At 56.6% G+C, this 140327-nt stretch overlaps 3 protein-coding genes and 1 long non-coding RNA gene across 4 annotated transcripts; 1 reads left to right on the top strand and 3 right to left on the bottom strand.

Moving 5' to 3' along the window:
- The first annotated feature begins 43488 nt into the window (after nt 1–43488).
- Nucleotides 43489–137172, top strand: LOC138101779 (zinc finger protein 271-like). Its single transcript, XM_068999565.1, has 4 exons — nt 43489–43543; nt 43730–44435; nt 91318–91905; nt 136704–137172. Exons 1-4 carry the CDS (start codon nt 43492–43494, stop codon nt 137170–137172), a joined length of 1815 nt encoding a protein of 604 aa, XP_068855666.1. The 5' UTR covers nt 43489–43491.
- LOC138101757 (serine/threonine-protein kinase pim-1-like) lies at nt 62447–64526 on the bottom strand. Its single transcript, XM_068999542.1, is given in 6 exon segments — nt 62447–62553; nt 62810–62986; nt 63601–63967; nt 64171–64221; nt 64330–64506; nt 64509–64526. Coding segments are annotated over 6 exon segments (897 nt in total).
- On the bottom strand, nt 75123–79038 carry LOC138101765 (uncharacterized). The gene is made up of 3 exons (XR_011147237.1): nt 78956–79038; nt 75387–75465; nt 75123–75201 (listed from the first exon to the last, which is right to left on the bottom strand). It is a non-coding gene; the product is annotated as an uncharacterized lncRNA (long non-coding RNA).
- On the bottom strand, nt 108375–110459 carry LOC138101751 (serine/threonine-protein kinase pim-1-like). Its single transcript, XM_068999535.1, is given in 6 exon segments — nt 108375–108481; nt 108737–108913; nt 109528–109894; nt 110098–110148; nt 110263–110439; nt 110442–110459. Coding segments are annotated over 6 exon segments (897 nt in total).
- Nucleotides 137173–140327: the final 3155 nt, after the last annotated feature.

Genomic DNA, 140327 nt, shown 5'->3' with positions numbered 1-140327 from the left:
TTCGGGAAAAAAGAATTTTCCTGGGAAGAAAGTGAAAGAGATAGAAACTATTTATTTAACAAACACACAGGAAAAGGATAACAATGCTAAATATTCAAACCTCTCGCTGTGGAGAGAAAGCTGGGATAATTGGAGAGTCCTTCCGTGTTTCAGTGGGCTCTCCTGAAACATCCCTAGACAGCGAGGCCCGTGGAAAGAAATAGGGAGCGATTCTTGAGAGAAGTTTCAGAGCTCTTTCTTCTCCAGCCACATGGGCGGGGCACTGCCAAAGAACTGAGCAATCCCGGCACAAGCAGGGCCCTCCTGGCACAGGGCAACACAAAATAACCAGTGCGGAACAGGATTAGGGCACATGTGAGCAGGGAGTAGGGAGACCCCGTGCCCAGGCCATGCCTCTACCCCAGAATCCCCTCTCCCATGACCTCATGGCAGGGGGGAGGAACCCCAACACTTCTGGAGGTGTAGTCTCCCTCCTCCTCCTCCTTGGAGCTGGCTCATGGGCCCACATTCAGGGCCCCCACCTCGGGCGAAAATTCTCCCGGTGTGGTCTGATGTTGAAACAGTCAAGAAGAGAACAAGGGAAAAACCCCCCCAAAGTCCCAGGAAAACAAAGTTCAACTCTCCATCTCCCTGCAGAGAAAAGGAGCTGAAAACTGGCTCAAAAGCAAGAAGGTTGCTTCCTCCACCCTTGCTGCAAGCAGGATGCAGAGGAGTGTGTATGTGTGTCCTTGAACAAACGCTCTGAGAAGTTTGTCCGGATTTTTTTCCTCTCCCCCCTCTCAGGCTCAGTTGAAAGGCACAGAAATGCACCAAGTTAACTTCTGGGCATAGAGCAGCAATAGGGGATACACATCCTAAAGTCACCCCAAGACACAGGCACAGAGAATTCAGTGGAAAGACTCCGAGAATTCTGCTCCCAGAGATCATTCCTGCTCACACTGACCCTTATAGAAAGGGGCCATCGTTCCAGGCAGCCTGTACTGAGCATGTGGCTCCTGAGCGGGCTTTGTTGTTTAGGAAACCTGCTCAGGCTTTTCCATTCTTTCCTTGCAAACAGGAAAACTTCTCCTGGGCCTGTGTGCAGGCAGAGCCCTGAGGAGAGCAGGTGGCACATGGTGCGCTGGGCTGGGACAGCCAGCTGCAGAGCTCAAGGGAAGAAGCCCAAAGAGTCACAATGGCTCCTTGCCTTCACATGCAACACCTGGGTCACAATGGTCTCCTTGATTCCATGAGGCCCCACTGTGTCACAATGGCTCCTTGGTTCCATGCGGTTCCGCAGTGTCACCATGGTCTCCTTTGATCCGCATTGTCATCATGGACAATTGGTTCCATGAGGCCCCACAGTGTCACAATGGTCCCTTGGTTCCATAGGTTTTATGTTGTAACAATGGACTCCTTGGTTCTATGAGCTCGCCTGCTTTTTGCAGAGGTGTCTTTGGTTCCAACAAGGCCCCGCTGTGTCTCAGTGCACCCTGGCTTCCATGCGCATCTGGAGTATCACAAAGGCTCCTTGGTTCCACCAGGTCCTGCTGTGTCACAATGGATCCTGTGCTCCATGAGGCCCTCCAAAGTCATCATGGAGGCTTGCTTCCATGAGGTTCCATGATGTGCCAGTGGTCATCTTGGTTCCAGGAGCTTCCTTAGTGTCACAATGCTCTCCATGCTTCCATGATTCCCCACAATGTCCCAATGCTCTCCATGCTTCCATTAGGCCCTGCTTTGCCACAATGGTGCCCTGGTTTCCATGAGGCCCCGCTGTGTCACAATGGACTATGGTTCCATGATGCTCCGTGGTGTCACCGTGCTCTTCTTGAATCCGCAGTGTAACCATGGACCATTGGTTCCATGCGGCCTGGCCGTGTCACAATGGGCTCCTTGAGTCCATGATTCCCCACGGTGTCACAATGGAGCCTTGTTTCTAGGAGGTTCTGTACTGTCACAATTGTCTCCTTGATGCCATCAGCCCCTGCAGTGTCACAAAGGCTCCTTGGTTCCATGAGGAACACAAAAGCTTTGCAGAAACATTGAGCCACAGCTGCTGAACACAGCTGGCAACATCTGCTTGCATCAAAAGAGGGCTTCAAGCTGACAATGGCACCAGCAGCTTCCATCTGCAACAGAGACCCAGGGAAAGGACAGGCTGTGCCCGGCTGGACAAATCTGGAGGAAAATATCCTCTGGTAGAAGGCAGGTTACACCCAGCCCTCCCCCACCAGGTTCGGGAAAAAAGAATTTTCCTGGGAAGAAAGTGAAAGAGATAGAAACTATTTATTTAACAAACACACAGGAAAAGGATAACAATGCTAAATATTCAAACCTCTCGCTGTGGAGAGAAACCTGGGATACTTTGAGAGTCCTTCCGTGTTTCAGTGGGCTCTCCTGAAACATCCCTAGACAGCGAGGCCCGTGGAAAGAAATAGGGAGCGATTCTTGAGAGAAGTTTCAGAGCTCTTTCTTCTCCAGCCACATGGGCGGGGCACTGCCAAAGAACTGAGCAATCACGGCACAAGCAGGGCCCTCCTGGCACAGGGCAACACAAAATAACCAGTGCTGAACAGGATTAGGGCACATGTGAGCAGGGAGCAGGGAGACCCCGTGCCCAGGCCATGCCTCTACCCCAGGGTCCCCTCTCCCATGACCTCATGGCAGGGGGGAGGAACCCCAACACTTCTGGAGGTGTAGTCTCCCTCCTCCTCCTTGGAGCTGGCTCATGGGCCCACATTCAGGGCCCCCACCTCGGGCGAAAATTCTCCCAGTGTGGTCTGATGTTGAAACAGTCAAGAAGAGAAGAAGGGAAAAACCCCCCCAAAGTCCCAGGAGAACAAAGTTCAACTCTCCATCTCCCTGCAGAGAAAAGGAGCTGAAAACTGGCTCAAAAGCAAGAAGGTTGCTTCCTCCACCCTTGCTGCAAGCAGGATGCAGAGGAGTGTGTATGTGTGTCCTTGAACAAACGCTCTGAGAAGTTTGTCCGGATTTTTTTCCTCTCCCCCCTCTCAGGCTCAGTTGAAAGGCACAGAAATGCACCAAGTTAACTTCTGGGCATAGAGCAGCCATAGGGGATACACATCCTAAAGTCACCCCAAGACACAGGCACAGAGAATTCAGTGGAAAGACTCCGAGAATTCTGCTCCCAGAGATCATTCCTGCTCACACTGACCCTTGTAGAAAGGGGCCATCGTTCCAGGCAGCCTGTACTCAGCATGTGGCTCCTGAGCGGGGTTTGTTGTTTAGGAAACCTGCTCAGGCTTTTCCATTCTTTCCTTGCAAACAGGAAAACTTCTCCTGGGCCTGTGTGCAGGCAGAGCCCTGAGGAGAGCAGGTGGCACATGGTGCGCTGGGCTGGGACAGCCAGCTGCAGAGCTCAAGGGAAGAAGCCCAAAGTGGCACAATGGCTCCTTGCCTTCACATGCAACACCTGGGTCACATCGGTCTCCTTGATTCCATGAGGCCCCACTGTGTCACAATGGCTCCTTGGTTCCATGCGGTTCCGCAGTGTCACCATGGTCTCCTTTGATGCGCATTGTCATCATGGACAATTGGTTCCATGAGGCCCCGCAGTGTCACAATGGTCCCTTGGTTCCACAGGTTTTATGTTGTAACAATGGACTCCTTGGTTCTATGAGCTCGCCTGCTTTTTGCAGAGGTGTCTTTGGTTCCAACAAGGCCCCGCTGTGTCTCAGTGCACCCTGGCTTCCATGCGCATCTGGAGTATCACAAAGGCTCCTTGGTTGCACCAGGTCCTGCTGTGTCACAATGGATCCTGTGCTCCATGAGGCCCTCCAAAGTCATCATGGAGGCTTGCTTCCATGAGGTTCCATGATGTGCCAGTGGTCATCTTGGTTCCAGGAGTTTCCTTAGTGTCACAATGCTCTCCATGCTTCCATGATTCCCCACAATGTCCCAATGCTCTCCATGCTTCCATTAGGCCCTGCTTTGCCACAATGGTGCCCTGGTTTCCATGAGGCCCCGCTGTGTCACAATGGACCTATGGTTCCATGATGCTCCGTGGTGTCACCATGGCCTTCTTGAATCCGCAGTGTAACCATGGACCATTGGTTCCATGCGGCCTGGCCGTGTCACAATGGGCTCCTTGAGTCCATGATTCCCCACGGTGTCACAATGGAGCCTTGTTTCTAGGAGGTTCTGTACTGTCACAATTGTCTCCTTGATGCCATCAGCCCCTGCAGTGTCACAAAGGCTCCTTGGTTCCATGAGGAACACAAAAGCTTTGCAGAAACATTGAGCCACAGCTGCTGAACACAGCTGGCAACATCTGCTTGCATCAAAAGAGGGCTTCAAGGTGACAATGGCACCAGCAGCTTCCATCTGCAACAGAGACGCAGGGAAAGGAAGGCTGTGCCGGTCTGGACAAATGTGGAGGAAAATATCCTCTGGTAGAAGGCAGGTTACACCCAGCCCTCCCCCACCAGGTTCGGGAAAAAAGAATTTTCCTGGGAAGAAAGTGAAAGAGATAGAAACTATTTATTTAACAAACACACAGGAAAAGGATAACAATGCTAAATATTCAAACCTCTCGCTGTGGAGAGAAAGCTGGGATAATTGGAGAGTCCTTCCGTGTTTCAGTGGGCTCTCCTGAAACATCCCTAGACAGCGAGGCCCGTGGAAAGAAATAGGGAGCGATTCTTGAGAGAAGTTTCAGAGCTCTTTCTTCTCCAGCCACATGGGCGGGGCACTGCCAAAGAACTGAGCAATCCCGGCACAAGCAGGGCCCTCCTGGCACAGGGCAACACAAAATAACCAGTGCGGAACAGGATTAGGGCACATGTGAGCAGGGAGTAGGGAGACCCCGTGCCCAGGCCATGCCTCTACCCCAGAATCCCCTCTCCCATGACCTCATGGCAGGGGGGAGGAACCCCAACACTTCTGGAGGTGTAGTCTCCCTCCTCCTCCTTGGAGCTGGCTCATGGGCCCACATTCAGGGCCCCCACCTCGGGCGAAAATTCTCCCGGTGTGGTCTGATGTTGAAACAGTCAAGAAGAGAACAAGGGAAAAACCCCCCCAAAGTCCCAGGAAAACAAAGTTCAACTCTCCATCTCCCTGCAGAGAAAAGGAGCTGAAAACTGGCTCAAAAGCAAGAAGGTTGCTTCCTCCACCCTTGCTGCAAGCAGGATGCAGAGGAGTGTGTATGTGTGTCCTTGAACAAACGCTCTGAGAAGTTTGTCCGGATTTTTTTCCTCTCCCCCCTCTCAGGCTCAGTTGAAAGGCACAGAAATGCACCAAGTTAACTTCTGGGCATAGAGCAGCAATAGGGGATACACATCCTAAAGTCACCCCAAGACACAGGCACAGAGAATTCAGTGGAAAGACTCCGAGAATTCTGCTCCCAGAGATCATTCCTGCTCACACTGACCCTTATAGAAAGGGGCCATCGTTCCAGGCAGCCTGTACTGAGCATGTGGCTCCTGAGCGGGCTTTGTTGTTTAGGAAACCTGCTCAGGCTTTTCCATTCTTTCCTTGCAAACAGGAAAACTTCTCCTGGGCCTGTGTGCAGGCAGAGCCCTGAGGAGAGCAGGTGGCACATGGTGCGCTGGGCTGGGACAGCCAGCTGCAGAGCTCAAGGGAAGAAGCCCAAAGAGTCACAATGGCTCCTTGCCTTCACATGCAACACCTGGGTCACAATGGTCTCCTTGATTCCATGAGGCCCCACTGTGTCACAATGGCTCCTTGGTTCCATGCGGTTCCGCAGTGTCACCATGGTCTCCTTTGATCCGCATTGTCATCATGGACAATTGGTTCCATGAGGCCCCACAGTGTCACAATGGTCCCTTGGTTCCATAGGTTTTATGTTGTAACAATGGACTCCTTGGTTCTATGAGCTCGCCTGCTTTTTGCAGAGGTGTCTTTGGTTCCAACAAGGCCCCGCTGTGTCTCAGTGCACCCTGGCTTCCATGCGCATCTGGAGTATCACAAAGGCTCCTTGGTTCCACCAGGTCCTGCTGTGTCACAATGGATCCTGTGCTCCATGAGGCCCTCCAAAGTCATCATGGAGGCTTGCTTCCATGAGGTTCCATGATGTGCCAGTGGTCATCTTGGTTCCAGGAGCTTCCTTAGTGTCACAATGCTCTCCATGCTTCCATGATTCCCCACAATGTCCCAATGCTCTCCATGCTTCCATTAGGCCCTGCTTTGCCACAATGGTGCCCTGGTTTCCATGAGGCCCCGCTGTGTCACAATGGACTATGGTTCCATGATGCTCCGTGGTGTCACCGTGCTCTTCTTGAATCCGCAGTGTAACCATGGACCATTGGTTCCATGCGGCCTGGCCGTGTCACAATGGGCTCCTTGAGTCCATGATTCCCCACGGTGTCACAATGGAGCCTTGTTTCTAGGAGGTTCTGTACTGTCACAATTGTCTCCTTGATGCCATCAGCCCCTGCAGTGTCACAAAGGCTCCTTGGTTCCATGAGGAACACAAAAGCTTTGCAGAAACATTGAGCCACAGCTGCTGAACACAGCTGGCAACATCTGCTTGCATCAAAAGAGGGCTTCAAGCTGACAATGGCACCAGCAGCTTCCATCTGCAACAGAGACCCAGGGAAAGGACAGGCTGTGCCCGGCTGGACAAATCTGGAGGAAAATATCCTCTGGTAGAAGGCAGGTTACACCCAGCCCTCCCCCACCAGGTTCGGGAAAAAAGAATTTTCCTGGGAAGAAAGTGAAAGAGATAGAAACTATTTATTTAACAAACACACAGGAAAAGGATAACAATGCTAAATATTCAAACCTCTCGCTGTGGAGAGAAACCTGGGATACTTTGAGAGTCCTTCCGTGTTTCAGTGGGCTCTCCTGAAACATCCCTAGACAGCGAGGCCCGTGGAAAGAAATAGGGAGCGATTCTTGAGAGAAGTTTCAGAGCTCTTTCTTCTCCAGCCACATGGGCGGGGCACTGCCAAAGAACTGAGCAATCACGGCACAAGCAGGGCCCTCCTGGCACAGGGCAACACAAAATAACCAGTGCTGAACAGGATTAGGGCACATGTGAGCAGGGAGCAGGGAGACCCCGTGCCCAGGCCATGCCTCTACCCCAGGGTCCCCTCTCCCATGACCTCATGGCAGGGGGGAGGAACCCCAACACTTCTGGAGGTGTAGTCTCCCTCCTCCTCCTTGGAGCTGGCTCATGGGCCCACATTCAGGGCCCCCACCTCGGGCGAAAATTCTCCCAGTGTGGTCTGATGTTGAAACAGTCAAGAAGAGAAGAAGGGAAAAACCCCCCCAAAGTCCCAGGAGAACAAAGTTCAACTCTCCATCTCCCTGCAGAGAAAAGGAGCTGAAAACTGGCTCAAAAGCAAGAAGGTTGCTTCCTCCACCCTTGCTGCAAGCAGGATGCAGAGGAGTGTGTATGTGTGTCCTTGAACAAACGCTCTGAGAAGTTTGTCCGGATTTTTTTCCTCTCCCCCCTCTCAGGCTCAGTTGAAAGGCACAGAAATGCACCAAGTTAACTTCTGGGCATAGAGCAGCCATAGGGGATACACATCCTAAAGTCACCCCAAGACACAGGCACAGAGAATTCAGTGGAAAGACTCCGAGAATTCTGCTCCCAGAGATCATTCCTGCTCACACTGACCCTTGTAGAAAGGGGCCATCGTTCCAGGCAGCCTGTACTGAGCATGTGGCTCCTGAGCGGGGTTTGTTGTTTAGGAAACCTGCTCAGGCTTTTCCATTCTTTCCTTGCAAACAGGAAAACTTCTCCTGGGCCTGTGTGCAGGCAGAGCCCTGAGGAGAGCAGGTGGCACATGGTGCGCTGGGCTGGGACAGCCAGCTGCAGAGCTCAAGGGAAGAAGCCCAAAGTGGCACAATGGCTCCTTGCCTTCACATGCAACACCTGGGTCACAATGGTCTCCTTGATTCCATGAGGCCCCACTGTGTCACAATGGCTCCTTGGTTCCATGCGGTTCCGCAGTGTCACCATGGTCTCCTTTGATGCGCATTGTCATCATGGACAATTGGTTCCATGAGGCCCCGCAGTGTCACAATGGTCCCTTGGTTCCACAGCTTTTATGTTGTAACAATGGACTCCTTGCTTCTATGAGCTCGCCTGCTTTTTGCAGAGGTGTCTTTGGTTCCAACAAGGCCCCGCTGTGTCTCAGTGCACCCTGGCTTCCATGCGCATCTGGAGTATCACAAAGGCTCCTTGGTTGCACCAGGTCCTGCTGTGTCACAATGGATCCTGTGCTCCATGAGGCCCTCCAAAGTCATCATGGAGGCTTGCTTCCATGAGGTTCCATGATGTGCCAGTGCTCATCTTGGTTCCAGGAGTTTCCTTAGTGTCACAATGCTCTCCATGCTTCCATGATTCCCCACAATGTCCCAATGCTCTCCATGCTTCCATTAGGCCCTGCTTTGCCACAATGGTGCCCTCGTTTCCATGAGGCCCCGCTGTGTCACAATGGACTATGGTTCCGTGATGCTCCGTGGTGTCACCATGGTCTTCTTGAATCCGCCGTGTAACAATGGACTATTGGTTCCATGCGGCCTGGCCGTGTCACAATGGGCTCCTTGAGTCCATGATTCCCCACGGTGTCACAATGGAGCCTTGTTTCTAGGAGGTTCTGTACTGTCACAATTGTCTCCTTGATGCCATCAGCCCCTGCAGTGTCACATAGGCTCCTTGGTTCCATGAGGAACACAAAAGCTTTGCAGAAACATTGAGCCACAGCTGCTGAACACAGCTGGCAACATCTGCTGCATCAAAAGAGGGCTTCAAGCTGACAATGGCACCAGCAGCTTCCATCTGCAACAGACACCCAGGGAAAGGACAGGCTGTGCCGGTCTGGACAAATGTGGAGGAAAATATCCTCTGGTAGAAGGCAGGTTACACCCAGCCCTCCCCCACCCGGCTCGGGAAAAAAGAATTTTCCTCGGAAGAAAGTGAAAGAGATAGAAACTATTTATTTAACAAACACACAGCAAAAAGATAACAATGCTAAATATTGAAACCTCTCGCTGTGGAGAGAAAGCTGGGATAATTGGAGAGTCCTTCCGTGTTTCAATGGGCTCTCCTGAAACATCCCTAGACAGCCAGGCCCATGGAAAGAAATAGGGAGCGATTCTTGAGAGAAGTTTCAGAGCTCTTTCTTCTCCAGCCACATGGGCGGGGCACTGCCAAAGAACTGAGCAATCACGGGACAAGCAGGGCCCTCCTGGCACAGGGCAACGCAAAATAACCAGTGCTGAACAGGATTAGGGCACATGTGAGCAGGGAGCAGGGAGACCCCGTGCCCAGGCCATGCCTCTACCCCAGGGTCCCCTCTCCCATGACCTCATGGCAGGGGGGAGGAACCCCAACACTTCTGGAGGTGTAGTCTCCCTCCTCCTCCTTGGAGCTGGCTCATGGGCCCACATTCAGGGCCCCCACCTCGGGCGAAAATTCTCCCGGTGTGGTCTGATGTTGAAACAGTCAAGAAGAGAAGAAGTGAAAGAAACCCCCAAAGTCCCAGGAGAACAAAGTTCAACTCTCCATCTCCCTGCAGAGAAAAGGAGCTGAAAACTGGCTCAAAAGCAAGAAGGTTGCTTCCTGCGCTCTTGCTGCAAGCAGGATGCAGAGGAGTGTGTATGTGTGTCCTTGAACAAACGCTCTGAGAAGTTTGTCCGGTTTTTTTTTCCTCTCCCTCCTCTCAAGCTCAGTTGAAAGGCACAGAAATGCACAAAGTTAACTTCGGGGCATAGAGCAGCCATAGGGGATACACATCCTAAAGTCACCCCAAGACACAGGCACAGAGAATTCAGTGGAAAGACTCCGAGAATTCTGCTCCCAGAGATCATTCCTGCTCACACTGACCCTTGTAGAAAGGGGCCATCGTTCCAGGCAGCCTGTACTGAGCATGTGGCTCCTGAGCAGGGTTTCTTGTTTAAGAAACCTGCTCAGGCTTTTCCATTCTTTCCTTGCAAACAGGAAAACTTCTCCTGGGCCTGTGTGCAGGCAGAGGCCTGAGGAGAGCAGGTGGCACATGGTGCGCTGGGCTGGGACAGCCAGCTGCAGAGCTCAAGGGAAGAAGCCCAAAGAGTCACAATGGCTCCTTGCCTTCACATGCAACACCTGGGTCACAATGATCTCCTTGATTCCATGAGGCCCCGCAGTGTCACAATGGCTCCTTGGTTCCATGCGGTTCCGCAGTGTCACCATGGTCTCCTTTGATCCGCATTGTCATCATGGACAATTGGTTCCATGAGGCCCCGCAGTGTCACAATGGTCCCTTGGTTCCACAGGTTTTATGTTGTAACAATGGACTCCTTGCTTCTATGAGCTCGCCTGCTTTTTGCAGAGGTGTCTTTGGTTCCAACAAGGCCCCGCTGTGTCTCAGTGCACCCTGGCTTCCATGCGCATCTGGAGTATCACAAAGGCTCCTTGGTTGCACCAGGTCCTGCTGTGTCACAATGGATCCTGTGCTCCATGAGGCCCTCCAAAGTCATCATGGAGGCTTGCTTCCATGAGGTTCCATGATGTGCCAGTGGTCATCTTGGTTCCAGGAGTTTCCTTAGTGTCACAATGCTCTCCATGCTTCCATGATTCCCCACAATGTCCCAATGCTCTCCATGCTTCCATTAGGCCCTGCTTTGCCACCATGGTGCCCTGGTTTCCATGAGGCCCCGCTGTGTCACAATGGACCTATGGTTCCATGATGCTCCGTGGTGTCACCATGGCCTTCTTGAATCCGCAGTGTAACCATGGACCATTGGTTCCATGCGGCCTGGCCGTGTCACAATGGGCTCCTTGATTCCATGATTCCCCACGGTGTCACAATGGAGCCTTGTTTCTAGGAGGTTCTGTACTGTCACAATTGTCTCCTTGATGCCATCAGCCCCTGCAGTGTCACAAAGGCTCCTTGGTTCCATGAGGAACACAAAAGCTTTGCAGAAACATTGAGCCACAGCTGCTGAACACAGCTGGCAACATCTGCTGCATCAAAAGAGGGCTTCAAGCTGACAATGGCACCAGCAGCTTCCATCTGCAACAGACACCCAGGGAAAGGACAGGCTGTGCCGGTCTGGACAAATGTGGAGGAAAATATCCTCTGGTAGAAGGCAGGTTACACCCAGCCCTCCCCCACCCGGCTCGGGAAAAAAGAATTTTCCTCGGAAGAAAGTGAAAGAGATAGAAACTATTTATTTAACAAACACACAGCAAAAAGATAACAATGCTAAATATTGAAACCTCTCGCTGTGGAGAGAAAGCTGGGATAATTGGAGAGTCCTTCCGTGTTTCAATGGGCTCTCCTGAAACATCCCTAGACAGCCAGGCCCATGGAAAGAAATAGGGAGCGATTCTTGAGAGAAGTTTCAGAGCTCTTTCTTCTCCAGCCACATGGGCGGGGCACTGCCAAAGAACTGAGCAATCACGGGACAAGCAGGGCCCTCCTGGCACAGGGCAACGCAAAATAACCAGTGCTGAACAGGATTAGGGCACATGTGAGCAGGGAGCAGGGAGACCCTGTGCCCAGGCCATGCCTCTACCCCAGGGTCCCCTCTCCCATGACCTCATGGCAGGGGGGAGGAACCCCAACACTTCTGGAGGTGTAGTCTCCCTCCTCCTCCTTGGAGCTGGCTCATGGGCCCACATTCAGGGCCCCCACCTCGGTAGAAAATTCTCCCGGTGTGGTCTGATGTTGAAACAGTCAAGAAGACAAGAAGTGAAAGAAACCCCCGAAGTCCCAGGAGAACAAAGTTCAACTCTCCATCTCCCTGCAGAGAAAAGGAGCTGAAAACTGGCTCAAAAGCAAGAAGGTTGCTTCCTCCACCCTTGCTGCAAGCAGGATGCAGAGGAGTGTGTATGTGTGTCCTTGAACAAACGCTCTGAGAAGTTTGTCCGGTTTTTTTTTCCTCTCCCTCCTCTCAAGCTCAGTTGAAAGGCACAGAAATGCACAAAGTTAACTTCGGGGCATAGAGCAGCCATAGGGGATACACATCCTAAAGTCACCCCAAGACACAGGCACAGAGAATTCAGTGGAAAGACTCCGAGAATTCTGCTCCCAGAGATCATTCCTGCTCACACTGACCCTTGTAGAAAGGGGCCATCGTTCCAGGCAGCCTGTACTGAGCATGTGGCTCCTGAGCAGGGTTTCTTGTTTAGGAAACCTGCTCAGGCTTTTCCATTCTTTCCTTGCAAACAGGAAAACTTCTCCTGGGCCTGTGTGCAGGCAGAGGCCTGAGGAGAGCAGGTGGCACATGGTGCGCTGGGCTGGGACAGCCAGCTGCAGAGCTCAAGGGAAGAAGCCCAAAGAGTCACAATGGCTCCTTGCCTTCACATGCAACACCTGGGTCACAATGGTCTCCTTGATTCCATGAGGCCCCGCAGTGTCACAATGGCTCCTTGGTTCCATGCGGTTCCGCAGTGTCACCATGGTCTCCTTTGATCCGCATTGTCATCATGGACAATTGGTTCCATGAGGCCCCGCAGTGTCACAATGGTCCCTTGGTTCCACAGGTTTTATGTTGTAACAATGGACTCCTTGCTTCTATGAGCTCGCCTGCTTTTTGCAGAGGTGTCTTTGGTTCCAACAAGGCCCCGCTGTGTCTCAGTGCACCCTGGCTTCCATGCGCATCTGGAGTATCACAAAGGCTCCTTGGTTGCACCAGGTCCTGCTGTGTCACAATGGATCCTGTGCTCCATGAGGCCCTCCAAAGTCATCATGGAGGCTTGCTTCCATGAGGTTCCATGATGTGCCAGTGGTCATCTTGGTTCCAGGAGTTTCCTTAGTGTCACAATGCTCTCCATGATTCCATGATTCCCCACAATGTCCCAATGCTCTCCATGCTTCCATTAGGCCCTGCTTTGCCACAATGGTGCCCTGGTTTCCATGAGGCCCCGCTGTGTCACAATGGACCTATGGTTCCATGATGCTCCGTGGTGTCACCATGGCCTTCTTGAATCCGCAGTGTAACCATGGACCATTGGTTCCATGCGGCCTGGCCGTGTCACAATGGGCTCCTTGATTCCATGATTCCCCACGGTGTCACAATGGAGCCATGTTTCTAGGAGGTTCTGTACTGTCACAATTGTCTCCTTGATGCCATCAGCCCCTGCAGTGTCACAAAGGCTCCTTGGTTCCATGAGGAACACAAAAGCTTTGCAGAAACATTGAGCCACAGCTGCTGAACACAGCTGGCAACATTTGCTTGAATCAAAAGAGGGCTTCAAGCTGACAATGGCACCAGCAGCTTCCATCTGCAACAGAGACGCAGGGAAAGGAAGGCTGTGCCCGGCTGGACAAATGTGGAGGAAAATATCCTCTGGTAGAAGGCAGGTTACACCCAGCCCTCCCCCACCAGGTTCGGGAAAAAAGAATTTTCCTGGGAAGAAAGTGAAAGAGATAGAAACTATTTATTTAACAAACACACAGGAAAAGGATAACAATGCTAAATATTCAAACCTCTCGCTGTGGAGAGAAAGCTGGGATAATTGGAGAGTCCTTCCGTGTTTCAGTGGGCTCTCCTGAAACATCCCTAGACAGCCAGGCCCGTGGAAAGAAATAGGGAGCGATTCTTGAGAGAAGTTTCAGAGCTCTTTCTTCTCCAGCCACATGGGCGGGGCACTGCCAAAGAACTGAGCAATCACGGCACAAGCAGGGCCCTCCTGGCACAGGGCAACACAAAATAACCAGTGCGGAACAGGATTAGGGCACATGTGAGCAGGGAGTAGGGAGACCCCGTGCCCAGGCCATGCCTCTACCCCAGGGTCCCCTCTCCCATGACCTCATGGCAGGGGGGAGGAACCCCAACACTTCTGGAGGTGTAGTCTCCCTCCTCCTCCTTGGAGCTGGCTCATGGGCCCACATTCAGGGCCCCCACCTCGGGCGAAAATTCTCCCGGTGTGGTCTGATGTTGAAACAGTCAAGAAGAGAAGAAGGGAAAAACCCCCCCAAAGTCCCAGGAGAACAAAGTTCAACTCTCCATCTCCCTGCAGAGAAAAGGAGCTGAAAACTGGCTCAAAAGCAAGAAGGTTGCTTCCTGCGCTCTTGCTGCAAGCAGGATGCAGAGGAGTGTGTATGTGTGTCCTTGAACAAACGCTCTGAGAAGTTTGTCCGGATTTTTTTCCTCTCCCCCCTCTCAGGCTCAGTTGAAAGGCACAGAAATGCACCAAGTTAACTTCTGGGCATAGAGCAGCAATAGGGGATACACATCCTAAACTCACCCCAAGACACAGGCACAGAGAATTCAGTGGAAAGACTCCGAGAATTCTGCTCCCAGAGATCATTCCTGCTCACACTGACCCTTATAGAAAGGGGCCATCGTTCCAGGCAGACTGTACTGAGCATGTGGCTCCTGAGCGGGGTTTGTTGTTTAGGAAACCTGCTCAGGCTTTTCCATTCTTTCCTTGCAAACAGGAAAACTTCTCCTGGGCCTGTGTGCAGGCAGAGCCCTGAGGAGAGCAGGTGGCACATGGTGCGCTGGGCTGGGACAGCCAGCTGCAGAGCTCAAGGGAAGAAGCCCAAAGAGTCACAATGGCTCCTTGCCTTCACATGCAACACCTGGGTCACAATGGTCTCCTTGATTCCATGAGGCCCCACTGTGTCACAATGGCTCCTTGGTTCCATGCGGTTCCGCAGTGTCACCATGGTCTCCTTTGATCCGCATTGTCATCATGGACAATTGGTTCCATGAGGCCCCACAGTGTCACAATGGTCCCTTGGTTCCATAGGTTTTATGTTGTAACAATGGACTCCTTGCTTCTATGAGCTCGCCTGCTTTTTGCAGAGGTGTCTTTGGTTCCAACAAGGCCCCGCTGTGTCTCAGTGCACCCTGGCTTCCATGCGCATCTGGAGTATCACAAAGGCTCCTTGGTTGCACCAGGTCCTGCTGTGTCACAATGGATCCTGTGCTCCATGAGGCCCTCCAAAGTCATCATGGAGGCTTGCTTCCATGAGGTTCCATGATGTGCCAGTGGTCATCTTGGTTCCAGGAGCTTCCTTAGTGTCACAATGCTCTCCATGCTTCCATGATTCCCCACAATGTCCCAATGCTCTCCATGCTTCCATTAGGCCCTGCTTTGCCACAATGGTGCCCTGGTTTCCATGAGGCCCCGCTGTGTCACAATGGACTATGGTTCCATGATGCTCCGTGGTGTCACCGTGCTCTTCTTGAATCCGCAGTGTAACCATGGACCATTGGTTCCATGCGGCCTGGCCGTGTCACAATGGGCTCCTTGAGTCCATGATTCCCCACGGTGTCACAATGGAGCCTTGTTTCTAGGAGGTTCTGTACTGTCACAATTGTCTCCTTGATGCCATCAGCCCCTGCAGTGTCACAAAGGCTCCTTGGTTCCATGAGGAACACAAAAGCTTTGCAGAAACATTGAGCCACAGCTGCTGAACACAGCTGGCAACATCTGCTTGCATCAAAAGAGGGCTTCAAGCTGACAATGGCACCAGCAGCTTCCATCTGCAACAGAGACCCAGGGAAAGGACAGGCTGTGCCCGGCTGGACAAATGTGGAGGAAAATATCCTCTGGTAGAAGGCAGGTTACACCCAGCCCTCCCCCACCCGGCTCGGGAAAAAAGAATTTTCCTTGGAAGAAAGTGAAAGAGATAGAAACTATTTATTTAACAAACACACAGGTAAAAGATAACAATGCTAAATATTGAAACCTCTCGCTGTGGAGAGAAAGCTGGGATAATTGGAGAGTCCTTCCGTGTTTCAATGGGCTCTCCTGAAACATCCCTAGACAGCCAGGCCCGTGGAAAGAAATAGGGAGCGATTCTTGAGAGAAGTTTCAGAGCTCTTTCTTCTCCAGCCACATGGGCGGGGCACTGCCAAAGAACTGAGCAATCACGGGACAAGCAGGGCCCTCCTGGCACAGGGCAACGCAAAATAACCAGTGCTGAACAGGATTAGGGCACATGTGAGCAGGGAGCAGGGAGACCCTGTGCCCAGGCCATGCCTCTACCCCAGGGTCCCCTCTCCCATGACCTCATGGCAGGGGGGAGGAACCCCAACACTTCTGGAGGTGTAGTCTCCCTCCTCCTCCTTGGAGCTGGCTCATGGGCCCACATTCAGGGCCCCCACCTCGGTAGAAAATTCTCCCGGTGTGGTCTGATGTTGAAACAGTCAAGAAGACAAGAAGTGAAAGAAACCCCCGAAGTCCCAGGAGAACAAAGTTCAACTCTCCATCTCCCTGCAGAGAAAAGGAGCTGAAAACTGGCTCAAAAGCAAGAAGGTTGCTTCCTCCACCCTTGCTGCAAGCAGGATGCAGAGGAGTGTGTATGTGTGTCCTTGAACAAACGCTCTGAGAAGTTTGTCCGTTTTTTTTTTCCTCTCCCTCCTCTCAAGCTCAGTTGAAAGGCACAGAAATGCACAAAGTTAACTTCGGGGCATAGAGCAGCGATAGGGGATACACATCCTAAAGTCACCCCAAGACACAGGCACAGAGAATTCAGTGGAAAGACTCCGAGAATTCTGCTCCCAGAGATCATTCCTGCTCACACTGACCCTTGTAGAAAGGGGCCATCATTCCAGGCAGACTGTACTGAGCATGTGGCTCCTGAGCGGGGTTTGTTGTTTAGGAAACCTGCTCAGGCTTTTCCATTCTTTCCTTGCAAACAGGAAAACTTCTCCTGGGCCTGTGTGCAGGCAGAGCCCTGAGGAGAGCAGGTGGCACATGGTGCGCTGGGCTGGGACAGCCAGCTGCAGAGCTCAAGGGAAGAAGCCCAAAGAGTCACAATGGCTCCTTGCCTTCACATGCAACACCTGGGTCACAATGGTCTCCTTGATTCCATGAGGCCCCGCAGTGTCACAATGGCTCCTTGGTTCCATGCGGTTCCGCAGTGTCACCATGGTCTCCTTTGATCCGCATTGTCATCATGGACAATTGGTTCCATGAGGCCCCGCAGTGTCACAATGGTCCCTTGGTTCCACAGGTTTTATGTTGTAACAATGGACTCCTTGCTTCTATGAGCTCGCCTGTTTTTTGCAGAGGTGTCTTTGGTTCCAACAAGGCCCCGCTGTGTCTCAGTGCACCCTGGCTTCCATGCGCATCTGGAGTATCACAAAGGCTCCTTGGTTCCACCAGGTCCTGCTGTGTCACAATGGATCCTGTGCTCCATGAGGCCCTCCAAAGTCATCATGGAGGCTTGCTTCCATGAGGTTCCATGATGTGCCAGTGGTCATCTTGGTTCCAGGAGTTTCCTTAGTGTCACAATGCTCTCCATGCTTCCATGATTCCCCACAATGTCCCAATGCTCTCCATGCTTCCATTAGGCCCTGCTTTGCCACAATGGTGCCCTGGTTTCCATGAGGCCCCGCTGTGTCACAATGGACCTATGGTTCCATGATGCTCCGTGGTGTCACCATGGCCTTCTTGAATCCGCAGTGTAACCATGGACCATTGGTTCCATGCGGCCTGGCCGTGTCACAATGGGCTCCTTGATTCCATGATTCCCCACGGTGTCACAATGGAGCCTTGTTTCTAGGAGGTTCTGTACTGTCACAATTGTCTCCTTGATGCCATCAGCCCCTGCAGTGTCACAAAGGCTCCTTGGTTCCATGAGGAACACAAAAGCTTTGCAGAAACATTGAGCCACAGCTGCTGAACACAGCTGGCAACATCTGCTTGCATCAAAAGAGGGCTTCAAGGTGACAATGGCACCAGCAGCTTCCATCTGCAACAGAGACGCAGGGAAAGGAAGGCTGTGCCGGTCTGGACAAATGTGGAGGAAAATATCCTCTGGTAGAAGGCAGGTTACACCCAGCCCTCCCCCACCAGGTTCGGGAAAAAAGAATTTTCCTGGGAAGAAAGTGAAAGAGATAGAAACTATTTATTTAACAAACACACAGGAAAAGGATAACAATGCTAAATATTCAAACCTCTCGCTGTGGAGAGAAAGCTGGGATAATTGGAGAGTCCTTCCGTGTTTCAGTGGGCTCTCCTGAAACATCCCTAGACAGCGAGGCCCGTGGAAAGAAATAGGGAGCGATTCTTGAGAGAAGTTTCAGAGCTCTTTCTTCTCCAGCCACATGGGCGGGGCACTGCCAAAGAACTGAGCAATCCCGGCACAAGCAGGGCCCTCCTGGCACAGGGCAACACAAAATAACCAGTGCGGAACAGGATTAGGGCACATGTGAGCAGGGAGTAGGGAGACCCCGTGCCCAGGCCATGCCTCTACCCCAGAATCCCCTCTCCCATGACCTCATGGCAGGGGGGAGGAACCCCAACACTTCTGGAGGTGTAGTCTCCCTCCTCCTCCTTGGAGCTGGCTCATGGGCCCACATTCAGGGCCCCCACCTCGGGCGAAAATTCTCCCGGTGTGGTCTGATGTTGAAACAGTCAAGAAGACAAGAAGTGAAAGAAACCCCCGAAGTCCCAGGAGAACAAAGTTCAACTCTCCATCTCCCTGCAGAGAAAAGGAGCTGAAAACTGGCTCAAAAGCAAGAAGGTTGCTTCCTCCACCCTTGCTGCAAGCAGGATGCAGAGGAGTGTGTATGTGTGTCCTTGAACAAACGCTCTGAGAAGTTTGTCCGGTTTTTTTTTTAGTCTCCCTCCTCTCAAGCTCAGTTGAAAGGCACAGAAATGCACAAAGTTAACTTCGGGGCATAGAGCAGCGATAGGGGATACACATCCTAAAGTCACCCCAAGACACAGGCACAGAGAATTCAGTGGAAAGACTCCGAGAATTCTGCTCCCAGAGATCATTCCTGCTCACACTGACCCTTATAGAAAGGGGCCATCGTTCCAGGCAGCCTGTACTGAGCATGTGGCTCCTGAGCGGGCTTTGTTGTTTAGGAAACCTGCTCAGGCTTTTCCATTCTTTCCTTGCAAACAGGAAAACTTCTCCTGGGCCTGTGTGCAGGCAGAGCCCTGAGGAGAGCAGGTGGCACATGGTGCGCTGGGCTGGGACAGCCAGCTGCAGAGCTCAAGGGAAGAAGCCCAAAGAGTCACAATGGCTCCTTGCCTTCACATGCAACACCTGGGTCACAATGGTCTCCTTGATTCCATGAGGCCCCGCAGTGTCACAATGGCTCCTTGGTTCCATGCGGTTCCGCAGTGTCACCATGGTCTCCTTTGATCCGCATTGTCATCATGGACAATTGGTTCCATGAGGCCCCGCAGTGTCACAATGGTCCCTTGGTTCCACAGGTTTTATGTTGTAACAATGGACTCCTTGCTTCTATGAGCTCGCCTGTTTTTTGCAGAGGTGTCTTTGGTTCCAACAAGGCCCCGCTGTGTCTCAGTGCACCCTGGCTTCCATGCGCATCTGGAGTATCACAAAGGCTCCTTGGTTGCACCAGGTCCTGCTGTGTCACAATGGATCCTGTGCTCCATGAGGCCCTCCAAAGTCATCATGGAGGCTTGCTTCCATGAGGTTCCATGATGTGCCAGTGGTCATCTTGGTTCCAGGAGTTTCCTTAGTGTCACAATGCTCTCCATGCTTCCATGATTCCCCACAATGTCCCAATGCTCTCCATGCTTCCATTAGGCCCTGCTTTGCCACAATGGTGCCCTGGTTTCCATGAGGCCCCGCTGTGTCACAATGGACCTATGGTTCCATGATGCTCCGTGGTGTCACCATGGCCTTCTTGAATCCGCAGTGTAACCATGGACCATTGGTTCCATGCGGCCTGGCCGTGTCACAATGGGCTCCTTGATTCCATGATTCCCCACGGTGTCACAATGGAGCCTTGTTTCTAGGAGGTTCTGTACTGTCACAATTGTCTCCTTGATGCCATCAGCCCCTGCAGTGTCACAAAGGCTCCTTGGTTCCATGAGGAACACAAAAGCTTTGCAGAAACATTGAGCCACAGCTGCTGAACACAGCTGGCAACATCTGCTTGCATCAAAAGAGGGCTTCAAGGTGACAATGGCACCAGCAGCTTCCATCTGCAACAGAGACGCAGGGAAAGGAAGGCTGTGCCGGTCTGGACAAATGTGGAGGAAAATATCCTCTGGTAGAAGGCAGGTTACACCCAGCCCTCCCCCACCAGGTTCGGGAAAAAAGAATTTTCCTGGGAAGAAAGTGAAAGAGATAGAAACTATTTATTTAACAAACACACAGGAAAAGGATAACAATGCTAAATATTCAAACCTCTCGCTGTGGAGAGAAAGCTGGGATAATTGGAGAGTCCTTCCGTGTTTCAGTGGGCTCTCCTGAAACATCCCTAGACAGCGAGGCCCGTGGAAAGAAATAGGGAGCGATTCTTGAGAGAAGTTTCAGAGCTCTTTCTTCTCCAGCCACATGGGCGGGGCACTGCCAAAGAACTGAGCAATCCCGGCACAAGCAGGGCCCTCCTGGCACAGGGCAACACAAAATAACCAGTGCGGAACAGGATTAGGGCACATGTGAGCAGGGAGTAGGGAGACCCCGTGCCCAGGCCATGCCTCTACCCCAGAATCCCCTCTCCCATGACCTCATGGCAGGGGGGAGGAACCCCAACACTTCTGGAGGTGTAGTCTCCCTCCTCCTCCTTGGAGCTGGCTCATGGGCCCACATTCAGGGCCCCCACCTCGGGCGAAAATTCTCCCGGTGTGGTCTGATGTTGAAACAGTCAAGAAGACAAGAAGTGAAAGAAACCCCCGAAGTCCCAGGAGAACAAAGTTCAACTCTCCATCTCCCTGCAGAGAAAAGGAGCTGAAAACTGGCTCAAAAGCAAGAAGGTTGCTTCCTCCACCCTTGCTGCAAGCAGGATGCAGAGGAGTGTGTATGTGTGTCCTTGAACAAACGCTCTGAGAAGTTTGTCCGGTTTTTTTTTTAGTCTCCCTCCTCTCAAGCTCAGTTGAAAGGCACAGAAATGCACAAAGTTAACTTCGGGGCATAGAGCAGCGATAGGGGATACACATCCTAAAGTCACCCCAAGACACAGGCACAGAGAATTCAGTGGAAAGACTCCGAGAATTCTGCTCCCAGAGATCATTCCTGCTCACACTGACCCTTATAGAAAGGGGCCATCGTTCCAGGCAGCCTGTACTGAGCATGTGGCTCCTGAGCGGGCTTTGTTGTTTAGGAAACCTGCTCAGGCTTTTCCATTCTTTCCTTGCAAACAGGAAAACTTCTCCTGGGCCTGTGTGCAGGCAGAGCCCTGAGGAGAGCAGGTGGCACATGGTGCGCTGGGCTGGGACAGCCAGCTGCAGAGCTCAAGGGAAGAAGCCCAAAGAGTCACAATGGCTCCTTGCCTTCACATGCAACACCTGGGTCACAATGGTCTCCTTGATTCCATGAGGCCCCGCAGTGTCACAATGGCTCCTTGGTTCCATGCGGTTCCGCAGTGTCACCATGGTCTCCTTTGATCCGCATTGTCATCATGGACAATTGGTTCCATGAGGCCCCGCAGTGTCACAATGGTCCCTTGGTTCCACAGGTTTTATGTTGTAACAATGGACTCCTTGCTTCTATGAGCTCGCCTGTTTTTTGCAGAGGTGTCTTTGGTTCCAACAAGGCCCCGCTGTGTCTCAGTGCACCCTGGCTTCCATGCGCATCTGGAGTATCACAAAGGCTCCTTGGTTGCACCAGGTCCTGCTGTGTCACAATGGATCCTGTGCTCCATGAGGCCCTCCAAAGTCATCATGGAGGCTTGCTTCCATGAGGTTCCATGATGTGCCAGTGGTCATCTTGGTTCCAGGAGTTTCCTTAGTGTCACAATGCTCTCCATGCTTCCATGATTCCCCACAATGTCCCAATGCTCTCCATGCTTCCATTAGGCCCTGCTTTGCCACAATGGTGCCCTGGTTTCCATGAGGCCCCGCTGTGTCACAATGGACCTATGGTTCCATGATGCTCCGTGGTGTCACCATGGCCTTCTTGAATCCGCAGTGTAACCATGGACCATTGGTTCCATGCGGCCTGGCCGTGTCACAATGGGCTCCTTGATTCCATGATTCCCCACGGTGTCACAATGGAGCCTTGTTTCTAGGAGGTTCTGTACTGTCACAATTGTCTCCTTGATGCCATCAGCCCCTGCAGTGTCACAAAGGCTCCTTGGTTCCATGAGGAACACAAAAGCTTTGCAGAAACATTGAGCCACAGCTGCTGAACACAGCTGGCAACATCTGCTTGCATCAAAAGAGGGCTTCAAGGTGACAATGGCACCAGCAGCTTCCATCTGCAACAGAGACGCAGGGAAAGGAAGGCTGTGCCGGTCTGGACAAATGTGGAGGAAAATATCCTCTGGTAGAAGGCAGGTTACACCCAGCCCTCCCCCACCAGGTTCGGGAAAAAAGAATTTTCCTGGGAAGAAAGTGAAAGAGATAGAAACTATTTATTTAACAAACACACAGGAAAAGGATAACAATGCTAAATATTCAAACCTCTCGCTGTGGAGAGAAAGCTGGGATAATTGGAGAGTCCTTCCGTGTTTCAGTGGGCTCTCCTGAAACATCCCTAGACAGCGAGGCCCGTGGAAAGAAATAGGGAGCGATTCTTGAGAGAAGTTTCAGAGCTCTTTCTTCTCCAGCCACATGGGCGGGGCACTGCCAAAGAACTGAGCAATCCCGGCACAAGCAGGGCCCTCCTGGCACAGGGCAACACAAAATAACCAGTGCGGAACAGGATTAGGGCACATGTGAGCAGGGAGTAGGGAGACCCCGTGCCCAGGCCATGCCTCTACCCCAGAATCCCCTCTCCCATGACCTCATGGCAGGGGGGAGGAACCCCAACACTTCTGGAGGTGTAGTCTCCCTCCTCCTCCTTGGAGCTGGCTCATGGGCCCACATTCAGGGCCCCCACCTCGGGCGAAAATTCTCCCGGTGTGGTCTGATGTTGAAACAGTCAAGAAGACAAGAAGTGAAAGAAACCCCCGAAGTCCCAGGAGAACAAAGTTCAACTCTCCATCTCCCTGCAGAGAAAAGGAGCTGAAAACTGGCTCAAAAGCAAGAAGGTTGCTTCCTCCACCCTTGCTGCAAGCAGGATGCAGAGGAGTGTGTATGTGTGTCCTTGAACAAACGCTCTGAGAAGTTTGTCCGGTTTTTTTTTTAGTCTCCCTCCTCTCAAGCTCAGTTGAAAGGCACAGAAATGCACAAAGTTAACTTCGGGGCATAGAGCAGCGATAGGGGATACACATCCTAAAGTCACCCCAAGACACAGGCACAGAGAATTCAGTGGAAAGACTCCGAGAATTCTGCTCCCAGAGATCATTCCTGCTCACACTGACCCTTATAGAAAGGGGCCATCGTTCCAGGCAGCCTGTACTGAGCATGTGGCTCCTGAGCGGGCTTTGTTGTTTAGGAAACCTGCTCAGGCTTTTCCATTCTTTCCTTGCAAACAGGAAAACTTCTCCTGGGCCTGTGTGCAGGCAGAGCCCTGAGGAGAGCAGGTGGCACATGGTGCGCTGGGCTGGGACAGCCAGCTGCAGAGCTCAAGGGAAGAAGCCCAAAGAGTCACAATGGCTCCTTGCCTTCACATGCAACACCTGGGTCACAATGGTCTCCTTGATTCCATGAGGCCCCGCAGTGTCACAATGGCTCCTTGGTTCCATGCGGTTCCGCAGTGTCACCATGGTCTCCTTTGATCCGCATTGTCATCATGGACAATTGGTTCCATGAGGCCCCGCAGTGTCACAATGGTCCCTTGGTTCCACAGGTTTTATGTTGTAACAATGGACTCCTTGCTTCTATGAGCTCGCCTGTTTTTTGCAGAGGTGTCTTTGGTTCCAACAAGGCCCCGCTGTGTCTCAGTGCACCCTGGCTTCCATGCGCATCTGGAGTATCACAAAGGCTCCTTGGTTGCACCAGGTCCTGCTGTGTCACAATGGATCCTGTGCTCCATGAGGCCCTCCAAAGTCATCATGGAGGCTTGCTTCCATGAGGTTCCATGATGTGCCAGTGGTCATCTTGGTTCCAGGAGTTTCCTTAGTGTCACAATGCTCTCCATGCTTCCATGATTCCCCACAATGTCCCAATGCTCTCCATGCTTCCATTAGGCCCTGCTTTGCCACAATGGTGCCCTGGTTTCCATGAGGCCCCGCTGTGTCACAATGGACCTATGGTTCCATGATGCTCCGTGGTGTCACCATGGCCTTCTTGAATCCGCAGTGTAACCATGGACCATTGGTTCCATGCGGCCTGGCCGTGTCACAATGGGCTCCTTGATTCCATGATTCCCCACGGTGTCACAATGGAGCCTTGTTTCTAGGAGGTTCTGTACTGTCACAATTGTCTCCTTGATGCCATCAGCCCCTGCAGTGTCACAAAGGCTCCTTGGTTCCATGAGGAACACAAAAGCTTTGCAGAAACATTGAGCCACAGCTGCTGAACACAGCTGGCAACATCTGCTTGCATCAAAAGAGGGCTTCAAGGTGACAATGGCACCAGCAGCTTCCATCTGCAACAGAGACGCAGGGAAAGGAAGGCTGTGCCGGTCTGGACAAATGTGGAGGAAAATATCCTCTGGTAGAAGGCAGGTTACACCCAGCCCTCCCCCACCAGGTTCGGGAAAAAAGAATTTTCCTGGGAAGAAAGTGAAAGAGATAGAAACTATTTATTTAACAAACACACAGGAAAAGGATAACAATGCTAAATATTCAAACCTCTCGCTGTGGAGAGAAAGCTGGGATAATTGGAGAGTCCTTCCGTGTTTCAGTGGGCTCTCCTGAAACATCCCTAGACAGCGAGGCCCGTGGAAAGAAATAGGGAGCGATTCTTGAGAGAAGTTTCAGAGCTCTTTCTTCTCCAGCCACATGGGCGGGGCACTGCCAAAGAACTGAGCAATCCCGGCACAAGCAGGGCCCTCCTGGCACAGGGCAACACAAAATAACCAGTGCGGAACAGGATTAGGGCACATGTGAGCAGGGAGTAGGGAGACCCCGTGCCCAGGCCATGCCTCTACCCCAGAATCCCCTCTCCCATGACCTCATGGCAGGGGGGAGGAACCCCAACACTTCTGGAGGTGTAGTCTCCCTCCTCCTCCTCCTTGGAGCTGGCTCATGGGCCCACATTCAGGGCCCCCACCTCGGGCGAAAATTCTCCCGGTGTGGTCTGATGTTGAAACAGTCAAGAAGAGAACAAGGGAAAAACCCCCCCAAAGTCCCAGGAAAACAAAGTTCAACTCTCCATCTCCCTGCAGAGAAAAGGAGCTGAAAACTGGCTCAAAAGCAAGAAGGTTGCTTCCTCCACCCTTGCTGCAAGCAGGATGCAGAGGAGTGTGTATGTGTGTCCTTGAACAAACGCTCTGAGAAGTTTGTCCGGATTTTTTTCCTCTCCCCCCTCTCAGGCTCAGTTGAAAGGCACAGAAATGCACCAAGTTAACTTCTGGGCATAGAGCAGCAATAGGGGATACACATCCTAAAGTCACCCCAAGACACAGGCACAGAGAATTCAGTGGAAAGACTCCGAGAATTCTGCTCCCAGAGATCATTCCTGCTCACACTGACCCTTATAGAAAGGGGCCATCGTTCCAGGCAGCCTGTACTGAGCATGTGGCTCCTGAGCGGGCTTTGTTGTTTAGGAAACCTGCTCAGGCTTTTCCATTCTTTCCTTGCAAACAGGAAAACTTCTCCTGGGCCTGTGTGCAGGCAGAGCCCTGAGGAGAGCAGGTGGCACATGGTGCGCTGGGCTGGGACAGCCAGCTGCAGAGCTCAAGGGAAGAAGCCCAAAGAGTCACAATGGCTCCTTGCCTTCACATGCAACACCTGGGTCACAATGGTCTCCTTGATTCCATGAGGCCCCACTGTGTCACAATGGCTCCTTGGTTCCATGCGGTTCCGCAGTGTCACCATGGTCTCCTTTGATCCGCATTGTCATCATGGACAATTGGTTCCATGAGGCCCCACAGTGTCACAATGGTCCCTTGGTTCCATAGGTTTTATGTTGTAACAATGGACTCCTTGGTTCTATGAGCTCGCCTGCTTTTTGCAGAGGTGTCTTTGGTTCCAACAAGGCCCCGCTGTGTCTCAGTGCACCCTGGCTTCCATGCGCATCTGGAGTATCACAAAGGCTCCTTGGTTCCACCAGGTCCTGCTGTGTCACAATGGATCCTGTGCTCCATGAGGCCCTCCAAAGTCATCATGGAGGCTTGCTTCCATGAGGTTCCATGATGTGCCAGTGGTCATCTTGGTTCCAGGAGCTTCCTTAGTGTCACAATGCTCTCCATGCTTCCATGATTCCCCACAATGTCCCAATGCTCTCCATGCTTCCATTAGGCCCTGCTTTGCCACAATGGTGCCCTGGTTTCCATGAGGCCCCGCTGTGTCACAATGGACTATGGTTCCATGATGCTCCGTGGTGTCACCGTGCTCTTCTTGAATCCGCAGTGTAACCATGGACCATTGGTTCCATGCGGCCTGGCCGTGTCACAATGGGCTCCTTGAGTCCATGATTCCCCACGGTGTCACAATGGAGCCTTGTTTCTAGGAGGTTCTGTACTGTCACAATTGTCTCCTTGATGCCATCAGCCCCTGCAGTGTCACAAAGGCTCCTTGGTTCCATGAGGAACACAAAAGCTTTGCAGAAACATTGAGCCACAGCTGCTGAACACAGCTGGCAACATCTGCTTGCATCAAAAGAGGGCTTCAAGCTGACAATGGCACCAGCAGCTTCCATCTGCAACAGAGACCCAGGGAAAGGACAGGCTGTGCCCGGCTGGACAAATCTGGAGGAAAATATCCTCTGGTAGAAGGCAGGTTACACCCAGCCCTCCCCCACCAGGTTCGGGAAAAAAGAATTTTCCTGGGAAGAAAGTGAAAGAGATAGAAACTATTTATTTAACAAACACACAGGAAAAGGATAACAATGCTAAATATTCAAACCTCTCGCTGTGGAGAGAAACCTGGGATACTTTGAGAGTCCTTCCGTGTTTCAGTGGGCTCTCCTGAAACATCCCTAGACAGCGAGGCCCGTGGAAAGAAATAGGGAGCGATTCTTGAGAGAAGTTTCAGAGCTCTTTCTTCTCCAGCCACATGGGCGGGGCACTGCCAAAGAACTGAGCAATCACGGCACAAGCAGGGCCCTCCTGGCACAGGGCAACACAAAATAACCAGTGCTGAACAGGATTAGGGCACATGTGAGCAGGGAGCAGGGAGACCCCGTGCCCAGGCCATGCCTCTACCCCAGGGTCCCCTCTCCCATGACCTCATGGCAGGGGGGAGGAACCCCAACACTTCTGGAGGTGTAGTCTCCCTCCTCCTCCTTGGAGCTGGCTCATGGGCCCACATTCAGGGCCCCCACCTCGGGCGAAAATTCTCCCAGTGTGGTCTGATGTTGAAACAGTCAAGAAGAGAAGAAGGGAAAAACCCCCCCAAAGTCCCAGGAGAACAAAGTTCAACTCTCCATCTCCCTGCAGAGAAAAGGAGCTGAAAACTGGCTCAAAAGCAAGAAGGTTGCTTCCTCCACCCTTGCTGCAAGCAGGATGCAGAGGAGTGTGTATGTGTGTCCTTGAACAAACGCTCTGAGAAGTTTGTCCGGATTTTTTTCCTCTCCCCCCTCTCAGGCTCAGTTGAAAGGCACAGAAATGCACCAAGTTAACTTCTGGGCATAGAGCAGCCATAGGGGATACACATCCTAAAGTCACCCCAAGACACAGGCACAGAGAATTCAGTGGAAAGACTCCGAGAATTCTGCTCCCAGAGATCATTCCTGCTCACACTGACCCTTGTAGAAAGGGGCCATCGTTCCAGGCAGCCTGTACTCAGCATGTGGCTCCTGAGCGGGGTTTGTTGTTTAGGAAACCTGCTCAGGCTTTTCCATTCTTTCCTTGCAAACAGGAAAACTTCTCCTGGGCCTGTGTGCAGGCAGAGCCCTGAGGAGAGCAGGTGGCACATGGTGCGCTGGGCTGGGACAGCCAGCTGCAGAGCTCAAGGGAAGAAGCCCAAAGTGGCACAATGGCTCCTTGCCTTCACATGCAACACCTGGGTCACATCGGTCTCCTTGATTCCATGAGGCCCCACTGTGTCACAATGGCTCCTTGGTTCCATGCGGTTCCGCAGTGTCACCATGGTCTCCTTTGATGCGCATTGTCATCATGGACAATTGGTTCCATGAGGCCCCGCAGTGTCACAATGGTCCCTTGGTTCCACAGGTTTTATGTTGTAACAATGGACTCCTTGGTTCTATGAGCTCGCCTGCTTTTTGCAGAGGTGTCTTTGGTTCCAACAAGGCCCCGCTGTGTCTCAGTGCACCCTGGCTTCCATGCGCATCTGGAGTATCACAAAGGCTCCTTGGTTGCACCAGGTCCTGCTGTGTCACAATGGATCCTGTGCTCCATGAGGCCCTCCAAAGTCATCATGGAGGCTTGCTTCCATGAGGTTCCATGATGTGCCAGTGGTCATCTTGGTTCCAGGAGTTTCCTTAGTGTCACAATGCTCTCCATGCTTCCATGATTCCCCACAATGTCCCAATGCTCTCCATGCTTCCATTAGGCCCTGCTTTGCCACAATGGTGCCCTGGTTTCCATGAGGCCCCGCTGTGTCACAATGGACCTATGGTTCCATGATGCTCCGTGGTGTCACCATGGCCTTCTTGAATCCGCAGTGTAACCATGGACCATTGGTTCCATGCGGCCTGGCCGTGTCACAATGGGCTCCTTGAGTCCATGATTCCCCACGGTGTCACAATGGAGCCTTGTTTCTAGGAGGTTCTGTACTGTCACAATTGTCTCCTTGATGCCATCAGCCCCTGCAGTGTCACAAAGGCTCCTTGGTTCCATGAGGAACACAAAAGCTTTGCAGAAACATTGAGCCACAGCTGCTGAACACAGCTGGCAACATCTGCTTGCATCAAAAGAGGGCTTCAAGGTGACAATGGCACCAGCAGCTTCCATCTGCAACAGAGACGCAGGGAAAGGAAGGCTGTGCCGGTCTGGACAAATGTGGAGGAAAATATCCTCTGGTAGAAGGCAGGTTACACCCAGCCCTCCCCCACCAGGTTCGGGAAAAAAGAATTTTCCTGGGAAGAAAGTGAAAGAGATAGAAACTATTTATTTAACAAACACACAGGAAAAGGATAACAATGCTAAATATTCAAACCTCTCGCTGTGGAGAGAAAGCTGGGATAATTGGAGAGTCCTTCCGTGTTTCAGTGGGCTCTCCTGAAACATCCCTAGACAGCGAGGCCCGTGGAAAGAAATAGGGAGCGATTCTTGAGAGAAGTTTCAGAGCTCTTTCTTCTCCAGCCACATGGGCGGGGCACTGCCAAAGAACTGAGCAATCCCGGCACAAGCAGGGCCCTCCTGGCACAGGGCAACACAAAATAACCAGTGCGGAACAGGATTAGGGCACATGTGAGCAGGGAGTAGGGAGACCCCGTGCCCAGGCCATGCCTCTACCCCAGAATCCCCTCTCCCATGACCTCATGGCAGGGGGGAGGAACCCCAACACTTCTGGAGGTGTAGTCTCCCTCCTCCTCCTTGGAGCTGGCTCATGGGCCCACATTCAGGGCCCCCACCTCGGTAGAAAATTCTCCCGGTGTGGTCTGATGTTGAAACAGTCAAGAAGAGAACAAGGGAAAAACCCCCCCAAAGTCCCAGGAAAACAAAGTTCAACTCTCCATCTCCCTGCAGAGAAAAGGAGCTGAAAACTGGCTCAAAAGCAAGAAGGTTGCTTCCTCCACCCTTGCTGCAAGCAGGATGCAGAGGAGTGTGTATGTGTGTCCTTGAACAAACGCTCTGAGAAGTTTGTCCGGATTTTTTTCCTCTCCCCCCTCTCAGGCTCAGTTGAAAGGCACAGAAATGCACCAAGTTAACTTCTGGGCATAGAGCAGCAATAGGGGATACACATCCTAAAGTCACCCCAAGACACAGGCACAGAGAATTCAGTGGAAAGACTCCGAGAATTCTGCTCCCAGAGATCATTCCTGCTCACACTGACCCTTATAGAAAGGGGCCATCGTTCCAGGCAGCCTGTACTGAGCATGTGGCTCCTGAGCGGGCTTTGTTGTTTAGGAAACCTGCTCAGGCTTTTCCATTCTTTCCTTGCAAACAGGAAAACTTCTCCTGGGCCTGTGTGCAGGCAGAGCCCTGAGGAGAGCAGGTGGCACATGGTGCGCTGGGCTGGGACAGCCAGCTGCAGAGCTCAAGGGAAGAAGCCCAAAGAGTCACAATGGCTCCTTGCCTTCACATGCAACACCTGGGTCACAATGGTCTCCTTGATTCCATGAGGCCCCACTGTGTCACAATGGCTCCTTGGTTCCATGCGGTTCCGCAGTGTCACCATGGTCTCCTTTGATCCGCATTGTCATCATGGACAATTGGTTCCATGAGGCCCCACAGTGTCACAATGGTCCCTTGGTTCCATAGGTTTTATGTTGTAACAATGGACTCCTTGGTTCTATGAGCTCGCCTGCTTTTTGCAGAGGTGTCTTTGGTTCCAACAAGGCCCCGCTGTGTCTCAGTGCACCCTGGCTTCCATGCGCATCTGGAGTATCACAAAGGCTCCTTGGTTCCACCAGGTCCTGCTGTGTCACAATGGATCCTGTGCTCCATGAGGCCCTCCAAAGTCATCATGGAGGCTTGCTTCCATGAGGTTCCATGATGTGCCAGTGGTCATCTTGGTTCCAGGAGCTTCCTTAGTGTCACAATGCTCTCCATGCTTCCATGATTCCCCACAATGTCCCAATGCTCTCCATGCTTCCATTAGGCCCTGCTTTGCCACAATGGTGCCCTGGTTTCCATGAGGCCCCGCTGTGTCACAATGGACTATGGTTCCATGATGCTCCGTGGTGTCACCGTGCTCTTCTTGAATCCGCAGTGTAACCATGGACCATTGGTTCCATGCGGCCTGGCCGTGTCACAATGGGCTCCTTGAGTCCATGATTCCCCACGGTGTCACAATGGAGCCTTGTTTCTAGGAGGTTCTGTACTGTCACAATTGTCTCCTTGATGCCATCAGCCCCTGCAGTGTCACAAAGGCTCCTTGGTTCCATGAGGAACACAAAAGCTTTGCAGAAACATTGAGCCACAGCTGCTGAACACAGCTGGCAACATCTGCTTGCATCAAAAGAGGGCTTCAAGCTGACAATGGCACCAGCAGCTTCCATCTGCAACAGAGACCCAGGGAAAGGACAGGCTGTGCCCGGCTGGACAAATCTGGAGGAAAATATCCTCTGGTAGAAGGCAGGTTACACCCAGCCCTCCCCCACCAGGTTCGGGAAAAAAGAATTTTCCTGGGAAGAAAGTGAAAGAGATAGAAACTATTTATTTAACAAACACACAGGAAAAGGATAACAATGCTAAATATTCAAACCTCTCGCTGTGGAGAGAAACCTGGGATACTTTGAGAGTCCTTCCGTGTTTCAGTGGGCTCTCCTGAAACATCCCTAGACAGCGAGGCCCGTGGAAAGAAATAGGGAGCGATTCTTGAGAGAAGTTTCAGAGCTCTTTCTTCTCCAGCCACATGGGCGGGGCACTGCCAAAGAACTGAGCAATCACGGCACAAGCAGGGCCCTCCTGGCACAGGGCAACACAAAATAACCAGTGCTGAACAGGATTAGGGCACATGTGAGCAGGGAGCAGGGAGACCCCGTGCCCAGGCCATGCCTCTACCCCAGGGTCCCCTCTCCCATGACCTCATGGCAGGGGGGAGGAACCCCAACACTTCTGGAGGTGTAGTCTCCCTCCTCCTCCTTGGAGCTGGCTCATGGGCCCACATTCAGGGCCCCCACCTCGGGCGAAAATTCTCCCAGTGTGGTCTGATGTTGAAACAGTCAAGAAGAGAAGAAGGGAAAAACCCCCCCAAAGTCCCAGGAGAACAAAGTTCAACTCTCCATCTCCCTGCAGAGAAAAGGAGCTGAAAACTGGCTCAAAAGCAAGAAGGTTGCTTCCTCCACCCTTGCTGCAAGCAGGATGCAGAGGAGTGTGTATGTGTGTCCTTGAACAAACGCTCTGAGAAGTTTGTCCGGATTTTTTTCCTCTCCCCCCTCTCAGGCTCAGTTGAAAGGCACAGAAATGCACCAAGTTAACTTCTGGGCATAGAGCAGCCATAGGGGATACACATCCTAAAGTCACCCCAAGACACAGGCACAGAGAATTCAGTGGAAAGACTCCGAGAATTCTGCTCCCAGAGATCATTCCTGCTCACACTGACCCTTGTAGAAAGGGGCCATCGTTCCAGGCAGCCTGTACTCAGCATGTGGCTCCTGAGCGGGGTTTGTTGTTTAGGAAACCTGCTCAGGCTTTTCCATTCTTTCCTTGCAAACAGGAAAACTTCTCCTGGGCCTGTGTGCAGGCAGAGCCCTGAGGAGAGCAGGTGGCACATGGTGCGCTGGGCTGGGACAGCCAGCTGCAGAGCTCAAGGGAAGAAGCCCAAAGTGGCACAATGGCTCCTTGCCTTCACATGCAACACCTGGGTCACAATGGTCTCCTTGATTCCATGAGGCCCCACTGTGTCACAATGGCTCCTTGGTTCCATGCGGTTCCGCAGTGTCACCATGGTCTCCTTTGATGCGCATTGTCATCATGGACAATTGGTTCCATGAGGCCCCGCAGTGTCACAATGGTCCCTTGGTTCCACAGGTTTTATGTTGTAACAATGGACTCCTTGGTTCTATGAGCTCGCCTGCTTTTTGCAGAGGTGTCTTTGGTTCCAACAAGGCCCCGCTGTGTCTCAGTGCACCCTGGCTTCCATGCGCATCTGGAGTATCACAAAGGCTCCTTGGTTGCACCAGGTCCTGCTGTGTCACAATGGATCCTGTGCTCCATGAGGCCCTCCAAAGTCATCATGGAGGCTTGCTTCCATGAGGTTCCATGATGTGCCAGTGGTCATCTTGGTTCCAGGAGCTTCCTTAGTGTCACAATGCTCTCCATGCTTCCATGATTCCCCACAATGTCCCAATGCTCTCCATGCTTCCATTAGGCCCTGCTTTGCCACAATGGTGCCCTGGTTTCCATGAGGCCCCGCTGTGTCACAATGGACTATGGTTCCATGATGCTCCGTGGTGTCACCGTGCTCTTCTTGAATCCGCAGTGTAACCATGGACCATTGGTTCCATGCGGCCTGGCCGTGTCACAATGGGCTCCTTGAGTCCATGATTCCCCACGGTGTCACAATGGAGCCTTGTTTCTAGGAGGTTCTGTACTGTCACAATTGTCTCCTTGATGCCATCAGCCCCTGCAGTGTCACAAAGGCTCCTTGGTTCCATGAGGAACACAAAAGCTTTGCAGAAACATTGAGCCACAGCTGCTGAACACAGCTGGCAACATCTGCTGCATCAAAAGAGGGCTTCAAGCTGACAATGGCACCAGCAGCTTCCATCTGCAACAGAGACCCAGGGAAAGGACAGGCTGTGCCCGGCTGGACAAATCTGGAGGAAAATATCCTCTGGTAGAAGGCAGGTTACACCCAGCCCTCCCCCACCAGGTTCAGGAAAAAAGAATTTTCCTGGGAAGAAAGTGAAAGAGATAGAAACTATTTATTTAACAAACACACAGGAAAAGGATAACAATGCTAAATATTCAAACCTCTCGCTGTGGAGAGAAACCTGGGATACTTTGAGAGTCCTTCCGTGTTTCAGTGGGCTCTCCTGAAACATCCCTAGACAGCGAGGCCCGTGGAAAGAAATAGGGAGCGATTCTTGAGAGAAGTTTCAGAGCTCTTTCTTCTCCAGCCACATGGGCGGGGCACTGCCAAAGAACTGAGCAATCACGGCACAAGCAGGGCCCTCCTGGCACAGGGCAACACAAAATAACCAGTGCTGAACAGGATTAGGGCACATGTGAGCAGGGAGCAGGGAGACCCCGTGCCCAGGCCATGCCTCTACCCCAGGGTCCCCTCTCCCATGACCTCATGGCAGGGGGGAGGAACCCCAACACTTCTGGAGGTGTAGTCTCCCTCCTCCTCCTTGGAGCTGGCTCATGGGCCCACATTCAGGGCCCCCACCTCGGGCGAAAATTCTCCCAGTGTGGTCTGATGTTGAAACAGTCAAGAAGAGAAGAAGGGAAAAACCCCCCCAAAGTCCCAGGAGAACAAAGTTCAACTCTCCATCTCCCTGCAGAGAAAAGGAGCTGAAAACTGGCTCAAAAGCAAGAAGGTTGCTTCCTCCACCCTTGCTGCAAGCAGGATGCAGAGGAGTGTGTATGTGTGTCCTTGAACAAACGCTCTGAGAAGTTTGTCCGGATTTTTTTCCTCTCCCCCCTCTCAGGCTCAGTTGAAAGGCACAGAAATGCACCAAGTTAACTTCTGGGCATAGAGCAGCCATAGGGGATACACATCCTAAAGTCACCCCAAGACACAGGCACAGAGAATTCAGTGGAAGGACTCTGAGAATTCTGCTCCCAGAGATCATTCCTGCTCACACTGACCCTTGTAGAAAGGGGCCATCGTTCCAGGCAGCCTGTACTCAGCATGTGGCTCCTGAGCGGGGTTTGTTGTTTAGGAAACCTGCTCAGGCTTTTCCATTCTTTCCTTGCAAACAGGAAAACTTCTCCTGGGCCTGTGTGCAGGCAGAGCCCTGAGGAGAGCAGGTGGCACATGGTGCGCTGGGCTGGGACAGCCAGCTGCAGAGCTCAAGGGAAGAAGCCCAAAGTGGCACAATGGCTCCTTGCCTTCACATGCAACACCTGGGTCACAATGGTCTCCTTGATTCCATGAGGCCCCACTGTGTCACAATGGCTCCTTGGTTCCATGCGGTTCCGCAGTGTCACCATGGTCTCCTTTGATGCGCATTGTCATCATGGACAATTGGTTCCATGAGGCCCCGCAGTGTCACAATGGTCCCTTGGTTCCACAGGTTTTATGTTGTAACAATGGACTCCTTGGTTCTATGAGCTCGCCTGCTTTTTGCAGAGGTGTCTTTGGTTCCAACAAGGCCCCGCTGTGTCTCAGTGCACCCTGGCTTCCATGCGCATCTGGAGTATCACAAAGGCTCCTTGGTTGCACCAGGTCCTGCTGTGTCACAATGGATCCTGTGCTCCATGAGGCCCTCCAAAGTCATCATGGAGGCTTGCTTCCATGAGGTTCCATGATGTGCCAGTGGTCATCTTGGTTCCAGGAGCTTCCTTAGTGTCACAATGCTCTCCATGCTTCCATGATTCCCCACAATGTCCCAATGCTCTCCATGCTTCCATTAGGCCCTGCTTTGCCACAATGGTGCCCTGGTTTCCATGAGGCCCCGCTGTGTCACAATGGACTATGGTTCCATGATGCTCCGTGGTGTCACCGTGCTCTTCTTGAATCCGCAGTGTAACCATGGACCATTGGTTCCATGCGGCCTGGCCGTGTCACAATGGGCTCCTTGAGTCCATGATTCCCCACGGTGTCACAATGGAGCCTTGTTTCTAGGAGGTTCTGTACTGTCACAATTGTCTCCTTGATGCCATCAGCCCCTGCAGTGTCACAAAGGCTCCTTGGTTCCATGAGGAACACAAAAGCTTTGCAGAAACATTGAGCCACAGCTGCTGAACACAGCTGGCAACATCTGCTGCATCAAAAGAGGGCTTCAAGCTGACAATGGCACCAGCAGCTTCCATCTGCAACAGAGACCCAGGGAAAGGACAGGCTGTGCCCGGCTGGACAAATCTGGAGGAAAATATCCTCTGGTAGAAGGCAGGTTACACCCAGCCCTCCCCCACCAGGTTCGGGAAAAAAGAATTTTCCTGGGAAGAAAGTGAAAGAGATAGAAACTATTTATTTAACAAACACACAGGAAAAGGATAACAATGCTAAATATTCAAACCTCTCGCTGTGGAGAGAAACCTGGGATACTTTGAGAGTCCTTCCGTGTTTCAGTGGGCTCTCCTGAAACATCCCTAGACAGCGAGGCCCGTGGAAAGAAATAGGGAGCGATTCTTGAGAGAAGTTTCAGAGCTCTTTCTTCTCCAGCCACATGGGCGGGGCACTGCCAAAGAACTGAGCAATCACGGCACAAGCAGGGCCCTCCTGGCACAGGGCAACACAAAATAACCAGTGCTGAACAGGATTAGGGCACATGTGAGCAGGGAGCAGGGAGACCCCGTGCCCAGGCCATGCCTCTACCCCAGGGTCCCCTCTCCCATGACCTCATGGCAGGGGGGAGGAACCCCAACACTTCTGGAGGTGTAGTCTCCCTCCTCCTCCTTGGAGCTGGCTCATGGGCCCACATTCAGGGCCCCCACCTCGGGCGAAAATTCTCCCAGTGTGGTCTGATGTTGAAACAGTCAAGAAGAGAAGAAGGGAAAAACCCCCCCAAAGTCCCAGGAGAACAAAGTTCAACTCTCCATCTCCCTGCAGAGAAAAGGAGCTGAAAACTGGCTCAAAAGCAAGAAGGTTGCTTCCTCCACCCTTGCTGCAAGCAGGATGCAGAGGAGTGTGTATGTGTGTCCTTGAACAAACGCTCTGAGAAGTTTGTCCGGATTTTTTTCCTCTCCCCCCTCTCAGGCTCAGTTGAAAGGCACAGAAATGCACCAAGTTAACTTCTGGGCATAGAGCAGCCATAGGGGATACACATCCTAAAGTCACCCCAAGACACAGGCACAGAGAATTCAGTGGAAAGACTCCGAGAATTCTGCTCCCAGAGATCATTCCTGCTCACACTGACCCTTGTAGAAAGGGGCCATCGTTCCAGGCAGCCTGTACTCAGCATGTGGCTCCTGAGCGGGGTTTGTTGTTTAGGAAACCTGCTCAGGCTTTTCCATTCTTTCCTTGCAAACAGGAAAACTTCTCCTGGGCCTGTGTGCAGGCAGAGCCCTGAGGAGAGCAGGTGGCACATGGTGCGCTGGGCTGGGACAGCCAGCTGCAGAGCTCAAGGGAAGAAGCCCAAAGTGGCACAATGGCTCCTTGCCTTCACATGCAACACCTGGGTCACAATGGTCTCCTTGATTCCATGAGGCCCCACTGTGTCACAATGGCTCCTTGGTTCCATGCGGTTCCGCAGTGTCACCATGGTCTCCTTTGATGCGCATTGTCATCATGGACAATTGGTTCCATGAGGCCCCGCAGTGTCACAATGGTCCCTTGGTTCCACAGGTTTTATGTTGTAACAATGGACTCCTTGGTTCTATGAGCTCGCCTGCTTTTTGCAGAGGTGTCTTTGGTTCCAACAAGGCCCCGCTGTGTCTCAGTGCACCCTGGCTTCCATGCGCATCTGGAGTATCACAAAGGCTCCTTGGTTGCACCAGGTCCTGCTGTGTCACAATGGATCCTGTGCTCCATGAGGCCCTCCAAAGTCATCATGGAGGCTTGCTTCCATGAGGTTCCATGATGTGCCAGTGGTCATCTTGGTTCCAGGAGTTTCCTTAGTGTCACAATGCTCTCCATGCTTCCATGATTCCCCACAATGCTCTCCATGCTTGCATTAGGCCCTGCTTTGCCACAATGGTGCCCTTGTTTCCATGAGGCCCCGCTGTGTCACAATGGACGTATGGTCCCATGATGTTTCGTGGTGTCACCATGGTCTTCTTGAATCTGCAGTGTAACAATGGACCATTGGTTCCATGCGGCCTGGCCGTGTCACCACGGGCTCCTTGATTCCATGATTCCCCACGGTGTCACAATGGAGCCTTGTTTCTAGGAGGTTCTGTACTGTCACAATTGTCTCCTTGATGCCATCAGCCCCTGCAGTGTCACATAGGCTCCTTGGTTCCATGAGGAACACAAAAGCTTTGCAGAAACATTGAACCACAGCTGCTGAACACAGCTGGCAACATCTGCGGCATCAAAAGAGGGCTTCAAGCTGAGAATGGCACCAGCAGCTTCCATCTGCAACAGAGACGCAGGGAAAGGACAGGCTGTGCCGGTCTGGACAAATTTGGAGGAAAATATCCTCTGGTAGAAGGCAGGTTACACCCAGCCCTCCCCCACCAGGTTCGGGAAAAAAGCATTTTCCTGGGAAGAAAGTGAAAGAGATAGAAACTATTTATTTAACAAACACACAGCAAAAGGATAACAATGCTAAATATTCAAACCTCTCGCTGTGGAGAGAAAGCTGGGATAATTGGAGAGTCCTTCCGTGTTTCAGTGGGCTCTCCTGAAACATCCCTAGACAGCCAGGCCCGTGGAAAGAAATAGGGAGCGATTCTTGAGAGAAGTTTCAGAGCTCTTTCTTCTCCAGCCACATGGGCGGGGCACTGCCAAAGAACTGAGCAATCCCGGCACAAGCAGGGCCCTCCTGGCACAGGGCAACACAAAATAACCAGTGCTGAACAGGATTAGGGCACATGTGAGCAGGGAGCAGGGAGACCCCGTGCCCAGGCCATGCCTCTACCCCAGGGTCCCCTCTCCCATGACCTCATGGCAGGTGGGAGGAACCCCAACACTTCTGGAGGTGTAGTCTCTCTCCTCCACCTTGCAGCTGGCTCATGGGCCCACATTCAGGGCCCCCACCTCGGGAGAAAATTCTCCCGGTGTGGTCTGATGTTGAAACAGTCAAGAAGAGAAGAAGGGAAAAAAACCCCCAAAGTCCCAGGAGAACAAAGTTCAACTCTCCATCTCCCTGCAGAGAAAAGGAGCTGAAAACTGGCTCAAAAGCAAGAAGGTTGCTTCCTCCACCCTTGCTGCAAGCAGGATGCAGAGGAGTGTGTATGTGTGTCCTTGAACAAACGCTCTGAGAAGTTTGTCCGGATTTTTTTCCTCTCCCCCCTCTCAGGCTCAGTTGAAAGGCACAGAAATGCACCAAGTTAACTTCTGGGCATAGAGCAGCCATAGGGGATACACATCCTAAAGTCACCCCAAGACACAGGCACAGAGAATTCAGTGGAAAGACTCTGAGAATTCTGCTCCCAGAGATCATTCCTGCTCATACGGACCCTTGTAGAAAGGGGACATCGTTCCAGGCAGCCTGTACTGAGCATGTGGCTCCTGAGCGGGGTTTGTTGTTTAGGAAACCTGCTCAGGCTTTTCCATTCTTTCCCTGCAAACAGGAAAACTTCTCCTGGGCCTGTGTGCAGGCAGAGCCCTGAGGAGAGCAGGTGGCACATGGTGCGCTGGGCTGGGACAGCCAGCTGCAGAGCTCAAGGGAAGAAGCCCAAAGTGGCACAATGGCTCCTTGCCTTCACATGCAACACCTGGGTCACAATGGTCTCCTTGATTCCATGAGGCCCCACTGTGTCACAATGGCTCCTTGGTTCCATGCGGTTCCACAGTGTCACCATGGTCTCCTTTGATCCGCATTGTCATAATGGACAGAAGGAGCCGGGCGGCGGCGGGGGTTGAACCCTGGCAGGAGCGAGGAGGAAGAAGAGGAAGAAGAGGAAGAAGAGGAAGAAGAGGAAGAAGACGAAGAAGAGGAAGAAGAGGAAGAAGAGGAAGAAGAGGAAGAAGACGAAGAAGAGGAAGAAGAGGAAGAAGAGGGAGAAGAGGAAGAAGAGGAAGGGGCCGGGGCTGCCTGCGGTGTCCGATCCCCGGCAGCAGCGGGGAGGCCTCGGGCAGCGGCGGCCGGCGGGGCCCTTTGGAGCCGCCCCGAGGGCTCGGTGCCGCCCCGGGCCCCTGAAGGAGCCGCTCGGCGGGACGGGCGAGCTGGGAACGAGAGAAAACCGCGAGGAAAGAAGAAAATCCGATCAAAGAGCCGCACCGAGGGGCGTCTCCGCCGGCCCGTGGAACTGAAGGAGCTGCACTGAGAGACCCCGAGGAGCCCGGCGGTGAAAGAGCCGCAGCGGAGGGCGTGGGATGGGAGGTGCGAATGGAATAAAAGAAGGAGAATGGAATAATAAATTCTAGAAGTGCACGGGGAGTGGCGGCTGCGCAGCGACTGAAAGAGCTGCAGCGAGGGAGCGTCGGGGCAGCAGCGCGGGGTCTCGGCCGCTCCGTGTGACCGAAAGAGCCGCAGCGAGGGACGGGCGGGGCGCGGCTCGGATCGAGCCCTCCAGCTGCGCCAAGAGCGGCGACCCCGCGGGACCGCGCCGGGGCCGGGCGGCGGCGGCAGCCGGAGCCGGGGAAGCGGCTTGGAGCGGCGGAGACGAGCGGGGTGTTCCCGTCAGCTCCGCTCAGCCCTCGGGCACCGGGGGGTTCCGGGGCTTGTTCCCGTCAGCTCCGCTCAGCCCTCGGGCACCGGGGGGTTCCGGGGCTTGTTCCCCTCAGCTCCGCTCAGCCCTCGGGCACCGCGCTGGGGCCCCGCGCACTTTTCCAGCCCGGCCGCCCCCACGGGCCGGGCCCCGCGGCTCCCGCTGCCGCCGCCTCGGCCCCGCCGAGCCCAGAAACCCCGGAAAATCGCTCCCATGCACTAAAGAACCTTTCCGTGCGCAGCCAGGGGCGCAGAGGGGGGATCCTTATGAAGTCCCCTCCCCTCAGTCCCTCCTGGCACGGCCGGGCATTAGCGCAGCTCCCGGGGCTGTGTCCCGGCACCGGCTGCTGCCCCAGGGCACGGGACTGCCGCGCTCGGGCATTAAACGCGACAGATTTGGGGAGCAGGGACAGCCACAGAAAGCCTCGGGGAGCCCTCGGGAGCCTGGAGCTGCACGAGGGCCACAAAGGATGCCCTGGACACAGCGATGGCCCCAGCAGCGGCTCTGCCCCCCAGCACGGGGCTGTGTCCCAGACCCCACGCTCCAGCCCGAGGTTTGGGGGCGGCAGCGGAGCTGCTGGACGGAGGACGGATGGAGAAGCAGGAGCGGGAGGAAGAGGAGGGATAAAGGGGGAGTGGCGGGAGGAAGAGGCGGGCCAGAGGGGGCCGGAAGAGGAGCCTCCATGTGCATCCATCGCTCTCGGTGTCCGCAGCTCTCGGCCTCGGGAACACCGCTCCCCCCATCCCGCAGGTGACCGGGGAGGGGCAGCTCGCCCCAAATATCTTGGGCGGTGCCTGGGGTTGTTTTGGGAGAGGGGATTTTTGGAGCTTGGAGGACTCCAGCACCGAGCCCCAAATATCTTTGTTGGTTCCTGGGAAACGGGGGTTTGGTGGGGCAGGGAGGTGGCGGATGTGTGGATCTTGCAGGGCTCCGAATGTGAGTCGCAAATGCCCCTTGGGGGATATTGGGGAGCCCCCGGCACGCGGGGTTTTGTGGTCCCGGTGGCGACTGCCGGGAGAAATGGGATGGGGCGGGATGGGGCCCGGGAAGGGTGGGATGTGGATTGGGGTGTGGGATGAAGTGTGGCGGAGGGGGATGGGCGGGATGGGGCCTGGGATGAGGCAGGCGAAGGTTGGGGATGATGAGGCCGGGGGGACCCCAGTCCTCAGGGGCCTGCGGGGTATCCGCCAGCTCCGAGGGAGTTTTGGGGCACCCCTAATCCTGAGGGGGCGGTGCTGGCAGCGGGGGACACGTGGCTCCGGCACCTCTGGCCCCAGCTGAGCCCCCCCCGCCCCCAGCGCCCCCCGGAGCGGAATTTGGGGAGGGGGAGGTGGGGGCGGCCAGGCCGGGCCCCCCCGCGCTGTCCCGGCGGGGGCCGAGTGCGGGCGGGAGCCCCGCGGGGCCCGGCCCTGCCCGGGCACGGCTGATGCCGCCCGCCCGCGCTCCGCACTGGTCCGGACTGGTGCTCCCAGTGCCGTGCGGGGCGGGGCCGCTCTGGGGACCCCCCAGGGCACAGCGCGGCTGCTTTGGGGCTGTCGGCAGCGCCCGGCGCTGGGCATGGGGCGTGTGGGGGCAGCTGGGGCCGCACTGGTGGCACTGGTGGTGCTGGGAGCCCCCCCGGGCGCGGGGTGAGCGGTGAGAAGGGGGGCGGGTCTGGGACCCCAAATTGAGCGAAATGGGGAATGGAACCCCCAAAGTGAGCAGGAGGGGCCTGGAACCCCCAAAACCAAGGCCGGGGGAGGGGAGGTGGGGATTGGGGATGGGGAAGGTGCAGAAGGAGGAGGGGAAGAGGGGGCTGGGACCCCCAAGCAAAGCGGGATGGGGATGGGACACCCAAATTGAGCTGGAATGGGGCTGTGGATTGGGGGAACGCTGAGAAAGGGGAGGAGGGGTGAGGGTGTTCTGGTTTGGCCAAATTTAGAAATATATCCTCTGAGAGAAGGCACAACCACCCCTCCCCCTCCAGGTTCGGGAAAAAATAAATTTTCCTCGAAGGAAAGTGAAGGAGATAAAACTATTTATTTACCAAACACACGGGAAAGAAAAATAATGCTAAATAATAAAATCTGTCGCTGTGGAGGAAAAGAACCTGGGAAAGTGTTAGAGTCCTCCCTTTGGTCTCCTCGGAGCTGGGGCTTGGCCCAGGGCCAGGCCGTCTGTGCCCAGTGGAAAGTCCTCCCGATGTGCTCTGATGTTAAAGCAATCAAGCAGTCCAGTAGAAAAGGGGATTTTCCAGGGGAGGAAAAATTCAACTCTCAGTTTCTCTCCGGAGAAAAAGCAGCTGAACAACTGGCCAAAAAAGAAACTGTTCTGGGCGCAGCCAGCCGGGTGCTTCCCCCCTCCCCTGCCACAGCTGGGAAACCAATTGCTATCTTTGTGTGACCTTGAACAAGCTGCAAACTGCTTTGAAAAAGTTTTGCTCAGTTTTTTCCTTCCCCCTCTCAGGCTCAGTTTAGAGGCATAGAAAGCCACAGGAATTAATTTCTGGGCATAGGCAGCGATATGGGATACACATCATAAGGTCACCCCAAGACAGAGGGAAAGGTGGGGTTGGGACAGCAGAAGAGCGGTTCCATGGGGGTCCAGCCCTGTCCCCCAGCACCTGAGCCCTGGAGCGATTCCCTGGGGCTCTGGGGAAGGGAGGGATCCGCACTGGGGGGGTCCCCAACCCCCCTGTCCATCCCTGGGGCTGATCGGGGGCTCCCCCCACACAGCAGCCGGTGCTGCGGCAGCCGTGGGGCAGAGGGGGTGGGAAAGGGGGGGCAGGGTGGGAGTGGAGGAGGAGTGGGAGGAAGAGGAGGGAGAGAGGAGGAGGAGGAGCTGGAGAACCACGAGGTTCCACCGCCCGCCCACTGTGTCCGCAGCACCCCCAGCCCCGGTAGCATCTTCCCCCCCATCCTGCAGGTGAGCGGGGAGGGGGAGCTCACCCCAAATCTATTGGGGGTCACCAGGAGGGGTTTTATTGGAGGGGTGTTTGGAGCTTGCTGATTCTGGAATCGAGCCCTAGATGTCCTTGCATGTCCCTGGGAGGGATTTTTTGGGCCAGAGGGGATATGTGGATCTTGCAGGACTCCAAAGCTGAGCCATAATTGCCCCTTGGGGATCTTGGGGGGTCCATGTGAGGATTGCCCGGTTCTGGCGGAGTTGGACATTGGCTTTGGGGATCCCCAGGAGAGCTGGGGGCTGGAACACGGGACCCCTGGAGAGGGGAGAGCAGAGAGGGACGATACCAGAGCTGGGGGACCCCCAAGAGCCTGGAGGGGTGGGGGGGCCTGGAGATGAGGTGGGGCTGGGACCCCTCAGCCCTGAAAGGGGGGGTGAGGAGAGGGGGGAGCCCCAAGTGCCTGGAGTGGAGGGAGGGTGAAGAGGGGACCCTGGGACCTCTGGGAGCCAAAGCAGAATCAGGAGAAAAGGGACCTGTGGGACCCCCAAAATCCCCCAGCATTCCTAAGCAGGACCCTGGAGAGGGAGATCCCCAGGACCCCCGGGACCCCCAGCAGCCCTGACAAGGGGGACCCCCAGAACCCCAAAGTGAGGAGACTGGAAAGGGGGAACTCCTGGAGGATTTTATTGGACTCACTGTCAATTTTTTCTTGGTTTTTATGGACACTGGTGACTTCTAGAGGTGGACTTGGGCAGGAGGAAGCCCCAACCCAACACACTCATCCCTTGTTTCTCCATAAACCAGGATTTCCCATTCCCAACCCTTGGCCAGATGGAGGAGGAGGCTGTGAGCAAGAGGAAGATGCCCCGGGACCCCCAGGCAGGTGAGGAGGAAGTCAGTGCCCCTTTCCCCCTCTCTCCTGCTCCATCTCCCAGCCCAGCATCGCCCCCGGCTGCAGGACAACCCCGCTGCCGACGCCGTCCTGCCGGGGACGGACTGGGGGGATCTCCTTCCCCTTCCCTGTGGCACGGAGGCAAATCCCATCCTCTCCTTGTCCTTCCTCCCGCAGACAAGGAGCTGAGGACGGAGCCCAGGGAGGACAAATCCCCGCGGCAGAACCTGGTGGAAGAGGCCGTTTTGAGCAGCTCCATGGCACAGGAATCCAACGGGGAGGAAAAGCCCCGGAGATCCCGCAGGATGAGGGACTGCAAACGCAGCCCAGGGTGCTCTGAGGAGGAAAGATCCACCCTGTGCCTGGAAGGTGGCCGGAGATCCAGCCAGAGGTCAGAGCTGGTGGTTCATGAGCAGCTTCACGATGGGGAGAAGCCCCACAAGTGTGGGGAATGTGGGAAGAGCTTCAGGTGGAGCTCCCACCTGATCAACCACCAGAGGATCCACACTGGGGAGAGGCCCTATGAGTGTGGGGAATGTGGGAAGAGCTTCAGACAGAGCTCCAACCTGATTGTCCATCAAAGGAGTCACACTGGGGAGAGGCCCTACGAGTGTGGGGAATGTGGGAAGAGCTTCAGCCACAGCTCCCACCTGATCAACCACCAGAGGATCCACACTGGGGAGAGGCCCTACGAGTGTGGGCAATGTGGGGAGAGCTTCAGATGGAGCTCCACCCTGATCAACCACCAGAGGATCCACACTGGGGAGAGACCCTACGAGTGTGGGGAATGTGGGAAGAGCTTCAGCCACAGCTCCCACCTGATCCGCCACCGGCGCATCCACACTGGGGAGAGGCCCTACGAATGTCCTGAGTGTGGGAAGAGGTTTCAGACCAGCTCCACTCTCCTCCTGCATGAGCGGATTCACACGGATGAGAGGCCCTTCCGCTGCCCCGACTGCAGGAAGGGCTTCAGGTACAACTCCCACCTTATCACCCACCGACTCATCCACACCGGGGAGAGGCCCTACGAGTGTCCCCAGTGTGGGAAGAGCTTCTCCAGGAGCTCTCACTTGACCCAACACCAACGGAGGCACCACTAAGGGAAGCCCTGCGAGTGCCCCGACTGCGGGAAGAGCTTTGTCCTCTGCTCCAGCTCCATCTCCCATCAGAGGAGCCACGTTTGGCAGAGCCCTGGTGACCCACATTCCCTGTGATCCATGTTGGGAAGACCCCTGGCTGGGGCTCTCCACGTTCTCCTGGATCCCTGGTGGCACCTGGGTGAACGCAGGGGCCGGAACATCCATCGGGGCTCAGATCAACATTGGAAATTCATTGGGAAGAGCTGATTTTTTACCTTTACACTCTAAAATTTTCATCTGCTCTGTCCAATTGTTTTCTCTGGTGGTATCAAGCAACCCTGGATGATCTTGGAGATCTTCTGCAGCCTAAGTAATTTCTGTGTTAATCCCACTGAAACAACCAAAATTGAGGTAGAAATAAAGAAATTAAACAAAGAGATCTAAAGTGGCACCATTTTACCCGAATTTGGGGGTGAATTTGGGGTTCAGGGGAATATTCGGGAGGATCTGAGTGTTGTGAAACCACGAAGCCAGGCAGACTGGGGCCACAATCTCACAGTTGTGCTGGCAGAACGTGTCCACCTGAGCCCACCTATTCTACAGGAATTCTGGTTGTCTGTCCCAGGCCCTGGCCTGGGTCTCCCCCTTTGGGATGTGACCTCCAAAGTGCCCAAATCGCAGCTGAAGTGCCCGAGCTGCTCTGGGCTGTGGATGTTCCTGTCCCCCAGCCTGTCCTGGTCGGTGCCTTGGGGAGTGGAGAGGGTCTGGGGGTGCCTTGGGGGTCTGGGAGGGGCTTTTGTGGCCCTTGGAGCCACTTATGGTGCTGGGACGGGCTTTGGGGGGCTTTTGGGGCAGTCTGTGAGGGAGTTTTGGGGTGGGTTCAGGGGTGTGTGTTTTGGAGGGAACTTGGGTGGGTGTTGGGGGAGATGGAAAGGGGATTTGGTGGCTTTGGGGCCATTTCTTTTGCAGGGAGTGGTTGGGGAAGTCATGGTTGGGAGCTGTGGTGTGGTTTGAGGGGTCTGGGAGTGGCTGTGGGGCTGGGAGGGGGTTTTAGGGCCTCTCCCCCAGACCCCAAAGCTGCCACCAGACCCCAGCCCCAAAATGCTGCTGGGGGTTGGGGGCTCCATGTTGGGGTTCATCCTCCTGGCACTGCAGGAGAAGGTGAGGGGGGGTCCCCAGGGGCCGTGTGTGTCCCCCCAGAGCGTGTGTGACCCTCCCATCCCGGTGTCACCCCCTTTTCCCTGCCCACAGGGCTCCTGAGCCAGCCCCTGCTGCCCCGGAAGGGGAATTTGGGGAGGGGGCAGAGGGGGTGCGCAGCCCCCGCCGGGGGATGACCCCGGCCCAGCGCCCTTCGTTCAGCACCGAGCTGGGCTTGGGGCCGCAGGAGGAAGAGGCCGATGGGAAGCAGATCCTGCAGGGGGGAGAGGGCTTGGGCTCAGGGCAAGGTCCTGCCCTGCACACCTGGCTCAGGTGTGAGCCTGCCCCGGGAAGGGAGCGGGACATTCCCATCCCCACGGATCAGGGCTGGCAGCAGCGCTGGGAGCACGGACATGGAAATCCTGGGAGCCACTGGGACCGCACTGGGGGGTGAATGATCCCCCCCAGCACCTTTCCAGGCCGCCCTGCGACCTGAGAAATGCTCGCTGGGCCTCGGCCTTGGCCAAGAGCCCCCGGGCTCAGCTGCTCTGAGCTCAGGCGCTGCCGGCTCCCGCAGCCCGCCCAGGGCCGCCCTGCCCGTGCCGGGGCTGTGCTGGAATTCTCTGCTGCTGCTGGGCCACTCGGGGGGTCTGGCCCCGCAGGAAAGGTGACCCTGAGCCAGGAGCTTTCCTTGGCCGCAGCAAAGCCTCGGCACGGAAAGACCTTCCCAGCGCTGTGCCCTGGGCCGGGAGGGATTGTGCCACCAGAGCTGTCCCTCCATTTCTTCTGCCAGGCAGCTTTAGCACAGGAAAAGTGGAGAAGCCAGAGCTGCCTCTCAGCTTTCCGCAGTCCTGCAGAGGAATCCTGTGTGGGAAGCAGCCTGGGAACAGGGTTTCTGTGCCAGGGCAGGGGAATTCAGAGCCCTTTCCTCCCCCGTGGGCCCAGGCTCTGGCCCTTGCCCTTTGCAATGGCCCTGCAGCTGCCAGAGGGGCCTTTTTGGCTCAGCTGAGAGCAGTCCTGCTGCAAGGCTGTCCTCGAGCTGCTTGGGCTGCACATGTGCCCAGGGAATGCTCATTGCTTGCAGTCTCAGGCGCTGTGGGTGTGCAGGTGTAACTACTGCAGGAGGGAACAGCTCTGCTGGGGGCAGTTCTTGCAAGGTGCTGGCCCTGGCTCGGGGCTGGGCCGGGGCCAGCGGCAGAAAATCAACTTGCAGCTCGGGCCCCGCAGCAGGGAGGAGCAGCAATTGCTGGGGGACAGAGACTCTTGCCAAGGGCCTGCGGGGCCGGGCCCCAGGGAACGGCTTCCCGCTGCCCGAGGGCAGGCTGAGATGGGATGTGGGGCAGCAATGGTTCCCTGGCAGGGCGCTCAGGGCCTGGCACAGGCTGGCCCCAGAAGCTGCGGCTGCCCCCGCATCCCTGCAAGTGTCCCAGGCCGGCTCGGCCATTGGGGCTTCCTGCCCAGGAGGGCTGGGCTGGGCTGGGGCTGCTGAGGGCGGGATGGGCTCTGGCTGAGCCAGCTGAAGGCTGCGCATGATGAGGCCGGGGGGACCCCGTTCCTCAGTGGGTTCTGGGGTATCCCACATTCCTGAAGGGATGTCAGGGTATGTCCCCTTCCTGAGGCAGTTTTGGGGTCCCCCCAATGCTTCGGGAGGGGTTCTGAGAGGGGGGCTCTGGTGCTTGGAAGGGGGACCTATTGTCAGAGATGCGGGGAGCCCATTTTGGGAAGGATGCTGCTGTTTCTGGCAATGTTGAGAGGTTCTGAATGGGCTGTGGGGCCCTGGCTGTCATTTTGGGACTTGAGGTGAGCCCATGGGCACAGCAAGGGCTGAGGAGAGGTTCCAAGCTGCCATTTGGGATGGAGGGATTGAGCGGGGGCCTCCAATAAACTCAATGCCAGCCCCAATGTGTCGATGGCAGCCCCAAATGGCTCGATCCGTCAGCCCCAAGGCCTGGCTGTGGGGAGTCAGGAGCCACAGAAGGGGAATTGGTGTCCAGGAGGGGTGGGATGGGATGGGATGGGATGGGATGGGATGGGATGGGATGGGATGGGATGGGATGGGATGGGATGGGATGGGATGGGATGGGATGGGATGGGGATGGCATTGTTGGGGTGGGATGAAGTTTGGGAGGGCTGCGGTGGTTTGGGCACTTGGAGTGGGGCAATCCCAGGAGGAAATCTTGGAGCTGCTTTTGGGGAGGCTCCTGCTGCTTTTTGACAATTTTGGGGCCTCTAAGTGGCTTCTGGGAGGTTGCAGTGAATTTGGGGAGGGTGCCGTAAACCCCCCGCAATTTGGGCGGCTGAGGTGAAGTCCCCACATTTTGGGAGGGTGAGAGGAGCCCAACTGGGAGGGGATCCTGCTGCTTTGCACTCCTTCAATCGGGTGAGAAGCAGCTTGTCAGGGAAGGAAGGAATTCAGAAGGAAGGAAGGAATTCGGAAGGAAGGAATTCGGAAGAAAGGAATTCGGAAGGAAGGAAGGAAGGAATTCGGAAGGAAGGAAGGAATTCGGAAGGAATTCGGAAGGAAGGAAGGAAGGAAGGAAGGAAGGAAGGAAGGAAGGAAGGAAGGAAGGAAGGAAGGAAGGAAGGAAGGAAGGAAGGAAGGAAGGAAGGAAGGAAGGAAAACAATGTGAGTACTGAATGAAACAAAAAAAAAGGTTAATAACTCAGTTCTCTTTTAAAAAATATCAATTCCCTCTGAATCCAAAGTTGCAGAAGACTTTTCACTCCACATTTGGGGTTTGTTTTTATCTCTCATACTTTTCTGGTTCTTTTCTTTTTTCTCTTGTTTTTAATAGATAACACCTGCTAGGAAAGGAATGCAGAGCAAAATGAGACCCATTTCTGGCAGGCAATGAAAGTGTGGGCTCCTGGTCTGGTTCCTTTTGTGTGGATCCCTCATCTCTGCGGCACGGGGGGAATAGCAGTGCTGGGAGCCAGCAGCGGGCTCAGGAGCATCCCGCTCTGGCAGCTCTGAGCAGGTGGCACATGTCCTGCTCTCCTGCTGCCCTCCAAAGCCCAGAATCCATGGGCAAGTTTAGGCCCAGCTCTGGGCACAGCCAGCATGGCCTGGGCACGGGAACGGGGGGCAAAGCGGGCGGGATCCTTCTGCAGCTGCCTGGTGGTTTCTGGTTTCTGTGCCCAGAGTGCCAGGATGTTCTTAAGAGGTGCTTGTCCATGCAGCCCTTGGACAGGCCGTCCTTGGAAGAGCTCTTCAGTGCCCCTTGGCTGCAGGGTGTTCATGTGCCCTAGAGGATGGCAGAGAGCCACGGGCACAGTGTGATCCAGGGGCCTGGCAGGTAACAGCCCCACACATCTCTTGGCAATCAGTGGCAAAGCAAAGCAGACGATTTTGTCCTGCCTGGAGCTCTGAGCAGGGAGCATCAGAAGGGAACACGCAGCTCTTGGGCTGCAGCTGAGCTGGAGGCCTGCTCTGGCAAGCACTGGTGGCCACCATCCCCCCTGGTTTTGCTTGCCTGGTTCACTGATGGCTGGGGCCCTGGGCAGAACCCTGAGAGCCTGGTGTGGCCCCAGGGAAGGAGAAGGAGCCCCTGGAGAAGCTGTAGCAGGTGGGGCTGCTGCTGCTGGAGACACTAAGGAGGAGCTCAAGGCTGACAACCTCTTCCTGGAGCTGGCCAGTGGCAGCTGAAGATGATGGCCTTTGATTCTGGCACCTTCTCCAAAGACACGCTCCACGGCCAGTGTGCAGGTGAGTCCAGAGCCAGGGGGATGCTGCCAGAGATGGGCATGGCACGGCCTGGCCGGGCACCAAAGGTTCCCCCTTTGCTGGGGCGGCTGCAGCCAATTCTTCAGTGGCTGCCAATACATGTGTGTCAGTACAAAGCTCTCAAGGGACTGATTAAAGCAGAGGTCTGGAGACCATGGCTGCACAAAGCTCTCAGAGACTCAAGTGTGGAAAAAGGAAAGTACCTTAGAAAAACCAGAAGTACCTTGAAGCATTAATGAACTCTTGTTAATGACCAAGGCTCTCAAGGGACTGATTAAAGCAGATAATTGGGGACCATGACTGCACAAACCTCTCAGAGAGTCAGTGTCAAAAAGAGGTACTTTAATTACCCTGGAGTATCTCAAAGCATTAATGAGCCCCACTGAGCGTTGTTACTGACAGAGAATCTCCAGGGACTCATTAGAGCAGATAATTGGGGGCCAGGATTGCACAAAGCTCTCAGACTCCCGGGCAAAAGCCAAAGCCAAAGTCCTTTGAAAACCCTGCAGTCCCTGGGAGCATTCAGGAGCCCCCCAGGGCCATTCCTGACCAAGGCTCCCCAGGGACTCCTTCCAGCAGATCCCTGAGGCCACTGGGATGTGGGGGGATGCTGAGGGCAGGACAAGGGGCTGACAGTGCCCAGCCTTGCTGGGGCTGTGCCAGGAGGCCCCAGGGCCTCAGGACAAGGTGTCTCCTCCCAGCCCTTGGTGGCACAGACGCTGCTGTGCCCCAGGGCACCAAGGCTTGGCTTCTCCTGGGCACTGCCAGCCCTGCCAGGGCCCTTGGCCATGTCCAGCACAGCTTGTCCTGCGCTGTCCCACCGCTGCTGCTGTGTCCCTGCAGGCTGCACACTCCCATCTCGCTGCCCCGCCAGCTCTGCCCTGCCACTGCCAGCCCTGGCCTGAGCTGTGCCCAGCCTCACCCTCTGTGCCTTGGGCACACACACATGCCCTGAGCTCATCCTCCCTCTGGGTGCTTCTCCTGCCCCAGCGCTGCCCTGGGAGGGACATTTCCTCCTCCTCATGCCCAGTGTCCCCCTGCCCAGCTGCTCTGTGGGGCACTGCGTGTCTCTCCTGCTGTTCCCTCCCTCCCAGCAAAGCTGCCCCATGTGGGGCACGGCCCTTCCAGCAGCCTCCCAGCCCCTCAGCCTTGTTGGGCCCTTTCCCCTGAGCAGACAGCAGCAGCATCTCCGTGCTCTGCCCAGCGTGCTCCTTCCGTCACCAAACTGCGGGAAAATAGAAACTGTCCAACACCATCTCTGAAGTGTCAGAGAATCAGGCCCTGTGGAACCAAGGAGCCCTTGGGACACAGGAGGATCTCGTGTAACCCAGGGTCAGTTCTGCCACTGCAGATCCAAAGAGATCCTTGTGACACGCTGGGGCCTTGTGGAACCCTTCTGCCCTGGTCTCTGCACCAAGGAGACCCTTGTGCCACTCCGGGACCTTGTGCAGCCAAGGAGAGCATTGTGAGAGTGCGGGGCCATGGAACCAAGGGACCATTGTGACCTTGTGGGGCCTCATGGACTCAAGGGACCATTGCCACACTGTGGGGCCTCATGGAATGAAGGGTCCATTGTGACACTGCAGAACCAAGGACACCATGGTTACACTGCGGGGCCCATGGAACCAAGGCACCATTGGGACACCCCGTGGCCTCATCCTCTTGAATTTCAACAGATCTGAGGAATGGCAGCACCTGCAGGCAGCACTGAAGGGTTCTGGGGAGAACCTTTGATCCCTGGTCCAAAGGAAATCAGAGAAAGCCCATGGGTTTGGAGAGTCCCCAGGTAATCCAGGGAATCCATTGGCTGACCAAACAGCTCAAGAGGGTGCTGAAAAAGCTCTCCTTGCACTAATACCTGGCAAAAACTGGAATGTTCTGCAACAAAAACCAGATTCCAGTGATCAGGACAGGCAGTCAGCCCCAGCAGCAGCAGCTCCGGAAAATCCCAGCAGGTGATTGGTAAACCCCTGTGGGCAGGTAATTGTAGCTCCACAATTAATGTAGAACGGAACTCAAACATCAGGAAACACATGAGGAAATGGAGAATATGGTGGCCAGTTTACAAAGGCATCCAGTAAGCACAAAAATGGCAAAAAATGATAGATCAGTTGTTGAGAAAGATGTGATTGGTTTTGAAGGAAGAAGGCTGCCTCCAGGGCTGGTTAAATGGGAATCACCAGGTGATTTTGGCCAACTGATTTTGCAGAACTGCCCAGGCAGAAGGGGGACTGGCACATTTTGGCATTGGTGGATCCTTTTTCTGGATGGCCAGAAGTTTTCCCATGTGGCACCAACAAGACAAGGGAAGGCTCAGAAGTTTTGCTGAAATGAATATTTAATAGCACTGGGACTAACTCTTGTAAGCCTTAAAAGGTGCGTGGTTCTCAACAGATCATTGGGGCTGGACTCGCCTGTACATCCTTTCCAACCAGGAGATCCGGTGTGCATCAGCACCTGGAATTTTGGAACAATCCAGCCAAAGTGGAAGGGACCATCTCAAGTCCTCCTGGTAACCTACCCTGCACTCAAGGTAGAAGGAATCAAACTCGGGGTTCATCACATGTGGGTAAAACCAGCGAGCACACATTAAACACAGCAGACACAAGACTGTCTGACACCGTGGAGTTTGGGGTTTTACATCAATCCTATTGTTTTAGGTATTGAATAGGATTTTCTAAGGGGATACTATTTATTGGATCTGGATGAAGATGATCAATAATTGTGTATTTATAATAGTAATAGAAACGATGTTCCTGACTTCTGGGAAGGGAAATGCAGTTTTCAAAGTCAGTGCAAGATGTTGGCAGATGACAGAATGTGACCCCTGTAACAGCTTGTTTGCCAACACCAACCTCTGCAGAAAATCCAGTTCCATGGGGAGCTGAAGTCAGCAATTTGACAAAAATCTGGGAACACTTGTGGGAAGGAAATAGCACCCAGGGCACCTGGACAGGGATGGAAGGAGAATATTCCTTACCATGGGCACATCAGAACAATAGTGCTGAGAATTGTAACATTTCCAAACCGGGTCAGGAAATTACCTCAGGAAATATTGATCAGCTGACAGATTGCACTGATACCCCCTGGGGCTGTCAAATTTCAGCAGTATGGAATCGCCCTCAGACAGGACAATGGGAATGTTTCCAGCCAGTTCTGGGGTGTCTGGGCTGGGAAGGGAGCCCAGGCCTCCCACAGGACCCCTTACAGGTGGGTATAAAATATCCTGATTGAACAAGGTCAAGGCCAAAGGATCCCAGGACAAAGGAAAAGTGGGATTGCCCTGGGACAGACACTTGAGCTGTTTGGAATCCTGAAGTCCAGCAGCTCCTGGCTGTGGCCCAGGCTCTGAGGCTGGGCTGTGTTTGTAGAAATGATTCTGCCTTTCTCAGTGACACCTGGGCTCAGCCAACAAACAGCGAGCCTTGGAGAGGCACAGAGTGTCAGCAGGGCACGGTCAGATCCTTAGGAGCCCCAGGATGGGTGGGAAGTGATGGAATTTGGAGCAGACGTTTGGCCCTGGGAGAATCAGGAGCACCATGGACACTGGGGGTATTAACGTTCCGTCCCTCGTGCAAGGAGTCACCACCGGGAACCCGACTGTGGGGAAAGGTTAAAGGGGATGGAACTTGGAAACATCCCAGTGCGGGAACTACAGCGGGATGGATTTTAGAATCCATCTCTGCTCCGCACAGATCTGCCTTTAGGAACAGACCAGCCACACACCATTGGGCTCTGCAGATGGAAACTTGAGTGAATGCAGCTCCTTTGGGGTTTGCTGAAATAAAGGAACAATTGCCAGCCACAGCTAAAATGACCTTACATAGCAGATTTGCTTTAGCCCTATTGCTGTTACATGGACAGGGAGTATGTGGATTCTTGAACTGAAACAGCAGCACTTGTTGTGTGCACATTCCAAATGTGATGCTGGATTGGATGATCAGGGAGAGAGGATAAAATCGGCTGCTGCATCCAGCAGGGAATTAAAGGGAGGGTTAGACAGTAACTGTTTGGATAAAATATTTAAAGGACTTGGATTTCCCCTGACTGATGGTTGGCCTGACTTTTGCAAAGTCTAACTGGGATCACAGCAATACTTGTGCTTCTGACACTTGCTTTGAGCTGTGTAAAGAACATGGTTGTGAAAGCAGCTGAGGAACTCGTGGGATGTGAGTAAAGGAGCAGAGTGAGGCTTATGAAGGCTTGAAGGGAAGAGAAGCTTCCCAACCCTCCAAGAGGGGGAAATTTGCCAGATGAAAAACCGTTTGCACCTGGTGGGTTCATACAATGCTTCTTCTCCAAAAGCCACTGGCCGTGGAACCGCACAAGGCTGATTCTGTGGGCAGCAACCAGCCCAGGTGTGCCAACTTTCACCAGTTCACCGGGCAGTCAGGGCTGGCTTTGGGGTCACCGACCACCAGGGACCCCCAAAGAGACCCCCAGGGCAGAAGAAGGGATGTGCAAAGGGGTGGGGGAAATATGCAATGATTTTGGGGCAATGATTCTCGTGTGTGTGTTTCTTGTGGGACAATCTGGGAATGTGTCTGTGAAACCCAGTCTGCAAACAGGAACATTCCTGAACTCGGCACACACGACTTTGGGAGGGGCTCTCCCCTCGTGCATCCAGCCCAATAAAGAATGCTGCTGCTTCGTGCTGCGCTGGTGCTGAGGAGGTTTTGTTTCACTGAAGTGTTGGTACCACCTCTGTGCCTGTGTCCCAGACCCACAGAGCAGCTGTGATGTCAGAAAGGGGCTGTGTGACATCACAGAGCGGGCTGTGACATCACAGGGTATTGGTGTGACATCACAGAGTGGGTTGTGACATCACAGGGTGGCTGTATGACATCACAGAGTCCACTGTGACATCATGGAGTAGCTCTGTGACATCACAGAGGAGATTGTGACACCACAGGATGGCTGTATGACATGACAGAGTCAGCTGTGACATCACAGAGCAGTTGTGTGATGTCACAGAGAGGTCTGTGACATTACAGGTGGTGTGACATCACAGAGTGGCTATGACATCACAGGGTTGTCATGTGACATCACAGATATGGCTATGATATCACTGGGCAGAGTTCTGACATCATGGAGCAGGCTATGACATCACTGACTGGTTGTGACATCACAGAATGGCTGTGTGACATCCCAGAGTGGCTGTGTGACATCCCAGGGTGGCTGTGTGACATCCCAGGGGGTTGGATGCCATGGCAACCCTCATCAGTTCCAGTTCCCTTGGAAACCCCCCCAGGAGCCATTGCTGCACTCAGGGTCCGTGGCCACTTGCCCGCAGACCTGTGGCTGCCCTCGGCTGCCATGGCAGCCCTCAGGACAGAGCGGTGCCGGGGCTGGTGCCAGCTACAATTGCACTGACACTCGCTGATGCCCTCAGGTGCCACGGCAGCGGCCACAGGGACCCGTTCCTCACTTTGGTGCCATGGACACCAACGCTCGGCCCCGCTGCCATGGGGATTGGCACGCTCACCTGCACTCAGGGCCCGTGGCCGGCCACTGCTGCCATGGACACGGGCACGGAGCCCTGGGCTGCAGTCGGCTGCCGTGGCCACCAGCCCAAGGTCCCGTGGCCAGGGCCGGGGGCATGGAAAGGAACCCGTGGAGCTGTGGTGATGGTGGGTGGCCATGGGGTGCTGCTGTGGGCTGGGGCAGAGGGAATTTCCTTGCCAGGCCTTTCTCTGGGGCTGTGTTTGGCTCTGTGCTGAGCACAGCGTTGCTCACACGGAGATGGTTTTGTTCTTGCTGAGCTTGCACAGAGCCAAGGCCTTTCCTGCCCCTCGTCCGGCCACGCTGGGGAGGGGCTGGGGGTGAGGGGGAGCTTGGCAGGGGTCACAGCCAGGACAGGTGACCCCAACTGACCCCAGGCATATCCCAGACCACAGGACATCATGGCCAGTGTATAAAGTGGGGGGAACAAGGAGGAAGGGGGGACATTTGGAGTCAGGGTTTTTGTCTTCCCAGGTAACACTCAGGCAGGATGGGGCCCTGTTTTGCTGGTGGGCAGGGTCAGCACCAAAGACACAGACACCAACTGAAGGAATTGTGCAATTTATAGAATGCAAATCTGCAAAGAATTACAAAAGCATAAGCTCAGCAAAGCACATAATCATTAGCAAAGAATCACAGCAGGAGCAGCTCAGCAATGCCCCCAATCATCAGTGCCAAAGATTGCCTGCAGTGATTAACCAAGATCCAGCCCCAGGGACCCTCAGACTTTACCATCCCCCAGAGCCACCCATCAGCTGCGGGAAGCTGTCCCAGCCAAGGACTGCAGAGCCACTCCCGGACACTGGGAATTCCTGCAGCTGCCTCCAGCCACAGCTGAGGCTCCAACCCCGCTGCGAGAGGGCCCAGCTTTGACAGTGCTGGAGAAACAAACTGACAGCACTTCCAGTGCGGGAACATCTGCTTTCATCCTCCTCTTGGCTTCCTCCTAAGCCTGGCCAGGGCTCAAGGAGGAGCCAAGGGAGCTGACTTTGACCATACAGCCCCAAACAAGGCCAGATGTGGCCTTGTCCGGTTTCTAAATACAGAAAGGTAAATCTGTGTTTCACCAATGCACAGGTACATAGAACATATTGTTAATAGTACTTTGTTAATGAGTTAATGAGTGGGATACAAAGATAACATTTGGTTGGAAGGTTGATCAGGAGGTCAGCTTTGGCCCAGGGCCTCTTGTTCAGGCCTCACTCAGGGCCTGGTGTTCAGGCCTTGGAACTTCAATCAGTGCTTTGACCTAGACATGAACTGCAACCTTCATAACAATTCTTCTAATAATGGAGTCTTAGATTTAGGTATTAGGCATAAAGGCATCACCTCTTGTTCTCCAATTAAGTGCTGCTCAAGGTCATCACTCACAGCTATCATTCACATTCCTTTTAAAACATGCCTCATTAGTTGCTATTCTCTGTTATTTATCAAATCCCCCTTTTTCTAGAGACTGTGTCTCTTTTTAGACAAGTCTCAGTGCTCCATTTCCCAGCACAAAGTGTCACAACAGCTCTGACATGGAATCATAACACACCAAGTGCTCACACTGCAGTGATGACAGTGACTGCCACAAATGCATTTGGCAGCAGCTTCCAGTTTGGCAGCCCCAAAGCCAATCCCAGCAAGGAGAATTTTCTTCTTTCTGCCACTCTTCTGCTGCTCTTTCCACCGAGGTGATTCCTGACTGTTGGACTTCAAACCCATCACTGATAACAGTGCAGCATTCCTGTCCTAGAATAGCCCAGGCTCCTCCTTGGCCAGCAGGCAGATAATCCAAGGCCATGCGGGTCTGCAGAGCCCCCGTTCGTGTTTGTTGGAGCTCACAGGATGTGCTGTTGGATATTTTAGCAGTATCATTTGCTGCTTCTTCTAATAATCGATTCAGCTCGTTAATGTGAACTCCACAGGACGAGGCAGCGCATGTGGGGCACAGGGTGAACCAGAATCTTTGGCTTTCTGAAATCCAAGGCACTCTTTGGGTGGAAAATGTTCTCTTAACATGAAGCTCTTCCTTGCAGTTGTTGCTGAAGCACCCTAAAGGGAGGCATCACTCTTTTTCCTCAGTCTCATTGGGGTTAGGAACAATAATTCCATTGTCCATGGAGCTGGCACCTTTTTAATTCCAGAATAATGCCCCCAAGGTCCTTTGCTGTTCAGCTTTACTGCGGTGTAGGGGTAACAAGGCTTGGTGGGGCCTTTCCCCTTTGGCTGGAGAGGTGCCGGGTCCCAGTCCCTGAGGGGCACCCAGGCTCCTGGCTGGAATCCGTGTGGAAGTCACTCAGTGTCACATCAGCCTTCACATGGAGCCCCGTGGATCAGAGCATTTTCCAAAGGGGCCAGTGGGGCAAACAGGGAGATTGGGTCTGGCCAGATCTGTAAAACAATATCCTGTAACATCTCCTTGTTCTCACACAGAACACTTGGCTGCAGGGACACATTCCCATCGTTCTGCCCAGGTTCCAGGAGTCAAACAGTGCTGTCTTTCCCCAGAGCTGTTCCTTCAGCTGCCTCGGGAGGGCCTTTGGGCCTCTGGACCCACACTCTGGCTCCATTATTAGGACTGCTGGACCAAACCCTTTATCTCCACCAACAGTGCTAACTGGAGGTGGATCTCCTTTTTTCACAATTGTTTATAAAACTGCAATATCAATAATTGTGCTGGCCTGTCATGGAGCTAAATAATCCAATCTTGTTCATTATCATTTAACAGAATTACTTTGATTTCTCCTTGATAATCTGCATCAATTCCTCCTCCCAGGACATGAACACTTTGCAAGGCCAAGCTCCAGCGAGCAGTTATCAAACCAAAGTGTCCCGGAGGAATCTGAATTCCTATTCCTGCATTGATAACTCTCACTTGCTTCTGATTTATCCCAATTAATCCTGATGCAGGAAGGCCCAGCCCTGCAGCCTCTGGGGTGGCCCTGTCGGGGCCCATCGCACCCAGAAGGATTTCCCAGGAAGTCCAAGTCTCCCTGTCCATGGGTGGATTTGCAGACTGGGTGCAGCCGGGCACACCCAGGGGTTTCCATTTCCCCAGCGGGGCCATTGTTAAGGGTATGGAGCACATCTGGGAGATGGGTTCTCCATCAGGACGGGTTCCCATCTCCTTTCTTCAGCTGCTCTTTTAACAATCCCTTCATCTGCTCAACCAATCCTGCAGCTTGTGGATAGGCTGGGATATGAAAAACCCAGCAGTCTTCATCACTGTCTTTTTCACAGGAACAGACAAAGCATTCCAGATCACAGTATCAGCAAACCCTATAAAAACAGCCAATTCCATCCCTTCCTCCTTTATTCATTGTGTGCAATCTCACAAAATTTACCAGTGACCTTTGGGTCCTGGCCAATCCTTTTCTGGAGGGTATTTAGTGTTACATCCCTGAGCAGCCATGGCTAAAGAATTCGTATTGTCAGCACTATTTCACATTATTATTTATTATCTATACAATATAAATATCATTTTATAGATATATATAAACTAGGATATTATTACTAGTTCACTTGCACAAGAAATTCAAGCTCAAGATTAAAAACTTCTTCTATTGCTCCATGTGGGAGCGTTCCAACAACAATTGTTCCTTCTGTTGGTGCTGTTTCCAATACGCTGTTAACAAAATCCATCCTCCTCTTCCCAAACCCACAAGCTCTTTTCCTTTTTCCATATCCAATTTTGGGATGCATTTTAAGACATCCAGCGCTTCAGCTCCTTTTAACCGACTGCCCCACTGCTCGCACGGTGCTCCGACCTCAGCCCACTCCAGAGCCAGCGAACTCCAGGGAAGCTCTTCCCATCCAGGATTTCAGACAGGACTGATTCCTTACATTTACATTTAAAAAGTGACATTTTGGTGTGATCCTGCCAGACTACACCAATTTTGTTGTACCAGTGGGCAGGGCCAACACCAAAGACACAGACACCAACTGAAGGAACTGTGTCATTTGCTACAGCTCAAAGCAGCAAAGAATCACAGCAGGAGCAGCTCAGCAATGCCCCCAATCATCAGTGCCAAAGATTGCCTGCAGTGATTAACCAAGATCCAGCCCCAGTGACCCTCAGACTTTACCATCACCCAGAGCCACCCATCAGCTGCGGGAAGCTGTCCCAGCCAAGGACTGCAGAGCCACTCCCGGACACTGGGAATTCCTGCAGCTGCCTCCAGCCACAGCTGAGGCTCCAACCCCGCTGCGAGAGGGCCCAGCTTTGACAGTGCTGGAGAAACAAACTGACAGCACTTCCAGTGCGGGAACATCTGCTTTCATCCTCCTCTTGGCTTCCTCCTAAGCCTGGCCAGGGCTCAAGGAGGAGCCAAGGGAGCTGACTTTGACCATACAGCCCCAAACAAGGCCAGATGTCGGATTTCATGGCCTTGTCTGGCGTCTAAACACAGAAAGGTCAATCCATGTTTCACTAATGAGAGGATACATCAATCATAGCGCTAATGATCATGCAAATTTCGGTAATGAGCAGATACAAAGATAACCTTTGGTTGGAAGGTTCATCCAGAGGTCACCTTTGGCCCAGGGCCTGTTGTTCAGGCCTCAGTCAGGCCACTTGTCCAGGCCTTGGCACTTCAGGGACGTGGTTTAGTGCTGGGCTTGATTGTGCTGGGTTAATGGTTGGACTCGATGAGCTCAGAGGTCTTTTCTAACAGAAAGGAGTCTGTAATTCCAGGATTCTGTCTGCTGCCATTCAGCCAGGTCCATGTTAGCAGCATTACTTTGGTCAAAAAGGCTCCTCTTGCTCAGCTCTTGTGGCCTAAGGCTTCAGCTCCTTCAGCTCCTGGTGCTGAGCTGCTCATGCTGAACGAGACGCCTCGGAGAGAAGAATACAGTTCATCCAATTCCTTCTGGCACACGGAGAGGGGAGGCTGTGAAAACAGGAGCATTGTTTGCTGTGGCCTCCTCTGTGCCCTTGACGCCTTTCAGCGCTTTGAAACAGCCAAGAGCTTTCTCCAAGAGTGCAATGAAGCAGCTGTTCCTGCTCCCAGCTCTCGCCCTGCCCAGTCTCTGCCCTTGACTGCTTTTGTCCCTCTTGCTGTGCCCTCTGTGGCCCCGGGGCTCGGTGGCTGCTGCCCAGGGCTGTGGCACTGGCACAGATCCAGTGCTCGAGACCCTCCTTTCTCTGCCCTTGGAGCTGCCTGCTCACAGCAGCCTTTGCCACCTGCAAGCTCCACATGGACAGGGAGTGCCCACCTCTGCTCCTTGCACACCCTGCAGGAGCCCAGGGCTGCCATCTCCAGTCCCTGCTGGCACTGAGGGCTCCCAGGTGCCCCAGGCTGCTGTGGCACCGCTGCCAACGGGAGGGAACAGCGGCAGGGGCTGTGCTGAAAGTCAGCTCCATTTGCTGCTGCTGCTGCTGCTGCTGCTGTGGGGGTCATTTGTCCAGCCCTGCCCCAGAGTCAGGGATCAGATCCAGGCCCTGCTGCTGCTCCCTCGGGATCAGCCACAGTTTGGGTGTTGCTGTCAGTGCCAGCAGGAGCGGGCGCTGGAGCAGCGGGTGCTGACAGTGCCCCAAGCCCCGGGGCCCGAGGGGTGCCTGGGCTGCGGGGCTGGCAGGGAGCTGCCCCTTGTTCTCCCTGTGCCTCACGCAAAGCTGGGCCGCTCACAAGTGGGGCAGCACAGCAAACAGGGAGCCTGCCAGTCTCTGCCAGCCCTGTCTGCTCTGAGATTGGGCCTTGGAGCTGCAGGGGGACAAAGGCAGCTGCTTCTGGTCCCTCTGCGTGTCCCCGTGTTCAGCAGTGCTGCTCCATCATTTAGGACATGGTTTCTGTTTAATTAATAGAAAAAACAAAAGAAAAAACCCAGAAAATATTATGAAACATAAAACCAAAACCCAAATGTGGAGTGAAAAATCTTTTGTAACTCTGGATTAAGAGGTAACTGATCTTTTCAAAAGACAACTCAGGTATTTGTAAATATGCTGATGGCATTGATCCATCTTACTGACCTCAGCAGTCCTTTTTTCAAGATTTTGGGCTTTGTTTCCAACATTGTTATTTTAAATTGTGGTTGAAGCGATAGGAAATTGATTGTGCCATGCCAGCTCCGAGCAGGACTGGCAATCTAAACTCTGTCCCACCCCAACTCACTGAGAAGATGCCTTTCCTTCTCACCCTGCCAATGAGCTGCACATTCCCTTGGAAATTGTCAGGGGTTCTTAAAGACACCAAGTCCCACTTAGGGCTTTTTGCTCTGGTTTGGCACTGGAGAAGGGCAATTCTTCATCCATCAGCTCCAGGCTGCACTGCCTCAGGAACACGGCCCACTCGCCAGCTTGGGCCCACTCGTGGCACTTCCAGAGGAGGAAGAAAGTGCAATGGCACAATTCCAGCCCAAAAGGAAGGAAGAGTGGGACAGACAGAACACCCTGTGCAGATCCAGGCGTTCAGCTGGGACTGTGGAGAGTTTGGGTTCTTGCCAGTGGGATGTGTGTCCCTGACTGCAATCTCTTGGCCTGCACCAGAGTCTCACTCACCTGCAAAAGCAGAAAGCTCCGTCGCTGTGCTCGCAAGGGGCTCGTCTGATGCAAAGCTGTCAGAACCCTGTGAGGGGAGAGCGGGCCCAGCCGTGCCCGGGGCTGAGCCCCAGCAGAGCCCTGGCAGAGCCCGGAGCAGCCTCAGCATCGGCAGAGCCCGGCTGCAAGGAGAGAAACCAGAACCCGCCCGTCAGCTGAAGCCTCCTGTCCCCTTGTCCCAGCCGCCCGCAGTGCCCAGGCCGTGCTGGCCGTGCTCAGAGCTGGGCCCAAAGCTGCCCAGCATTGCTGCCTTTGGGAGCAGAGCAGGAGGGCAGGACATGTGCCCAGCCTGCAGCCAGCCATGGCACAGCCACCTCCTCAGCAGCTGCCCAGAGCCCAAAAGCAGCTTGGCAGCCACTGAAGAATTCCCTGCAGCCGCCCCAGCAAAGGGGGAACCTTTGGTGCCCGGCCAGGCCGTGCCATGCCCAGCTCTGGCAGCATCCCCCTGGCTCTGGACTCACCTGCACACTGGCCATGGAGCGTGTCTTTGGAGAAGGTGCCAGAATCAAAGGCCATCATCTTCAGCTGCCACTGGCCAGCTCCAGGAAGAGGTTGTCGGCCTTGAGCTCGTCCTTGGTGGCTCCAGCAGCAGCAGCCCCACCTGCTACAGCTTCTCCAGGGGCTCCTTCTCCTTCCCTGGGGCCACACCAGGCTCTCAGGGTTCTGCCCAGGGCCCCAGCCATCAGTGAACCACACAAGCAAAACCAGGGGGGATTGTGGCCACCAGTGCTTGCCAGAGCAGGCCTCCAGCTCAGCTGCAGCCCAAGAGCTGCGTGTTCCCTTCTGATGCTCCCTTCTGATGCTCCTGCTCCCTGTCCTGTAGGCAGGACAAAATCGTCTGCTTTGCTTTGCCACTGATTGCCAAGAGATGTGTGGGGCTGTTACCTGCCAGGCCCCTGGATCACACTGTGCCCGTGGCTCTCTGCCATCCTCTAGGGCACATGAACACCCTGCAGCCAAGGGGCACTGAAGAGCTCTTCCAAGGACGGCCTGTCCAAGGGCTGCATGGACAAGCACCTCTTAAGAACATCCTGGCACTCTGGGCACAGAAACCAGAAACCACCAGGCAGCTGTAGAAGGATCCCACCCGCTTTGCCCCCCGTTCCCGTGCCCAGGCCATGCTGGCTGTGCCCAGAGCTGGGCCTAAACTTGCCCATGCATTCTGTGCTTTGGAGGGCAGCAGGAGAGCAGGACATGTGCCACCTGCTCAGAGCTGCCAGAGCGGGATGCTCCTGAGCCCGCTGCTGGCTCCCAGCACTGCTATTCCCCCCGTGCCACAGAGATGAGGAATCCACCTGGAGAGAGCCGTCGTGGGAACAGGATCCGCCCCCAGATGATCTCCTGGCCCCTCTTGAACGGGTGCTTCCCCACCACCAGCTGGTACAGCAGGATGCCCAGGGACCAGATCGTCGCTGCCTCGCCGTGGTAGCGTTGGTGGTGGATCCACTCGGGTGGGCTGTACAACAGGGTTCCTGTGGAACACAGACCGAGTCCATCGGGGGATGCTGCTGCTCCCAGAGCCTCGCCCCAGCATCCCTGGGCACGCAGGGGCTGCACCAGTGGCACACGGGGTGACCCGCTGCCCTCTCGCCTGCACCTGTGACTTGTGTACAACCTGGTGTTGGAAAAGAGGCCACTGGTGTTGGGAAAGGGCAGCAGAAGCCCTGGGGAGGCCCAACCATGACATGCAAATGAAAAACCCACCCAGTGGTGGGGAAAACCCACTCTCCTCCCTGCCTGCAGTGCCCCAAAATACATCAATAAGCCAAGGCAAACCAGGGCAGCGGAGCAGTCCAGGCCCTTCCTCGCCTGCACACCAAACCGGCCGGTGCACGGGGTCTGACCCCCCTCTCTGCTACCCCCACGGGGGATTTTGTTGGGCTGGCTGCCCCCGCTCCAGCCCCAGCCCAGGGCAGAGTGGGTGCTGAAGGCTGCCGGCAGCGCCGGGAACTGCCCCCTCCCAGCCCCACCCAAAAGCAACTTGGCTCAAGAATTAATCCCATCCTGGCAACAATGAGGGGAAGCCCCGGTGCCACACCCAGGCTGGGCCATGAGATGCCCAGGAGCATCCCCTGGGAGGGCTCACCTGCAAACTGAGTGTAGGCTGTGTCCTGGAGGAAGGCGCCGCAGCCAAAGTCGATCAGTTTCAGCTGCCCGGTGGCCAGGTCGAGCAGGATGTTCTCGGGCTTGATGTCCCGGTGCAGGACCCCGCAGCTGGTGCAGTGCCGCACGGCCTCCAGCACCTGGCCGAACAGCCCCCGCGCCTCCTCCTCGGGCAGGAACCTCCGCTGCGCCAGCAAACCCGACAGGTCCTGGCACCGCTCCGGACGCTCCAGCACCAGCAAGAAGCTGCTGGGCAGCTCAACCCACTCCAGGAGCCGGATGACACCACGGAACCCAGTGGACACCTTGTCCAGCAGCACGATCTCCAGGGGCGCACGGGCGCCGTCGGGCTGCGGGAGGAGCACGGTGCCGTCGGTGGGGCTGAGGCCGTGCCAGGGCTCTGGGACCCCTCACCCAGCCCGGGACGCTCTGCGCCCCCCGCTCACCCCCCGCCCGCTCTCCCTCCGGGGCTCCCGGCGGCTCCCACCCCGCCGGGCCCCGGCTCCTCGCCGCCCGGCACGCCCCGCCTCTGCCGCTGGCCCCGCTCACTCACCAGCTCGCCCCAGTGCCGGACGCGGTCCCGCGGCACGCATTTGATGGCCACCTGCGAGCAAGGGGCAGCAGCGGGCTGAGCTCGCCGCCCGCCCCGCCGCGCCCCGGCCTCCTCCTCCTCCTCCTCCTCCTCCTCCTCCCCGCCGGCCCCGCCACTCACCGGGGCGCCGTCCGCGAGCCGCGTGCCCGAGAAGACGCTGCCGAAGCCGCCGCTGCCCAGCAGCGAACCCAGCCGGTACCGCTCCTGCAGGGCCTCCTGCGCCTTCCCTGCGGGCGACACGCGGCCGTCAGCGCTCGGCCCGGGGCCAGACACGGCCCCCGACCGCCCCCCGACCGCCCCGGCCCGGGCATCCCCATCCGAACGGGACACCGGCGGCTCGGGGCCGGCGGCCGCGCTGCCGAGCGGCGGAGCTCGGGCCGGGGAAGCCGCAGCGGAGGCGGCGGGAGCGGCCGCGCCCCGGGTGTCCTCCGCGGGCCCCGGGAGGAGCCGGGCCCGGAGCCGAGGCCGGAGCCGGGGCCGGAGCCGGAGCCCGCGTCGGGGCCGGGGCCGGGCTCGGCACAGGCGGAGCCAAAGGGTGGCGATGCCGCCCCAGCCCCGGGCACCGATGCCCGCCCGGCAGCGCCACAGCCAGGACGGCGAGAGCCGGGCGGAGGCGAGACCGCGGCGGGACGCCCGGGGCCGGGGAGGGGGCGGCCCCGCCCGGGGCCGGGGGCGGGCCTGGGGCATGGCCCGGCCCGGCAGGGGGAGGGGGAGAGACCGGGAGAGGAGGGGGACACCGGGAAAGGGACACCGAGAGACGAGGGGGACACCGGGAAGGGGAGGCGGGGGGAAGGTGCGGAACACAGGGAGAGGGAGAGGAGCAAGAAACGGAGAGAGTCTGTAGAGTCGCTTGTGATTTCGCTGCTGCCGCTGCTGCCGCTGCTGCCGCTGCAACTGAAGCGCTGGGGCCGTTTGTCCGCGTGTCCGCGTGTCCGAGTGTCCGAGTGTCCGCGTGTCCGAGTGTCCGCGTGTCCGTTCCCCGCTCGCCCCACGCTCCCCACGGCCGAGCCCCGCTCGCCCCGGGGGCAGCCCCTGAGTCTGTGCAAACACGGGAGCTTTGCCGTGTCCAGCCCGGATCCAGAGTCCTGGCTCCTGCACGGTGGCAGAGGAATCCCCTCGGCTGCTGCTGTGCCTTGGCCCTGCTGAGGGTCAGGCACTGCCGGGCCACATTCCCTGCCTGTAGAATTCGTGCCCCACCCAAGCTCTGCACCTTTGTCTCCAGCATTGCTTTCCAATAAAAACAGGGGAAGGCAAACTGTGTGCAGCTCACGGTATTTCAGAGTGTCTAAAACTCACTAAGGCACAGATCTTAGAGGTGAGATCCATTTGGAATTCATGGCATGGAGAAGCAGTGCAACATGGAAAAGGGGAGCACAGAAATAGAGAGGGAAACACCTTGGATTGTTTCTTTCCATTTTCATTTCACTTCTGGAAAGCTGTTTCAGTTTTCTGGGAATCTTCTCCACAGTCCTGTCTGCTCTTTTCAAGAACCTTTCCTGGGGAGCGAGGTGCAGCTCCTGTCACAAGATGTGCCATCAACTGCAGCTTCTCTTGGCTTCCCACACTGTGAGTGCAGCACGACTGCTGCAGCAAAGCAGGACAAATGCTGGGAGAACTTTACAAGTTGTCCTTTCTTTTCCCTGTGGGCTGGGCACTTGTGCCATCGGTGAGGTTTTCATTGTGGCTGTTCTAACCTAAGAAACCAGGAGGTGGAACCAGCAATTGTTAGGGACTGCAAGCCAGGGGCGTCACTTTGCCTTTACGTGGCAGGGACGACACTACGCACTCAGCACATTGCCCCAGGCATGTGTGCACGGCCCAACAATTTGTCATCGAACAGCGGTGAGCACTTGGATGAAATCAAACTGACTCCTCATACGCAACTCATTCATTATAGAGATGACATCTTGGGCCAGGGCAGCAATGAGGAGGAAGTGCAACAAGTCCTTGAATTAGTTGTGGATCATAGGAAACAGAAAGACTGGGGAATTAACCCTACCAAAATTCAAGTGAAATTTTTGGGAATTCAGTGGCAATGTGAGCATCAGGAAATCTTCCCCAAAGCCCAGCAGAAAATGTTAGAGTTTGCCGTGCCACAAAATAAAAAGGAGGCACCAAGATTTATTGGATTATTCGTCTTTTGGAGACAACATATTCTGCATCTGAGACAAATCTCAACCCCTCTGCATAAAGTAACCAGGGGAAATAGGGAATTGGAATGGGGAAGTGAGCAGCAGGCTGCCTTTGAATTAGCCAAAGAGGCTATTAGCCAAAAAGGCCTTTAGATCTATGGCCTATGCAAAAGGGAGAAGTTGAGTTAAATGTACCTGTAAATGGGTCACATGCTGATGGGAGCCTCTGGCAGAAACAGGGAAAGAAAAAGGTTCCCCCGGGGTTTTGGGGGAGGAAGTTGCCAGAAGCAGGAAACAACTACACACCTTTTGAGAAACAGTTATTGGCAGGTTATTGGGCACTGATGGAAACAGAACAACTTACCATAGGGTATGAAGTGGCTCTTCATCCGGAAATTCCTATTGTGCAGTGGGTCAGAAGGTCCCCAAAAGCCCATTGGATTGGGCACGCTCCGGAGTGTGGTACTGTAAAGTGGAAGTGGTATATTCGGGATAGGGCCAAGGTGGGAACGGGGCGGATAGCCACTCTTCATGAGCCAGTAGCAGCTGCCCCCGGGAGGGACCAAGAGGTGAGTGCCAACTTCACAGCTGAGAGGGAATCTCCAGGGAAGTGGGAAAAGCCTTCAGATCAACTCATGCCACAGGAAAAAGAACATGCTTGGTTTACAGATGGGTCAGCTGAATATATAGGAGGGAAAAGGTTTTGGAAAGCAGTAGCTGACCATCCTCATTCAGAAAAGTTTTTAGAAATGACCAGAGAAGGGAAAAGCAGTCAATATGCTGAATTCTATGCAATTGATATGGCTTTAAAACAAGAAGATCTAGGAGAATGCCTTTCCTATACTGCTTCTTGGTCGGTAGCTAAATGGGTTCGCTCCGTGGCTACCGACATGGGTAGGCAGAGCCTGGAAAATCTACTCCAAAGAGGTCTGGGGAAAGGAACTGTGGAGTGACCTTTGGGAAATGGTGCAAAGAACTGATGTGACTGTGATTCATGTTGATGCCCATAGTGACACAGACACTTTAGAGCTACTTTATAACTCTGTTTCAGGCAACCGGGCAAAGATTTCCAAGCAAGACCGGAGTTCCCTCCAAAGGAGGATCACGAAGGCCTGGCAAAATGTGCGCACCAAAAATGTGTGCACCTTGGACAAAAAGCCCCTTACAGGTGTGCTCAAGAGCGTGGCATTGCCACGTCACTCGATATGAGTAGAACTAGAATTGCTCACTGCCCCGTGTGCCAACATATGTACAAATGCCCGGTGCCAAACATTGTAAAAGGACAGCTGGGGAGAGGAAAATTGCCCGGACCAACTTGGCAAATGGACATTGGACCTTTACCCCAGGACCGAGGGTGTAAATATATCTGCCATAGACACATATCCTGGGTATTTGATTGCCCATCCTTGTGAGAAGGCCACTCAGCATAGCACCATCTGTACTATAGACACAGTAATTCTGTATTACGGAATGCCATTACCGAGTCAAACAGATAATGGGTCTCATTTCCAGAACAAATTCATTCAGCAGTACGCTGAGCAGAAAAACATTCAGTGGGGTTTTCACACACCATATTATCCCCAAGCTGTGGGATTATCTGAGCAAATGAATGGGCTATTGAAAGAGCAGTGGAGAAACCTGGGAGATGGACACCTGTCCTGGTGGAGAACCCATCTCACTGATGCACTGCACATCCTTAACAATAGGCCCATCAGGGACATGGACACAAAGTCAGGGGATGGCGCTCAGAGTCAAAGTATATCATGATTTGGTCAGAGAAACATGGTCTCTTGACACCTCCCTAAGTAAGGGAAGCTCCCAAAGATGGGGACATGATGAACGGCCACCTGAGAGAGTTCTACAACATTATGGACCGGCTCCATGGAGCCCTCGCCAATTGGTGCCAGGGGCCAGAGAACCTGCCTATCATCTGAATTGGATAAGAAGACTGCAAGCTGTCTCGGAGATAATAACTAACCAGAGAGCTGCCGCCCCTGACCTTATGGCCGGCCAATCCACGCAAACACGGAATGCGATTTTCCAGCATCGCGGGGTTTTAGACTACCGGCAGAAGAAGGAGGAGTTTGCAGGAAAGAAAATGAATCCAACTGTCGCTTACAAATTGATGACAATGGAAAAGTAGGAAAACAGACAACTCGGGAGATGAGAAAATTAGCCCATGTACCAACCCAGACATGGGAATGTTGGGAACCAGATATATTCTTGTGGCTGCCAGGGAGTCTGTGGCTCAAAGGGGCCCTTTCTCCTTTCCCTTTGTGCAGCTGCTACCTTCTTGTTTATTCCTTGTTTCATTCCTTGTATTGTACCACTCATCCAGCACAGAGTACAGGGAAGGCAGCTCGCAGCTACACCTCAAGATCAACCAACCCTATGTGCAACAACTGCAGAGGCCGTCTGACAGCCGTGATTCATCCTGTAAGTCAGAGGAGCGACTGATGTGCTGAGGCCTGAGCCGCAGGCCTCAGCCGGAGCTGACCTACAAGATGAACCCTGGCCAATCTGTGACTAACACCCTCAGTATTATTTAGCTAAAAACAGATGACAAAGATGCTTCTGCTAGCCATTTAACACCAAATGGGCTGCTTTAGAAACTTTCCCATAACTGTGTACAGTTATCTGCAAGAAATGGATAATTTAAGAAACTTTCCCCAGCTGACATGAATAAAGGTTTGTTTGCAGGGTGTTTGAGGGGAAACCCTCCCAGGCAAGGCCTGGGCACTGGCCAAGCTGTGGCCCCTGCTGGTTGCAAAGTGTGCCATCAGACCCAGGTGTTTCCGGACTAAAAACACAATCAAGTCACTTGGACTTCCTGATTTGGGCCTATAAAAGCTGGAGCCATGTTAGGGGCAAATTTGGAGGCCTCACATAGGGGTAGATGCACCCATAGGATTCTCCCAATTGACAGAAAGGGTTCTCCAGATCCTTGCTGCGAAACGGGGCTCCCCAACGACTGCAGATCTGGATGATGGTAAGGTATTTAGGCAGTTGGTGATGCATCTTTCTAAATCACTCTCCTTTCTCTTGGATAGTAATAATTAGGTGCATTACCTTGCTTATTTTTGCTTGTTGCTAAATCCAAGCCCCTAGTTTTACTGAATGTATCGTTTTACATTTGAGGTTCCTTAATTTCACAGTAAAATAAGAGCATTCTTTCCAGTGCTGTCTGTGTCCTTTAAATCGCCTCTGCCCCTTGGCAGAACAACAGGAGGCCCCTGAGGGGCTGGGGTGGTGGGAAGGCCCGAGGAAGTGGCTGTCAGAGGCCATAAGCAGCCTCCAGGCAGCCGCCTCGTTCCTGCCGCCCGGCTGCTCTGGCGCTTCCCCGAAGCATCTCCCAGGCCTGCGGCAGAAGCCCTCAAGGCCGGGCCTCAGCAGGAGGGTGGGGAGCACCCTGAGGTGCCGAGGCTGGGCTGGCTGGGGACAAGGAGGGCGGGGGGGCCCTGCTGGGGCACGGCCCCTGGCTGCTGCCAAGAAGGGGCGGTGGGCAGAGGCAGGGCTGGCGGCCAGCCCGGGCCCCCGCGGCTGCCCAGGCCACGGGGCTGTGACCGAGGCCCCCCTGACACAGAGCTCTGGGCCCGCACAGCTGCTGCCACCATGGGGAGGGCGGCGATGTCTCCTCGAGCAGGGCTGCCGAGTCGCTGCTGCCGAAACAGCTCTGGACGCCACAGAAACGGCACCAGAGCGTGCACAGGAACAGCAGGAGCCCCAGTGCCGGCACCAGCTCAACAAGGCATCCGCACCAGCCGGGACGCCAAACGGGGCCATACTGTGGGCACAGCTGCACGTGGCTTGGCAAAAGGCTCCAGCAGAATTGGCCACAATGGCTTCCTCTTGCCTTGCCAGCCTCACAGCGACGCTTGGCAGCTTCAGCTGCAGCCTGTGCCCCTGACTTCAGTGGCCGTGCTTGAGGGCAGACTCGCCTTCCACAGTCAGGCGTCCCAAGGCAGCGGCATTGGTGCCATCGTGAGAGAGAGACTCTGATGGGACACAAGCCCTGCACTGCAGGTGCCATCCCTCTCCTGCATGCAGGCCCCTTAAAGACACGTACATGAGCTTCCAAACGAAATCCTGGACTTGCTTGGAACAAAGGAAGATGCAGCTGGCACTAAAGAAAAGCAGGGAGTGCTGGCAGACGTTCGGGGGCGGAGGGAAGCACTTTGCTGTGTGCAGAGGAGATGGCCCGGTTCACAAGCTCAGGCTTTGCTGCCAGAGGATCCTGCTTTGCTCTTGCTGGAGGCCATTCCCTACCAGTGCATGGCCCTCCATTGTTCCTGCATCACGGCTGCTGGACCTGTGGCAGCAAGTGTGTCCCGAGTCCATGTGACAGCAGAAAAGGGTGGGACCTGTGTGCTTCCAGCACCTGTCTTGGCTGCTCCTTCAGGGTGCTGGCACCATCATCAGAGACACAGAACAGCTTCCTTCCTTCTCTCACAAGCCCTTCTCACCCCACTGAAGGGGTGCAAAGCAGCAGGATCCCCTCCCAACCAGCGTCTTCTCACCCTCCCAAAATGTGGGGACTTCGCCTCAGCCCACCCAAGTTGTTTGGGGTTTACGGCACCTTCCCCAAATTCACTGCAACCTCCCAGTAACAACTTAGAGGCCCCAAAATTGTCAAAAAGCAGCAGGAGCCTCCCCAAAAGTAGCTCCTGGTTTCCCTCCTGGGAGTGCCCCACTCCAAGTGCCCAAACCATCCCATCCCTCCCAAACTTCATCCCACCCAAATGATGCCATCCCATCCCATCCCATCCCATCCCATCCCATCCCATCCCATCCCATCCCATCCCATCCCATCCCATCCCATCCCATCCCATCCCTCCTGGACACCAATTCCCCTTCTGTGCTTCCTGACTCCCCACAGCCGGGCCTTGGGGCTGACGGATCGAGCCATTTGGGGCTGCCATCGACACATTGGGGCTGGCATTGAGTTTATTGGAGGCCCCGCTCAATCCCTCCATCCCAAATGGGAGCTTGGAACCTCTCCTCAGCCCTTGCTGTGCCCATGGGCTCACCTCAAGTCCCAAAATGACAGCCAGGGCCCCACAGCCCATTCAGAACCTCTCAACATTGCCAGAAACAGCAGCATCCTTCCCAAAATGGGCTCCCCGCATCCCTGACAATAGGTCCCCCTTCCAAGTACCAGAGCCCCCCTCTCAGAACCCCTCCCTAATCATTGGGGGGACCCCAAAACTGCCTCAGGAATGGGACATACCCTGAAATCCCTTCAGGAATGTGGGATACCCCAGAACCCACTCAGCAACGGGGTCCCCCCGGCCTCATCATGCGCAGCCTTCAGCTGGCTCAGCCAGAGCCCATCCCGCCCTCAGCAGCCCCAGCCCAGCCCAGCCCTCCTGGGCAGGAAGCCCCAATGGACGAGCCGGCCTGGGACACTTGCAGGGATGCGGGGGCAGCCGCAGCTTCTGGGGCCAGCCTGTGCCAGGCCCTGAGCGCCCTGCCAGGGAACCATTGCTGCCCCACATCCCATCTCAGCCTGCCCTCGGGCAGCGGGAAGCCGTTCCCTGGGGCCCGGCCCCGCAGGCCCTTGGCAAGAGTCTCTGTCCCCCAGCAATTGCTGCTCCTCCCTGCTGCAGGGCCCGAGCTGCAAGTTGATTTTCTGCCGCTGGCCCCAGCCCAGCCCCGAGCCAGGGCCAGCACCTTGCAAGAACTGCCCCCAGCAGAGCTGTTCCCTCCTGCAGTAGTTACACCTGCACACCCACAGCGCCTGAGACTGCAAGCAATGAGCATTCCCTGGGCACATGTGCAGCCCAAGCAGCTCGAGGACAGCCTTGCAGCAGGACTGCTCTCAGCTGAGCCAAAAAGGCCCCTCTGGCAGCTGCAGGGCCATTGCAAAGGGCAAGGGCCAGAGCCTGGGCCCACGGGGGAGGAAAGGGCTCTGAATTCCCCTGCCCTGGCACAGAAACCCTGTTCCCAGGCTGCTTCCCACACAGGATTCCTCTGGAGGGCTGCGGAAAGCTGAGAGGCAGCTCTGGCTTCTCCACTTTTCCTGTGCTAAAGCTGCCTGGCAGAAGAAATGGAGGGACAGCTCTGGTGGCACAATCCCTCCCGGCCCAGGGCACAGCGCTGGGAAGGTCTTTCCATGCCGAGGCTTTGCTGCGGCCAAGGAAAGCTCCTGGCTCAGGGTCACCTTTCCTGCGGGGCCAGACCCCCCGAGTGGCCCAGCAGCAGCAGAGAATTCCAGCACAGCCCCGGCACGGGCAGGGCGGCCCTGGGCGGGCTGCGGGAGCCGGCAGCGCCTGAGCTCAGAGCAGCTGAGCCCGGGGGCTCTTGGCCAAGGCCGAGGCCCAGCGAGCATTTCTCAGGTCGCAGGGCGGCCTGGAAAGGTGCTGGGGGGGATCATTCACCCCCCAGTGCGGTCCCAGTGGCTCCCAGGATTTCCATGTCCGTGCTCCCAGCGCTGCTCCCAGCCCTGATCCGTGGGGATGGGAATGTCCCGCTCCCTTCCCGGGGCAGGCTCACACCTGAGCCAGGTGTGCAGGGCAGGACCTTGCCCTGAGCCCAAGCCCTGTCCCCCCTGCAGGATCTGCTTCCCATCGGCCTCTTCCTCCTGCGGCCCCAAGCCCAGCTCGGTGCTGAACGAAGGGCGCTGGGCCGGGGTCATCCCCCGGCGGGGGCTGCGCACCCCCTCTGCCCCCTCCCCAAATTCCCTCCCGGGGCAGCAGGGGCTGGCTCAGGAGCCCTGTGGGCAGGGAAAAGGGGGTGACACCGGGATGGGGGGGGTCACACACGCTCTGGGGGGACACACACGGCCCCTGGGGACCCCCCCTCACCTTCTCCTGCAGTGCCAGGAGGATGAACCCCAACATGGAGGCCCTGACCCCCAGCACCATCTTGGGGGTTGGGTCTGGTGGCAGCTTTGGGGGTCTTAGGGGAGAGGCCCTAAAACCCCCTCCCAGCCCCACAGCCACTACCAGACCCCTCAAACCACCCCACAGCTCCCAGCCAGGACTCCCCCAACCACTCCCTGCAATAGAAATGGCCCCAAAAGCCACCAAATCCCCTTTCCATCTCCCCCAACACCCACCCAAGTTCCCTCCAAAACACACACCCCTGAACCCACCCCAAAACTCCCTCACAGACGGCCCCAAAAGCCCCCCAAACCCCATCCCAGCACCATCAGTGGCTCCAAGGGCCACAAAAGCCCCTCCCAGTCCCCCAAGGAGCCCCCAGACCCTCTCCACCCCCCATGGCACCAACCAGGACAGGCTGGAGGACAGGAGCATCCAAAGCCCAGAGCAGCTCAGGCACTTCAGCAGCGATTTGGGCACTTTGGAGGTCACACCCCAAAGGGAGAGACCCAGGGCAGGGACTGGAACAGACAACCAGAATTCCTGGAGAACAGACGGGCTCAGGTGGACATGTTCTGCCAGCACAACTGTGAGATTGTGGCCCCAGTCTGCCTGGCTTCACAGCCCCACAACACTCAGATCCTCCCGAATATTCCCCTGAACCCCAAATTCACCCCCAAATTCGGGTAAAATGGTGCCGCTTTAGATCTCTTTGTTTAATTTCTTTATTTCTATCCCAATTTTGGTTGTTTCAGTGGGATTAACATGGAAATTACTTAGGCTGCAGAAGATATCCAAGATCATCCAGGGTTGCTTGATACCACCAGAGAAAACAATTGGACAGAGCAGATGAAAATTTTAGGGTGTAAAGGTAAAAAATCAGCTCTTCCCAATGAATTTCCAATGTTGATCTGAGTCCCGATGGATGTTCCGGCCCCTGTGTTCATCCAGGTGCCTCCGGGGATCCAGGAGGGGACCAGCCAGGGGTCTTCCCAACATGGATCACAGGGAATGTGGGTCACCAGGGCTCTGCCAAATGTGGCTCCTCTGATGGGGGATGGAGCTGGAGCAGAGGACAAAGCTCTTCCTGCAGTCGGGGCACTCGCAGGGCTTCCCTTAGCGGTGCCTCCGTTGGTGTTGGGTCAAGTTAGAGCTGTCTGAGAAGCTCTTCCCACACTGGGGACACTCATAGGGCCTCTCCCCAGTGTGGATGCGCCGGTGGGTGACGAGGGTGGAGTTGTATCTGAAGCCCTTCCTGCAGTCGGGGCAGCGGAAGGGCCTCTCATCCGTGTGAATCCACTCGTGCCGGAGGAGACTGGAGCTGGTCTGAAACCTCTTCCCACACTGGGGACACTCGTAGGGCCTCTCCCCGGTGTGGATGCGCCGGTGCCTGACGAGGTCAGAGTTTTGCTTGAAGCCCTTCCTGCATTCGGGGCAGCGGAAGGGCCTCTCATCCGTGTGAATCCGCTCGTGCAGGAGGAGAGTGGAGCTGGTCTGAAACCTCTTCTCACACTCAGGACATTCGTAGGGCTTCTCCCCTGTGTGGATGCGCTGGTGGCGGTTCAGGTTGGAGCTCTGTCTGAAGCTCTTCCCACATTCCCCACACTCATAGGGCCTCTCCCCAGTGTGGATATGCTGGTGGCGGATCAGGCTGGAGCTGTACCTGAAGCTCTTCCCACACTCCCCACACTCGTAGGGCCTCTCCCCAGTATGGATCATCTGGTGGTTGATCAGGTGGGAGCTCCACCTGAAGCCCTTCCCACATTCCCCACACTTGTGGGGCTTCTCCCCATCGTGAAGCTGCTCATGAACCACCAGCTCTGACCTCTGGCTGCATCTCCGGCCGCCTTCCCGGCACAGGGTGGGTCTTTCCTCCTCAGAGCACCCTGGGCTGCGTTTGCAGCCCCTCCTCCTGTGGGATCTCCGGGGCTTTTCCTCCCCGTTGGATTCCTGAGCTGTGGAGCCGCTCAAAATGGCCTCTTCCACCAGGTTCTGCCCTGGGGATTTGTCCTCCCTGGGCTCCGTCCTCAGCTCCTTGTCTGGGGAGGAAGGACAAGGAGAGGATGGGATTTGCCTCCGTGCCACAGGGAAGGGGAAGGAGATCCCCCCAGTCCGTCCCCGGCAGGACGGCGTCGGCAGCGGGGTTGTCCTGCAGCCGGGGGCGATGCTGGGCTGGGAGATGGAGCAGGAGAGAGGGGGAAAGGGGCACTGACTTCCTCCTCACCTGCCTGGGGCTCCTGGGGCATCTTCCTCTTCCTCACAGCCTCCTCCTCCATCCAGCCAAGGGTTGGGAATGGGAAATCCTGATTTGGGGAGAAACAAGGGATGAGTACGTTGAGTGTAAGATCCCTCTGCCCAAGTCCACCTCTAGAAGTCACTGGGCACTGTGTCCATAAAAATCTGCTCTGAAAAAGCCTCTCAGGAGTTCCCCCTCTCTGGTCTCTCCCCTTTGGTGTTTGGGGGTTCCCCCCTGTCCCAGCTGCTGGGGGTCCCTCTTTTATTGGGGTCCCCCTCTCTACTTGGTCTCCACCCTCCCCAGGCTGCTGGGAGTCCAGGAATCCAAAAGCTCCCCGCTTTGGTCTCCCCACTTAGGGATGCTGGGGGTTATGGGATCCCCAGGTCCCTTCTCCCCTTATTCTCTGCTTCGGGGTGCAGGGGGTCCAAGGAGTCCACCCTCCCCTTCTCCCGGCTGTTGAGGGTCCCGCAAATAATGGTGCTCCCCCCTTTTGGGGCTCCCCACTTTGGGGTCCTGGGGCTCACAGGGGTTTGCTCCTCCAGACTGCCGGGGCTCCCCTGGTCCCGGTACTGCCCCTCTCTGCTCGTCCCAAGGTTCCCCCTCTGGCTCTCCCAAGGGGTCCCGCAGCCCCCTGGCTCCAGGCTGGAGGTGGCCGTGCCTGACCCAGGCAGACCCAACCCCCACCACGGGGCGTACCCCACATCCCCCTGCCCGCTGCCAGGGCTCTGCTGGCACCGCCACCGGGACCCCCAGAAACACCTCCTGGGGACCCCCAATGTCCTCACAAGGGGCATTTTCTGCTCAGCTTTGGAGTTCTTCATTCTCCAAACATCCCCCCCAAAAAACACAACCCAGGGAACCCCCCTGGGATATCTGGGCTGAGCTCCCCCTCCCCGGGCACCTGTGGGATGGGGGGCAATGATCCCACAGGTGGGGGGCTGTGAATTCAGGGAGTGCTCAACCTCATGTGGGGAGTGACTGGGTCTGAACTGGGGGCAACTGGGTTCAACTGGAACCACACTGGGAGATAATGGGAGCAGCTGTGCCCATGCTGGGGTCATACTGGGATCCTAATGGAACTGACTGGGATGATACTGGGAGTGTCTGAGGATGACTGCGACCATACTGGAATCAGACTGGGAGGGACTGGAAAGGTGCTGGACATGACTGGAACCATACTGGAGGTGACTGGGAGCAACAGAGACCGTGCTGAGAGCAAATGGGATTGTATTTGGAGTAACTGGGAGTGACTGGATTCATACTGGGAGCAACTGGGCCCACACTGGGAGTGACAGGGAGTCACTCTGGGCATGACTGGAATAATACTGGGAGTATCTGGGACTGACTGGGGTCATACTGGGGGTGACTGTAACCATGCTGGGGGTGACTGGGATCATACTGGCATTGAGAGGGAGCAGTTGGGATCACATTTGGGGACACTGGGACCATACTGGAAGTGACTGGACCATACTGGAAGTAACTACAGGTCCTACTGGGGCCATACTGGGAGGCACTGGAATTACAGCAGGTGTGAATGGAACCATGCTGGGGGTTGCTGGGAGCTGCTGGGCCCATGTTGGGAGGAAAATGTGGACACATTGGGAGCAACTGGGATCAACTGGAAGGTACTGGAACCATGCTGAGGGCACTGAGACAACAAATGAGGCCACAACTGGGATCATACTGGGAGCAACTGGGACCATACTTTGGGAAACTGACAGAAACTGGGATCATGCTGGAGGACCCTGGAAGTAACTGGGAAAGACTGGGATCATTCTGCGGTAACTGGAACCTTACTGGGGCAACTGGGAGTGCCTGGCAATGACTACAAACATGCTGAGGGCAACTGGGATATACTGGGAGTGTCTGTAACCATACTGGGGGTGACTGGAATCACACTGGAAACAGCTGGGATCATGCTGGGGGGAAATGAGACCATGCTGGGGGCACCTGGGAGCAACTGGATCTATGCTGGGGGAAACTGGGCATGACTGGGACTATTCTAGGGGCAACTGGGATCATACTGGGAGGAACTGGGAACAACTGGAACTATGCTGGGGGCAACTGCGATCATACTGGGATCACAGTGGGTGACAGGGATCATACTGAGGGTGACTGGAATCATACTGGGATTGACTGGGAGTGGCTGTGAGCAACTGGAATTGTGCTGAATGCAGCTGGGAAGAAATGGGAGTGACTGGGAGCATGCTGGGGGTGACTGGGATATACTGGGAGAGACAGGGAGTCACGGGGATCATACTGGAGGCTACTGGGCTCATGCTGGCATTGACAGGGAGCAACTGGGAACACCCTGGGGGCCACTGGCATCATACTGGGAGTGACGGGGGCATTGCTGGGATTATAGTGGGTGTCAATGGGGTTACTGGGAGCTACCAGGCCCATGCTGAGAGCCTACTGGGGATGCACTGGGAGGAACTGGGAATGATAGGATGCATGCTGGTGACAACTGGGATGTACTGGCAGTGACTGGGATAAATCTGGGGGCAACTGATCCATGCTGAGGTAACTGGGAGTGCCTGGGAATGACCACGAGAATGGTCAGGGCAACTGGGATATACTGGGAGTGCCTGAGACCATGTGGGTGCTGACTGGGACCACACTGGGTGTGACTGGGAATGTGCTGGGGGCAACTGGGAGCAATTGTGAGTGACTGGGGCCCTGCTGGGAGAGTCTGGCATCATACTGGGAGTGACTGGGACTATGCTGGGGCAACTGGGAGAACTGGGAACACACTGGACAAAAGTGGGAGGAACTGGGAGCAACTGAGACTGTGCTGGGGGCAAATTGCATCAAAATGGGGAATGACTGGGAGTGACTGGGTTCATACTGGGAGCAACAAGGAGTGAGGGGAAATGACCAGGATCATACTGGGATCATACTGGGCTCATACTGGGACTGATGAGGAAACTGGAACCACTCGGGGAGGGAACTGGGCTCCTAGTGGGAGCAGCCCTTTCCACCCCCGGGACCCCCGAGCCCCTTTCCCGGCCCCGGGACCCCCGAGCCCCTTTCCCGGCCGTGCCGCCCCTGCAGCCCCCAGACCCCCCCGCCGGGGTCCCGCCAATCCCAGGGGTCCCCCCTCTCGGGGTCCCCGCTTTGGGCTTCTGGGGCTCTCCTCTCTCCGGGGTCCCGCTTAGGGAAGCCGCGGCTCTCCCGGGGGTCCCCAAAACCGGTGTCCCCCCGCCCCCCCCCGGCCCCGCGCCGTCCCCACGGGGCCCCGGCAGAGCTCGGAGGGCCCGGCCCGGGAAGCCCAACCCCCACCGCGGGGGGACCCGCATCCCCCCGCCCCCGCCGGGGCTCTGCCGCCACCGACACCGGGACCCCCAAAAACACCTCCCGGGACCCCCCGATATCCGCCCGAGGGGCATCTGCGGCTCGCCTTTGGAGTCCCGCAAGCTCCAAACATCGCGCCGCCCGCCCCGACAGAGAGGATGAAACTGCGAGCCCCAAATAGATTCCTGCGAGCTCCAAATATCCCTCCCCCCTCCAAAAGCACCGCCCGGGATGTTTGGGCCGAGCTCCCCCTCCCCGGGCACCTGCGGGATGCGGGGCGGGCGATGCTCCCGGCCCGAGCGGCTGCGGATGCAGAGAGCGCTGCCCGCACGTGGAGCCTCCTCCGCCTGCTCCGCCTCCTCCTTCTTCCCCCCGGCCCTCCTCTTCCTCCTCCTCTGTCCCGCCTCCTCCTCCTCCTGCCCTTCCTCCGTCGCTGCGGCCGCGGCCCGGGAGCTCTCGGGGCAGCGGGGCCGGGCCGGGCCACGATGGGAAAGGGCTGGGTCAGCCCAGGGCGAGCTGGGGCAGCGGAGGTTTGGGGCAACAACGGGAAAGGGGTGGGAGAGGGGGGATCCGGGGAGGTGGGACAGCGGGAAAGGGGTCCCAGTCGGGTCCCCCAGTTAACCCCAGCAGCCCCAAACCCCGTCCCAGCCCTCCCCGTTCCCTCCCCACCCCCGGCTGAGTGGGGGGCTCAGCCCAGGACCCGTCGCCGTTCGGGGCTCCCCCGAGTGCAGCAAACGGGAGAGTGCCCCCCGGGTGAAATTTTGGGGTTCGCTCTGCCATCGGCGCTTTAAGATGCCCCGGGAAAGTCGGTGCCCACTATAACTCCCGTTAAAAGGGCAACACCACTCCCGTTGATTCCGACAGCGGAGCCCCGGGGGGAGGGGGGGTTTGGGGGTCCCGGCAGGGTTTGGGGGTCCCGGCGGGGTTTGGGGGTACCTGGGTGGTGCCGATGATGGCGATGGGGACCCCGTGCTGGGTCTGAACATTCGCGAGGGGCTCCTGGGGGGTTTTATGGGTCCCGGTGGTTTTGTGGGTTCCCGAGGGGGGTTTTCAGGAGTCCCAAAGTGGGGGTTTGGGTGATCCCGGTGGGAATATTTGTGTGTCCCAAGGCTGTTTTGGAGTCCCTGCCGGTGATGGAGATGGGGACCCTGTGCCAGTTATAAACCTTCTCAAGGGGGTCCGGGGGGTGTTGGGAGGTCCCGTGGGAATTTTGGTGTCCTGAGAGGGTTTTGGGGGGTCTGTATGGGGCTTTGCATCCTGGGGAGTTTTTGGAGGGTGCCGGGGATATTTTCGGGGTCGCAGGAGAGGTTGGGGTTCCCCGGGGGGGTGTTGGGGATTCCCGGGAGGTTTTGGGGTACCTGGGCGATGCCGGTGACAGAGCTGGGGACCCCGTGCCGGGTATGAACCTTCTCGCTGCGCACGGGCAGCGTCAGCGTGTTCAGGGAGATCCTGGGGGGCCCGGGGGTTCACCCCAAATCCCGGGGGACCCCAAATGCTGAGGGACCCCCCGAACTCCCCTCACCGCTGGATCTGCTGCAGGCAGGGGGGCACCAGCATTCGGCTCCCACCCCCCACTCTCACGGGGGGGCTGCAGAAGAAATCTGGGGGGCACAGACGGGTGAATGGGAGCTGGGGGTCCAGGCCTGGGAGCCGAGGGCTGGTGGTTCCAGAGCTGGGTGAGGGGGCTGGGCAGGTCCAGGGCTGGATGCTGGGAGCTGGGGGGATCCAGGGCTGGATGATGGGAGCTGGGGGAATCCAGGGCTGGGTGATGGGAGCTGGGGGGATCCAGGGCTGGATGATGGGAGCTGGGGGGATCCAGGGCTGGATGCTGGGAGCTGGGGGAATCCAGGGCTGGGTGATGGGAGCTGGGGGGATCCAGGGCTGGATGCTGGGAGCTGGGGGATCCAGAGCTGGATGCTGGGAGCTGGGGGGATCCAGGGCTGGATGCTGGGAGCTGGGGGGATCCAGGGCTGGGTGATGGGAGCTGGGGGATATAGGGCTGGGTGATGGGAGTTGGGGGATCCAGGGCTGGGTGATGGGAGCTGGGGGGATCCAGGACTGGATGATGGGAGCTGGGGGATCCAGGACTGGATGATGGGAGCTGGGAGGATCCAGAGCTGGATGATGGGAGCTGGGGGGATCCAGGGCTGGATGATGGGAGCTGGGGGGATCCAGAGCTGGGTGATGGGATCTGGGGGGATCCAGGGCTGGGTGCTGGGAGCTGGGGGGAATCCAGGTCTGATGCTGGTTCCGAGGTGCTCAATGGATGCTGATTCTGGTTGCAGATTCTACTTCACTCTGCATCAGGAAGGCTCTCGAGCTGATAGTTTCCTCTGTCACTTCCCTACCTACAAGTCCCTGGCCCTGCCTACCAGCAGATTCACAGGGTCTGTTTGCAGAGACACATTCATCACCTTCCTTTCAATGTTTCCCTGAAATCACTGTATTGTTACACTGAATCCAACAAATGTTTGCTTTTGGTGGATGCCTTTTTCTTGGAATGGACAAGAGACCTTCATGTGTGCAAGCCGTGTGCCTTCCTGCTTGCTCTGCTCTGGGGGCAAAAGTCGCTTTCTCTGTTCAGCTGTGCTGCTCCTTTCCACTGTGCTGGCTCAAACAATGGACACTGGCACTTCAAACCAGTGGGAGGAGTTGGAAAATGTGAGTGAAAATAGATTATCCAGAACCACCCTTGATCTGTCCTCGCTCACTCACTGGGCTTGAGGAGATCCTTGGTAAGTGCTGCCCGGGAAGCCTGTGAAAACAGGAGTCAATCTGATTTTACCACCCGTGTGCTGTAATGCAGCCTCCAAAAGGAGTGATGCTTTTCTGCACCTGTGCACACACGTGTCTAAAGCATGTGAATTCTCCATTAGTTCCACATTCATTCTGAGGCTTTGCACCCAACTGTTCATTTGGTTCTGATGTTGCTCATTTTAGCTTCAATGGTTGCAAAACAAAGCAGATCAGAGGAAACAAGAAATACAAAATTTTTAAAAAAACCAAGAACACCCACTGACAGCACTGCAGAAGATTTTTTTATAGTATACTTTTTATTAGATCTTCTGTCAGTAGATATGTTCCTCCTAATTCCTTTATGCCTTTTGAACCACAGCTATTTATCATTATTCCTTTTTAGTATTTATTATGCTTTTTAAACCCCATGTATAACAGGCTGATGCAATCAGAAGTAGTTTTCTATCCCAAACAGACTGAAAAACTCACTTCTTCATCCCAAAGAGACTAAAGCCGGTGTGTTTGGCGTCCCATCTCCCACAGCCGGTCCCGGTATCTCCGCAGGGGATTTCTGCCCTGGGGCAGCCCCGTGGCCATGGTGACACCCTGAAACATAGATTTAAAAGAAACAGAAAGATTTTAGTTATAGGCTAGCTGTGTTGAAATGAGTTAGAATAAGAAAGAATTTGAGCTGGACTAGAGTTAATTAAAATAGTTAGGAGAGCTAGATTTGAAATGGTTTTTAAGATGTCAGTAATTGATTACGGAATAATTGATGATCTGTCATTTGTATGTTTGTTTAGCTGTGCTTAGAACGAGGAACAGAAATATTGATCAGTTGGTGTAGGGAACAAGGACAATTCCCAATTTCCTCCCTCTGTGGGAACCTATTCAAAAGTCAGGCAAGAGGAAATTGGGAGGTCACTAAAGTAATTAAGATTGTTAAAGTTCAGAAAGGCAAAAAAGGTGCAAGTGAGGGAGATGAGCTTACTTCATCTGTCTGGGACCACCGACCCAATTCGAGAGCAGCCACTCAATTCAGAGCACGCACTGCGCATGCTTAATGCCATTAAAGCTCATTTCCATACGAAGCGGAGAATGGGAGGGGTCACTGTTAGAAATATGTATTTGTAGTTTGGATATTCATCACTTTTGTGGCTAAATGAACTCTGTAACCGTTCATACCTGGGCACTGCGCATTAGGAAGCTGTTCCACGCCGCTGTCCGGCGCCAATCAAACATTCACTTTCTAACTCTAAACTGTTAGAGAGCTTTTGTCTGTCTCAGCTGGATATCGATATGAGATCGATATTCACATCTTGGTAAATCAAGCCCCGAGCACGGACACTGGGGCCGGTGTGCGAAGGCGTTTGGGGCTGCACGGACGTTCCTTAGCAGCAATGTTTGTCTTTATTCTCTCTGTCTTTACTCTCACTCTATTCTCTTTCTCCTTATCGTTTCTCTCTTTTCCCGTCTCTCTTTATTCCGTCTCTCTTTACTCTTTCTGTCTTTCTCCCTCTTTACTCTCTCTCTCTGTGTCTCTATTCTCTCTTTTCTCTCTCTTTACTCTCTCTTCGCTCTCTCTTTTTCTTCTCTCTCTGAAGAAAATAAATACAAAAGCTGAATTTTTTAGCAATATAATATTGAACATTTATTAGTAGAACAAAGGCAAATCACAGCGCTGGGGCGCTTGGCAATATTGCCAGAGGCGCCCTCCATTCATTTTACTGTGGACTTAAGGACTCTCTTAAACTGTTCCATATTCATTAAGCCCAGAAAGTCATTTACACTTCACTCAACTTTCCCCCTCTCCGGTCTCTGCCCGTTCCGCCAGCACGCCGCCGCCTCGGTGCTCGGATCTTGAAGAAGAGACACAAAGTCCCAACAGAACAAGCTCTGCTGTTGTTTCCTTTTTTTTTTTTTTTTTTCCAGTTATTTTATGCTATTTTATTTTATAATCTATTTTACTTTTCGTTTGTCTTTTTTTTCTTTTTGCCTTTTTATTTTTTCTTCCATTTCATCGGCTTTTTCGCTATTTTCACCTACCGCAGCCTTTGTTCCCCTGCCGGAGGTTTGTGGTGAGGCGCTGTCCCAGCGGCTCTCCCCGGAAACCAACGAAATCAATTGAAATAATGATGAATTGTTGAACTCTTCCCGCTGCTGTTTCCAGAAGGCCCCGGGAGGAGCCGGGGACGGGAGGGGGGTCCCGGTGCCGGGGGCAGTCCCCGCTCGCCGGGCGGATCCCGGTGGCGCAGGGCGGGAGACGGAGAAGCCAAAGGGACCGAGGGAGCGCGGGGGGAGGGGACGGGGCGATTCCAGGGAATTCCCCTGGGTCCCCTCCTGCCATCCCCCGGACCCTCCTCGGCCGCGCCCTGCGGGACCCCCGGGCCGGGCCGGGCTGAACTCCCGGGCCCCGCGGCCAAACTCTGCCTGGAACCCGCTGGGTTCGGCCCGAAGCGGGGCAAGCAGCGGGACCCGCGGATCCATTTTGTCCTGCGGCTGCGGGGCCCCAGCCCCGGCGGAGCAGGACTGGGCGCTGTGACCCCGATCCCTGACTCCCCATCTCCTTCTCTCTCTCTCTCTCCTCTCTTCTCCCTTTCCTTTGGGTGATCGTAAATCCCAGAGCGGCTGCAGAGCCCCGTGCCCAGTTCGGGTTTCCCAGGAAAGGGAGGCCTGGGGCCGAGGTGCCCCGGGATGGCCGGGAATGGGGTCCGGGGGTCCCCGGGGTCAGGGAAACAGGGGATGCAGGGGCTGGGAGAGGAGGATACCCGGGACAGGGGGTGCAGGGGGATATTGGTGCCGGATGAGGGGTGCAGGGGGGTCCCAGGGCTCCCAAAGCCCAGGGAATCCAAGGGGATTCAAGGGGGTCCCAGGGCTCCCAAAGCCCCTCCCAGGGGGGAGCCGGAGCTGGGTCAGGAGCGCTGTGGGAGAGAAAAGGGGGCGACCCCGGCATGGGGGGACATGGGGGAGTCACACGCGCTCCGAGGGGGGGACACGACCCCCGGGGATCCCCCCTCACCTCCTCCCGCAGGTGGAGGCCGAGCCCCAGCCCAGGAGGACGAAGCCCAACACGAAGCCCCCGGCCCCCGTCAGCATCTTGGGGGGCGTCCGGCGGCAGCTCCGGGACGGGAGGGGCAGGATCCGGGAAACGGCGGCGGCTGCCGGGAAGGGACCGGGACGGACTGGGACAGGCTGGGATGGACTGGTACAGACTGGGACACTGGGATACACTAGGACCAGAACCAGGACCGGAACCCACTGGGACCAGAACTGGGGTAACAGAGGTCACACTGCGAGCAACAGGGACCACTCTGAGGACTGGGAGAAACTGGGAGCGTGCTGAGTGCAGCTGGCAGCAGCTGGGAGTGGCTGGGAGCGTGCGGGAACAAACTGGGCGAACATGGAACACCCGGGGGACGCGGAACAGCCGAGGGACACGGGATGTCCACGGACCATGGGAGGTCCAAGGAACGCTGAGCGTCGCTGCCGCGGCTGGAAAAGCTTGAATGGAGTTTTTATCCCGTGACGTTCCCGGGAGCAGCGGCAGCTCCGCGCCCCCAGCCCGGGGGTGGGAGCAGGGGAGCCGCGGGCAGCACCTTCGGGGCACAGCCGGGGGCTGGGGGGCTCCTCCCCGCCGTTCATTTCCTCTCCCCTCCATTCACATTTTCTCCCCAGAATTGAAGTGTTTCTCGCCCCGATTAAACTGTTCTCCCCAATTAAGCCCTGAGGCCCCTCCGATTGAGACCTTCTGGAAAGAGCAGCGGGAAGACTTCAAAAATCCATCATTATTTCGTTGGTTTCAGAGGGAGAACCAGTAGGACAGCATCGCACCACAAACCTCCGGGAAGGAAACAAAGGCTGTGGGGGGGAAATAGAGAAAAAAACCCGATATAATAGAAGAAGAAAAAAAAAAAAGGAAAAAAAAAAAGAAAGTAAGAATAAAAGAATAAGAATGAGTATGATAGATTATAAAATAAAATGGCATAAAATAAATATGAAAGAAGAAAATAACGGCAGAGCTCATTCCGTTGCGACTTCGGGTCTCTTCTCCGAGCTCCGAGCTGGGTCTGAGCCAGGAGCCGGTGGGCTGGGAGAGACATCGCTGCTGAGGGGCTGAATATTTCCGAAACTAAAGGATCAAGGGACAGCTTGAGGTTCCAGCAGTCCCCGCGCACACGTTCGATTCCCTCATTTCAAGCTGAAAGCTCAGCTCCACTTGTGACTCTGCTTTGTAGCGATGGATGGAAACATTCCCCGCAATTCCCGTCCAAAGAGCCCGGCAAGGTTCGTGTCGGGAGAGCTCCCTCGGGGCAGCCCCGGCTCCTGCCCTGCTTGAGTCCCTCTCGAGCCCGCTGTGGTTTCCAGCTGCTTCGCTCCAGCTGCCCCAAATGCCCGTGAATTGCACGGAACTGGAACAGATCCGAGTCCTCGTGGCTCGGGCTAAGGGCAGGGAGAGGTCACTGAGGGATCGCCATGGCGGCCACAAGAGCCCCGACGTGGGGAATGAACTGGATTTGGGACGGAGCGGATCAGAACAGGAGAGTGAGGAGGAAAATAAACCCTGGAACAGAACCTTCCCCCGACCTCTTTCTCCTTGGCGGAGTTCACTTTATGCCCGGCTCCTCCCTGCTGTGCCCAGCGGGGCAGGGAGAAGGGATGGGAGTCGCGCTCAGTTCGTGCCGCTGCTTCCCCCTCGGGGACAGGAATCCTTCCCTGCTCCGGCGCGGGGTCCCTCCTATGGGGTCAGTCCCTGCCCTGGCCAGCGGGGGGTCCCTCCCATGGGGTCAGTCCCTGCCCTGGCCAGCGGGGGGTCCCTCCCCAGCCGTGCGGTCACTCCCCGGCCCGGCCCTGAGGCGCGGGGCAGTCGCGGGGCAGCCGCGCTCCGGCCCCGTCAGCGGCAGCGCCGCTTCGTGCCGGGCAGGAGCGGCAGAAGGAGCCGGGCGGCGGCGGGGGCTGAACCCCGGCAGCAGCGAGGAGGAAGAAGAGGAAGAAGAGGAAGGGGCCGGGGCCGCCTGCGGTGTCCGATCCCCGGCAGCAGCGGGGAGGCCTCGGGCAGCGGCGGCGGGGGGGCCCTTTGGAGCCGCCCCGAGGGCTCGGTGCCGCCCCGGGCCCCTGAAGGAGCCGCTCGGCGGGACGGGCGAGCTGGGAACGAGAGAAAACCGCGAGAAAAGAAGGAAATCCGATCAAAGAGCCGCACCGAGGGGCGTCTCCGCCGGCCCGTGGCACTGGAGGAGCTGCACTGAGAGACCGGCGAGGAGCCCGGCGCTGAAAGAGCCGCAGCGGAGGGCGTGGGATGGGAGGTGCGAATGGAATAAAAGAAGGAGAAGAGAATAATAAATTCTGGAAGAAGTGCACGGGGAGTGGCGGCTGCGCAGCGGCTGAAAGAGCTGCAGCGAGGGAGCGTCGGGGCAGCAGCGCGGGGTCTCGGCCGCTCCGTGTGACCGAAAGAGCCGCAGCGAGGGACGGGCGGGGCGCGGCTCGGATCGAGCCCTCCAGCTGCGCCAAGAGCGGCGACCCCGCGGGACCGCGCCGGGGCCGGGCGGCGGCGGCAGCCGGAGCCGGGGAAGCGGCTTGGAGCGGCGGAGACGAGCGGGGTGTTCCCGTCAGCTCCGCTCAGCCCTCGGGCACCGGGGGGTTCCGGGCCTTGTTCCCGTCAGCTCCGCTCAGCCCTCGGGCACCGGGGGGTTCCGGGGCTTGTTCCCGTCAGCTCCGCTCAGCCCTCGGGCACCGGGGGGTTCCGGGGCTTGTTCCCGTCAGCTCCGCTCAGCCCTCGGGCACCGGGGGGTTCCGGGGCTTGTTCCCCTCAGCTCCGCTCAGCCCTCGGGCACCGCGCTGGGGCCCCGCGCACTTTTCCAGCCCGGCCGCCCCCACGGGCCGGGCCCCGCGGCTCCCGCTGCCGCCGCCTCGGCCCCGCCGAGCCCAGAAACCCCGGAAAATCGCTCCCATGCACTAAGGAACCTTTCCGTGCGCAGCCAGGGGCGCAGAGGGGGGATCCTTATGAAGTCCCCTCCCCTCAGTCCCTCCTGGCCACGGCCGGGCATTAGCGCAGCTCCCGGGGCTGTGTCCCGGCACCGGCTGCTGCCCCAGGGCACGGGGCTGCCGCGCTCGGGCATTAAACGCGACAGATTTGGGGAGCAGGGACAGCCACAGAAAGCCTCGGGGAGCCCTCGGGAGCCTGGAGCTGCACGAGGGCCACAAAGGATGCCCTGGACACAGCGATGGCCCCAGCAGCGGCTCTGCCCCCCAGCACGGGGCTGTGTCCCAGACCCCCCGCTCCAGCCCGAGGTTTGGGGGCGGCAGCGGAGCTGCTGGACGGAGGACGGCTGGAGGAGCAGGAGCGGGAGGAAGAGGAGGGATAAAGGGGGAGGGGCGGGAGGAAGAGGCGGGCCAGAGGGGGCCGGAAGAGGAGCCTCCATGTGCATCCATCGCTCTCTGTGTCCGCAGCTCTCGGCCTCGGGAACACCGCTCCCCCCATCCCGCAGGTGACCGGGGAGGGGCAGCTCGCCCCAAATATCTTGGGCGGTGCCTGGGGTTGTTTTGGGAGAGGGGATTTTTGGAGCTTGGAGGACTCCAGCACCGAGCCCCAAATATCTTTGTTGGTTCCTGGGGGAGGGGGGTTTGGTGGGGCGGCGGAGGGGAGGGGGATGTTTGGATCTTGCAGGGCTCCGAATGTGAGTCGCAAATGCCCCTTGGGGGATATTGGGTAGCCCCCGGCACGCGGGGTTTTGTGGTCCCGGTGGCGACTGCCGGGAGAAATGGGATGGGGCAGGATGGGGCCCGGGAAGGGTGGGATGTGGATTGGGGTGTGGGATGAAGTGTGGCGGAGGGGGATGGGCGGGATGGGGCCTGGGATGAGGCAGGCGAAGGTTGGGGATGATGAGGCCGGGGGGACCCCAGTCCTCAGGGGCCTGCGGGGTATCCGCCAGCTCCGAGGGAGTTTTGGGGCACCCCTAATCCTGAGGGGGCGGTGCTGGCAGCGGGGGACACGTGGCTCCGGCACCTCTGGCCCCAGCTGAGCCCCTCCCGCCCCCAGCGCCCCCCGGAGCGGAATTTGGGGAGGGGGAGGTGGGGGCGGCCAGGCCGGGCCCCCCCGCGCTGTCCCGGCGGGGGCCGAGTGCGGGCGGGAGCCCCGCGGGGCCCGGCCCTGCCCGGGCACGGCTGATGCCGCCCGCCCGCGCTCCGCACTGGTCCGGACTGGTGCTCCCAGTGCCGTGCGGGGCGGGGCCGCTCTGGGGACCCCCCAGGGCACAGCGCGGCTGCTTTGGGGCTGTCGGCAGCGCCCGGCGCTGGGCATGGGGCGTGTGGGGGCAGCTGGGGCCGCACTGGTGGCACTGGTGGTGCTGGGAGCCCCCCCGGGCGCGGGGGGAGCGGTGAGAAGGAGGGCGGGTCTGGGACCCCAAATGGAGCGAAATGGGGAATGGAACCCCCAAAGAGAGCAGGAGGGGCCTGGAACCCCCAAAACCAAGGCCGGGGGAGGGGAGGTGGGGATTGGGGATGCGGAAGGTGCAGAAGGAGGAGGGGAAGAGGGGGCTGGGACCCCCAAAGAAAGCAGGAGGGGGATGGGACACCCAAATTGAGCTGGAATGGGGCTGTGGATTGGGGGAATGCTGAGAAAGGGGAGGAGAGGGGAGGGTGTTCTGGTTTGGCCAAATTTAGAAATATATCCTCTGAGAGAAGGCACAACCACCCCTCCCCCACCAGGTTCGGGAAAAAATAAATTTTCCTCGAAGGAAAGTGGAGGAGATAAAACTATTTATTTACCAAACACACGGGAAAGGAAAATAATGCTAAATTATAAAATCTGTCGCTGCGGAGGAAAAAACCTGGGAAAGTGTTAGAGTCCTCCCTTTGGTCTCCTCGGAGCTGGGGCTTGGCCCAGGCCCAGGCCCTCTGTGCCCGGTGGAAAGTCCTCCCGATGTGGTCTGATGTTAAAGCAATCAAGCAGTCCAGTAGAAAAGGGGATTTTCCAGGGGAGGAAAAATTCAGCTCTCAGTTTCTCTCGGGAGAAAAAGCAGCTGAACAACTGGCCAAAAAAGAAACTGTTCTGGGCGCAGCCGGCCGGGTGCTTCCCCCCTCCCCTGCCGCAGCTGGGAAGCCAATTGCTATCTGTGTGTGACCTTGAACAAGCTGCAAACTGCTTTGAAAAAACTTTGCTCAGTTTTTTCCTTCCCCCTCTCAGGCTCAGTTTAGAGGCATAGAAAGGCACAGGAATTAATTTCTGGGCATAGGCAGCGATATGGGATACACATCATAAGGTCACCCCAAGACAGAGGGAAAGGTGGGGTTGGGACAGCAGAAGAGCGGTTCCATGGGGGTCCAGCCCTGTCCCCCAGCACCTGAGCCCTGGAGCGATTCCCTGGGGCTCTGGGGAAGGGAGGGATCCGCACTGGGGGGGTCCCCAACCCCCCTGTCCATCCCTGGGGCTGATCGGGGGCTCCCCCCACACAGCAGCCGGTGCTGCGGCAGCCGTGGGGCAGAGGGGGTGGGAAAGGGGGGGCAGGGTGGGAGTGGAGGAGGAGTGGGAGGAAGAGGAGGGAGAGAGGAGGAGGAGGAGCTGGAGAACCACGAGGTTCCACCGCCCGCCCACTGTGTCCGCAGCACCCCCAGCCCCGGTAGCATCTTCCCCCCATCCTGCAGGTGAGCGGGGAGGGGGAGCTCACCCCAAATCTATCGGGGGGTCAGCAGGAGGGGTTATATTGGAGGGGTGTTTGGAGCTTGCAGATTCTGGAATCGAGCCCCAGATGTCCTTGCATGTCCCTGGGAGGGATTTTTTGGGCCAGAGGGGATATGTGGATCTTGCAGGACTCCAAAGCTGAGCCATAATTGCCCCTTGGGGGTCTTGGGGTGTCCATGTGAGGATTGCCTGGTCCTGGTGGGGTTGGACATTGGCTTTGGGGATCCCCAGGAGAGCTGGGGGCTGGAACACGGGACGCCTGGAGTGGGGAGAGCAGAGAGGGACGATACCAGAGCTGGGGGAACCCCAAGAGCCTGGAGGGGTGGGGGGGCCTGGAGATGAGGTGGGGTTGGGATCTCTCAGCCCTAAAAGGGGCAGTGAGGATAGGGGGGAGCCCCAAGTTCCTGGAGTGGAGGGAGGCTGAAGAGGGAGACCCTAGGACCTCTGGGAGCCAAAGCAGAATTGGGAAAAAAGGGACCTGTGGGACCCCCAAAACCCCCCAGCATCCCTAAGCAGGACCCCGGAGAGGGGGATCCCCAGGACCCACGGGACCCCCAGCAGCCCTGACAAGGGGGACCCCCAGAACCCCAAAGTGAGGAGACTGGAAAGGGGGAACTCCTGGAGCCGTTTTTAGGACTCACTGCCAATTTTTTGTTAGTTTTTGTGGACACCGGTGAGTTCCAGAGATGGACTTGGGCAGGAGGAAGCCCCAACCCAACACACTCATCTCTTGTTTCTCCCAGAATGAGGATTTCCCATTCCCAACCCTTGGCCAGGTGGAGGAGGAGGCTGTGAGGAAGAGGAAGATGCCCTGGGACCCCCAGGCAGGTGAGGAGGAAGTCAGTGCCCCTTTCCCCCTCTCTCCTGCTCCATCTCCCAGCCCAGCATCGCCCCCGGCTGCAGGACAACCCCGCTGCCGACGCCGTCCTGCCGGGGACGGACTGGGGGGATCTCCTTCCCCTTCCCTGTGGCACGGAGGCAAATCCCATCCTCTCCTTGTCCTTCCTCCCCAGACAAGGAGCTGAGGACGGAGCCCAGGGAGGACAAATCCCCAGGGCAGAACCTGGTGGAAGAGGCCATTTTGAGCGGCTCCACGGCACAGGAATCCAATGGGGAGGAAAAGCCCCGGAGATCCCGCAGGAGGAGGGGCTGCAAACGCAGCCCAGGGTGCTCTGAGGAGGAAAGACCCACCCTGTGCCGGGAAGGCGGCCGGAGATGCAGCCAGAGGTCAGAGCTGGTGGTTCATGAGCAGCTTCACGATGGGGAGAAGCCCCACAAGTGTGGGGAATGTGGGAGGAGCTTCAGGTGGAGCTCCAACCTGATCAATCACCAGAGGATCCACACTGGGGAGAGGCCCTATGAGTGTGGGGAATGTGGGAAGAGCTTCAGGTGGAGCTCCCACCTGATCAACCACCAGAGGATCCACACCGGGGAGAGGCCCTATGAGTGTGGGGAATGTGGGAAGAGCTTCAGCCAGAGCTCCAGCCTGATCCGCCACCAGTGCATCCACACTGGGGAGAGGCCCTATGAGTGTCCTGAGTGTGAGAAGAGGTTTCAGACCAGCTCCAATCTCCTCCTGCACCAGCGGATTCACACGGATGAGAGGCCCTTCCGCTGCCCCGACTGCAGGAAGGGCTTCAAACAAAACTCCCACCTCATCACCCACCGGCGCATCCACACCAGGGAGAGGCCCTACGAGTGTCCCCAGTGCGGGAAGAGCTTCTCAAAGAGCTCCTCCTTCATCATCCACCAGTGCATCCACACTGGGGAGAGGCCCTATGAGTGTCCCAAGTGTGGGAAGAGGTTTCAGACCAGCTCCAGTCTCCTCCGGCACCAGCGGATTCACAGGGATGAGAGGCCCTTCCGCTGCCCCGACTGCAGGAAGGGCTTCAACCGCAACTCCACCCTCGTCACCCACTGGCGCATCCACACTGGGGAGAGACCCTACGAGTGTCCCCAGTGTGGGAAGAGCTTCTCAGACAGCTCTAACTTGACCAGACACCAACGGAGGCACCGATAAGGGAAGCCCTGCGAGTGCCCCAACTGCAGGAAGAGCTTTGTCCTCTGCTCCAGCTCCATCTCCCATCAGAGGAGCCACGTTTGGCAGAGCCCTGGTGACCCACATTCCCTGTGATCCAGGTTGGGAAGAGCCCTGGCTGGTGCTCTCCACGTTCTCGTGGATCCCTGTAGGCACCTGGGTGAACGCAGGGGCAGGAACATCCATCGGGACTCAGATCGTCATTGGAAATTCATTGGGAAGAGCTGATTTTTTAACTTTACACCCCAAAATTTTCATCTACTCTGTCCAATTGTTTTCTCTGGTGGTATCAAGCAACCCTGGATGACCTTGGAGATCTTCTGCAGCCTAAGTAATTTCTGTGTTAATCCCACTGAAACAACCAAAATTGGGGTAGAAATAAAGAAATTAAACAAAGAGATCTAAAGCGGCACCATTTTACTGGAATTTGGGGTTGAATTTGGGGTTCAGGGGAATATTCGGGAGGATCTGAGTGTTGTGGGGCTGTGAAGCCAGGCAGACTGGGGCCACAATCTTGTACTTGTGTTGTCAGAACGTGTCCACCTGAGCCCACCTATTCTACAGGAATTCCGGTTGTCTGTCCCAGTCCCTGCCCTGGGTCTCCCCCTTTGGGGTGTCCCCCCCAAAGGGCCCAAATCGCTGCTGAAGTGCCTGAGCTGCTCAGGGCTGTGGATGCTCCTGTCCCCCAGCCTGTCCTGGTTGGTGCCATGGGGGCTGGGAGGGGGTCTGGGGGGCTCCTTAAGGGACTGGGAGGGGCTTTTGTGTCTCTTGAGGGCATTTGTGGTTCTTGGAGGGGCCTTTTAGGGTGGTCTCAGAGAGTTTTGGTGATCTTGGCTGGGCCGTGTGTCTTGGAGAGAATTTTGTGGTTCTTGGGGTCATTTATGATGCAGGGAGTGGTTGGGGAGTTCCTGGCCAGGAGCTGTGGGGTGGTTTGAGGGGTCTGGGAGTGGCTGTGGGGCTGGGAGGGGGTTTTAGGGCCTCTCCCCCAGACTCCAAAGCTGCCACCAGACCCCACCCCCAAGATGCTGCTGGTGGTCGGGGATTCCATGTTGGGGTTCATCCTCCTGGCACTGCAGGAGAAGGTGAGGGGGGGTCCCCAGGGGCCGTGTGTGTCCCCCCAGAGCGTGTGTGACCCCCCCCATCCCGGTGTCACCCCCTTTTCCCTGCCCACAGGGCTCCTGAGCCAGCCCCTGCTGCCCCGGGAGGGAATTTGGGGAGGGGGCAGAGGGGGTGCGCAGCCCCCGCCGGGGGATGACCCCGGCCCAGCGCCCTTCGTTCAGCACCGAGCTGGGCTTGGGGCCGCAGGAGGAAGAGGCCGATGGGAAGCAGATCCTGCAGGGGGGACAGGGCTTGGGCTCAGGGCAAGGTCCTGCCCTGCACACCTGGCTCAGGTGTGAGCCTGCCCCGGGAAGGGAGCGGGACATTCCCATCCCCACGGATCAGGGCTGGGAGCAGCGCTGGGAGCACGGACATGGAAATCCTGGGAGCCACTGGGACCGCACTGGGGGGTGAATGATCCCCCCCAGCACCTTTCCAGGCCGCCCTGCGACCTGAGAAATGCTCGCTGGGCCTCGGCCTTGGCCAAGAGCCCCCGGGCTCAGCTGCTCTGAGCTCAGGCGCTGCCGGCTCCCGCAGCCCGCCCAGGGCCGCCCTGCCCGTGCCGGGGCTGTGCTGGAATTCTCTGCTGCTGCTGGGCCACTCGGGGGGTCTGGCCCAGCAGGAAAGGTGACCCTGAGCCAGGAGCTTTCCTTGGCCGCAGCAAAGCCTCGGCACGGAAAGACCTTCCCAGCGCTGTGCCCTGGGCCGGGAGGGATTGTGCCACCAGAGCTGTCCCTCCATTTCTTCTGCCAGGCAGCTTTAGCACAGGAAAAGTGGAGAAGCCAGAGCTGCCTCTCAGCTTTCCGCAGCCCTCCAGAGGAATCCTGTGTGGGAAGCAGCCTGGGAACAGGGTTTCTGTGCCAGGGCAGGGGAATTCAGAGCCCTTTCCTCCCCCGTGGGCCCAGGCTCTGGCCCTTGCCCTTTGCAATGGCCCTGCAGCTGCCAGAGGGGCCTTTTTGGCTCAGCTGAGAGCAGTCCTGCTGCAAGGCTGTCCTCGAGCTGCTTGGGCTGCACATGTGCCCAGGGAATGCTCATTGCTTGCAGTCTCAGGCGCTGTGGGTGTGCAGGTGTAACTACTGCAGGAGGGAACAGCTCTGCTGGGGGCAGTTCTTGCAAGGTGCTGGCCCTGGCTCGGGGCTGGGCTGGGGCCAGCGGCAGAAAATCAACTTGCAGCTCGGGCCCTGCAGCAGGGAGGAGCAGCAATTGCTGGGGGACAGAGACTCTTGCCAAGGGCCTGCGGGGCCGGGCCCCAGGGAACGGCTTCCCGCTGCCCGAGGGCAGGCTGAGATGGGATGTGGGGCAGCAATGGTTCCCTGGCAGGGCGCTCAGGGCCTGGCACAGGCTGGCCCCAGAAGCTGCGGCTGCCCCCGCATCCCTGCAAGTGTCCCAGGCCGGCTCGGCCATTGGGGCTTCCTGCCCAGGAGGGCTGGGCTGGGCTGGGGCTGCTGAGGGCGGGATGGGCTCTGGCTGAGCCAGCTGAAGGCTGCGCATGATGAGGCCGGGGGGACCCCGTTGCTGAGTGGGTTCTGGGGTATCCCCCATTCCTGAAGGGATGTCAGGGTATGTCCCATTCCTGAGGCAGTTTTGGGGTCCCCCCAGTGCTTCGGAGGGGTTCTGCGAGGGGGGCTCTGGTACTTGGAAGGGGGACCTATTGTCAGGGATGTGGGGAGCCCATTTTGGGAAGGATGCTGCTGTTTCTGGCAATGTTGAGAGGTTCTGAATGGGCTGTGGGGCCCTGGCTGTCATTTTGGGACTTGAGGTGAGCCCATGGGCACAGCAAGGGCTGAGGAGAGGTTCCAAGCTGCCATTTGGGATGGAGGGATTGAGCGGGTGCCTCCAATAAACTCAATGCCAGCCCCAATGTGTCGATGGCAGCCCCAAATGGCTCGATCCGTCAGCCCCAAGGCCCGGCTGTGGGGAGTCAGGAGCCACAGAAGGGGAATTGGTGTCCAGGAGGGATGGGGTGGGATGGGATGGGGTGGGATGGGATGGGATGGGATGGGACGGGATGCGGATGGGATGCGGATGGGATGGGGATGGAGTTTGGGAGGGATGGGGTGGTTTTGCCGCTTGGAGTGGGGCATTCCAGGGAGGAAAACCAGGAGCTACTTTTGGGGAGGCTCCTGGTGCTTTTTGACAATTTTGGGGCCTCTAAGTGGCTTCTGGGAGGTTGCACTGAATTTGGGGCAGGTGCCATAAAACCTCTGCAATTTGTGGGACTGAGGCGAGGTCCCCACATTTTGAGAGGGTGAGAGGACCCCAGCTGGGAGGGAATCCTGCTGCTTTGCACCCCTTCCATGGGGTGAGAAGTGGCTTTTTAGGGAAGGAAGGAATTCGGAAGGAAGGAAGGAATTCGGAAGGAAGGAATTCAGAAGGAAGGAAGGAATTCAGAAGGAAGGAAGGAATTCGGAAGGAAGGAATTCGGAAGGAATTCGGAAGGAAGGAAGGAAGGAAGGAAGGAAGGAAGGAAGGAAGGAAGGAAGGAAGGAAGGAAGGAAGGAAGGAAGGAAGGAAGGAAGGAAGGAAGGAAGGAAGGAAGGAAGGAAGGAAGGAGTGAAAACAATGTAAGTTCTGAATGAAACAAAAAAAATAACACAGTTGTAAATAACACAGTTGTCTTTTAAAAAATACCAATTCCCTCTGAATCCAAAGTTGCAGAAGACTTTTCACTCCACATTGGGGTTTTATCTCTCATACTTTTTCTGGTTCTTTTCTTTTTTCTCTTGTTTTTAATAGATAACACCTGCTAGGAAAGAAAGACTCCCAGGCAAAAGCCAAAGCCAAAGTCCTTTGAAAACCCTGCAGTCCCTGGGAGCATTCAGGAGCCCCCCAGGGCCATTCCTGACCAAGGCTCCCCAGGGACTGACTCCTTCCAGCAGATCCCTGAGGCCACTGGGATGTGGGGGGATGCTGAGGGCAGGACAAGGGGCTGACAGTGCCCAGCCTTGCTGGGGCTGTGCCAGGAGGCCCCAGGGCCTCAGGACAAGGTGTCTCCTCCCAGCCCTTGGTGGCACAGACGCTGCTGTGCCCCAGGGCACCAAGACTTGGCTTCTCCTGGGCACTGCCAGCCCTGCCAGGGCCCTTGGCCATGTCCAGCACAGCTTGTCCTGCGCTGTCCCACCGCTGCTGCTGTGTCCCTGCAGGCTGCACACTCCCATCTCGCTGCCCCGCCAGCTCTGCCCTGCCACTGCCAGCCCTGGCCTGAGCTGTGCCCAGCCTCACCCTCTGTGCCTTGGGCACACACACATGCCCTGAGCTCATCCTCCCTCTGGGTGCTTCTCCTGCCCCAGCGCTGCCCTGGGAGGGACATTTCCTCCTCCTCATGCCCAGTGTCCCCCTGCCCAGCTGCTCTGTGGGGCAGTGCGTGTCTCTCCTGCTGTTCCCTCCCTCCCAGGAAAGCTGCACCATGTGGGGCACGGCCCTTCCAGCAGCCTCCCAGCCCCTCAGCCTTGTTGGGCCCTTTCCCCTGAGCAGACAGCAGCAGCATCTCCGTGCTCTGCCCAGCGTGCTCCTTCCGTCACCAAACTGCAGGAAAATAGAAACTGTCCAACACCATCTCTGAAGTGTCAGAGAATCAGGCCCTGTGGAACCAAGGAGCTCTTGGGACACAGGAGGATCTCGTGTAACCCAGGGTCAGTTCTGCCACTGCAGATCCAAAGAGATCCTTGTGACACTCTGGGGCCTTGTGGAACCCTTCTGCCCTGGTCTCTGCACCAAGGAGACCCTTGTGCCACTCCGGGACCTTGTGCAGCCAAGGAGAGCATTGTGAGAGTGCGGGGCCATGGAACCAAGGGACCATTGTGACCTTGTGGGGCCTCATGGACTCAAGGGACCATTGCCACACTGTGGGGCCTCATGGAATGAAGGGTCCATTGTGACACTGCAGAACCAAGGACACCATGGTTACACTGCGGGGCCCATGGAACCAAGGCACCATTGGGACACCCCGTGGCCTCATCCTCTTGAATTTCAACAGATCTGAGGGATGGCAGCACCTGCAGGCAGCACTGAAGGATTCTGGGGAGAGCCTTTGATCCCTGGTCCAAAGGAAATCAGAGAAAGACCCCTGCTCAGATAAAGGCACCTTTTCCTTTTCCTTTTCCTTTTCCTTTTCCTTTTCCTTTTCCTTTTCCTTTTCCTTTTCCTTTTCCTTTTCCTTTTCCTTTTCCTTTTCCTTTTCCTTTTCCTTTTCCTCTTCCTCTTCCTCTTCCTCTTCCTCTTCCTCTTCCTCTTCCTCTTCCTTTCCCCTTTCCCTTTCCTTTTCCCTTTCCTGGTGTAAACTGTTGACCTGCCTGTAAGGTGCAGCAAAAGCTTTGCAGGGTTTGGTTCAAGGTACCCAAGGTTGGAACAGGGAAGTGTTCGAGTCCCTTCTAAGAGAAGGTTTGCAGTCTTTGTGCCATGACTGCCTGGGATCCATGGAACAAGTGTGTTCTGGCAGACTCTGGGACCTCCACAGCAATCCCATGCAGGAGCCAGCACTGGACCTGCACCCTGGTGGGAGCAGCGTGGTACGGATGGGAAACAGGCAGCTGGGTGTGCAGTGGCAACCTCAACCCCGGTCATAGAAGCCCAGGCTTTAGCTTTGAACACAGCAGCACAAAAAGCAGAATGAATGACCTTTCCTAGAAATCACTGAAGGACAAAGGGTGAACATATGGACTGATTGAACTATGGGTTTGGAATAATACACGTCCAGGGAGCCACATGGAAGGAAAGGGCACAGAGGTCTCCAGTGAGTACAACAAGAAATCAGTCACCTACTGCAGAGTGTGCCAAAGCCAAAAGAAGTGGCCCTGATGCCCTTGTAAAGCCCATGGGTTTGGAGACTCCCCAGGTAATCCAGGGAATCCATTGGCTGACCAAACAGCTCAAGAGGGTGCTGAAAAAGCTCTCCTTGCACTAATACCTGGCAAAAACTGGAATGTTCTGCAACAAAAACCAGATTCCAGTGATCAGGACAGGCAGTCAGCCCCAGCAGCAGCAGCTATGGAAAATCCCAGCAGGTGATTGGTAAACCCCTGTGGGCAGGTAATTGTAGCTCCACAATTAATGTAGAACGGAACTCAAACATCAGGAAACACATGAGGAAATGGAGAATATGGTGGCCAGTTTACAAAGGCATCTAGTAAGCACAAAAATGGCAAAAAACGATAGATCCGTTGCTGAGAAAGATGGGATTGGTTTTGAAGGAAGAAGGCTGCCTCCAGGGCTGGTTAAATGGGAATCACCAGGTGATTTTGGCCAACTGATTTTGCAGAACTGCCCAGGCAGAAGGGGGACTGGCACATTTTGGCATTTTGGCATTTGGATCCTTTTTCTGGATGGCCAGAAGCTTTCCCGTGTGGCACCAACAAGACAAGGGAAGGCTCAGAAGTTTTGCTGAAATGAATATTTAATAGCAGTGGGACTAACTCTTGTAAGCCTTAAAAGGTGCATGGTTCTCAACAGATCATTGGGGCTGGACTCGCCTGTACATCCTTTCCAACCAGGAGATGCGGTGTGCATCAGAACCTGGAATTTTGGAACAATCCAGCCAAAGTGGAAGGGACCATCTCAAGTCCTCCTGGTAACCTACCCTGCACTCAAGGTCGAAGGAATCAAACTCGGGGTTCATCACATGTGGGTAAAACCAGTGAGCACACATTAAACACAGCAGAAACAAGACTGACTGACACCGTGGGGTTTGGGGTTTTACATCAATCCTATTGTTTTAGGTATTGAATAGGATTTTCTAAGGGGATACTATTTATTGGATCTGGATGAAGGTGATCAATAATTGTGTATTTATAATAATAATAGAAACAATGTTCCTGACTTCTGGGAAGGGAAATGTGGTTTTCAAAGTCAGTGCAAGGTGTTGGCAGATGACAGAATGTAACCCCTGTAACAGCTTGTTTGCCAACACCAACCTCTGCAGAAAATCCAGTTCTGTGGGGAGCTTCAGTCAGCAATTTGACAAAAATCTGGGAACACTTGTGGGAAGGAAATAGCACCCAGGGCACCTGGATAGGGATGGAAGGAGAATATTCCTTACCATGGACATGTCAGAACAATCCTGCTGAGAATTGTAACATTTCCAAAGCAGATCTGGAAATTACCTCAGGAAATATTGATCAGCTGACAGATTGCACTGATACCCCCTGGGGCTGTCAAATTCCAGCACTATGGAATCACCCTCAGACAGGACAATGGGAATGTTTCCAGCCCGTTCAGAGAGGTTTAGACAGTAACTGGTTGGATGAAATTAAAGGACTTGGATTTTCCCTGACCGATGGTTGGCCTGACTTTTGCAAAGTCTAACTGGGATCCCAGCAATACTTGTGCTTCTGACACTTGCTTTGAGCTGTGTAAAGAACATGGTTGTGAAAGCAGCTGAGGAACTCGTGGGATGTGAGTAAAGGAGCAGAGTGAGGCTTCCGAAGGCTTGAAGGGAAGAGAAGCTTCCCAACCCTCCAAGGGGGGGAAATTTGCCAGATGAAAAACCGTTTGCACCTGGTGGGTTCATACAATGCTTCTTCTCCAAAAGCCACTGGCCATGGAACCGCACAAGGCTGATTCTGTGGGCAGCAACCAGCCCAGGTGTGCCAACTTTCACCAGTTCACCGGGCAGTCAGGGCTGGCTTTGGGGTCACCGACCACCAGGGACCCCCAAAGAGACCCCCAGGGCAGAAGAAGGGATGTGCAAAGGGGTGGGGGAAATATGCAATGATTTTGGGGCAATGATTCTCATGTGTGTGTTTCTTGTGGGACAATCTGGGAATGTGTCTGTGAAACCCAGTCTGCAAACAGGAACATTCCTGAACTCGGCACACACGACTTTGGGAGGGGCTCTCCCCTCGTGCATCCAGCCCAATAAAGAATGCTGCTGCTTCGTGCTGCGCTGGTGCTGAGGAGGTTTTGTTTCACTGAAGTTTTGGTAACAGCTCTGTGCCTGTGTCACAGAGCCACAGAGCAGCTGTGATGTCAGAAAGGGGCTGTGTGACATCACAGAGCGGGCTGTGACATCACAGAGTATTGGTGTGACATCACAGAGAGGGCTGGGCCATCCCAGAACAGGCTGTGACATCACAGAGTGGGTTGTGACACCACAGGGTGGCTGTGTGACATCATAGAGTCAGCTGTGACATCACAAAGCAGCTGTGTGATATCACAGAGATGACTGTGACATCACAGGTGGTGTGACATCACAGAGTGGCTATGACATCACAGGGTAGCTATGTAACATCACAGAGTGAGCTGTGACAACACCGATATGGTTTTGATATCACAGGGCAGAGGTCTGACATCCTATAGCAGGCTATGACATCACTGAGTGGTTGTGACATCCCAGGGTGGCTGTGTGACATCCCAGAGTGGCTGTGTGACATCCCAGGGTGGCTGTGTGACATCCCAGGGGTTGGATGCCATGGCAACCCTCATCAGTTCCAGTTCCCTTGGAAACCCCCCCAGGAGCCATTGCTGCACTCAGGGTCCGTGGCCACTTGCCCGCAGACCTGTGGCTGCCCTCGGCTGCCATGGCAGCCCTCAGGACAGAGCGGTGCCGGGGCTGGTGCCAGCTACAATTGCACTGACACTCGCTGATGCCCTCAGGTGCCACGGCAGCGGCCACAGGGACCCGTTCCTCACTTTGGTGCCACGGACACCAACGCTTGGCCCCGCTGCCATGGGGATTGGCACGCTCACCTGCACTCAGGGCCCGTGGCCGGCCACTGCTGCCATGGACACGGGCACGGAGCCCTGGGCCACAGTCGGCTGCCGTGGCCACCAGCCCAAGGTCCCGTGGCCAGGGCCGGGGGCATGGAAAGGAACCCGTGGAGCCGTGGTGATGATGGGTGGCCATGGGGTGCTGCTGTGGGCTGGGGCAGAGGGAATTTCCTTGCCAGGCCTTTCTCTGGGGCTGTGTTTGGCTCTGTGCTGAGCACAGCGTTGCTCACACGGAGATGGTTTTGTTCTTGCTGAGCTTGCACAGAGCCAAGGCCTTTCCTGCCCCTCGTCCGGCCACGCTGGGGAGGGGCTGGGGGTGAGGGGGAGCTTGGCAGGGGTCACAGCCAGGACAGGTGACCCCAACTGACCCCAGGCATATCCCAGACCACAGGACATCATGGCCAGTGTATAAAGTGGGGGGAACAAGGAGGAAGGGGGGACATTTGGAGTCAGGGTTTTTGTCTTCCCAGGTAACACTCAGGCAGGATGGGGCCCTGTTTTGCCAGTGGGCAGGGTCAGCACCAAAGACACAGACACCAACTGAAGGAATTGTGCAATTTATAGAATGCAAATCTGCAAAAAGTCACAAAAGCATAAGCTCAGCAAAGCACATAATCATTAGCAAAGAATCACAGCAGGAGCAGCTCAGCAATGCCCCCAATCATCAGTGCCAAAGATTGCCTGCAGTGATTAACCAAGATCCAGCCCCAGTGACCCTCAGACTTTACCATCACCCAGAGCCACCCATCAGCTGCGGGAAGCTGTCCCAGCCAAGGACTGCAGAGCCACTCCCGGACACTGGGAATTCCTGCAGCTGCCTCCAGCCACAGCTGAGGCTCCAACCCCGCTGCGAGAGGGCCCAGCTTTGACAGTGCTGGAGAAACAAACTGACAGCACTTCCAGTGCGGGAACATCTGCTTTCATCCTCCTCTTGGCTTCCTCCTAAGCCTGGCCAGGGCTCAAGGAGGAGCCAAGGGAGCTGACTTTGACCATACAGCCCCAAACAAGGCCAGATGTGGCCTTGTCCGGTTTCTAAATACAGAAAGGTAAATCTGTGTTTCACCAATGCACAGGTACATAGAACATATTGTTAATAGTACTTTGTTAATGAGTTAATGAGTGGGATACAAATATAACCTTTGCTTGGAATGTTCATCAGGAGGTCAGCTTTGGCCCAGGGCCTCTTGTTCAGGCCTCACTCAGGGCCTGGTGTTCAGGCCTTGGAACTTCAATTGCTCCTTTGACCTAGAGATGAACTACAACCTTCATAACAATTCTTTCAATAACAGAGTCTTAGATTTAGGTATTAGGCATAAAGGCATCACCTCTTGTTCTCCAATTAAGTGCTGCTCAAGGTCATCACTCACAGCTATCATTCACATTCCTTTTAAAACATGCCTCATTAGTTGCTATTCTCTGTTATTTATCAAATCCCCCTTTTTCTAGAGACTGTGTCTCTTTTTAGACAAGTCTCAGTGCTCCATTTCCCAGCACAAAGTGTCACAACAGCTCTAACATGGAATCATAACACACCAAGTGCTCACACTGCAGTGATGACAGTGACTGCCACAAATGCATTTGGCAGCAGCCTCCAGTTTGGCAGCCCCAAAGCCAATCCCAGCAAGGAGAATTTGCTTCTTTCTGCCACTCTTCCACTGCTCTTTCCATCGAGGTGATTCCTGACTGTTGGACTTCAAACCCATCACTGATAACAGTGCAGCATTCCTGTCCTAGAATAGCCCAGGCTCCTCCTTGGCCAGCAGGCAGATAATCCAAGGCCATGCGGGTCTGCAGAGCCCCCGTTCGTGTTTGTTGGAGCTCACAGGATGTGCTGTTGGATATTTTAACAGTATCATTTGCTGCTTCTTCTAATAATCGATTCAGCTCGTTAATGTGAACTCCACAGGACGAGGCAGCGCATGTGGGGCACAGGGTGAACCAGAATCTTTGGCTTTCTGAAATCCAAGGCACTCTTTGGGTGGAAAATGTTCTCTTAACATCAAACTCTTCCTTGCAGTTGTTGCTGAAGCACCCTAAAGGGAGGCATCACTCTTTTTCCTCAGTCTCATTCGGGTTAGGAACAATAATTCCATTGTCCACGGAGCTGGCACCTTTTTAATTCCAGAATAATGCCCCCAAGGTCCTTTGCTGTTCAGCTTTACTGCGGTGTCGGGGGTAACAAGGCTTGGTGGGTCCTTTCCCCTTTGGCTGGAGAGGTGCCGGGTCCCAGTCCCTGAGGGGCACCCAGGCTCCTGGCTGGAATCCGTGTGGAAGTCACTCAGTGTCACATCAGCCTTCACATGGAGCCCCGTGGATCAGAGCATTTTCCAAAGGGGCCAGTGGGGCAAACAGGGAGATTGGGTCTGGCCAGATCTGTAAAACAATATCCTGTAACATCTCCTTGTTCTCACACAGAACACTTGGCTGCAGGGACACATTCCCATCGTTCTGCCCAGGTTCCAGGAGTCAAACAGTGCTGTCTTTCCCCAGAGCTGTTCCTTCAGCTGCCTCGGGAGGGCCTTTGGGCCTCTGGATCCACACTCTGGCTCCATTACTAGGACTGCTGGATCCAAACCCTTTATCTCCACCAACAGTGGTCATTTGAGGTGGATCTCCTTTTTTCACAATTGTTTATAAAACTGCAATATCAATAATTGTGCTGGCCTGTCATGGAGTTAAATAATCCAATCTTGTTCATTATCGTTTAACAGAATTACTTTGATCTCTCCTTGATAATCTGCATCAATTCCTCCTCCCAGGACATGAACACTTTGCAAGGCCAAGCTCCAGTGAGCAGTTATCAAACCAAAGTGTCCCGGAGGAATCTGAATTCCTATTCCTGCATTGATAACTCTCACTTGCTTCTGATTTATGCCAATTAATCCTAATGCAGGAAGGCCCAGCCCTGCAGCCTCTGGGGTGGCCCTGTCAGGGCCCATCGCACCCAGAAGGATTTCCCAGGAAGTCCAAGTCTCCCTGTCCATGGGTGGATTTGCAGACTGGGTGCAGCCGGGCACACCCAGGGGTTTCCATTTCCCCAGCGGGGCCATTGTTAAGGGTATGGAGCACATCTGGGAGATGGGTTCTCCATCAGGACGGGTTCCCATCTCCTTTTTTCAGCTGCTCTTTTAACAATCCCTTCATTTGCTCAACCAATCCTGCAGCTTGTGGATAGGCTGGGATATGAAAAACCCAGCAGTCTTCATCACTGTCTTTTTCACAGGAACAGACAAAGCATTCCAGATCACAGTATCAGCAAACCCTATAAAAACAGCCAATTCCATCCCTTCCTCCTTTATTCATTGTGTGCAATCTCACAAAGTTTACCAGTGACCTTTGGGTCCTGGCCAATCATTTTCTGGAGGGTATTTAGTGTTAGATCCCTGAGCAGCCATGGCTAAAGAATTCGTATTGTCAGCACTATTTCACATTATTATTTATTATCTATACAATATAAATATCATTTTATAGATATATAAACTAGGATATTATTACTAGTTCACTTGCACAAAGAAATTCAAGCTCAAGATTAAAAACTTCTTCTATTGCTCCATGTGGGAGCGTTCCAACAACAATTGTTCCTTCTGTTGGTGCTGTTTCCAATATGCTGTTAACAAAATCCATCCTCCTCTTCCCAAACCCACAAGCACTTTTCCTTTTTCCATATCCAATTTTGGGATGCATTTTAAGACATTCAGCGCTTCAGCTCCTTTTAACCGACTGCCCCACTGCTCGCACGGTGCTCCGACCTCAGCCCACTCCAGAGCCAGGGAACGCCAGGGAAGCTCTTCCCATCCAGGATTTCAGACAGGACTGATTCCTTACATTTACATTTAAAAAGTGACATTTTGGTGCGATCCGGCCAGACTACACCAATTTTGTTGTACCAGTGGGCAGGGCCAGCACCAAAGACACAGACACCAACTGAAGGAACTGTGTCATTTGCTACAGCTCAAAGCAGCAAAGAATCACAGCAGGAGCAGCTCAGCAATGCCCCCAATCATCAGTGCCAAAGACTGCCTGCAGTGATTAACCAAGATCCAGCCCCAGGGACCCTCAGACTTTACCATCACCCAGAGCCACCCATCAGCTGCGGGAAGCTGTCCCAGCCAAGGACTGCAGAGCCACTCCCGGACACTGGGAATTCCTGCAGCTGCCTCCAGCCACAGCTGAGGCTCCAACCCCGCTGCGAGAGGGCCCAGCTTTGACAGTGCTGGAGAAACAAACTGACAGCACTTCCAGTGCGGGAACATCTGCTTTCATCCTCCTCTTGGCTTCCTCCTAAGCCTGGCCAGGGCTCAAGGAGGAGCCAAGGGAGCTGACTTTGACCATACAGCCCCAAACAAGGCCAGATGTTGGATTTCATGGCCTTGTCTGGCGTCTAAACACAGAAAGGTCAATCCATGTTTCACTAATGAGAGGATGCATCAATCACAGCGCTAATGATCATGCAAATTTCGGTAATGAGCAGATACAAAGATAACCTTTGGTTGGAAGGTTCATCCAGAGGTCCCCTTTGGCTCAGGGCCTGTTGTTCAGGCCTCAGTCAGGCCTCCTGTCCAGGCCTTGGCACTTCAGGGACGTGGTTTAGTGCTGGGCTTGACTGTGCTGGGTTAATGGTTGGACTTGATGAGCTCAGAGGTCTTTTCTAACAGAAAGGAGTCTGTAATTCCAGGATTCTGTCTGCTGCATTCAGCCAGGTCCATGTTAGCAGCATTACTTTGGTCAAAAAGGCTCCTCTTGCTCAGCTCTTGTGGCCTAAGGCTTCAGCTCCTTCAGCTCCTGGTGCTGAGCTGCTCATGCTGAACGAGACGCCTCGGAGAGAAGAATACAGTTCATCCCATTCCTTCTGGCACACGGAGAGGGGAGGCTGTGAAAACAGGAGCATTGTTTGCTGTGGCCTCCTCTGTGCCCTTGACGCCTTTCAGCGCTTTGAAACAGCCAAGAGCTTTCTCCAAGAGTGCAATGAAGCAGCTGTTCCTGCTCCCAGCTCTCGCCCTGCCCAGTCTCTGCCCTTGACTGCTTTTGTCCCTCTTGCTGTGCCCTCTGTGGCCCCGGGGCTCGGTGGCTGCTGCCCAGGGCTGTGGCACTGGCACAGATCCAGTGCTCGAGACCCTCCTTTCTCTGCCCTTGGAGCTGCCTGTTCACAGCAGCCTTTGCCACCTGCAAGCTCCACATGGACAGGGAGTGCCCACCTCTGCTCCTTGCACACCCTGCAGGAGCCCAGGGCTGCCATCTCCAGTCCCTGCTGGCACTGAGGGCTCCCAGGTGCCCCAGGCTGCTGTGGCACCGCTGCCAACGGGAGGGAACAGCAGCAGGGGCTGTGCTGAAAGTCAGCTCCATTTGCTGCTGCTGCTGCTGCTGCTGCTGTGGGGGTCATTTGTCCAGCCCTGCCCCAGAGTCAGGGATCAGATCCAGGCCCTGCTGCTGCTCCCTCGGGATCAGCCACAGTTTGGGTGTTGCTGTCAGTGCCAGCAGGAGCGGGCGCTGGAGCAGCGGGTGCTGACAGTGCCCCAAGCCCCGGGGCCCGAGGGGTGCCTGGGCTGCGGGGCTGGCAGGGAGCTGCCCCTTGTTCTCCCTGTGCCTCACGCAAAGCTGGGCCGCTCACAAGTGGGGCAGCACAGCAAACAGGGAGCCTGCCAGTCTCTGCCAGCCCTGTCTGCTCTGAGATTGGGCCTTGGAGCTGCAGGGGGACAAAGGCAGCTGCTTCTGGTCCCTCCGCGTGTCCCTGTGTTCAGCAGTGCTGATCCATCATTTAGGACATGTTTTCTGTCTAATTAATAGAAAAAACAAAAGAAAAACCCCAGAAAATATTATGAAACATAAAACCAAAACCCAAATGTGGAGTGAAAAATCTTTTGTAACTCTGGATTAAGAGGTAACTGATCTTTTCAAAAGACAACTCAGGTATTTGTAAATATGCTGATGGCATTGATCCATCTTACTGACCTCAGCAGTCCTTTTTTCAAGATTTTGGGCTTTGTTTCCAACATTGTTATTTTAAATTGTGGTTGAAGCAATAGGAAATTGATTGTGCCCTGCCAGCTCCGAGCAGGACTGGCAATCTAAACTCTGTCCCACCCCAACTCACTGAGAAGATGCCCTTCCTTCTCACCCTGCCAGTGAGCTGCACATTCCCTTGGAAATTGTCAGGGGTTCTTAAAGACACCAAGTCCCACTTAGGGCTTTTTGCTCTGGTTTGGCACTGGAGAAGGGCAATTCTTCATCCATCAGCTCCAGGCTGCACTGCCTCAGGAACACGGCCCACTCGCCAGGTTGGGCCCACTCGTGGCACTTCCAGAGGAGGAAGAAAGTGCAATGGCACAATTCCAGCCCAAAAGGAAGGAAGAGTGGGACAGACAGAACACCCTGTGCAGATCCAGGCGTTCAGCTGGGACTGTGGAGTTTGGGTTCTTGCCAGTGGGATGTGTGTCCCTGACTGCAATCTCTTGGCCTGCACCAGAGTCTCACTCACCTGCAAAAGCAGAAAGCTCCGTCGCTGTGCTCGCAAGGGGCTCGTCTGATGCAAAGCTGTCAGAGCCTTGTGAGGGGAGAGCGGGCCCAGCCGTGCCCGGGGCTGAGCCCCAGCAGAGCCCTGGCAGAGCCCGGAGCAGCCTCAGCATCGGCAGAGCCCGGCTGCAAGGAGAGAAACCAGAACCCGCCCGTCAGCTGAAGCCTCCTGTCCCCTTGTCCCAGCCGCCCGCAGTGCCCAGGCCGTGCTGGCCGTGCTCAGAGCTGGGCCCAAAGCTGCCCAGCATTGCTGCCTTTGGGAGCAGAGCAGGAGGGCAGGACATGTGCCCAGCCTGCAGCCAGCCATGGCACAGCCACCTCCTCAGCAGCTGCCCAGAGCCCAAAAGCAGCTTGGCAGCCACTGAAGAATTCCCTGCAGCCGCCCCAGCAAAGGGGGAACCTTTGGTGCCCGGCCAGGCCGTGCCATGCCCAGCTCTGGCAGCATCCCCCTGGCTCTGGACTCACCTGCACACTGGCCGTGGAGCGTGTCTTTGGAGAAGGTGCCAGAATCAAAGGCCATCATCTTCAGCTGCCACTGGCCAGCTCCAGGAAGAGGTTGTCGGCCTTGAGCTCGTCCTTGGTGTCTCCAGCAGCAGCAGCCCCACCTGCTACAGCTTCTCCAGGGGCTCCTTCTCCTTCCCTGGGGCCACACCAGGCTCTCAGGGTTCTGCCCAGGGCCCCAGCCATCAGTGAACCAGACAAGCAAAACCAGGGGGGATGGTGGCCACCAGTGCTTGCCAGAGCAGGCCTCCAGCTCAGCTGCAGCCCAAGAGCTGCGTGTTCCCTTCTGATGCTCCCTGCTCAGAGCTACAGGCAGGACAAAATAGTCTGCTTTGCTTTGCCACTGATTGCCAAGAGATGTGTGGGGCTGTTACCTGCCAGGCCCCTGGATCACACTGTGCCCGTGGCTCTCTGCCATCCTCTAGGGCACATGAACACCCTGCAGCCAAGGGGCACTGAAGAGCTCTTCCAAGGACGGCCTGTCCAAGGGCTGCATGGACAAGCACCTCTTAAGAATATCCTGGCACTCTGGGCAGAGAAACCAGAAACCACCAGTCAGCTGTAGAAGGATCCCGCCCGCTTTGCCCCCCGTTCCCGTGCCCAGGCCATGCTGGCTGTGCCCAGAGCTGGGCCTAAACTTGCCCATGCATTCTGTGCTTTGGAGGGCAGCAGGAGAGCAGGACATGTGCCACCTCCTCAGAGCTGCCAGAGCGGGATGCTCCTGAGCCCGCTGCTGGCTCCCAGCACTGCTATTCCCCCTGTGCCGCAGAGATGAGGATCCACCTGGAGAGAGCCGTCGTGGGAACAGGATCCGCCCCCAGATGATCTCCTGGCCCCTCTTGAACGGGTGCTTCCCCACTACCAGCTGGTACAGCAGGATGCCCAGGGACCAGATCGTCGCTGCCTCGCCGTGGTAGCGTTGGTGGTGGATCCACTCGGGTGGGCTGTACAACAGGGTTCCTGTGGAACACAGACCGAGTCCATCGGGGGATGCTGCTGCTCCCAGAGCCTCGCCCCAGCATCCCTGGGCACGCAGGGGCTGCACCAGTGGCACACGGGGTGACCCGCTGCCCTCTCGCCTGCACCTGTGACTTGTGTACAACCTGGTGTTGGAAAAGAGGCCACTGGTGTTGGGAAAGGGCAGCGGAAGCCCTGGGGAGGCCCAACCATGACATGCAAATGAAAAACCCACCCAGTGGTGGGGAAAACCCACTCTCCTCCCTGCCTGCAGTGCCCCAAAATACAGCAATAAGCCAAGGCAAACCAGGGCAGCGGAGCAGTCCAGGCCCTTCCTCGCCTGCACACCAAACCGGCCGGTGCACGGGGTCTGACCCCCCTCTCTGCTACCCCCACGGGGGATTTTGTTGGGCTGGCTGCCCCCGCTCCAGCCCCAGCCCAGGGCAGAGTGGGTGCTGAAGGCTGCCGGCAGCGCCGGGAACTGCCCCCTCCCAGCCCCACCCAAAAGCAACTTGGCTCAAGAATTAATCCCATCCTGGCAACAATGAGGGGAAGCCCCGGTGCCACACCCAGGCTGGGCCATGAGATGCCCAGGAGCATCCCCTGGGAGGGCTCACCTGCAAACTGAGTGTAGGCTGTGTCCTGGAGGAAGGCGCCGCAGCCAAAGTCGATCAGTTTCAGCTGCCCGGTGGCCAGGTCGAGCAGGATGTTCTCGGGCTTGATGTCCCGGTGCAGGACCCCGCAGCTGGTGCAGTGCCGCACGGCCTCCAGCACCTGGCCGAACAGCCCCCGCGCCTCCTCCTCGGGCAGGAACCTCCGCTGCGCCAGCAAACCCGACAGGTCCTGGCACCGCTCCGGACGCTCCAGCACCAGCAAGAAGCTGCTGGGCAGCTCAACCCACTCCAGGAGCTGGATGACACCACGGAACCCAGTGGACACCTTGTCCAGCAGCACGATCTCCAGGGGCGCACGGGCGCCGTCGGGCTGCGGGAGGAGCACGGTGCCGTCGGTGGGGCTGAGGCCGTGCCAGGGCTCTGGGACCCCTCACCCAGCCCGGGACGCTCTGCGCCCCCCGCTCACCCCCCGCCCGCTCTCCCTCCGGGGCTCCCGGCGGCTCCCACCCCGCCGGGCCCCGGCTCCTCGCCGCCCGGCACGCCCCGCCTCTGCCGCTGGCCCCGCTCACTCACCAGCTCGCCCCAGTGCCGGACGCGGTCCCGCGGCACGCATTTGATGGCCACCTGCGAGCAAGGGGCAGCAGCGGGCTGAGCTCGCCGCCCGCCCCGCCGCGCCCCGGCCTCCTCCTCCTCCTCCTCCTCCTCCTCCTCCTCCTCCCCGCCGGCCCCGCCACTCACCGGGGCGCCGTCCGCGAGCCGCGTGCCCGAGAAGACGCTGCCGAAGCCGCCGCTGCCCAGCAGCGAACCCAGCCGGTACCGCTCCTGCAGGGCCTCCTGCGCCTTCCCTGCGGGCGACACGCGGCCGTCAGCGCTCGGCCCGGGGCCAGACACGGCCCCCGACCGCCCCCCGACCGCCCCGGCCCGGGCATCCCCATCCGAACGGGACACCGGCGGCTCGGGGCCGGCGGCCGCGCTGCCGAGCGGCGGAGCTCGGGCCGGGGAAGCCGCAGCGGAGGCGGCGGGAGCGGCCGCGCCCCGGGTGTCCTCCGCGGGCCCCGGGAGGAGCCGGGCCCGGAGCCGAGGCCGGAGCCGGGGCCGGAGCCGGAGCCCGCGTCGGGGCCGGGGCCGGGCTCGGCACAGGCGGAGCCAAAGGGTGGCGATGCCGCCCCAGCCCCGGGCACCGATGCCCGCCCGGCAGCGCCACAGCCAGGACGGCGAGAGCCGGGCGGAGGCGAGACCGCGGCGGGACGCCCGGGGCCGGGGAGGGGGCGGCCCCGCCCGGGGCCGGGGGCGGGCCTGGGGCATGGCCCGGCCCGGCAGGGGGAGGGGGAGAGACCGGGAGAGGAGGGGGACACCGGGAAAGGGACACCGAGAGACGAGGGGGAGACCGAGAAGGGGAGGCGGGGAGAAGGTGCGGAACACAGGGAGAGGGAGAGGAGGAGCAAGAGCACGAAGAGGAGAGAGTCTGTAGAGTCGCTTGTGATCGCTGCTGCCGCTGCTGCCGCTGCTGCTGCTGCTGCCGCTGCAACTGAAGCGCCGGGGCCGTTTGTCCGCGTGTCCGCGTGTCCGCGTGTCCGAGTGTCCGCGTGTCCGAGTGTCCGAGTGTCCGCGTGTCCGCGTGTCCGAGTGTCCGCGTGTCCGAGTGTCCGAGTGTCCGAGTGTCCGCGTGTCCGTTCCGCGCTCGCCCCACGCTCCCCACGGCCGAGCCCCGCTCGCCCCGGGGGCAGCCCCTGAGTCTGTGCAAACACAGCAACTGTGCCGTGTCCAGCCCGGATCCAGAGTCCTGGCTCCTGCACGGTGGCAGAGGAATCCCCTCGGCTGCTGCTGTGCCTTGGCCCTGCTGAGGGTCAGACACTGCCGGGCCACATTCCCTGCCTGTAGAATTCGTGCCCCACCCAAGCTCTGCACTTTTGTCTCCAGCATTGCTTTCCAATAAAAACAGGGGAAGGCAAACTGTGTGCAGCTCACGGTATTTCAGAGTGTCTAAAACTCGCTAAGGCACAGATCTTAGAGGTGAGATCCATTTGGAATTCATGGCATGGAGAAGCAGTGCAACATGGAAAAGGGGAGCACAGAAATAGAGAGGAGAACACCTCGGATTGTTTCTTTCCATTTTCATTTCACTTCTGGAAAGCTGTTTCAGGTTTCTGGGAATCTTCTCCACAGTCCTGTCTGCTCTTTTCAAGAACCTTTCCTGGGGAACGAGGTGCAGCTCCTGTCACAAGATGTGCCCCCAACTGCAGCTTCTCTTGGCTTCCCACACTGTGAGTGCAGCACGACTGCTGCAGCAAAGCAGGACAAATGCTGGGAGAACTTTACAAGTTGTCCTTTCTTTTCCCTGTGGGCTGGGCACTTGTGCCATCGGTGAGGTTTTCATTGTGGCTGTTCTAACCTAAGAAACCAGGAGGTGGAACCAGCAATTGTTAGGGACTGCAAGCCAGGGGCGTCACTTTGCCTTTACGTGGCAGGGACGACACTACGCACTCAGCACATTGCCCCAGGCATGTGTGCACGGCCCAACAATTTGTCATCGAACAGCGGTGAGCACTTGGATGAAATCAAACTGACTCCTCATACGCAACTCATTCATTATAGAGATGACATCTTGGTCCAGGGCAGCAATGAGGAGGAAGTGCAACAAGTCCTTGAATTAGTTGTGGATCATAGGAAACAGAAAGACTGGGAAATTAACCCTACCAAAATTCAAGTGAAATTTTTGGGAATTCAGTGGCAATGTGGGTATCAGGAAATCTTCCCCAAAGCCCAGCAGAAAATGTTAGAGTTTGCCGTGCCACAAAATAAAAAGGAGGCACCAAGATTTATTGGATTATTCGTCTTTTGGAGACAACATATTCTGCATCTGAGACAAATCTCAACCCCTCTGCATAAAGTAACCAGGGGAAATAGGGAATTGGAATGGGGAAGTGAGCAGCAGGCTGCCTTTGAATTAGCCAAAGAGGCTATTAGCCAAAAAGGCCTTTAGATCTATGGCCTATGCAAAAGGGAGAAGTTGAGTTAAATGTACCTGTAAATGGGTCACATGCTGATGGGAGCCTCTGGCAGAAACAGGGAAAGAAAAAGGTTCCCCCGGGGTTTTGGGGGAGGAAGTTGCCAGAAGCAGGAAACAACTACACACCTTTTGAGAAACAGTTATTGGCAGGTTATTGGGCACTGATGGAAACAGAACAACTTACCATAGGGTATGAAGTGGCTCTTCATCCGGAAATTCCTATTGTGCAGTGGGTCAGAAGGTCCCCAAAAGCCCATTGGATTGGGCACGCTCCGGAGTGTAGTATTGTAAAGTGGAAGTGGTATATTCGGGATAGGGCCAAGGTGGGAACGGGGCGGATAGCCACTCTTCATGAGCCAGTAGCAGCTGCCCCCGGGAGGGACCAAGAGGTGAGTGCCAACTTCACAGCTGAGAGGGAATCTCCAGGGAAGTGGGAAAAGCCTTCAGATCAACTAATGCCACAGGAAAAAGAACATGCTTGGTTTACGGATGGGTCAGCTGAATATATAGGAGGGAAAAGATTTTGGAAAGCAGTAGCTGACCATCCTCATTCAGAAAAGTTTTTAGAAATGACCAGAGAAGGGAAAAGCAGTCAATATGCTGAATTCTATGCAATTGATATGGCTTTAAAACAAGAAGATCTAGGAGAATGCCTTTCCTATACTGCTTCTTGGTCGGTAGCTAAATGGGTTCGCTCCGTGGCTACCGACATGGGTAGGCAGAGCCTGGAAAATCTACTCCAAAGAGGTCTGGGGAAAGGAACTGTGGAGTGACCTTTGGGAAATGGTGCAAAGAACTGATGTGACTGTGATTCATGTTGATGCCCATAGTGACACAGACACTTTAGAGCTACTTTATAACTCTGTTGCAGGCAACCGGGCAAAGATTTCCAAGCAAGACCGGAGTTCCCTCCAAAGGAGGATCACGAAGGCCTGGCAAAATGTGCGCACCAAAAATGTGTGCACCTTGGACAAAAAGCCCCTTACAGGTGTGCTCAAGAGTGTGGCATTGCCACGTCACTCGATATGAGTAGAACTAGAATTGCTCACTGCCCCGTGTGCCAACATATGTACAAATGCCCGGTGCCAAACATTGTAAAAGGACAGCTGGGGAGAGGAAAATTGCCCAGACCAACTTGGCAAATGGATTACATTGGACCTTTACCCCAGGACCGAGGGTGTAAATATATCTGCCATAGACACATATCCTGGGTATTTGATTGCCCATCCTTGTGAGAAGGCCACTCAGCATAGCACCATCTGTACTATAGACACAGTAATTCTGTATTACGGAATGCCATTACCGAGTCAAACAGATAATGGGTCTCATTTCCAGAACAAATTCATTCAGCAGTACGCTGAGCAGAAAAACATTCAGTGGGGTTTTCACACACCATATTATCCCCAAGCTGTGGGATTATCTGAGCAAATGAATGGGCTATTGAAAGAGCAGTGGAGAAACCTGGGAGATGGACACCTGTCCTGGTGGAGAACCCATCTCACTGATGCACTGCACATCCTTAACAATAGGCCCATCAGGGACATGGACACAAAGTCAGGGGATGGCGCTCAGAGTCAAAGTATATCATGATTTGGTCAGAGAAACATGGTCTCTTGACACCTCCCTAAGTAAGGGAAGCTCCCAAAGATGGGGACATGATGAACGGCCACCTGAGAGAGTTCTACAACATTATGGACCGGCTCCATGGAGCCCTCGCCAATTGGTGCCAGGGGCCAGAGAACCTGCCTATCATCTGAATTGGATAAGAAGACTGCAAGCTGTCTCGGAGATAATAATTAACCAGAGATCTGCCGCCCCTGACCTTATGGCCGACCAATCCACGCAAACACGGAATGCGATTTTCCAGCATCGCGGGGTTTTAGACTACCGGCAGAAGAAGGAGGAGTTTGCAGGAAAGAAAATTAATCCAACTGTCGCTTACAAATTGATGACAATGGAAAAGTAGGAAAACAGACAACTCGGGAGATGAGAAAATTAGCCCATGTACCAACCCAGACATGGGAATGTTGGGAACCAGATATATTCTTGTGGCTGTCAGGGAGTCTGTGGCTCAAAGGGGCCCTTTCTCCTTTCCCTTTGTGCAGCTGCTCCCTTCTTGTTTATTCCTTGTTTCATTCCTTGTATTGTACCACTCATCCAGCACAGAGTACAGGGAAGGCAGCTCGCAGCTACACCTCAAGATCAACCAACCCTATGTGCAACAACTGCAGAGGCCGCCTGACAGCCGTGATTCATCCTGTAAGTCAGAGGAGCGACTGATGTGCTGAGGCCTGAGCCGCAGGCCTCAGCCGGAGCTGACCTACAAGATGAACCCTGGCCAATCTGTGACTAACACCCTCAGTATTATTTAGCTAAAAACAGATGACAAAGATGCTTCTGCTAGCCATTTAACGCCAAATGGGCTGCTTTAGACACTTTCCCATAACCGTGTACAGTTATCTGCAAGAAATGGATAATTTAAGAAACTTTCCCCAGCTGACATGAATAAAGGTTTGTTTGCAGGGTGTTTGAGGGGAAACCCTCCCAGGCAAGGCCTGGGCACTGGCCAAGCTGTGGCCCCTGCTGGTTGCAAAGTGTGCCATCAGACCCAGGTGTTTCCGGACTAAAAACACAATCAAGTCACTTGGACTTCCTGATTTGGACCTATAAAAGCTGGAGACATGTTAGGGGCAAATTTGGAGGCCTCACATACGGGTAGATGCACCCATAGGATTCTCCCAATTGACGGGAAGGGTTCTCCAGATCCTTGCTGCGAAACGGGGCTCCCCAACGACTGCAGATCTGGATGATGGTAAGGTATTTAGGCAGTTGGTGATGCATCTTTCTAAATCACTCTCCTTTCTCTTGGATAGTAATAATTAGGTGCATTACCTTGCTTATTTTTGCTTGTTGCTAAATCCAAGCCCCTAGTTTTACTGAATGTATCGTTTTACATTTGAGGTTCCTTAATTTCACAGTAAAATAAGAGCATTCTTTCCAGTGCTGTCTGTGTCCTTTAAATCGCCTCTGCCCCTTGGCAGAACAACAGGAGGCCCCTGAGGGGCTGGGGTGGTGGGAAGGCCCGAGGAAGTGGCTGTCAGAGGCCATAAGCAGCCTCCAGGCAGCCGCCTCGTTCCTGCCGCCCGGCTGCTCTGGCGCTTCCCCGAAGCATCTCCCAGGCCTGCGGCAGAAGCCCTCAAGGCCGGGCCTCAGCAGGAGGGTGGGGAGCACCCTGAGGTGCCGAGGCTGGGCTGGCTGGGGACAAGGAGGGCGGGGGGGCCCTGCTGGGGCACGGCCCCTGGCTGCTGCCAAGAAGGGGCGGTGGGCAGAGGCAGGGCTGGCGGCCAGCCCGGGCCCCCGCGGCTGCCCAGGCCACGGGGCTGTGACCGAGGCCCCCCTGACACAGAGCTCTGGGCCCGCACAGCTGCTGCCACCATGGGGAGGGCGGCGATGTCTCCTCGAGCAGGGCTGCCGAGTCGCTGCTGCCGAAACAGCTCTGGACGCCACAGAAACAGCACCAGAGCGTGCACAGGAACAGCAGGAGCCCCAGTGCCGGCACCAGCTCAACAAGGCATCCGCACCAGCCGGGACGCCAAACGGGGCCATACTGTGGGCACAGCTGCACGTGGCTTGGCAAAAGGCTCCAGCAGAATTGGCCACAATGGCTTCCTCTTGCCTTGCCAGCCTCACAGCGACGCTTGGCAGCTTCAGCTGCAGCCTGTGCCCCTGACTGACTTCAGTGGCCGTGCTTGAGGGCAGACTCGCCTTCCACAGTCAGGCGTCCCAAGGCAGTGGCATTGGTGCCATCGTGAGAGAGAGACTCTGATGGGACACAAGCCCTGCACTGCAGGTGCCATCCCTCTCCTGCATGCAGGCCCCTTAAAGACACGTACATGAGCTTCCAAACGAAATCCTGGACTTGCTTGGAACAAAGGAAGATGCAGCTGGCACTAAAGAAAAGCAGGGAGTGCTGGCAGACGTTCGGGGGCGGAGGGAAGCACTTTGCTGTGTGCAGAGGAGATGGCCCGGTTCACAAGCTCAGGCTTTGCTGCCAGAGGATCCTGCTTTGCTCTTGCTGGAGGCCATTCCCTACCAGTGCATGGCCCTCCATTGCTCCTGCATCACGGCTGCTGGACCTGTGGCAGCAAGTGTGTCCCGAGTCCATGTGACAGCAGAAAAGGGTGGGACCTGTGTGCTTCCAGCACCTGTCTTGGCTGCTCCTTCAGGGTGCTGGCACCATCATCAGAGACACAGAACAGCTTCCTTCCTTCTCTCACAAGCCCTTCTCACCCCATTGAAGGGGTGCAAAGCAGCAGGATCCCCTCCCAACCGGTGTCTTCTCACCCTCCCAAAATGTGGGGACTTCGCCTCAGCCCACCCAAGTTGTTTGGGGTTTACGGCACCTTCCCCAAATTCAGTGCAACCTCCCAGAAACAACTTAGAGGCCCCAAAATGGTCAAAAAGCAGCAGGAGCCTCCCCAAAAGTAGCTCCTGGTTTCCCTCCTGGGAGTGCCCCACTCCAAGTGCCCAAACCATCCCATCCCTCCCAAACTTCATCCCACCCCAACGATGCCATCCCATCCCATCCCATCCCATCCCATCCCATCCCATCCCATCCCATCCCATCCCATCCCATCCCATCCCACCCCTCCTGGACACCAATTCCCCTTCTGTGCTTCCTGACTCCCCACAGCCGGGCCTTGGGGCTGACGGATCGAGCCATTTGGGGCTGCCATCGACACACTGGGGCTGGCATTGAGTTTATTGGAGGCACCCGCTCAATCCCTCCATCCCAAATGGCAGCTTGGAACCTCTCCTCAGCCCTTGCTGTGCCCATGGGCTCACCTCAAGTCCCAAAATGACAGCCAGGGCCCCACAGCCCATTCAGAACCTCTCAACATTGCCAGAAACAGCAGCATCCTTCCCAAAATGGGCTCCCCGGCTCCCTGACAATAGGTCCCCCTTCCAAGTACCAGAGCCCCCCTCTCAGAACCCCTCCCGAAGCATTGGGGGGACCCCAAAACTGCCTCAGGAATGGGACATACCCTGAAATCCCTTCAGGAATGTGGGATACCCCAGAACCCACTGAGGAACGGGGTCCCCCCGGCCTCATCATGCGCAGCCTTCAGCTGGCTCAGCCAGAGCCCATCCCGCCCTCAGCAGCCCCAGCCCAGCCCAGCCCTCCTGGGCAGGAAGCCCCAATGGCCGAGCCGGCCTGGGACACTTGCAGGGATGCGGGGGCAGCCGCAGCTTCTGGGGCCAGCCTGTGCCAGGCCCTGAGCGCCCTGCCAGGGAACCATTGCTGCCCCACATCCCATCTCAGCCTGCCCTCGGGCAGCGGGAAGCCGTTCCCTGGGGCCCGGCCCCGCAGGCCCTTGGCAAGAGTCTCTGTCCCCCAGCAATTGCTGCTCCTCCCTGCTGCGGGGCCCGAGCTGCAAGTTGATTTTCTGCCGCTGGCCCCGGCCCAGCCCCGAGCCAGGGCCAGCACCTTGCAAGAACTGCTCCCAGCAGAGCTGTTCCCTCCTGCAGTAGTTACACCTGCACACCCACAGCGCCTGAGACTGCAAGCAATGAGCATTCCCTGGGCACATGTGCAGCCCAAGCAGCTCGAGGACAGCCTTGCAGCAGGACTGCTCTCAGCTGAGCCAAAAAGGCCCCTCTGGCAGCTGCAGGGCCATTGCAAAGGGCAAGGGCCAGAGCCTGGGCCCACGGGGGAGGAAAGGGCTCTGAATTCCCCTGCCCTGGCACAGAAACCCTGTTCCCAGGCTGCTTCCCACACAGGATTCCTCTGGAGGGCTGCGGAAAGCTGACAGGCAGCTCTGGCTTCTCCACTTTTCCTGTGCTAAAGCTGCCTGGCAGAAGAAATGGAGGGACAGCTCTGGTGGCACAATCCCTCCCGGCCCAGGGCACAGCGCTGGGAAGGTCTTTCCGTGCCTATGGCACCGACCAGGACAGGCTGGGGGACAGGAGCATCCACAGCCCAGAGCAGGTCAGGCACTTCAGCAGCAATTTGGGCACTTTGGAGGTCACACCCCAAAGGGGGAGACCCAGGCCAGGGAGTGGGACAGACAACCAGAATTCCTGGAGAAGAGATGGGCACAGGTGGACACGTTCTGTCCCCACAACTGTGAGATTGTGGCCCCAATCTGCCTGGCTTCACAGCCCCACAACACTCAGATCCTCCCAAATATTCCCCTGAATAACAAATTCACCCCCAAATTCCGGTAAAATGGTGCTGCTTTAGATCTCTTTGTTTAATTTCTTTATTCTTACTTTAATTTTGGTTGTTTCAGTGGGATTAACACAGAAATTACTTAGGCTGCAGAAGATCTCCAAGATCATCCAGGGTTGCTGGATACCACCAGAAAAAACAATTGGACAGAGCAGATGAAATTTTTTAGGGTGTAAAGGTAAAAAAGCCAGAGGTCTTCCCAACACAGATCACAGGGAATGTGGGTCACCAGGGCCCTGCCAAACGTGGCTCCTCTGATGGGAGATGGAGCTGGAGCAGAGGACAAAGCATTTCCCACAGTCGGGGCACTCGCAGGGCTTCCCTTAGTGGTGCCTCCGTTGGTGTTGGGTCAACTGAGAGCTCCTGGAGAAGCTCTTCCCACACTGGGGACACTCGTAGGGCCTCTCCCCAGTGTGGATGCGCCGGTGGATGACGAGGTCAGAGTTGTACCTGAATCCTTTCCTGCAGTCAGGGCAGCGGAAGGGCCTCTCATCCGTGTGAATCCGCTGGTGCCGGAGGAGAGTGGAGCTGGTCTGAAACCTCTTCCCACACTCAGGACACTCGTAGGGCCTCTCCCCAGTGTGGATCATCTGGTGGCAGATCAGGTGGGAGCTCCGTCTGAAGCTCTCCCCACACACAGCACACTCGTAGGGCCTCTCCCCAGTGTGCATCCTCTGGTGGTTGATCAGGTTGGAGCTCCATCTGAAGCTCTCCCCACATTGCCCACACTCGTAGGGCCTCTCCCCGGTGTGGATGGGCTGGTGGCGGATCAGGTGGGAGCTGTGGCTGAAGCCCTTCCCACATGCCCCACACGTGTGGGGCTTCTCCCCATCGTGAAGCTGCTCATGAACCACCAGCTCTGACCTCTGGCTGCATCTCCGGCCGCCTTCCCGGCACAGGGTGGGTCTTTCCTCCTCAGAGCACCCTGGGCTGCGTTTGCAGCCCCTCCTCCTGTGGGATCTCCAGGGCTTTTCCTCCCTGTTGGATTCCTGCGCCATGGAGCCGCTCAAAACGGCCTCTTCCACCAGGTTCTGCCGCGGGGATTTGTCCTCCCTGGGCTCCGTGCTCAGCTCCTTGTCTGGGGAGGAAGGACAAGGAGAGGATGGGATTTGCCTCCGTGCCACAGGGAAGGGGAAGGAGATCCCCCCAGTCCGTCCCCGGCAGGACGGCGTCGGCAGCGGGGTTGTCCTGCAGCCGGGGGCGATGCTGGGCTGGGAGATGGAGCAGGAGAGAGGGGGAAAGGGGCACTGACTTCCTCCTCACCTGCCTGGGGCTCCTGGGGCATCTTCCTCTTCCTCACAGCCTCCTCCTGCATCTGGCCAAGGGTTGGGAATGGGAAATCCTGGTTTATGGAGAAACAAGGGATGAGTGTGTTGGGTTGGGGGTTCCTCCTGCCCAAGGCCAGCTCTGGAACTCACCGGGTACCTGGTGTCCATAAAACCAACAAAAAACCAAGAGTGATTCCAAAAAAAGCCTCCAGGAGTTCCCCCTTTCCAGTCTCCTCACTTTGGGGTTCTGGGGGTCCCCCTTGTCAGGGCTGCTGGGGGTCCCGTGGGTCCTGGGGATCCCCCTCTCCGGGGTCCTGCTTAGGAATGCTGGGGGGTTTTGGGGGTCCCACAGGTCCCTTTTTTCCTGATTTTGCTTTGGCTTCCAGAGGTCCCAGGGTCTCCCTCTTCAGCCTCCCTCCACTACAGGCACTTGGGGCTCCCCCCTCTCCTCACTGTCCCTTTTAGGGCTGAGAGGTCCCAGCCCCTCCTCATCTCCAGGCCCCCCCACCCCTCCAGGCTCTTGGGGGTCCCCCAGCTCTGGTATCGTCCCTCTCTGCTCTCCCCACTCCAGGGGTCCCGTGTTCCAGCCCCCAGCTCTCCTGGGGATCCCCAAAGCCAATGTCCAACCCCGCCAGGACCGGGCAATCCTCACATGGACCCCCCAAGACCCCCAAGGGGCAATTATGGCTCAGCTTTGGAGTCCTGCAAGATCCACATATCCCCTCTGTCCCCAAAAATCCCTCCCAGGGACATGCAAGGACATCTGGGGCTCGATTCCAGAATCTGCAAGCTCCAAACACCCCTCCAAAAAAACCCCTCCTGGTGACCCCCCCAATAGATTTGGGGTGAGCTCCCCCTCCCCGCTCACCTGCAGGATGGGGGGAAGATGCTACCGGGGCTGGGGGTGCTGCGGACACAGTGGGCGGGCGGTGGAACCTCGTGGTTCTCCAGCTCCTCCTCCTCCCTCTCCCTCCTCTTCCTCCCGCTCCTCCTCCACTCCCACCCTGCCCCCCCTTTCCCACCCCCTCTGCCCCACGGCTGCCGCAGCACCGGCTGCTGTGTGGGGGGAGCCCCCGATCAGCCCCAGGGATGGACGGGGGGGTTGGGGACCCCCCCAGTGCGGATCCCTCCCTTCCCCAGAGCCCCAGGGAATCGCTCCAGGGCTCAGGTGCTGGGGGACAGGGCTGCACCCCCATGGAACCGCTCTTCTGCTGTCCCAACCCCACCTTTCCCTCTGTCTTGGGGTGACCTTATGATGTGTATCCCATATCGCTGCCTATGCCCAGAAATTAATTCCTGTGCCTTTCTATGCCTCTAAACTGAGCCTGAGAGGGGGAAGGAAAAAACTGAGCAAAGTTTTTTCAAAGCAGTTTGCAGCTTGTTCAAGGTCACACACAGATAGCAATTGGTTTCCCAGCTGTGGCAGGGGAGGGGGGAAGCACCCGGCCGGCTGCGCCCAGAACAGTTTCTTTTTTGGCCAGTTGTTCAGCTGCTTTTTCTCCCGAGAGAAACTGAGAGCTGAATTTTTCCTCCCCTGGAAAATCCCCTTTTCTACTGGACTGCTTGATTGCTTTAACATCAGACCACATCGGGAGGACTTTCCACCGGGCACAGAGGGCCTGGGCCTGGGTCAAGCCCCAGCTCCGAGGAGACCAAAGGGAGGACTCTAACACTTTCCCAGGTTTTTTCCTCCACAGCGACAGATTTTATAATTTAGCATTACTTTCCTTTCCCGTGTGTTTGGTAAATAAATAGTTTTATCTCCTCCACTTTCCTTCGAGGAAAATTTATTTTTTCCCAAACCTGGTGGGGGAGGGGTGGTTGTGCCTTCTCTCAGAGGATATATTTCTAAATTTGGCCAAACCAGAACACCCTCCCCTCTCCTCCCCTTTCTCAGCATTCCCCCAATCCACAGCCCCATCCACAGCTCAATTTGGGTGTCCCATCCCCCTCCTGCTTTCTTTGGGGGTCCCAGCCCCCTCTTCCCCCCCACCTCCTTCTGCACCTTCCCCATCCCCAATCCCCGCCTCCCCTCCCCCGGCCTTGGTTTTGGGGGTTCCAGGCCCCTCCTGCTCCCTTTGGGGGTTCCATTCCCCATTTCGCTCAATTTGGGGTCCCAGACCCGCCCCCCTTCTCACCGCTCACCCCGCGCCCGGGGGGGCTCCCAGCACCACCAGTGCCACCAGTGCGGCCCCAGCTGCCCCCACACGCCCCATGCCCAGCGCCGGGCGCTGCCGACAGCCCCAAAGCAGCCGCGCTGTGCCCTGGGGGGTCCCCAGAGCGGCCCCGCCCCGCACGGCACTGGGAGCACCAGTCCGGACCAGTGCGGAGCGCGGGCGGGCGGCATCAGCCGTGCCCGGGCAGGGCCGGGCCCCGCGGGGCTCCCGCCCGCACTCGGCCCCCGCCGGGACAGCGCGGGGGGGCCCGGCCTGGCCGCCCCCACCTCCCCCTCCCCAAATTCCGCTCCGGGGGGCGCTGGGGGCGGGGGGGGCTCAGCTGGGGCCAGAGGTGCCGGAGCCACGTGTCCCCCGCTGCCAGCACCGCCCCCTCAGGATTAGGGGTGCCCCAAAACTCCCTCGGAGCTGGCGGATACCCCGCAGGCCCCTGAGGACTGGGGTCCCCCCGGCCTCATCATCCCCAACCTTCGTCTGCCTCATCCCAGGCCCCATCCCGCCCATCCCCCTCCGCCACACTTCATCCCACACCCCAATCCACATCCCACCCTTCCCGGGCCCCATCCCGCCCCATCCCATTTCTCCCGGCAGCCGCCACCGGGACCCCCAAAACCCCGCGTGCCGGGGGCTCCCCAATATCCCCCAAGGGGCATTTGCGACTCACATTCGGAGCCCTGCAAGATCCAAACATCCGCCACCTCCCTGCCCCACCAAACCCCCGTTCCCCAGGAACCAACAAAGATATTTGGGGCTTGGTGCCGGAATCCTCCAAGCTCCAAAATCCCCTCTCCCAAAACAACCCCAGGAACCGCCCAAGATATTTGGGGCGAGCTGCCCCTCCCCGGTCACCTGCGGGATGGGGGGAGCGGTGTTCCCGAGGCCGAGAGCTGCGGACACAGAGAGCGATGGATGCACATGGAGGCTCCTCTTCCTGCCCCCTCTGGCCCGCCTCTTCCTCCCGCCCCTCCCCCTTTATCCCTCCTCTTCCTCCCGCTCCTGCTCCTCCAGCCGTCCTCCGTCCAGCAGCTCCGCTGCCGCCCCCAAACCTCGGGCTGGAGCGGGGGGTCTGGGACACAGCCCCGTGCTGGGGGGCAGAGCCGCTGCTGGGGCCATCGCTGTGTCCAGGGCATCCTTTGTGGCCCTCGTGCAGCTCCAGGCTCCCGAGGGCTCCCCGAGGCTTTCTGTGGCTGTCCCTGCTCCCCAAATCTGTCGCGTTTAATGCCCGAGCGCGGCAGCCCCGTGCCCTGTGGCAGCAGCCGGTGCCGGGACACAGCCCCGGGAGCTGCGCTAATGCCCGGCCGTGCCAGGAGGGACTGAGGGGAGGGGACTTCATAAGGATCCCCCCTCTGCGCCCCTGGCTGCGCACGGAAAGGTTCCTTAGTGCATGGGAGCGATTTTCCGGGGTTTCTGGGCTCGGCGGGGCCGAGGCGGCGGCAGCGGGAGCCGCGGGGCCCGGCCCGTGGGGGCGGCCGGGCTGGGAAAGTGCGCGGGGCCCCAGCGCGGTGCCCGAGGGCTGAGCGGAGCTGACGGGAACAAGCCCCGGAACCCCCCGGTGCCCGAGGGCTGAGCGGAGCTGACGGGAACAAGCCCCGGAACCCCCCGGTGCCCGAGGGCTGAGCGGAGCTGACGGGAACAAGCCCCGGAACCCCCCGGTGCCCGAGGGCTGAGCGGAGCTGACGGGAACAAGCCCCGGAACCCCCCGGTGCCCGAGGGCTGAGCGGAGCTGACGGGAACAAGCCCCGGAACCCCCCGGTGCCCGAGGGCTGAGCGGAGCTGACGGGAACAAGCCCCGGAACCCCCCGGTGCTGCTTTCTTAGTCGCTGCGCAGCGGCCTCTCCCGGTGCGGCTCTTTTATAGTTTTTCCTTCGAATCTCTATATTTTACTCCATTCGCACCTCCCATCCCCCGCCCTCCGCTGCGGCTCTTTCACCGCCGGGCTCCTCGCTGGTCTCTCGGTGCAGCTCCTTCAGTTCCACGGGCCGGCTGAGACGCCCCTCGGTGCGGCTCTTTGATCGGATTTTCTTCTTTTCTCGCGGTTTTCTCTCGTTTCCAGCCCGCCCGTCCCGCCGAGCGGCTCCTTCAGGGGCCCGGGGCGGCACCGAGCCCTCGGGGCGGCTCCAAAGGGCCCCGCCCGCCGCCGCTGCCCGAGGCCTCCCCGCTGCTGCCGGGGATCGGACACCGCAGGCGGCCCCGGCCCCTTCCTCTTCTTCCTCTTCTTCCTCTTCTTCCTCTTCTTCCTCTTCTTCCTCTTCTTCCTCTTCTTCCTCTTCCTCCTCTTCTTCCTCTTCTTCCTCTTCTTCCTCCTCGCTGCTGCCGGGGTTCAGCCCCCGCCACCGCCCGGCTCCTTCTGCCGCTCCTGCCCGGCACGAAGCGGCGCTGCCGCTGACGGGGCCGGAGCGCGGCTGCCCCGCGACTGCCCCGCGCCTCAGGGCCGGGCCGGGGAGTGACCGCACGGCTGGGGAGTGACCGCACGGCTGGGGAGGGACCCCCCGCTGGCCAGGGCAGGGACTGACCCCATGGGAGGGACCCCCCGCTGGCCAGGGCAGGGACTGACCCCATGGGAGGGACCCCCCGCTGGCCAGGGCAGGGACTGACCCCATGGCAGGGACCCCGCGCCGGAGCAGGGAAGGATTCCTGGCCCCGACGGGGAAGCAGCGGCACGAACTGAGCGCGACTCCCATCCCTTCTCCCTGCCCCGCTGGGCACAGCAGGGAGGAGCCGGGCATAAAGTGAACTCCGGCAAGGAGAAAGAGGTCGGGGGAAAGTTCTGTTCCAGGGTTTATTTTCCTCCTCACTCTCCTGTTCTGATCCGCTCCGTCCCAAATCCAGTTCATTCCCCACGTCGGGGCTCTTGTGGCCGCCATGGCGATCCCTCAGTGACCTCTCCCTGCCCTTAGCCCGAGCCACGAGGACTCGGATCTGTTCCAGTTCCGTGCAATTCACGGGCATTTGGGGCAGCTGGAGCGAAGCAGCTGGAAACCACAGCGGGCTCGAGAGGGACTCAAGCAGGGCAGGAGCCGGGGCTGCCCCGAGGGAGCTCTCCCGACGCGAACCTTGCCGGGCTCTTTGGACGGGAATTGCGGGGAATGTTTCCATTCATCGCTACAAAGCGGAGTCACAAGTGGAGCTGAGCTTTCAGCTTGAAATGAGGGAATCGAACGTGTGCGTGGGGACTGCTGGAACCTCCAGGTGTCCCTTGATCCTTTAGTTTCGGAAATATTCAGCCCCTCAGCAGCGATGTCTCTCCCAGCCCACCGGCTCCTGGCTCAGACCCAGCTCGGAGAAGAGACCCGAAGTCGCAACGGAATAAGCTCTGGCGTTATTTTCTTCTTTCATATTTATTTTATACCATTTTATTTTATAATCTATCATACTCATTCTTATTCTTTTATTCTTACTTTCTTTTTTTTTTCCTTTTTTTTTCTTCTTCTATTATATCGGTTTTTTTTCTCTATTCCCCCCCCCCCCCCCCCAGCCTTTGTTTCCTTCCCGGAGGTTTGTGGTGCGATGCTGTCCTACCGGTTCTCCCTCTGAAACCAACGAAATAATGATGGATTTTTGAAGTCTTCCCGCTGCTCTTTCCGGAAGGTCTCAATCGGAGGGGCCTCAGGGCTTAATTGGGGAGAACAGTTTAATCGGGGCGAGAAACACTTCAATTCTGGGGAGAAAATGTGAATGGAGGGGAGAGGAAATGAACTGCGGGGAGGAGCCCCCCCGCCCCCGGCTGTGCCCCGAAGGTGCTGCCCGCGGCTCCCCTGCTCCCACCCCCGGGCTGGGGGCGCAGAGCTGCCGCTGCTCCCGGGAACGTCACGGGATAAAAACTCCATTCAAGCTTTTCCAGCCGCGGCAGCGACGCTCAGCGTTCCTTGGACCTCCCACGGTCCGTGGACATCCCGTGTCCCTCGGCTGTTCCGCGTCCCCCGGGTGTTCCATGTTCGCCCAGTTTGTTCCCGCACGCTCCCAGCCACTCCCAGCTGCTGCCAGCTGCACTCAGCACGCTCCCAGTTTCTCCCAGTCCTCAGAGTGGTCCCTGTTGCTCGCAGTGTGACCTCTGTTACCCAGTTCTGGTCCCAGTGGGTTCCGGTCCTGGTTCTGGTCCTAGTGTATCCCGGTGTCCCAGTCTGTCCCAGTCCATCCCAGCCTGTCCCAGTCCGTCCCGGTCCCTTCCCGGCAGCCGCCGCCGTTTCCCGGATCCTGCCCCTCCCGCCCCGGAGCTGCCGCCGGACGCCCCCCAAGATGCTGACGGGGGCCGGGGGCTTCGTGTTGGGCTTCGTCCTCCTGGGCTGGGGCTCGGCCTCCACCTGCGGGAGGAGGTGAGGGGGGATCCCCGGGGGTCGTGTCCCCCCCTCGGAGCGCGTGTGACTCCCCCATGTCCCCCCATGCCGGGGTCGCCCCCTTTTCTCTCCCACAGCGCTCCTGACCCAGCTTCTGCTCCCCCCTGGGAGGGGGTTTGGGAGCCCTGGGACCCCCTTGAATCCCCTTGGATTCCCTGGGCTTTGGGAGCCCTGGGACCCCCCTGCACCCCTCATCCTGCACCAACACCCCCCTGCACTCCCTGTCCCGGGTATCCTCCTCTCCCAGCCCCTGCATCCCTGAACCCGGGGCCCCAGGACCCCATTCCCGGCCATCCCGGGACACCTCGGCCCCAGGCCTCCCTTTCCTGGGAAACCCGAGCTGGGCACGGGGCTCTGCAGCCGCTCCGGGATTTATGATCACTCAAAGGAAAGGGAGAAGAGAGGAGAGAGAGAGAGAGAGAAGGAGATGGGGAGTCAGGGATCGGGGTCACAGCGCCCAGTCCTGCTCCGCCGGGGCTGGGGCCCCGCAGCCGCAGGACAAAATGGATCCGCGGGTCCCGCTGCTTGCCCCGCTTCGGGCCGAACCCAGCGGGTTCCAGGCAGAGTTTGGCCGCGGGGCCCGGGAGCTCAGCCCAGCCCGGCCCGGGGGTCCCGCAGGGCGCGGCCGAGGAGGGTCCGGGGGATGGCAGGAGGGGATCCAGGGGAATTCCCTGGAATTGCCCCGTCCCCTCCCCCCGCGCTCCCTCGGTCCCTTTGGCTTCTCCGTCTCCCGCCCTGCGCCGCCGGGATCTGCCCGGCGCCCGGTGACGTCACGAGCAGCCCGAGCTGCCATTGGCGGGCAGGAAAGAGCGGCGCCAATGGCGGGGCCGGAGGCGGCTCTGGGGGCGGGGCCGGGCTGGGGGCGGGGCCCAGCGGAGCAGCGCGATGGCTCCAGCGCTGGGGCCGGGGGCGCTCCTGGGGGGGCGAGGGGCGAGTGGGACCCCCGGCACGGGAACCCCCGAACCGCAACTCCCGGGCACGGGAACCCCCTGAGCTCCCATTTCCGGGTACTAGAGCACCCTGCACCGCCATTCCCGGACACTGTGACCCCCCTGCATCCCCTTCCCCAGCACCGGGACCCCCCTGTTCCCCCTTGTCTGGCCCCGGGGCCTTCCCGAAACCCCCTGGACCACCATTCCCGGGTACTGTGACCCCCTGCATCCCCTTCCCCAGCACCGGGACCCCCTGTTCCCCTTAGCTGGCACAAGGACGTCCCTGAAGCCCCATTCCCGGGAAGGGGACTTCCCTGAACCCACATTCCCCGTCCCAGGAAAACCCCCTGAGCCACCGTTTCTGGGCCCCGGGACCCCCCTGAAACTCTATCTCCGGGCCAGGAACTCCGCCGTCCCCCCCCGTTCCCGGCAGAGGGACCACCTGACCCCCATTCCCGGCACCGGGACCTCCTTGCACCCCCATATCCAGGTCTGAACCCCCACTCCCATGCACGGGGACCGCCCGGCACCTCCATCCCCGGCGCTGAGACCCCCCCGAGCCCCCTTATCCCGCACCGATACCCCCTCGCACCCCCTCTTCCCCCGCCCCCGCGCTCCCTCGGGCACTTCCGCGGCTCCCAAGCTGCGCCACCGGGATCCGCCCGGCGAGCGGGGACTGCCCCCGGCACCGGGACCCCCCTCCCGCCCCCGGCTCCTCCCGGGGCCTTCTGGAAACAGCAGCGGGAAGAGTTCAACAATTCATCATTATTTCAATTGATTTCGTTGGTTTCCGGGGAGAGCCGCTGGGACAGCGCCTCACCACAAACCTCCGGCAGGGGAACAAAGGCTGCGGTAGGTGAAAATAGCGAAAAAGCCGATGAAATGGAAGAAAAAATAAAAAGGCAAAAAGAAAAAAAAGACAAACGAAAAGTAAAATAGATTATAAAATAAAATAGCATAAAATAACTGAAAAAAAAAAAAAAAAAGAAAACAACAGCAGAGCTTGTTCTGTTCGGACTTTGTGTCTCTTGTGCGGCGGCGTGCTGGGGGAACGGGCAGAGACCGGAGAGGGGGAAAGTTGAGTGAAGTGTAAATGACTTTCTGGGCTTAATGAATATGGAACAGTTTAAGAGAGTCCTTAAGTCCACAGTAAAATGAATGGAGGGCGCCTCTGGCAATATTGCCAAGCGCCCCAGCGCTGTGATTTGCCTTTGTTCTACTAATGAATGTTCAATATTAGATTGCTAAAAAATTCAGCTTTTGTATTCATTTTCTTCAGAGAGAGAATAAAGAGAGAGTAAAGAGAGAATAAAGAGAGAAAGAGAGAGAGAGTAAAAAGAGAGAAAGACAGAGAGAGTAAAGAGAGAGGGAATAAAGAGAGAGGGGAAATGAGAGAGACAATAAGAAAGAATACAGTGAGAGTAAAGAGAGAGAGTAAAGACAGAGAGAATAAAGACAAACATTGCTGCTAAGGAACGTCCGTGCAGCCCCAAACGCCTTCGCACACCGGCCCCAGTGTCCGTGCTCGGGGCTTGATTTACCAAGATGTGAATATCGATCTCATATCGATATCCAGCTGAGACAGACAAAAGCTCTCTAACAGTTTAGAGTTAGAAAGTGAATGTTTGATTGGCGCCGGACAGCGGCGTGGAACAGCTTCCTAATGCGCAGTGCCCAGGTATGAACGGTTACAGAGTTCATTTAGCCACAAAAGTGATGAATATCCAAACACCAAATACATATTTCTAACAGTGACCCCTCCCATTCTCCGCTTCGTATGGAAATGAGCTTTAATGGCATTAAGCATGCGCAGTGCGTGCTCTGAATTGAGTCGCTGCTCTCGAATTGGGTCGGTGCTCCCAGACAGATGAAGTAAGCTCATCTCCCTCACTTGCACCTTTTTTGCCTTTCTGAACTTTAACAACCTTAATTACTTTAGTGACCTCCCAATTTCCTCTTGCCTGACTTTTGAATAGGTTCCCACAGAGGGAGGAAATTGGGAATTGTCCTTGTTCCCTACACCAACTGATCAATATTTCTGTTCCTCGTTCTAAGCACAGCTAAACAAACATACAAATGACAGAGCATCAATTATTCCGTAATCAATTACTAACATCTTAAAAACTATTTCAAATCTAGCTCTCCTAACTATTTTAATTAACTCTAGTCCAGCTCTAATTCTTTCTTATTCTAACTCATTTCAACACAGCTAGCCTATAACTAAAATCTTTCTGTTTCTTTTAAATCTATGTTTCAGGGTGTCACCATGGCCACGGGGCTGCCCCAGGGCAGAAATCCCCTGCGGAGATACCGGACCGGCTGTGGGAGATGGGACGCCAAACACACCGGCTTTAGTCTCTTTGGGATGAAGAAATGAGTTTTTCAGTCTGTTTGGGATAGAAAACTACTTCTGATTGCATCAGCCTGTTATACATGGGGTTTAAAAAGCATGACAAATACTAAAAAGGAATTATGATAAATAGCTGTGGTTCAAAAGGCATAAAGGAATTAGGAGGAACATATCTACTGACAGAAGATTTAATAAAAACTATACTATAAAAAAATAATCTGCAATGTTGTCAGTGGGTGTTCTTAGTTTTTTAAAAAATTTTGTATTTCTCATTTCCTCTGATCTGCTTTGTTTTGCAACCATTGAAGCTAAAATGAGCAACATCAGGACCAAATCAACAGTTGGGTGCAAAGCCTCAGAATGAATGTGGAGCTAATGGAGGATTCACGTGCTTTAGACACGTGTGTGCACAGGTGCAGAAAAGCATCGCTCCTTTTGGAGGCTGCATTACAGCACACGGGTGGTAAAATCAGATTGACCCCTGTTTTCACAGGCTTCCCGGGCAGCACTTACCAAGGATCTCCTCAAGCCCAGTGAGTGAGCGAGGACAGATCAAGGGTGGTTCTGGATAATCTATTTTCACTCACATTTCCCAACTCCTTACACTGGTTTGAAGTGCCAGTGTCCATTGTTGGAGCCACCACAGTGGAAAGGAGCAGCACAGCTGAACAGAGAAAGCGACTTTTGCCCTCAGAGCAGAGCAAGCAGGAAGGCACACGGCTTGCACACATGAAGGTCTCTTGTCCCATTCCAAGAAAAAGGCATCCACCAAAAGCAAACATTTGTTGAATTCAGTGTAACAATACAGCGATTTCAGGGAAAGATTGAAAGGAATGTGATGAATGTGTCTCTGCAAACAGACCCTGAGAATCTGCTGGTAGGCAGGGCCAGGGACTTGTAGGTAGGGAAGTGACAGAAGAAACTATCAGCTCGAGAGCCTTCCTGATGCAGAGTGAAGTAGAACCTGCAACCAGAATCCGCATCCATTGAGCACCTCGCACCCAGCATCAGCCCTGGATCCCCCCAGCTGCCATCATCCAGCCCTGGATCCCCCCAGCTCCCATCATCCAGCCCTGGATCCCCCCAGCTCCCATCATCCAGTCCTGGATCCCCCCAGCTCCCATCACCCAGCCCTGGATCCCCCCAGCTCCCATCATCCAGCCCGGGATCCCCCCAACTCCCAGCATCCAGCCCTGGATCCCCCCAGCTCCCAGCATCCAGCCCTGGATCCCCCAGCTCCCATCACCCAGCCCTGGATCCCCCCAGCTCCCAGCATCCAGCCCTGGACCATGCCCAGCCCCCTCACCCAGCTCTGGAACCACCAGCCCTCGGCTCCCAGGCCTGGACCCCCAGCTCCCATTCACCCGTCTGTGCCCCCCAGATTTCTTCTGCAGCCCCCCCGTGAGAGTGGGGGGTGGGAGCCGAGTGCTGGTGCCCCCCTGCCTGCAGCAGATCCAGCGGTGAGGGGAGTTCGCGGGGTCCCTCAGCATTTGGGGTCCCCCGGGATTTGGGGTGAACCCCCCGGGCCCCCCAGGATCTCCCTGAACACGCTGACGCTGCCCGTGCGCAGCGAGAAGGTTCATACCCGGCACGGGGTCCCCAGCTCTGTCACCGGCATCGCCCAGGTACCCCAAAACCTCCCGGGAATCCCCAACACCCCCCCGGGGAACCCCAACCTCTCCTGGGACCCCGAAAATATCCCCGGGACCCTCCAAAAACTCCCCAGGATGCAAAGCCCCATACAGACCCCCCAAAACCCTCTCAGGACACCAAAATTCCCACGGGACCTCCCAACACCCCCCGGACCCCCTTGAGAAGGTTTATAACTGGCACAGGGTCCCCATCTCCATCACCGGCAGGGACTCCAAAACAGCCTTGGGACACACAAATATTCCCACCGGGATCACCCAAACCCCCACTTTGGGACTCCTGAAAACCCCCCTCGGGAACCCACAAAACCACCGGGACCCACAAAACCCCCCAGGAGCCCCTCGCGAATGTTCAGACCCAGCACGGGGTCCCCATCGCCATCATCGGCACCACCCAGGTACCCCCAAACCCCGCCGGGACCCCCAAACCCTGCCGGGACCCCCAAACCCTGCCGGGACCCCCACACCCCCCCTCCCCCCGGGGCTCCGCTGCCGGAATCAACGGGAGTGGTGTTGCCCTTTTAACGGGAGTTATAGTGGGCACCGACTTTCCTGGGGCATCTTAAAGCGCCGATGGCAGAGCGAACCCCAAAATTTCACCCGGGGGGCACTCTCCCGTTTGCTGCACTCGGGGGAGCCCCGAACGGCGACGGGTCCTGGGCTGAGCCCCCCACTCAGCCGGGGGTGGGGAGGGAACGGGGAGGGCTGGGACGGGGTTTGGGGCTGCTGGGGTTAACTGGGGGACCCCAGTGGGACCCCTTTCCCGCTGTCCCACCTCCCCGGATCCCCCCTCTCCCACCCCTTTCCCATTGTTGCCCCAAACCTCCGCTGCCCCAGCTCGCCCTGGGCTGACCCAGCCCTTTCCCATCGTGGCCCGGCCCGGCCCCGCTGCCCCGAGAGCTCCCGGGCCGCGGCCGCAGCGACGGAGGAAGGGCAGGAGGAAGAGGAGGCGGGACAGAGGAGGAGGAAGAGGAGGGCCGGGGGGAAGAAGGAGGAGGCGGAGCAGGCGGAGGAGGCTCCACGTGCGGGCAGCGCTCTCTGCATCCGCAGCCGCTCGGGCCGGGAGCATCGCCCGCCCCGCATCCCGCAGGTGCCCGGGGAGGGGGAGCTCGGCCCAAACATCCCGGGCGGTGCTTTTGGAGGGGGGAGGGATATTTGGAGCTCCCAGGAATCTATTTGGGGCTCGCAGTTTCATCCTCTCTGTCGGGGCGGGCGGCGCGATGTTTGGAGCTTGCGGGACTCCAAAGGCGAGCCGCAGATGCCCCTCGGGCGGATATCGGGGGGTCCCGGGAGGTGTTTTTGGGGGTCCCGGTGTCGGTGGCGGCAGAGCCCCGGCGGGGGCGGGGGGATGCGGGTCCCCCCGCGGTGGGGGTTGGGCTTCCCGGGCCGGGCCCTCCGAGCTCTGCCGGGGCCCCGTGGGGACGGCGCGGGGCCGGGGGGGCGGGGGGACACCGGTTTTGGGGACCCCCGGGAGAGCCGCGGCTTCCCTAAGCGGGACCCCGGAGAGAGGAGAGCCCCAGAAGCCCAAAGCGGGGACCCCGAGAGGGGGGACCCCTGGGATTGGCGGGACCCCGGCGGGGGGGTCTGGGGGCTGCAGGGGCGGCACGGCCGGGAAAGGGGCTCGGGGGTCCCGGTGGTGGGAAAGGGGCTCGGGGGTCCCGGGGGTGGGAAAGGGGCTCGGGGGTCTTGGGGCCGGGAAAGGGGCTCGGGGGTCCCGGGCTCGGGAAAGGGGCTCGGGGGTCCCGGGGCTGGAAAGGGGCTCGGGGGTCCCGGGCTCGGGAAGGTCTGCTCCCACTAGGAGCCCCGTTCCCTCCCCGAGTGGTTCCAGTTTCCTCATCAGTCCCAGTATGAGCCCAGTATGATCCCAGTATGATCCTGGTCATTTCCCCTCACTCCCTGTTGCTCCCAGTATGAACCCAGTCACTCCCAGTCATTCCCCATTATGATGCAATTTGCCCCCAGCACAGTCTCAGTTGCTCCCAGTTGCTCCCACTTTTGTCCAGTGTGTTCCCAGTTCTCCCAGTTGCCCCAGCATAGTCCCAGTCACTCCCAGTATGATGCCAGACTCTCCCAGCAGGGCCCCAGTCACTCACAATTGCTCCCAGTTGCCCCCAGCACGTTCCCAGTCACACCCAGTGTGGTCCCAGTCAGCACCCACATGGTCTCAGACACTCCCAGTATATCCCAGTTGCCCTGACCATTCTCGTGGTCATTCCCAGGCACTCCCAGTTACCTCAGCAGGGATCATTTGCCCCCAGATTTATCCCAGCCCCTGCCAGTACATCCCAGTTGTCACCAGCATGCATCCTATCATTCCCAGTTCCTCCCAGTGCATCCCCAGTAGGAGCTCAGCATGGGCCTGGTAGCTCCCTGTAACCCCCACTGACACCCGCTATAATCCCAGCAAGGCCCCCGTCACTCCCAGTAGGATGCCAGTGGCCCCCAGGGTGTTCCCAGTTGCTCCCTGTCAATGCCAGCATGAGCCCAGTAGCCTCCAGTATGATCCCCGTGACTCCCTGTCTCTCCCAGTATATCCCAGTCACCCCCAGCATGCTCCCAGTCACTCCCATTTCTTTCCAGCTGCATTCAGCACAATTCCAGTTGCTCACAGCCACTCCCAGTCAATCCCAGTATGATTCCAGTCACCCTCAGTATGATCCCCGTCTCCCCCAGCATGGACCCACTGTGATTCCAGTATGATCCCAGTTGCCCCTAGAATAGTCCCAGTCATGCCCAGTTTCCCCCAGCATAGATCCAGTTGCTCCCAGGTGCCCCCAGCATGGTCTCATTTCCCCCCAGCATGATCCCAGCTGTTTCCAGTGTGATTCCAGTCACCCCCAGTATGGTTACAGACACTCCCAGTATATCCCAGTTGCCCTCAGCATGTTTGTAGTCATTGCCAGGCACTCCCAGTTGCCCCAGTAAGGTTCCAGTTACCGCAGAATGATCCCAGTCTTTCCCAGTTACTTCCAGGGTCCTCCAGCATGATCCCAGTTTCTGTCAGTTTCCCAAAGTATGGTCCCAGTTGCTCCCAGTATGATCCCAGTTGTGGCCCCAGTTGTGGCCTCAGTTGTGGTCTCAGTGCCCTCAGCATGGTTCCAGTACCTTCCAGTTGATCCCAGTTGCTCCCAATGTGGCCACATTTTCCTCCCAACATGGGCCCAGCAGCTCCCAGCAACCCCCAGCATGGTTCCATTCACACCTGCTGTAATTCCAGTGCCTCCCAGTATGGCCCCAGTAGGACCCGTAGTTACTTCCAGTATGGTCCAGTCACTTCCAGTATGGTCCCAGTGTCCCCAAATGTGATCCCAACTGCTCCCTCTCAATGCCAGTATGATCCCAGTCACCCCCAGCATGGTTACAGTCACTCCCAGTATGACCCCAGTCAGTCCCAGATACTCCCAGTATTATTCCAGTCATGCCCAGAGTGACTCCCTGTCACTCCCAGTGTGGGCCCAGTTGCTCCCAGTATGAATCCAGTCACTCCCAGTTACTCCAAATACAATCCCATTTGCTCTCAGCACGGTCTCTGTTGCTCCCAGTCACCTCCAGTATGGTTCCAGTCATGTCCAGCACCTTTCCAGTCCCTCCCAGTCTGATTCCAGTATGGTCACAGTCATCCTCAGACACTCCCAGTATCATCCCAGTCAGTTCCATTAGGATCCCAGTATGACCCCAGCATGGGCACAGCTGCTCCCATTATCTCCCAGTGTGGTTCCAGTTGAACCCAGTTGCCCCCAGTTCAGACCCAGTCACTCCCCACATGAGGTTGAGCGCTCCCTGAATTCACAGCCCCCCACCCGTGGGATCATCGCCCCCCATCCCGCAGGTGCCCGGGGAGGGGGAGCTCGGCCCAGATATCCCAGGGGGGTTCCCTGGGTTGGGTTTTTTTGGGGGGGATGTTTGGAGAATGAAGAACTCCAAAGCTGAGCAGAAAATGCCCCTTGTGAGGACATTGGGGGTCCCCAGGAGGTGTTTCTGGGGGTCCCGGTGGCAGTGCCAGCAGAGCCCTGGCAGCGGGCAGGGGGATGTGGGGTACGCCCCGTGGTGGGGGCTGGGTCTACCCGAGTCAGTCACGGCCACCTCCAGCCTGGAGCCAGGGGGCTGCGGGACCCCTTGGGAGAGCCAGAGGGGGAACCTCGGGACCCCCAGAGTGGGACGAGCAGAGAGGGGCAGTGCCGGGACCAGGGGAGCCCCGGCAGTCTGGAGGAGCGAACCCCTGTGAGCCCCAGGGCCCCAAAGTGGGGAGCCCAGAGAGGGGGGAGCGCCGCCATTCGCAGGACCCTCAACAGCCTGGAGAGGGGGAGGGGGGACTCCTTGGACCCCCTGCACCCCGAAGCAGAGAATGAGGGGAGAAGGGACCTGGGGATCCCATAACCCCCCGCATCCCTAAGTGGGGAGACCAAAGCGGGGAGCTTTTGGATTCCTGGAGTCCCAGCAGCCTGGGGAGGGTGGAGACCAAGTAGAGAGGGGGACCCCAATAAAAGAGGGACCCCCAGCAGCTGGGACAGGGGGGAACCCCCAAACACCAAAGGGGAGAGACCAGAGACAGGGAACTCCTGAGAGGCTTTTTGAGAGCAGATTTTTATGGACACACAGTGCCCAGTGACTTCTAGAGACAGACTTGGCAGAGGGACCTGTAAAGTAAATGGGCTCATCCCTTGTTTCTCCCCAAACCAGGATTTCCCATTCCCAACCCTTGGCCAGATGGAGGAGGAAGCTGTGAGGAAGAGGAAGATGCCCCAGGAGCCCCAGGCAGGTGAGGAGGAAGTCAGTGCCCCTTTCCCCCTCTCTCCTGCTCCATCTCCCAGCCCAGCATCGCCCCCGGCTGCAGGACAACCCCGCTGCCGACGCCGTCCTGCCGGGGACGGACTGGGGGGATCTCCTTCCCCTTCCCTGTGGCACGGAGGCAAATCCCATCCTCTCCTTGTCCTTCCTCCCCAGACAAGCAGCTGAGCACGGAGCCCAGGGAGGACAAATCCCCAGGGCAGAACCTGGTGGAAGAGGCCGTTTTGAGCGGCTCCACAGCTCAGGAATCCAATGGGGAGGAAAAGCCCCGGAGATCCCACAGGAGGAGGGGCTGCAAACGCAGCCCAGGGTGCTCTGAGGAGGAAAGACCAACCCTGTGCTGGGAAGGTGGCCGGAGATCCAGCCAGAGGTCAGAGCTGGTGGTTCATGAGCAGCTTCACAATGGGGAGAAGCCCCACAAGTGTGGGGAATGTGGGAAGAGCTTCAGGTACAGCTCCAGCCTGATCAATCACCAGAGGATCCACACCGGGGAAAAGCCTTATGAGTGTCCTGAGTGTGAGAAGAGGTTTCAGACCAGCTCCACTCTCCTCCGGCACCAGCGGATTCACACGGATGAGAGGCCCTTCCGCTGCCCCGACTGCAGGAAGGGATTCAGGTACAACTCCCACCTCGTCACCCACCGGTGCATCCACACTGGGGAGAGGCCCTACGAGTGTTCCAAGTGTGGGAAGAGGTTTCAGACCAGCTCCACTGTCCTCCGGCACGAGCGGATTCACACGGATGAGAGGCCCTTCCGCTGCCCCGACTGCAGGAAGGGCTTCAACCGCAACTCCACCCTCGTCACCCACTGGCACATCCACACCGGGGAGAGGCCCTACGAGTGTCCCCAGTGTGGGAAGAGCTTCTCCAGCAGCTCTCACTTGACCCGACACCAACGGAGGCACCGCTAAGGGAAGCCCTGCGAGTGCCCCGACTGCGGGAAGAGCTTTGTCCTCTGCTCCAGCTCCATCTCCCATCAGAGGAGCCACGTTTGGCAGAGCCCTGGTGACCCACATTCCCTGTGATCCGTGTTGGGAAGACCCCTGGCTGGTGCTCTCCACGTTCTCCTGGATCCCCGGAGGTACCTGGGTGAACGCAGGGGCAGGAACATCCATCGGGACTCAGATCGTCATTGGAAATTCATTGGGAGGAGCTGATTTTTTACCTTTACACTCTAAAATTTTCATCTGCTCTCTCCAATTGTTTTCTCTGGTGGTATCAAGCAACCCTGGATGATCTTGGAGATCTTCTGCAGCCTAAGTAATTTCTGTGTTAATCCCACTGAAACAACCAAAATTGGGGTAGAAATAAAGAAATTAAACAAAGAGATCTAAAGCGGCACCATTTTACCTGAATTTGGGGGTGAATTTGGGGTTCAGGGGAATATTTGGGAGGATCTGAGTGTTGTGAAGCCACGAAGCCAGGCAGACTGGGGCCACAATCTCACAGTTGTGCTGGCAGAACGTGTCCACCTGAGCCCGTCTGTTCTACAGGAATTCTGGTTGTCTGTCCCAGTCCCTGGCCTGGGTCTCTCCCTTTGGGGTGTGACCTCCAAAGTGCCCAAATCGCTGCTGAAGTGCCCGAGCTGCTCTGGGCTGTGGATGTTCCTGTCCCCCAGCCTGTCCTGGTCGGTGCCAGGGGGGGTGGAGAGGGTCTGGGGGTGCCTTGGGGGACTGGGAGGGGCTTTTGTGGCCCTTGGAGCCACTTATGGTGCTGGGACGGGCTTTGGGGGGCTTTTGGGGCAGTCTGTGAGGGAGTTTTGGGGTGGGTGCAGGGTTGTGTGGCTTGGAGTGAATTTGGGTGGGTGTTGGGGGAGATGGAAAGGGGATTTGGTGGCTTTTGGAGCCATTTCTATTGCAGGGAGTGGTTGGGGGAGTCCTGGCTGGGAGCTGTGGTGTGGTTTGAGGGGTCTGGTAGTGGCTGTGGGGCTGGGACGGGCTTTTAGGGCCTCTCCCCCAGACCCCAAAGCTGCCACCAGACCCAACCCCCAAGATGCTGCTGGGGGTCAGGGGCTCCATGTTGGGGTTCATCCTCCTGACACTGCAGGAGAAGGTGAGGGGGGTCCCCAGGGGCCGTGTGTGTCCCCCCAGAGCATGTGTGACCCCCCCATCCCGGTGTCACCCCCTTTTCCCTGCCCACAGGGCTCCTGAGCCAGCCCCTGCTGCCCCGGGAGGGAATTTGGGGAGGGGGCAGAGGGGGTGCGCAGCCCCCGCCGGGGGATGACCCCGGCCCAGCGCCCTTCGTTCAGCACCGAGCTGGGCTTGGGGCCACAGGAGGAAGAGGCCGATGGGAAGCAGATCCTGCAGGGGGGACAGGGCTTGGGCTCAGGGCAAGGTCCTGCCCTGCACACCTGGCTCAGGTGTGAGCCTGCCCCGGGAAGGGAGCGGGACATTCCCATCCCCACAGATTAGGGCTGGGAGCAGCGCTGGGAGCACGGACATGGACCTGGCTGTGGGGTCAGTCGCTCTCGGCGTTCTCGGAGGGAGAAGCTGCTGGTTCTTTTCGGCCATTTTTTCTTTCCGCGGACAAAGATCCCAGGACCCCCGGCCCACCTTCCCTATCCCACTGGAGGCCGGGCTGTGGCTGCCCTGCCCCGCTGCTGCTTCGAGCCTTCGCTTCGTTGTAGCCGTGCTCGCCCTGCCTGCCTGGGCCTCCGGGGGGGTTCCCCGCTTGGATACATCGCGTCTGCCACCCGGGATTTGTGCTCATCCCTGCCGTTCCAGCCTGCTGTTCCCGAGGGTCCGGCCGGACACCGGGATCGGCTGCCCAGGGGTTTGTGAAGCCTTTGTTCCATCCCTTCCCGGGATCCCAGGGCACCGGTGCCGCGTGCTCCCCGAGCTCGCTCCGGAGCGCCCCCTGCAGCCGCGGGGGAACCATCGCACCTGCCCTGCTCACAGGGAGCCGCCAGCGCCCCTGCCGGCTGCGAGCGGAACTGCACCCGAGGGGAAAGGGCCCGACAGCCGAGAAGGCTGGGACTGGGTTTGTGTTTGCTGTTACTGCCAGAGTTGTTGTTGTTTGTTTGATTGGTTATATATATAATAGTAAAGAGCTGTTATTCCTATTTCCCACATCTTTGCCTAAAGACCCTTGATTTCAAAATTATAATAACTAAGAGGGGAAGGGGTTATATCTGCCACTTCAAGGGAGGCTTCTGCCTTCATTAGCAGGCACCTGTCTTTTAAAACCAAGACAATGAGCTCGCCTGCTTTTTGCAGAGGTGTCTTTGGTTCCAACAAGGCCCCGCTGTGTCTCAGTGCACCCTGGCTTCCATGCGCATCTGGAGTATCACAAAGGCTCCTTGGTTGCACCAGGTCCTGCTGTGTCACAATGGATCCTGTGCTCCATGAGGCCCTCCAAAGTCATCATGGAGGCTTGCTTCCATGAGGTTCCATGATGTGCCAGTGGTCATCTTGGTTCCAGGAGTTTCCTTAGTGTCACAATGCTCTCCATGCTTCCATGATTCCCCACAATGTCCCAATGCTCTCCATGCTTCCATTAGGCCCTGCTTTGCCACAATGGTGCCCTTGTTTCCATGAGGCCCCGCTGTGTCACAATGGACGTATGGTTCCATGATGCTCCGTGGTGTCACCATGGTCTTCTTGAATCCGCAGTGTAACAATGGACCATTGGTTCCATGCGGCCTGGCCGTGTCACAATGGGCTCCTTGATTCCATGATTCCCCACGGTGTCACCATGGAGCCTTGTTTCTAGGAGGTTCTGTACTGTCACAATTGTCTCCTTGATGCCATCAGCCCCTGCAGTGTCACAAAGGCTCCTTGGTTCCATGAGGAACACAAAAGCTTTGCAGAAACATTGAGCCACAGCTGCTGAACACAGCTGGCAACATCTGCTTGCATCAAAAGAGGGCTTCAAGCTGAGAATGGCACCAGCAGCTTCCATCTGCAACAGAGACCCAGGGAAAGGACAGGCTGTGCCGGTCTGGACAAATTTGGAGGAAAATATCCTCTGGTAGAAGGCAGGTTACACCCAGCCCTCCCCCACCAGGTTCGGGGAAAAAAGAATTTTCCTGGGAAGAAAGTGAAAGAGATAGAAACTGTTTATTTAA

This window comes from Aphelocoma coerulescens, unplaced genomic scaffold (assembly GCF_041296385.1).
Source record: "Aphelocoma coerulescens isolate FSJ_1873_10779 unplaced genomic scaffold, UR_Acoe_1.0 HiC_scaffold_46, whole genome shotgun sequence".
NCBI classification, from domain to species: domain Eukaryota; kingdom Metazoa; phylum Chordata; class Aves; order Passeriformes; family Corvidae; genus Aphelocoma; species Aphelocoma coerulescens.
The sequence above is the reverse complement of the archived record's forward strand: the minus strand, read 5'-3'. Positions and strand labels throughout refer to the sequence as shown.

Coding starts and splice junctions, on each gene's coding strand:
- LOC138101779 (XM_068999565.1), top strand. CDS start 43,492: ATGGAGGAGGAGGCTGTGAGCAAGAGGAAGATGCCCCGGGACCCCCAG. Junction 44,436..91,317: donor TGTCCTGAGTGTGGGAAGAG/GTTTCAGACCAG, acceptor AGGCGGCCGGAG/ATGCAGCCAGAGGTCAGAGC. Junction 91,906..136,703: donor TGTCCCAAGTGTGGGAAGAG/GTTTCAGACCAG, acceptor ATGTGGGAAGAG/CTTCAGGTACAGCTCCAGCC.